The sequence below is a fragment of the Rana temporaria genome, chromosome 1 (genome assembly GCF_905171775.1).
Source record: "Rana temporaria chromosome 1, aRanTem1.1, whole genome shotgun sequence".
NCBI lineage: Eukaryota > Metazoa > Chordata > Amphibia > Anura > Ranidae > Rana > Rana temporaria.
Window position 1 is genome coordinate 4,566,774 of NC_053489.1, and position 144,179 is coordinate 4,710,952.

The 144,179-nt window shown below is 46.2% G+C and overlaps 1 protein-coding gene across 1 annotated transcript; it reads right to left on the reverse strand.

Moving 5' to 3' along the window:
• Window positions 1-50,941: 50,941 nt before the first annotated feature.
• LOC120925118 (taste receptor type 1 member 3-like) lies at window positions 50,942-96,097 on the reverse strand. Its single transcript, XM_040335992.1, has 7 exons — window positions 95,889-96,097; window positions 94,250-94,351; window positions 80,800-81,088; window positions 76,421-76,607; window positions 66,992-67,474; window positions 57,126-57,227; window positions 50,942-51,837 (listed from the first exon to the last, which is right to left on the reverse strand). Exons 1-7 carry the CDS (start codon window positions 96,095-96,097, stop codon window positions 50,942-50,944), a joined length of 2,268 nt encoding a protein of 755 aa, XP_040191926.1.
• Window positions 96,098-144,179: the final 48,082 nt, after the last annotated feature.

The window sequence follows — 144,179 nt, forward strand, 5'->3', positions numbered from 1 at the left end:
CCTGACAATGAAAAACGCGGGGACAGGACCGCAATGTAAAACAATACGACCTGACCGCACGTCTCGATTGCCTAGATACGACCCACACAAGTACAAACTGAACGGCAGAGATCAATCTGAAAGCACAAAGACTGAAAAGCACGAATCGTCACTCACCAAACTTTTACTAACACGCGTAAACACGGAATCAGCAAAAGGAGCCCCAAGGGTGGCGCCAACAAAATCAAACCTCCCCTTTATAGTCGCGTCATACGTCGTGAGCGTCATCGCGCCGGAGAACGACAAGATTTTGGTATGTTACGTGTGTACGCAAAGCAAGCCTGCCGAGCTTCTCGACAAGTTCAACAAGGAACTCGTCGAGGAACTCGACGGGCTTGGCACGTCGAGTTTCTCTGTCGTGTGTACGAGGCCTCAGAAGCAGCATTGTGGACACGCGCGTGCTGCCGACAGCACGCACCTGCCGCGAGCTCCATGACTCCGACCGCGGGTCCCACGGACTCGATGTCCACGGACATACCCGCGATCGTGTCACGGTGAAGAAGAAGGGGAAAATCTTATGTAAACAAGCATTTCTCCAGTCTTCCTAGTGACAGGACAGTGATCACAGGTTCCTGTAATCGGAAGCGGTGATCACTGTCGTGTCACACACAGCCCATACCCCCTACAGTTAGAAGCACTCTCTAGGGCACACTTAAACCCTTCAGCGCCACCTAGTGGTTAACCCCTTCACTGCCAGTGTCATTTTCACAGTAATCAGTGCGTTTTTATAGCACTGATCGCCAGAAAAATTACAATGGCCCCAAAAATGTGTCAAAAGTGTCCGACGTGTCCGCCATAAAGTCGCAGTCACAATAAAAATTGTGGTTCTCCGCTATTACTAGTAAAAAAATAATAAAAATGCCATAATTCTATCCCCTATTTTGTAGACACTGTTAGCTAGATTCAGGTAGAGTTAGGTTGGCGTATCAGTAGATACGCCGACCTAACTCAGAATCTGCGCCGACCTATGTTTAAGTGTATTCTCAAACAGAGATACGCTTAAACATATCTAAGATACGACAGCTTGCGCCGTCCTATCTTAGGTTGCAATATTTAGGCTTAAAGTATGGCCGCCGTTCCCGCTTCGAAATTCGAAAAATTTAACGTCGTTTGCGTAAGTCGTCCGTGAATAGGGATTTACGTCGTTTACGTCCAAGTCAAAATCAATAGGCCCGTGCGGCGGACGTAGCCGCAATGAACACTGGGAAATGTAGGCGCACGACGCATGCGCAGTTAAAAAAACGTCAATCACGTCGGGTAAAGCCTCATTATCATAAAACAGACAAATTTGAATTAGCCGCCCTTACGCCCGCCCGATTTAGGCTACACCGCCGTAACTTAGCAGGCAAGTACATTGTGAATCATGTACTTGCCTCGCTAACTTGCGGCGGCATTGCTTAAATGCCATAAGCTACGCCGCCTTAAAGTTGCGGCCATCTCTGTGAATCTAGCGCCGTCCTATCTTAGGGTGCAATATTTAGGCTAGCCGCTAGGTGGCGCTTCCATTGAAGTTGGCATAGAATATGTAAAACACTAGATACGCCGATTCACGAACGTACGCCCGCCCGACGCAGTACAGATACGCCGTTTACGTAACACTTTATCAGACCTAAAGTTATTCCATCAACGAGTTGGAATAGTAATATTAAAGTATGGCCGCCGTTCCCGCTTCGAAATTCGAAAATTTTACGTCGTTTGCATTAGTCGTCCGTGAATAGGGATTTACGTCGCTTACGTCCACGTCCAAATCAATAGGCCCGTGCGGCGGACTTAGCCGCAATGCACACTGGGAAATGTAGGCGCCCAGCGCATGCGCAGTTAAAAAAAAACGTCAATCACGTCGGGTCAAGCCTCATTATCATAAAACACACCCCCTCAGACAAATTTGAATTAGGCGCCCTTACGCCCGCCCGATTTAGGCTACGCCGCCGTAACTTAGCAGGCAAGTACTTTGAGAATCAAGTACTTGCCTCGCTAACTTACGGCGGCGTAGCCTAAACACGCTAAGCTACGCCGCCGCAAAGTTGCGGCCATCTCTCTGAATACAGCTATGTAACTTTTGAGCAAACGGATCAACAAACACTTATTATTTTACAAAAAAAATGTAGAAGAATATGTATCGGCCTAAACTGAGGAACAAAATGTTTTTTTTATATTTTGTTGTGGATATTTATTATAGCAAAGTAAAAAATATAGATTTTTTTTTTCAAAATTGTCGCTTTATTTTTGTTTATAGCGCAAAAAATAAAACCCGCAGAGGTGATCAAATACCACCAAAAGAAAGCTCTATTTGTGGGGCAAAAAGGTCGTAAATTTTGTTTTGGAGCCACGTCGCGCGACCGCGCAATTGTCAGTTAAAGGAACGCAGTGCCAAATCGCCAAAATGGCTCTGGTCTTTGGCCAGCGAAATGGTCCGGGCCTAAGTGGTTAAGATGCACATCTAAGAGTCTTTTAAAAATATACATACTTCACATTGACACCACCAATTGTGGAAGAGAGTTCCACATCCTTATTGCTCTGACAGTGAAAATACCCCCTGGGGAGTTTAAGGTTAAACCACTTCTCCACCAATCTCATTGTGTGGTCCCGTGTTCTCTTACACTGCATGAAGAGTTTTTTTTCTATGCTGGGATCACCATTGAGGTATTTATAAATTGCTATCATATCTCCTCTCCAGCGAGAATAAATGTAGTGCTTGTAGGTGTTTCTTATATTTGAGGGCATCCAGTCACCTTATTAGTTGTGTTGCCTTTCTTTGAACTCTCTCCAGTTCCAGCACATCCCTTCTGAGGACTGGTGACCAGAACTGGACAGAATACTCCAGATGTGGTCTAACCAAAGATTTATAAAGTGGTAGGATTATAGTTTTATCTCTGGAGTATATCCCTTTTTATGCATGTTAATATCCTGCCGACTTTGGTAGCTGCAGCTTGACATTGCAGGCTATTGCTCCTTGATTCCCCCAGAGGTTCTCCCCCTAGTGAGTAGTTTAAAAAGGTTAAAACATTTCTATATTCTGATGTGAAGTTATTGCCCTGCTTATTTTTGTGTTGTCCGCAAAAACTGAGATTGAGCTATTTTTATCCCATCCTCTATATCATTTATGAATAAATTGAATATAATTGGTCCCAAGACAGAACCTTGGGGTACTCCACTTACCACTCTGAATACACATTATTTATTACCACCCTTTGGACACGCCCCTGTAACCATTGTTTTACCCAAGAACAAACCTTATGTTCCATGCATACAGACCTCAGCTTGTAGATTAAGCACTTATGGGGGACTGTATCAAATGCTTCACAGTCCTTCCTCTGTCTAGATGGCAGCTCACTTCCTTATAGCATGGTAGCAGATTGGTCTGACAGGAATGACCTTTCGTAAACCCATGCTGATTACTACTAATGATATTTTTTCTCCAGTTCATTTTTAGATACAGTCCCTTATCATCTCCTCCAATAATTTACCTACTATTGATGTTAGGCTGACTGGCCTGTAGTTTAAAGGGATTTGTCTCTGCCCTTTTTTTGAATATTGGTACCATATTGGCTTTTCTCCAATCAGTTGGGACAATTCCTGTCAGTAAAGATTAGGAGCAATGGTCTGGCTATAACCTGACTGAGTTCTCTAAGGACTCTCTGGTGCAAGCCATCTGGCTGGTCCTGGGGATTTATTTGTATTAAGTATATTAAGTCTTCCCTTCACTCCGGCCTCTGTTAGCCACAAGGGTGTGTCCTGCATTGTGTTACTAACAGCAATGTCACAATATACCTCTTCTTTTCCTGCATAAAAGCTGAGGAGAAGAAGGAATTTTGTACAGTTGCCTTCTCTGTGTCATCCGTAACCATCCTCCCATCATCGTCTTTTATGTGGTCAATGTGCTCTGATCTCACTTTTTTACTGTTAATATATATTTATATATAAAAAAAATGGATTTTTTTTACTCTGCTCCACTATGTTTCTCTTGTGGTCTTTTTTTTTTAACCACCCTAATTGCGTTCTTACAAGTTTTATTGCATTCCTTGTAGTGTGGGCACCTCTCCCACAACTGATAAAAGTGATCTCATGGCGAATCTGCCATGGAGATTATTTTTATCTTAAATAGAAGTGCACAGCATCCCCAAAAATACCAGGGTTATGGCAGCTAGCTGTTGGCATAACCCCAGTATTTAGCATCAAAATACCAACGTACGGGTACATTGTTTTTGTTTGAAATGGTTAATATGCTCCTGAAGCATTGCCATTTTTCTTCAGTGTTCAATGTTTCTAGGATTTGATCCTAATTGATGTCATGTAGTAATGACCGCAGTTCAGAAAAATTGCCTCGTGGGCGGTAAAGCGTTTCAGAGCATGCATGGCTCCTTTGTCAGACCTGCATCCATGCTTGCCTGGTGGGCGTATGAGAGGGGAGGGGCTGGTGTCTGCTGATAGGCTGGGGGAAAGAGAGGAGGAGTGTAGACCTGTGGATTGGATGGATCTGGAGCCAGGGATATGTAGCCGAGACTCGATCGGGATGTAGTCTGTCAAGGGCATATACATAGAGATTAGGGTTGAGCGAACCCGAACTGTAAAGTTTGGGTTCGGTACAGACTTTGGGTTTTTCCCGAACCCAGACCCGAACCCGAATAGTTGGAAAAAGTCCGGGTTCGGATTCGGAGTTCGAGTATGTTTTGGCGCGCTGCACGGCAGCCAATCGCCATTCGTGTTACTACTGTGACTGGGAACTGATCACAGCCATGCCTACTTATGGCATGGCTGTGATTGGCCAGTGCAGCATGTGACCCATCATGTGACGTGCCTCTATATTAGATAGAGGCACATAGCACAGATCGTCACTCTGCTTCACTCTAGATAGGGAAATGCTGCTGGAATCTGCTGCATAGGGAAAGTCTTAGGCCCCATACACACCATAGAATCTATCCGCAGATAAATCCCATCAAATGGGTTTCTGCGGATAGATCCTATGGTGTGTACACTCCGTCGGATATTTATCCGCAGATAAATCTCCCCTGGGATGGATTTCCAGCAGATGGATATTTGCTGACATGCTCAACAAATCCATCTGCTGGAATCCATTCCAACGGATGGATCCGCTCGTCTGTACAGACTTACCAGATCCATCCGCCCAAAGGGATTCCCCGCACGCGTCGTAATGATTTGACGCATGCGTGGAATTCCTTATATGACAGCGTCGCACCCGTCGCCGCGTCATAATAGCGGCGACGGCGCGACACGTCATCGGCAGAGGATTTCAGCGCGGATTTCAATGCGATGGTGTGTACACGCCATCGCATAGAAATCTTCTGAAATCCTCGAGAGGATTTATCCGCGGATACGGTCCGCTGGACCGTATCTGCGGATAAATCCTCTCGTGTGTATGGGGCCTTAGGTGTATCTGGCTCGTTGTCACTGGATTTCACTTATGTGAGGGAAAGGCTGCTGAATCTGCTGAGGGAAAGTGTTAGGTCTATGCTGTTATACTGCTCCAGAAATATCAAGAAGCACACTTTATTTCTTTGATATCTGCATCATCTTATGGCATCTGGCTCGTTGTCACTGCTTCACTTATGTGAGGGAAAGGCTGCTGAATCTGCTTAGGGACAGTTTTAGGTGTATGTTGCTCCAGAAATATCAACAAGCACTCTATTCCTGTGACATCTGCTGTGCTTCATATAGTTTAGGAATTGTGTTCAACTATAGTGGCTGTTTGCAATCTATAGGTGACTCTGAATATTTCAACAGCACTACACCTGCCACACCACCTTTGCACCTGTGATATACTGTGTTTCTGTCAAGTACATAGTCAGGGACAGGTTCCTGAAATATTTTTTCTATAGGGGCAGTCAGTACTCTATAGGTGACTGAGTATTTCAACAGCACTACACCTGCCACACCACCTGTGCACCTGTGATATACTGTGTTTCTGTCAAGTACATAGTCAGGGACAGGTTCCTGAAATATTTTTTCTATAGGGGCAGTCAGTACTCTATAGGTGACTGAGTATTTCAACAGCACTACACCTGCCACACCACCTGTGCACCTGTGATATACGGTGTTTCTGTCAAGTACATAGTCAGGGAGAGTTTCCAGAATGATTTTTCCTATAGGGGCAGTCAGCAATCTATAGGTGACTCTGTATATTTCAACAGCACTGCACCTGTCCCCTGTGATATACTGTCTGTGCAGTACATTGTTTAGGGCTGGGTTCCTGCTTCTTGCTATAGGTGGAGAAATATATAGGTGAATCTCTGCCTATTTCACCAGCTTACACTTTTTTGAATTAAACATTTTTCAAAATTAGGGCAAGACCCTAAATTTGAGAAATATATAGGTGAATCTCTTCCCATTTCACCAGCACTCCACCTTTCCCCTGTGATATACTGTCTGTGCAGTACATTGTTTAGTGCTGGCTTCCTGCTTATTGCTATAGGTGGAGAAATATATAGGTGAATCTCTGCCTATTTCACCAGCTTACACTTTTTTGTATTTAAAATTTCTCAAAATTAGGGCAAGACCCTAAATTTGAGAAATATGAGGAAAACGTCAAATAAGGGACGTGGCCGCGGTCTGGGTGCTGCTGGTGGAGCTCCTGTTACAGGGAGAGGACGTGGTCGATCTGTGCCAGCTACAAGCACAAGTGAAACATCTTTCTCAGGTGCGAGTAGCCGACAGAGCCTGCAGCGGTATTTGGTCGGGCCTAATCCAGCTCTACGAATGTTGAGGCCAGGAGCAGAACAGGCGATAGTAGATTGGGTTGCTGACAGTGCCTCCAGTTCCTTCACATCGTTTTCCAACCAGTCTTGTGCTGAAAGTTCAGAGTTGGCGCCTGCAGCCGATGTCCACCATCAGTCTTTCACCTCACCCCCTTGCAAATCAGCCAAGCAGTCTGAGCCCCAAAGCATGCAGCAGTCTCTTCTTCTTTTTGATGAGTCTGTTAGCATGTGTTCCCAGGGCCATCCACCTAGCCCAGCCCCAGAAGGGGAAGAGATTGAGTGCACTGATGCCCAACCACTTATATCTCAGGATGAGTTCATGGGAGGACCATCACAGCACATCTCGGATGATGATGAAACACAGTTGCCAACTGCTGGTGCTTGTGCAGACCGACAAGGAGGGCAGTGGTGAAGACTGGGTGGAAGATGATGTGGAGGACGATGAGGTCCTCGACCCGACATGGAATCAACCTCATGCAGGTGACCCATGTAGTTCGGAGGAAGAGGCGGTGGTCGCACAGAGCCACCAGCACAGCAGAAGAGGGAGCAGGGTGCCAAAGCAGAGCGTCCGTCCCCTAGACAGTACGCCTGCTACTGCCCAACGCAGCAAGGGACCGAGCACACCAAAGCCAGGTCCAAGGAGTTCCCTAGCGTGGCAGTTCTTCACACAATGTGCTGATGACAAGACACGCGTGGTTTGCACGTTGTGCAATCAGAGCCTGAAGCGAGGCATAAACGTTCTCAACCTGAGCACAACCTGCATGACCAGGCATCTAAGTGCAAAGCACGAGCTGCAGTGGAGTAGACACTGCAAAAACCAAGAAAGGTCTCTGGCTCCTCCTGCTTCCTCTTCTGCATCAGTCTCGGGCCTCTCTGCCTCTTCATCCACCTCCGTAGTGACAGTGCCACCTGCCACCCCTCAATTAGAGGACCGGCAAGCAACACTACCACCTGGGTCACCAAACATCTCCACAATGTCCCATGGAAGCATTCAGCTCTCCATCTCCCAAATACTGGAGCGTAAGAGGAAGTACCCCTCTACCCACCCGCGATCCCTGGCCCTGAATGCCAGCATTTCAAAATTACTGGCCTTTGAAATGCTGTCATTCCGTCTGGTGGAGACGCAGAGTTTTAAAAGCCTGATGGCATTGGCTGTCCGACAGTACGTCGTGCCCAGCCGCCACTACTTTTCCAGGCGAGCCATCCCTTTCCTGCACAACCAAGTGGGGGACAAAATCAGGTGTGCACTGCGCAACGCCATCTGTGCTAAGGTCTACCTAACTACGGATACGTGGACCAGTAAGCACGGTCAGGGACGTTATATCTCCCTAACAGCGCACTGGGTAAATGCAGTGGTGTCTGGGCCTGAGGCGGATAGCAGTTTGGCGCATGTCCTTCCACCACCGAGGATTGCAGGGCGCTTCAGTTTGCCTCCTGTTCCTAACTCTTTCTACTCCGCTTCCTCATCCTCTACCGCCTCCTCATCCAGTCAGCGTAACAAACTCACCACCAACTTTAGCACAGCCATGGGTAAACGCCAGCAGGCAGTTTTAAAACTTTCCTGTTTGGGGGAAAAACCACACACCGCGCAGGAGTTGTGGAGGGACATGGAACAACAGACTGATGAGTGGTTGGCGTCAGTGAGCCTCAAGCCGGGCCTGGTGTTGTGCGATAATGGGCGAAATCTCGTAGCAGCTCTGGGCCTAGCCGGTTTGACGCACATTCCTTGCCTGGCGCATGTGCTGAATTTGGTGGTGCAGAGTTTCCTGAGAACTTACCCCAATATGCCACAGCTGCTGCAGAAAGTGTGGGCCGTCTGTGCGCACTTTCGGCGTTCTCACCCTGCTGCTGCTCGCCTGGCAGCGCTGCAGCGTAACTTCGGCCTTCCCGCTCACCGCCTCATATGTGATGTGCCCACAAGGTGGAACTCCACCTTGCACATGCTGGCCAGACTGTGCGAGCAGCAGCAGGCGATAGTGGAGTTCCAGCTGCAGCACGCACGTGTGAGTCGCTCTGCGGAACAGAACCACTTTACCACCAATAACTGGGCCTCCATGCGAGACCTGTGTGCCTTGTTGCGCTGTTTTGAGTACTCCACCAACATGGCCAGTGCCAATGACGCCGCTCTCAGCGTGACTATCCCACTTCTATGCCTCCTTGAAAAAACGCTACGGGCGATGATGGAAGAGGATGTGGCACAGGAGGAAGAGGAGGAGGAGGAGGAATCGGGATCATTTGCAAGGCTTTCAGGGCAGTCATTCACATGTGGCTCCAAGGGTGGGTTCGTGCACCAACAAAGGCCAGGCACACAATTGTCTAGCAAGGGCATAGTTCTGGAGGATGACGCGGTGGAGGATGAGGAGGAGGAAGACATGGAGGAGGAGGAGGAACCATGTTCACAGCAGGATGGCATCCAGACCAGCTCATTACTGGTGTGTGGCTGGGGGGATACAGAGGACACAGATGATACACCTCCCACAGAGGACAGCTTTTCGTTGCCTCTGGGCAGCCTGGCGCACATGATCAATTACATGCTGCAGTGTCTCCGCAACGACCGGCGTGTTTCGCACATTATGACAGGTGCTGATTACTGGGTGGCCACGCTGCTGGATCCCCGTTACACGGACAATGTACCGTCCTTAATCCCCTCACTGGAGCGTGAACGCAAGATGCGCGAGTACAAGCGCACGCTGTTAGACGCGCTGCTGGTGCAATTCCCACCTGGCAGCGGGGCCACAGTGGAAGCAGAAGGCGAAGGCAGAGGAGGAGGAAGAGGTCGCCAACGCAGCAGGGGCACCGCCAGCACCTCAGAAGGCAGGGTTAGCATGGCCGAAATGTGGAAAAGCTTTGTCAGCACGCCACAACAAACAGCACCACCAGCTGATATGGAACGTTTTCGCAGGAGGCAGCATTTCAGCAACATGGTGGAGCAGTATGTGAGCACACCCCTACACGTACTGAATGACGGCTATGCCCCCTTAAACTTCTGGGTCTCCAAATTGGGCACATGGCCTGAGCTTGCCCTTTACGCCTTGGAGGTGCTGGCCTGCCCTGCGGCCAGTGTATTGTCTGAACGTGTATTTAGCATGGCAGGGGGCGTTATCACAGACAAGCGCAGCCGCCTGTCCAGATCCAATGTGGACAAGCTCACGTTCATTAAAATGAACCAGGCATGGATCCCAGAGGAGTTGTCCGCACCTTGTGCAGAATAGACACAGGGCCGGCCTTACCCAGCCATTGTTTTTTTCTGAGCTTTCTAGGGTTGCCATCTCATCCCTTTCAAAGCAAAAACATATTAATTACACAGGTTCTCTGGCTGATTAAGGTGCTGTTAATTAAACTCACTTGGTGCCTTATCGAGTCTATCGACATTAAATTAGCCCCAGAACCTGTGTAACTCTGTGTTCAGGTTTAAAGGGATGAGGTAGCAACCCTAGATCTGTCTCACTATTTTGAGGTTTACCCTAATTTAAAAAATAAATCAATTAAAAACCAAAACCTGCTGTGTTGGCTACCTCCTCCTCCTCCTCCACCGCCGCTTCCACCTTCAGTCACATTCTTAGGCTTGCGCACTGCAACTGCTTTCTTTAAGTCCCACCAGAGGTTCTCAATCGGATTTAAGTCTGGTGACTGCGATGGCCAGTCCAAAATGTTCCAGCCTTTAATCTGCAACCATGCTCTAGTGGAGTTGGAGGTATGCTTGGGATCATTGTCCTGTTGAAAGGTCCAACGTCTCCCAAGCCTCAGGTTTGTGTCGGACTGCATCACATTGTCATCCAATATCTCCTTGGTACTGAAGAGAATTCATGGTACCTTGCACACGCTGAAGCTTCCCTGTACCTGCAGAAGCAAAACAGCCCCAAAGCATGATTGACCCCCCTCCATGCTTCACAGTAGGCAAGGTGTACTTTTCATCATAGGCCTTGTTCTTCCTCCTCCAAACATAGCGTTGATCCATGGGCCAAAACAGTTCTAATTTTGTTTCATAAGTCCACACAACACAATCCCAAAACGTGTGTGGTTTGCCCACATGACTTTCGGCATACTGCAGTCGACTCTTATTCTTTGGAGACAGCAAGGGGGTGCGCCTGGGAGTTCTGGCATGGAGACCTTCATTACGCAGTGTGCGCCGTATTGTCTGAGCAGAAACTTCAGTACCCACATCTGACAAATATTTTCTCAGTTCCTCAGCAGTCACACAGGGACTTTTCTCCCCTCTACGCTTCAGGTAGCGCACAGCAGTCAAAGTCAGCATCTTCTTTCTGCCACGACCAGGTAGCGTTTCAACAGTGCCCATTGCCTTGAATTTTGCATTTACTACTGTATTACAAAACCAATTGATATCAAACCCTTTACAGCATTGGGGGGTTGAATAATTTTGAACAAAACTGTATGGACCTCGTCCTCCAAGGTCAAAATCATTATATTTTTTATTTTTATTTTTTTTATGTTATTTTAAGTTATTTCCCTATCCACATTTATCCAGAGTACTTGCCATGCTCTTCCCAAAATTGTTCTGCCATTTGCAGCCCTCCAGCCCTTTCCCTTAGTTTTTTAGAGACATTTTTGTAGTCAAAAGTCCGGGTCCCCATTGACTTCAATGGGGTTCGGGTTCGGGTCAAAGTCCGGGTTCGGGTTCGGTCCCGAACCCAAACTTTTTTTTCAAAGTCCGGGTTCGGTTCCGAACCCGAACATCCATTTGTCCGCTCAACTCTAATAGAGATCACATTGTGGAAATGAGAGAGATTGGTGATACAAGTCTGGGTGCAGCTCCGGGGCATTGGAAGGTGGTGAAGAATATTTATGCCAGTGTTCATGGAATATAGTATTAATATTAAACTGCAGCAAGCTGAACATGGGAGTATTGTGTTTAAATTGATGGATGTTGGTTCCATACAGGGACATAGTCATGTGACTGGACATGTGACATATTAAGCACATTAGATTTAGTGTGTGTCTGGTCTTAAAGGGGTTGTAAAGGTTCATGTTTTCTTCACCTTAATGGCCCCTGAACGCCGAGTGTATGACACAGGAGCACGCCCGCAAGGTAACTCCCCTCGGGAGAGATCTTTCCAGAGGGGGTCAGCTATTGCGGAGAGGAGCTGCGAGAGCCGCTGTGGTACCCCAGAACAGGAGGATCAGGGGCAAAACAAACTTCACAGTGGAGGTAAGTATGACATGTTTGTTATAAAAAAAACGTTAAAACTTTAACTTTAACTTTAAAAAAACAACCACTTCAATGGTCCCGGAAGGGACAGACAGGGTTAGAGCATGATTGGTATAATGTAACAGCATAATGAGATCAAGGCGTGTGCATATCTATATATATTGTGACAGTAGGCAGGTAAAATCACCTGGTTGCATCCAGGGTGGAATATATATATATATCCCAGATTCAGGCTTTATGCCAATTTATACCACTAGGGGGAGTGCTGTGAGACCTCCAGGGAAAGAGTTAATGAGCCCAGATGAAGTAAGTGGGCTCATTAAGACCTCTACAAAAACTCCCAGCATGCTAAGGGAGAGGCTCCAACCTGGAACCAGTTCTGTGTTGTTGTTAGGACTCTATGTTACACTGGATTTGATTTTTATGGAATTGGATCTCAGCTGAGGAGGCCTCTCAGATATCAACCACCGGTTCACTCTCACAGTATAATAGAGAGTTTGGGGTTTATAGCATCACATCCTCCAATGAGAACAAACCATAGAAGTAATAACTTAAATACTCTTAGGCTACTCTGAGTAACCTTATATATGAACAGTCCTGGTAATACAAAGGAAACGTAAACTTAGGATAGGGTCAGCAACTAGGATTAACGTAGCAGTCTCTGTTGAATATCTCCTCTCTTACAGAATATCATGCAGAAACACTGAAGTAAGATATCACAGTATGTGAGTGGCAATAGAAAGGTATGATCATACAGTCCTGGACAGCATTAGTATTCACTGTAAGCATGAGATATTTAGCTTGAGAATACTTGCGGTTAGCAGGTTAATCTTGGGTGGTTCTCCTGAGTGCAGGATGGGACTACAAGGGTGTTCATCCAGTAAATGATCTGTATCAGCAGGCAGTTCAGGGAGAGTCTCAGTAGGGAGAGATCCAGGAGGTTGGATGAGCAGGGATCCTCAGTCTGGGAGTGTGCAGAGAGGAGGTTCCAGGGCTCAGAGATCAGGGAGCGAGTCCAGAGAAGAGGGGTGCTACAGAGGAACTCTGTAGCTAGGTTCCGGGTTCCAGGTGGCGGCAGGGTCCAACGAGAATATCCGAACACCCTGCCGCCATTCCCGGGAGTTTAAATAGCCCGGGCTGTGGGCTGAGCTGGGCGCCACATGCTGGAACGCACTTCCGCGTTCCAACGTGGAGCGCAGACGTCCGCGCATCGGAAGTGACGCGGACGTGTGTCTGAATGGAGCGCAGCTGTCAAAAGTGACAAGCCTGCGCTCCGTGTAAAAGGAGTAACGCTGACGGCATTACATACTCTCCTCCTCAAGGGGGCACCTCCGGGGCGCCCAGTAAGAGATGGCTTATTAGGATATTTATGATGAAACTGCTTAATGAGTCGAGGAGCATGAATATTTGAAGAACATTCCCAGGAATCATCTGTGGGAGAATAGCCTTTCCAACGAATCAAATATTGAATAGAGGATCCTCTCTTCCTAGAATCAAGAATCTTCTCTACCTGATATTCAGTTTCACCAAAAACTTGAATTGGAGGAGGAGGTTGTGGATCTCTATCTGGAAAGGGATTAGGTTTGTAAGGCTTAATTAGTGAAACATGGAAGGAAGGATGAATCTTCCAATCTGAAGGTAGAAGTAATCTAACAGCATTTTTGTTTATGACATGAGAAATTGGGAAAGGTCCTGTGTATTGACGACCAAGCTTCTTTGAAGGAATATTAAGTCGCAGGTTCCGAGTGGATAACCATACCAAATCTCCAATCTTGTATGAAGGTGATATTGTTCTATGAGAGTCATAGTATTTCTTCTGTCTAATTTGAGCAGCTTCAAGGTTAGAACGAAGAGTATTTAAAGTGTTTTTTATGGTTGAGAAGAAATTCTCAACAGCCGGAACATTATTTGGAAGAAAAGTAGATGGTAAACTATTAGGATGAAACCCATAATTTGCGTAAAAGGGTGAAAACTGAGAAGATGAATTGGAAGCATTGTTATATGCAAACTCTGCATGTGGAAGTAAGTCAAACCAGTCATCTTGAAGATGAGTGCAATAACAGCGCAAATACTGTTCAAGTGTTTGATTGACACGTTCCGTTTGCCCGTTTGTTTGGGGGTGATAAGCAGTAGACCTGCGATGATCTATTTGTAATGTTTGACAAAGGGCTCTCCAAAACTTGGAAATAAACTGTGACCCACGATCCGAAATGATCTGGGATGGAAGACCATGTAATTTAAGAATATTAGATACAAAAGCCCTTGCTGTTTCTTGAGAAGTAGGTAATCTTTTCAAAGGTACAAAATGGGCCATCTTGGTTAATATATCAACAGTGACCATGATGGTGTTAGCTCCATTTGATCTAGGAAGATCTACTATGAAATCCATGGAAATAACATCCCAAGGTCTATTAGGTATTGGGATGGAGGTTAATAAACCATAGGGAGGCTTCCTTGAATGTTTGTTGGTGGCACAAGTGTGGCAAGAACTCACATAGTCATGAACAGTTTTTGTCAGATGAGGCCACCAATAATTTCTCTTCACTAAATGAAGGGTTTTACTAATACCAGGATGACCTGCAAGTGGGGCGTCATGGAGTTGTTTTAATAGTATGAGTTGTAAACTTGGTGGAACATAGATCTTGTTGTTGAAAGTTAATAGTCCATTAGACTCCTGTTGTAGACCTTTAGGGAGTTGAGATTTGTCTTTGGAAAGAGTTTGAATGAGCAACTTATTAAATGTCAAAGTTGTTCCAATGAATCGGTTGGAGGGAATAATGGAAAGTGGAGGAATGTCCATGGATTGATCTTCATTCATACGAGATAAAGAATCTGCTTTGATATTCTGAGTACCCGGGAGGTATGAAATGACGAAATCAAATCGATCAAAAAATAAACTCCATCTGACTTGACGGGCGGAAAGAGTTTTACAAGTTTTAAGATGCTGTAAATTACGATGGTCGGTGAGAATAGTGATAGGGTGTGTAGAACCCTCCAGAAGGTGTCTCCAGTTTGCGAGAGCATCCTTTATTGCTAACAGTTCCTTCTCACCAATCGGATAGTTCTTTTCAGCTGGTGATAAAGTTCTGGAATAAAAGGCAACAGGATGTAGTGGTTGTGATAATGTGGGTCGTTGGGAAAGTACAGCACCCAAAGCAAAATGTGAAGCATCAACTTCCAAAGTGAAATGAAACATTGGATTGGGCAGTTGAAGAATGGGAGCTGAAGAGTAACTGAGCTTAAGTGTTTCAAAGGATCTCTGTGCTTCCTTGGACCAAATGAAAGGTATCTTAGAACTAGTTAAACTAGTAAGTGGTCTCACAATTGATGAGAAATTTTTAATGAATTTTCTATAGTAATTAGAAAATCCAAGGAATCTCTGAAGGGCCTTTCTAGACTGGGGAGAAGGCCAGGTCAAAATGCAATCCACTTTAGTATGGTCCATCTGAACTCCGTCGGGAGTGATTTGATAACCAAGAAAGGAGATAGTCGTCTGACTGAAGACGCACTTCTCAAGTTTTGCATATAGAGAGTGAATTCTGAGTCTATCCAGAATCCAACGCACATGCTTGTGATGTTCTTCCAGAGTATCAGAGTAAATTAATATGTCATCCAAGTAAATAACAACACAAATGTCGAGCAGATCATGAAAAATATCGTTAATAAACCACTGAAAAGTTGCTGGGGCATTACATAACCCGAAAGGCATTACACAATACTCGAAAAGCCCGTATCGAGTTTTAAAAGCAGTCTTCCACTCATCTCCCGAGCGGATCCTTATCAGATTATAGGCACCTCTGAGGTCCAGCTTTGTATAGATCTTAGCTGTTTGTAAACGTTCAATAAGTTCTGGAATGAGTGGTAATGGATATCTATTCTTTATAGTGATGTTATTGAGAGATCGATAATCTATTATCGGTCGAAGTGATCCATCCTTATTTTTTACAAAAAATAGAGCTGCACTAGCTGAAGAAGTGGAGGGTCTTATAAATCCTTTTTTAAGGTTCTCATCCAAGTAATCTTTTAGGTGTGTAAGCTCTGGTTGTGAAAGGGGGTAAATCCGAGCGGTAGGGATAGGACTGTCAGGAATTAAGTCAATAGGACAATCATAAATCCTATGTGGAGGAAGTTTATCTGCGTTAGTCTTACTGAATACATCAGCGAAATCTTGTAAGTAATTTGGTAGATTAGCAGGATGAACTTCTGAAAAGGAGATGATACATGGAGGATGACAGAATTCTGTACAGTAAGTAGACTGTAAGGAAAGGGATCTTGTGGACCAAAGAATAGTAGGCTGATGAAGATGCAACCATGGTAGACCTAAAACTATAGGAAAAACTGGAGATGAAATAATATCAAAATTGAGAATCTCAGTGTGGCCAGTGGCACCAGTAACTGTTAAGGGAACTGTCTGAGATGTAACTGGACCGGAAGAAGAGTTAGAACCATCAATAAAAGTGAGTGATACTGGAATCTGCTTTAACACACTGGGAATTTTATTAACTTTTACAACATTTGAATCAATGAAATTGCCACATGCTCCGCTGTCGACCATTGCTTCAATGGAAATCTTTCCTTGATCCCACTGTAGGGTGAGAGGAACAAAAATATAATGATTAGATATGGTTCCAGATGAATTTAATTTACTAATGTGGGAGAAATTACCTTCTGAATTCTTCTTGAGAAGAGGACAGGTGGAAACGATATGGTCAGGAGCAGAACAATATAGGCAAAGATTGTTAGCTCTGCGGCGCTGTTTCTCTGCAGAAGTTAAAGGTCCTTTGATAACACCAAGTTCCATTGGAGAATCTTTGGGAGGTGATCTAGACCTCCTGAAGGGAGTGACAGAGTAAGTAATGGCACGTTCGGTCTTTCTTTCGCGAAGGCGACGATCAATAGTCACTGAGAGGTGCATAAGATCTTCCAAAGTAGTGGGTAGGTCAACGCGGGCAAGCTCATCCTTCATGGCCTCAGATAAACCCAAACGGAACTGGTTTCTGAGAGAAATATCAGACCATTGAGTTTCTCTGCACCAACATTTGAATTCCGAAATAAAATCTTCAACAGGCCGCTTCCCCTGTTTAAGACTCCTGATTGAATTCTCAGCTGTTAACTGTTTGTTGGGATCTTCATATAACAAAGACATTTCATCAAGAAATGTGTCAAAATATCCTAGGAGATCTCCGTGTTCTTCTACATAGGTGTCAGCCCATACCCTGGGCTCACCTTTAAGATAAGTAATTAATGTGAGGATCTTTATCCTATGAGAATGATAAGTATGTGGCCGCAGTTCAAACATCAATCGGCATGAACTAATAAACTGTCTGTAATTTTTTCTATCTCCAAAAAAAGGTTCCGGGGAACAGGCCTTGGGTTCAGGTCTTTCCCTGGCTTGTGCAAAATTTTGATCTCTTAAAGCATCATTCTGCATACGTAACTCATTCATGTTAGTGGTAAGATTATCAACCCTTTGAGAGAGTACAACTAAATGATTTGCAAGGTCAGCTGGATCCATTTTAAAGATATATATATATATATATATCCTTTCTTCCTTTATTTGTGGTTCGGATATTATGTTAGGACTCTATGTTACACTGGATTTGATTTTTATGGAATTGGATCTCAGCTGAGGAGGCCTCTCAGATATCAACCACCGGTTCACTCTCACAGTATAATAGAGAGTTTGGGGTTTATAGCATCACATCCTCCAATGAGAACAAACCATAGAAGTAATAACTTAAATACTCTTAGGCTACTCTGAGTAACCTTATATATGAACAGTCCTGATAATACAAAGGAAACGTAAACTTAGGATAAGGTCAGCAACTAGGATTAACGTAGCAGTCTCTGTTGAATATCTCCTCTCTTACAGAATATCATGCAGAAACACTGAAGTAAGATATCACAGTATGTGAGTGGCAATAGAAAGGTATGATCATACAGTCCTGGACAGCATTAGTATTCACTGTAAGCATGAGATATTTAGCTTGAGAATACTTGCGGTTAGCAGGTTAATCTTGGGTGGTTCTCCTGAGTGCAGGATGGGACTACAAGGGTGTTCATCCAGTAAATGATCTGTATCAGCAGGCAGTTCAGGGAGAGTCTCAGTAGGGAGAGATCCAGGAGGTTGGATGAGCAGGGATCCTCAGTCTGGGAGTGTGCAGAGAGGAGGTTCCAGGGCTCAGAGATCAGGGAGCGAGTCCAGAGAAGAGGGGTGCTACAGTGGAACTCTGTAGCTAGGTTCCGGGTTCCAGGTGGCGGCAGGGTCCAACGAGAATATCCGAACACCCTGCCGCCATTCCCGGGAGTTTAAATAGCCCGGGCTGTGGGCTGAGCTGGGCGCCACACGCTGGAACGCACTTCCGCGTTCCAACGTGGAGCGCAGACGTCCGCGCACCGGAAGTGACGCGGACGTGTGTCTGAATGGAGCGCAGCTGTCAAAAGTGACAAGCCTGCGCTCCGTGTAAAAGGAGTAACGCTGACGGCGTTACAGTTGTGTAGACTGGGTAGTGTGCTTTCTGTGGATCGCAATGGATTTGTTAGGTCCGATAATGAAGTCTTCTAGGGGGCATCAGTACATTTTGATTATACTGGACTATGCCACCCGCTATCCAGAAGCGATTCCTCTGCAAAATATAATTTGTAAGGAACTGCTTACGGACCAAGGTACACCCCTTATGTCCCGGGTTATGAGAGAGCTGTGCAAGTTGTTCAAAGTGACACAATTGTGTACATCTGTGTATCACCCCCAAACAGATGGGTTGGTTGAAAGATTCAATAAAACCCTAAAACAAATGTTAAAGAAGGTGGTGGATAGAGATAGAAATGATTGGGACTGTCTAATACCCTATTTGATGTCTGCCATTAGGGAGGTATCTCAATCCTCTATGGGTTTCTCACCCTTCGAGTTACTCTATGGGAGACACTCAAGAGGGCTGTTGGATATTGCCAAGGAAACTTAGGAAAGTGAGAGATCTCCCCACAGGATTGTGATTGAGCATGTCGCCCTGATGCAACATAGAATTGCACAGGTAATGCCAATCGTAAAGGAACATTTGGCCCAAGCGCAGTTAGCACAACAAAGAATGTATAACCATGGGGCCAAGACCCATACCTTCTTAGGTATTGGTACTAATCCCTACGGTTGAAAGCAAATTCCTCGCCAAATGGCAAGGCCCCTACGAGATAATGGAAAAATTGAGCAAAGTGAATTACAAGGTCAGACAACCAGGAAGGCAAAAGCCCAAACAGATGTGTCACCAGCTCAGTCTGATTGCATGATTCCTGAGGTTGGAATAGCAGTTACCTTGTCAAAGCCCCAACAACAGGAGGTTAAGGAGATTGTGCTTCGCAACAAAGAGGTTTTCTCTGAGCTGCCAGGACAAACGTTTGGGGTAGAGCATGATATTATCACCCCGCCCGGAGAAAGGGTGAAGCTAAAACCCTATTGCATCCCAGAGGCCCAACAGGAGGCAATACATGAGGAAGTACAGAGAATGCTTAAGTTGGGGGTGATAGAGGAATCCCAAAGTGATTGATCCAGTCCCATAGTCTTAGTGCCTAAACCGGATGGGAGCTGGCGATTTTGTAACGATTTTCGACAGCTGAACAAAGTTACAAAATTTGACACCTACCCCATGCCACATATAGATGAGTTGATTGACCGGCAGGGAACAGCCCGATACATGACAACTCTCGATCTCACCAAAGGGTATTGGCAAATTCCCCTTGCCGAATCGGCCAAGGAGGAGACCACGTTTGTAACCACAGATGGGGCGTTCCAATATAAAAGAATGCCGTTTGGGTTAAAAAATGCACCGGCAACATTCCAGCGGAAAATGGACCAGATTCTGAGGCCCCATCAGAAGTATGCTGCAGCTTTCCTGGATGATGTAATTATCCAAAGCACAGATTGGGTCTCACATCTGCCAAAAGTGCAATAAGTCTCAGACTCTATCCGGGAAGCTGGGTTTACGGCCAACCCAAAGAAGTGCTCCAATGGACAGGAGGGGGCCAAATATCTTGGGTACACCATTGGGAGGGGAGTGATAAAACCCCAAGTCAATAAAGTCGAGGCCATACAGAGTTGGCCATGTCCCAACAGCAAGAAGCAGATGCAAGTCTTTCTGGGAATCGCTGGCTATTATCGGCGAATCATTCCCTACTTTGCTTCACAGGCTGTTCCCCCAACCAACCTGACAAAAGGGAAAGAGTCTGTCATGGTTAAATGGACCCCAGAGGCTGAAACAGCATTCCAGTCCCTAACCACTTAAGACCAGGACCAAAATTCAGCTAAAGGACCAGGCCCCTTTTTGCAATTCGGCACTGCGTTGTTTTAACTGACAATTGCGCGGTCTTGCGATGTGGCTCCCAAACAAAATTAGCGTCCTTTTTTTCCCACAAATAGAGCTTTCTTTTGATGGTATTTGATCACCTCTGCGGTTTTTATTTTTTGCGCTATAAACAAAAATAGAGCGACAATTTCGAAAAAAAATCTATATTTTTTACTTTTTGCTATAACAAATATCCCCCAAAAACATATTTTTTTTTTATGGACCTGAGGGCAAAAGGGTTAAATGGCTCTTCTCCAGAGTGAATACCTGTAATCTATCAGTCCTCATAGCTGAGATCATCTGTCCTCCATTTTAATTGTTTTGCCCTTTACGGAACTCTTTCAACATCTTTCCTGAGGATTGGTGACCAAAACTGAACTGTATATTCAAGATGAGGCTGAGCCAGAGTATTGTAAAGGGGAAGAATTATTGATTTATCTCTGGAGCGTTCACATTCACAAATCAAATTGTTTATAAATAGTCCCATTACAATGTATCTGATTATAAATTCTCAGCAAACAGGTCATCTGATCCCGATGACATTCTCTGATTGAGATTGGGGATGAGCAAGTTCGCTCCAGAACATGCGAACAGGCAAAAAATGTTTGTTCTAACACATGAACATCATTAAATTCTATGGAACATGAAAAATCAAAAGTGCTCATTTTAAAAAAAAGTTTTAAAAACAGCTGTTTTTTTTGGGGAGCAGTGAAAAGTGAAATCTTCCTTTAAATTTCATACCTGTATTGCTGGGACCGACAATTTATTTATAGCCGCAAGTAGTTTTAAATGACTTTTTTCCATTAGAAATGTCATTTTGTGCAGGGACAGTTCTAAACATATGAAACATGCGCTACTTTACAGGCATACTATACACACCCCCAGTTACAAAATTTAAAGGAATATTTCACTTTTATTGTTTCACTTTAAGCATTATTAAAATCACTGCTCTCGAAAAAACTGCAGTTTTTAGAACTTTTGTTGCATTGATACATGTCCCTGGGGCAGGACCCGGAGCCCCAAACACTTTTTATGACAATAACTTGCATATTAACCGTTGAAATTGACACTTTTGATTTCTCCCACAGACTTTTAAATGGTGTTCTGCGGCTTTTTGAATTTGCAGCGAACACCCCAAATTGTTTGCTGTTCGCCGAACGGGCGAACAGCCAACGTTCGAGTTGAACTCATGTTTGACTCAAACATAAAGCTCCTCCCTAATTGAGATATAACTAGATAAAAAATCTATAGTCAAAAAAATATTAAACATTCTATAAAAAAGTTACCTATAATAATTTCTGTCATTATTTAAGCTGTCCCGCTATGTAAAAGAAGTCCAGTACAAGGATCCGAATGGTGAGGTCATGATTTTTAATGATAAAGGAGAACTACCCAGACCACTGGAAATTGTAAATTGGATTACAAGAATTAAAGGTAGAAATATCACTGATTGGATGCATGTGGGTCACTTTGATGGGTCCCTTTCAGAGGGTCAGCAACTTACACTAGAAACAGAGCAAATATCATGGAAAGGAGACAAGGTGAGTTACACTGGGGAAGCTGATCCAGAACTTATACTGTACAAGAAATATTCTAGTTTTGTCCCTAAACCCATCTCCGGACAAAACCTAACCCCCTCCCCCCCATCCTGTTCACAGACCACCAACATCTTCCCTGACTCATTCCATGGTGATTAGATGAAGGTGTCAGGTCTAGATGTGTGGATATAAATCCCGGGATATGTTCCCATCACTCATTATACCTGAAGAAGTGGATGAACTACAAAACCTCTTCTAGACCTTGGAGTGGAATGACCACCAGTATTATCCATGGCCAGATTCTACCCAGACCTTCTGAATTCATTAGGCTGTAAACAGAACAAAAAAACTGTTCAGAGTAGTAATTCCCCCGATCAGAAATTTGCAGTTACTGTATATACATAAAAAAAAACTAAAAAACATGGAGCTACCTGGATTTCTGTACGAGTGACTCCTAAAATGCGGTCAAATGCGGTTGATTTTCTCTTTGGATTTTTAAAGCAGTATTTATACTTGGGACAAATTATTAGAGGTTACGTGAAATCACTGAGAAAACAATGTTAAAGGGCAATTGGATAACAAACTTCATGTGGTGGAAACAATAGTGTCAACATCAAAATTCTCAATGTGAATTCAAATCTAAAAGTCCAAAATGAATACAAATTGTTTTCCTGTCCAAGCATTGCGACTGTGGCCTCGTACACACGACAGAGTTTCTCGGCAGAATTCACCGAGAAACTCGGTCAAAACCCGGATTCTGCCGAGAAACTCTGTCGTCTGTACAGTTTTGGCTCGATGGAGCCGCCGAGGAACTCGACGAGAAAATAGAGAACATGTTCTCTATTTTCTCGTTGTCCGCGTTGTTCTATGGGAGAAGGCGGCCCGCCGAGCTCCTCGGCGGCTTCATCCCAAAACTCGACGAGGAACTCGACGTGCCAAGCACGTCGAGTTCCTCTGTCGTGTGTACGGGGCCTGTGAGGCTTTGATTGCATGCAACCCTCAGTGATCACAGGCCGTCTGGCACATTTATTTCCACAGGGTAATCGGGATATTGCCTTTTAACTAGGGATGAGGCGAACACCACCCCGATCGGTTTGCACCAGAACCTGTGAACAGACCAAATGTTCATGTGAACTTTAGAACTCCATTAAAGTTTATGGGACTCGAACGTTTAAAATCTAAAGTGCTAATTTTAAAGGCTAACATGCAAGTTATTGTCCTAAAAAGTGTTTGGGTCCCGGATCCTGCCCCAGGGGACATGTATCAATGCAAAAAAAGTTTTAAAAATTGCCATTTTTTCGGAAGCAGTGAACTTAATAATGCGTAAAGTGAAACAAAAAAAGTGAAATATTCCTTTAAATTTCGTACCTGGGGGTGTATAGTATGCCTGTAAAGCAGCACATGTTTCCCGTGCATAGAACTGTCTCTGCACAAAGTGTAATTTCTGAAGGAAAAAAAGTAATTTAAAATCATTCACGGCTATAATGAATTGTTGTCATTCATAAAAAAAAAATGTGTGGGGGTCCCCCCAAATTCAATTACCGGGCCCTTCAGGTCTGGTATGGATATTAAGGGGAACCCTGCGTCAAATTTAAAAAACAATTACGTGGGGATCCCCCCAAATATCCATTCTAGACCTTTCTGGTCTGGTATGGATTTTAGGTGGAACTCCACCCCAAATGAAAAAAAAATGGCGTGGAGTTCCCCCCCAAAATCCACACCAGACCCTTTATCCGAGCACGCAACCTGACAGGCCGCAGAAAAAGAGGGGGACTGTACCAGTCCACATGCCCTCAACATTGGGAGGATGCTTTGGGGGTCTGCGACCCCCTCAAAGCAGCATGGCCCCATGTTGATGGGGACAAGGGCCTCATCCTCACAACCCTTTACTAGTGGTTGCTCACCCTGCTCCCGAAAAAACTGCAGTTTTTAAAACTTTTTTTGCAATGATACAATTCCTCTGGGGCAGGACCCGGGTCCCCAAACACTTTTTATGACTATAACTTGCATATAAGCCTTTAAAATTAGCAACTTTAGATTTCTCCCATAGGCTTTAACAGGGTGTTCCACGGCTTTTCGAATTTGTCACAAACACCCCAAATTGTTCACTGTTCGCCGAACAGGCGAACAGGCAATGTTTGAGTTGAACATGAGTTTGACTCGAAATCGAAGCTCATCCCTACTTTTAACATTGTTTTCACAGTGATTTCACGTAACCACTAATAATTTTTCACTTCATATATATTTAGTTTCTTGTAGATATCACTGATTGCACTACTATTAGTTGTTACAGAAGCTGCGTTTAACATTTATAATTTAACTATTTTTAGTAATCAAGGTGCGGGAACTATGGGCCAGATCCACAAAGCACTTACGCCGGCGTATCTCGAGATGGGCGCGTAAGTGTAGATATGCGCCGGCGTAACTATGCGCCTTATCCACAAAACTAGATACGCCTGAAAATCGGCTTCTTCCGACCGACGTAACTTTTCTGCTCCGGCGCATCGTGGGCGCATATATACGCTGGACGCATCTGGCGCTCCCATTGATTTGCTATTCAAATATGCAAATGAGGGAGATACGGCGATCCACGAACGTACGTGCGCCCGACGCGGGCTATGCGCGCCGTGCGTAAGTTGTATGTCCGGCCTAAAGTTACCCCTCATAAAGCAGGGGTAAGTCAGCAGCAGACATGCACAGGTCAGCCGGAGAGCAGCTGCAGCAGCACCATTACGGACGAGCTGAGCATCCACACTTGCAGGACAACAATCTGTATGCCAACATGCCAGGGACATCCATGGTCATAGCTATACTACTGGCTTCACAGGCGCGTAGGAGGAGGGCACAGGAGAGGATATACCGACCGCGCCTAAACGTCTTTGGCATGGGAGATTCAGAGGTGTATCGCATCTTCAGATTCAGCCCTGATGCCATCCTGGAAATAGCCACAACCCTGCATGATCAGGGAGACACATCGCTCACATGTAGTGGAGCCACTGGTCAAGGTACTGGCAACACTCCATTTCCTTGCCAGTGGCTCGTTCCAGCGTACAAGTGGAGTCGTGTCTGGGATGGCACAATCCACCATGAGCAGATGTGTGCACCAGGTTGTCCCCAAAATCCTCAGATGCATGTCCCACCACATCATCAGTGTCAAGGAAGCATGAATCAGACGTACAAAACAGATAAATGAATAAGAAGATTTTATTGGAAACCAAACAGCAAGGTCAAAGTCCACACTGATGGTCGGAACAGCCAGAAGAGTAGTCCAACGGTGCCAGGGTCGATAGCGAGGGATGAGAGTCAGCCAAGCCGGAGTCTGTAGCCAGAGACGGGGTAAAACGAAGCCGGGGATCAGAAACCAGAAGGAACGTCCGAAGCCGGGTCAGTGACCAGGAGCAGCAGCACGATCACAGAAGGGGTGTCAGACAAAAGGCCCAAGCGAGGAAATGCTGAAGCTGCCATCATATATATATGCTGAGCAGCCAGCTCCTCCCAGTGGGAAGGAGGAGCCGCAGGGTGTGGCAGGTTACAAGAACCCCATGAAGCAAGATGGCTGCTAGCACATGTCAGTGATGAGAAGCCTACAAAGAGGTAAGACCATGACAGTACCTCCCCCTCAAGGGCCCCTCCTCCGCGGCGCAAAATACGGCTTCTGGGAAAAGCGCGCGTGGAAGGCTCGGAGGAGGACGGGAGCATGGACATCTGCGGAAGGAACCCAGGAACGCTCCTCTGGACCATACCCACGCCAGTGGACCAAGAACTGCAACCAGCCACGGACCAAGCGTGAGTCCAGGATATCGCTCACCTCGTATTCTTCATGATCGCCCACCTGGACAGGACGAGGCCGAGGAACCGAAACGATTGCATATTAGTGGCTTCAACAGGGAAACGTGAAACACATTGGAAACCTGCATACCAGATGGAAGCGCAAGAGCATAGGCAACCGGGTTCACCCTGCGGAGCACACGGAAAGGACCAACAAAGCGAGGAGCCAGCTTAGGAGTGGGCACTCGGAGGTTGAGATTGCGAGTGGACAACCATACACGATCTCCGACCTGGTAGGGAGGAGCAGGCAACCGTCTGCGATCAGCCTGGAGCTTCTGGCGCTGCGCAGAGACCCTGAGGGACCTCTGGATCTGTACCCATGAAGCACGTAGGGCAGAAAGGTGGTTCTCCACAGCCGGAACATCTTGGGGAGAGAATGACTCCAGTAATACCGCAGGTTGGAACCCATAATTGGCTATGAAGGGAGACAAAAAAATGGCGTGGAGTTCCCCCCCAAAATCCACACCAGACCCTTTATCCGAGCACGCAACCTGACAGGCCGCAGAAAAAGAGGGGGACTGTACCAGTCCACATGCCCTCAACATTGGGAGGATGCTTTGGGGGTCTGCGACCCCCTCAAAGCAGCATGGCCCCATGTTGATGGGGACAAGGGCCTCATCCTCACAACCCTTTACTAGTGGTTGCTCACCCTGCTCCCGAAAAAACTGCAGTTTTTAAAACTTTTTTTGCAATGATACAATTCCTCTGGGGCAGGACCCGGGTCCCCAAACACTTTTTATGACTATAACTTGCATATAAGCCTTTAAAATTAGCAACTTTAGATTTCTCCCATAGGCTTTAACAGGGTGTTCCACGGCTTTTCGAATTTGTCACAAACACCCCAAATTGTTCACTGTTCGCCGAACAGGCGAACAGGCAATGTTTGAGTTGAACATGAGTTTGACTCGAAATCGAAGCTCATCCCTACTTTTAACATTGTTTTCACAGTGATTTCACGTAACCACTAATAATTTTTCACTTCATATATATTTAGTTTCTTGTAGATATCACTGATTGCACTACTATTAGTTGTTACAGAAGCTGCGTTTAACATTTATAATTTAACTATTTTTAGTAATCAAGGTGCGGGAACTATGGGCCAGATCCACAAAGCACTTACGCCGGCGTATCTCGAGATGGGCGCGTAAGTGTAGATATGCGCCGGCGTAACTATGCGCCTTATCCACAAAACTAGATACGCCTGAAAATCGGCTTCTTCCGACCGACGTAACTTTTCTGCTCCGGCGCATCGTGGGCGCATATATACGCTGGACGCATCTGGCGCTCCCATTGATTTGCTATTCAAATATGCAAATGAGGGAGATACGGCGATCCACGAACGTACGTGCGCCCGACGCGGGCTATGCGCGCCGTGCGTAAGTTGTATGTCCGGCCTAAAGTTACCCCTCATAAAGCAGGGGTAAGTCAGCAGCAGACATGCACAGGTCAGCCGGAGAGCAGCTGCAGCAGCACCATTACGGACGAGCTGAGCATCCACACTTGCAGGACAACAATCTGTATGCCAACATGCCAGGGACATCCATGGTCATAGCTATACTACTGGCTTCACAGGCGCGTAGGAGGAGGGCACAGGAGAGGATATACCGACCGCGCCTAAACGTCTTTGGCATGGGAGATTCAGAGGTGTATCGCATCTTCAGATTCAGCCCTGATGCCATCCTGGAAATAGCCACAACCCTGCATGATCAGGGAGACACATCGCTCACATGTAGTGGAGCCACTGGTCAAGGTACTGGCAACACTCCATTTCCTTGCCAGTGGCTCGTTCCAGCGTACAAGTGGAGTCGTGTCTGGGATGGCACAATCCACCATGAGCAGATGTGTGCACCAGGTTGTCCCCAAAATCCTCAGATGCATGTCCCACCACATCATCAGTGTCAAGGAAGCATGAATCAGACGTACAAAACAGATAAATGAATAAGAAGATTTTATTGGAAACCAAACAGCAAGGTCAAAGTCCACACTGATGGTCGGAACAGCCAGAAGAGTAGTCCAACGGTGCCAGGGTCGATAGCGAGGGATGAGAGTCAGCCAAGCCGGAGTCTGTAGCCAGAGACGGGGTAAAACGAAGCCGGGGATCAGAAACCAGAAGGAACGTCCGAAGCCGGGTCAGTGACCAGGAGCAGCAGCACGATCACAGAAGGGGTGTCAGACAAAAGGCCCAAGCGAGGAAATGCTGAAGCTGCCATCATATATATATGCTGAGCAGCCAGCTCCTCCCAGTGGGAAGGAGGAGCCGCAGGGTGTGGCAGGTTACAAGAACCCCATGAAGCAAGATGGCTGCTAGCACATGTCAGTGATGAGAAGCCTACAAAGAGGTAAGACCATGACAGTACCTCCCCCTCAAGGGCCCCTCCTCCGCGGCGCAAAATACGGCTTCTGGGAAAAGCGCGCGTGGAAGGCTCGGAGGAGGACGGGAGCATGGACATCTGCGGAAGGAACCCAGGAACGCTCCTCTGGACCATACCCACGCCAGTGGACCAAGAACTGCAACCAGCCACGGACCAAGCGTGAGTCCAGGATATCGCTCACCTCGTATTCTTCATGATCGCCCACCTGGACAGGACGAGGCCGAGGAACCGAAACGATTGCATATTAGTGGCTTCAACAGGGAAACGTGAAACACATTGGAAACCTGCATACCAGATGGAAGCGCAAGAGCATAGGCAACCGGGTTCACCCTGCGGAGCACACGGAAAGGACCAACAAAGCGAGGAGCCAGCTTAGGAGTGGGCACTCGGAGGTTGAGATTGCGAGTGGACAACCATACACGATCTCCGACCTGGTAGGGAGGAGCAGGCAACCGTCTGCGATCAGCCTGGAGCTTCTGGCGCTGCGCAGAGACCCTGAGGGACCTCTGGATCTGTACCCATGAAGCACGTAGGGCAGAAAGGTGGTTCTCCACAGCCGGAACATCTTGGGGAGAGAATGACTCCAGTAATACCGCAGGTTGGAACCCATAATTGGCTATGAAGGGAGACATCCCAGAGGAAGAGTTAACCGCCGTGTTCCTGGCAAACTCAGCCCATGGCAGAAGGTCAACCCAATTGTCCTGATGATCGGAGACATGACAACAAAGAAATTGCTCCAGGGCTTGATTGGATTGCTCTGCGGCCCCATTGGACTGAGGGTGGTAAGCCGAAGAGAAGGAGAGTCGAATACCCAACTGAGAGCAAAAAGCATGCCAGAACCTGCACACAAAACTGACTCCCTCGATCCGAAACTATCTCTTTAGGCAAACCGTGCAACCGGAAGACCTCCCTGGCGAAAACCGTGGCCAACTCCTGTGCAGTGGGTAACTTCTTGAATGGAACACAATGGCACATTTTGGAGAACCGATCCACAATCATGAGAATGACCGTATGGCCTCGGGACACAGGAAGGTCCACAATAAAGTCCATTCCCAGGTGTGACCATGGGCGCTCCCCATTGGGAATGGTTGCAGAAGTCCCAACGGAAGATGCCGAGGGGATTTATTCTGGGCACAAACAGAGCATGCCGCTACATATACGGCAATGTCGGACCATAGAGAAGGCCACCAGAACAAGTGTGAGACAGCCCAGGACAGCTGATTCTTTCCAGGATGCCCCGCTATCTTGGAGTTATGGTATGTTCGCAACAGCCGGGTGCGCAACTCCTGAGGCACGAAGCACCTACCATTGGGTCTCCCAGAGGGAGCACCAGATTGAGCCGCCAGAATCTACTCTCCAAGGGGAGAGGTCAAGCTAGTGCGGATGGCGGCCAGGATCTGATTTGGGGGTATGACCGAAGTCGGTATCGAATCCTCTTTGGACAGCTCGGAGTATTGACGTGATAAGGCATCCGCCCTGACGTTCTTGGAACCGGGTAAGTAGGAGACCACGTAATTAAAGCGTGACAGGAACAGAGCCCATCTGGCCTGATGGGGTGTCAATCTCTTGGCCTCCGAAGGGTACGTCAGATTCTTGTGGTCCGTCAGGATGAGAACTGGAACCACAGAACCCTCGAGCAAGTGCCTCCATTCTTTGAGAGCCTGCACGATAGCTATAGCTGTCACCAATCTGGTAGTTGCATTGAGCGGGAGACAGTTTCCTGGAGTAGAACCCACAGGGAAACAGAGGACCCTCTAGTGTCCGACGCTGAGACAGAAGGGCACCTACTCCCGTCTCAGATGCATCCACCTCAAGGACGAAGGGCAACCCAGGATTGGGATGAGACAGTATTGGAGCCAAAGCAAAGGCTGATTTTAGAGCCTCAAAAGCCAGGATGGCCTCGGCCGGCCAATCATGGGAATTACTGCCCTTTCTCGTCAGATCCGTGAGAGGCTTGGCCAGCATAGAGAAGTCCCTGATGAACTTCCGATAATAATTGGCGAAGCCCAAAAAGTGCTGCAAGGAACGAAGACCAGTGGGCTGTGGCCACTGTAGGACTGCCGAAACCTTCTCAGGGTCCATGGAGAACCCCTCCGCGGAACCAGAAGGAACGTCCGAAGCCGGGTCAGTGACCAGGAGCAGCAGCACGATCACAGAAGGGTTGTCAGACAAAAGGCCCAAGCGAGGAAATGCTGCAGCTGCCGTCATATATATATATATATGCTGAGCAGCCAGCTCCTCCCAGTGGGAAGGAGGAGCCGCAGGGTGTGGCAGGTTACAAGAACCCCATGAAGCAAGATGGCTGCTAGCACATGTCAGTGATGAGAAGCCTGCAAAGAGGTAAGACCATGACAATCAGACCCACCCAGGAGCATCTGCGGCAGAAGGCAATGGCACATTTCTACAGTATTGCAGGAGGTCATTGATTGCACACATGTGGCACTACGCCCCCCCCCCCGTGACACAGAACACATATACCGCAATCGTAAGCATTGGAATTCCATCAACGTACAGGTGATAGCCGATGCCCAATGCCTCATTTGGCACGTCCGTGCCAAACACCCAGGGTCCAGCCACGACAGCTACATATACCGCCAAAGCACCATCCCAACAGAATTTGAACAGAACGTGTACGGGAACAGCTGGCTGGTTGGTGAGTGACATGGGAGTCGGGCATGACTGTCCGACCCCATGATGCAGACATCACGAGGGGCACATGCATGACTAACATCCTCCTGTCTTTTCCCTTCCAGGTGACTCTGCATATGCACTTGGGCCCCATCTCATGACTCCCTTCCGGAATACCGAAACCAGAGGAGAGCAAAAATACAATGAAGCACACGCACGTACCCGTGCAGTGGTGGAACACACCTTTGGCCTCCTGAAGTTCCGTTTCCGATGCTTGGATAAGTCCGAGGGGACCCTGTTGTATTCCCCAAACTTTGTGTGCCAGATCATCGGTGCATGTTGCATGCTGCACAACTTCGCAGTGAGAAAGGGCCTGGAGACTGACATACATGATGACCTGACCCCTGAACCAGACATTCCCCCCCTAACCGAGGCTACCCCGTCTGCTGAGGGAAGAGCAGTCAGGAGATGCCTCACAGCATCTTTGCACGTTAAACACACACATTCATCATGGCACAAGGAGAATGCACGCATGCACACCACTGTGGTCCCTAGCTCACACACACCACATCCTCATCACATTGGATTAGCCCAAGTCCACCATGCAGGACTTGGGAGCAGCAACGCCACGTCAAGTCTCCAATTGTGTCGATGTCCATTTATACCACATTCACACGGTCCTGGGGATCACTTCTCCCTGACGACTGAGGGTGACACCCCTTTTCCGGCAGGAATGTCACCCCCACATTCAAACACCAGTCACACTGTAGCCTGCACTACTGACCGTGTGCTGGGTCTACCAAAAAAAAAAATACTCATAACCTGAGTTTTCACAAAACAAAAATAACTCATAACCTGAGTATTAAAAAAAAAAAATTATAATCAACGGCGCTGTCGTGGCCCACACCTGGTGCCACAGCCCAGGCCCCGGCTCCTCATGGGAGACTCATGGGGTGGGAAATCAGGAGGAGGAGGAGCATCCCCTGGTCTCTCCATGGCTGGCTGCCTGCCCTCCAACACCAGGGCGATGCGGGTGAGGACCGCATTGGTGTCGGCCTGCAGCAGCCTGGACTGCCTCCCCTCTGCCTGGATGGCTGCAATGTTTTCCCTGACAGCCTCTGCCAGGGCGTGGACCTCATCCACGAGGCCTGCTGTGGTGGCCTGCAGATCCCCAGGCAGGTGACCACGGCAGCAGAATTGGAGCCAACATCCTGGACAGCTTCAATCATGGTGGCATAGGAGGCCATGCTGTCTTCCATACGCTCCATCTGCACGGCAACCTCACCCAGATGAGGCCTGTTCCCTCCTGAGGTGTTCCGGGAGGACATCAGACACCCCCCTAGTCTTCCTGGTCGCCTTCCTGTGGCCAGAAGAGGCTTGGGGCCGTGTAGAAGGGGAGACCCTTGAGGGGTTAGCCCTGTTGGGGGAGGAGCCTGAGGGGCTTCCCCTGATGGAGGGCTGACTGGTCCCAGCCAAAGGGGGAGACTCCTCCAAATAGAGGCAGACCTCGTTGCCACTGGTCACCTCCTCCTCAACCACCTCCTGAGGAGAGGTGTGGCCACTCCCCTCCACTGATGAGTCATGGCTTGCCAGGGGGTCAGACTCTGACTGATGTCCGGGGGATGGTGTGAACTGGCCACTGGCATTAGATTGCCCAGCACCCTCCTACACATCTGTGGATGACACAAAACATTCATATGTTGGAGGACCCACACACTTGTCACATGTTCCCTTCCACCCCCACACTTGCTACACACCATATAGGAGATAAAACACACTTACCTGTCCTCAAGGCATCCTCAATGGAGTCAAAGCCCTCCACTCCCTCCACTTGATGCCTGTGGAGACACTGGGCAATCACCTGTTCCTCAGGAGTGAGCGTCAAAGTAGTTGCTGGTCCCCCTCCAGTGCCCCTGGCATGAGCCATCATCTTCGCCATCTTACCTTTGACCAGGCGACGCAGGTCGTTAATTTTTCGTTAATGTCATTGGTGGTCCTGACCTCGTATCCCAACACATTGACATCAGCCGCAATCTGCGCCAGGATCTCCGTCCTCCTGGCCTTTGTGGTGTTGGCACTCTCTGCACCATGGGACATGGCCCTGATGATCACCTCCTTCGCCTGTGGGGACAAGTTCAGCTTCCTCCTCTTCTCTGAACCTGGAGCAGACATGGCTGAAAAAAACCAGCACCAAACCAACCAGCAAAAAGTACCTTGCTTCAGGGAGGGAAACAAGCGGATGTACTTTTGTGCTCGATGGGCGCATGTCTGGGCGTATTTATGCCCTGGGCGTATCTCAGGGATTACGCCAGGCCAAGTTCTGAGTATGCGCAGAGAGGAGCGGGACATAGTCAGTGTCATGGCGCATGCGCCGTTCGTTCAGCCCTTCATTTGCATGGGGTCATGGTTCATTTAAATGGAACACGCCCACTTCCTTCCTACTTTGAATTACGGCGGCTTACGCCAATGAATTTACGTCGCGCCGGCGCAAAGTTGGCCGGAAATGCTCTGAGGATACGGTACTTGCCTCTCTGAGTTGAGCCGGCGTAGCGGAAATGAGATGCGCTAAGCCGGCCTATATATGCGCCGATGTACGTGGATCTGGTCCTATATGTTTAGCACATATACACATTTTTGAGTGTTTATGTTTGTACTGATAGTTTTGTTGCTGTAACCTTTCTAATGAAAGGATTCTGCTAGTACTCCTAGATGTATATTTCTGTCTTCTGGATCAGAATATATTCTGTGGTATCCAGACTAATGAAGGGCCACCTTCTGGAATGTTCCATGTGTTTCCACCAAGGTATACTGTACATGCTGCATCATTGTAAACATCAGAAGCTCGGCTTACCTACACTATTATATCTGTACTTTTACTCTTGAATAGATCATATAGCTCTATATTATCTCAGGTCCCAAGAGGTCAATGCTCCGAGGAATGTCTTCCGGGGTTCAGAAAATCTGTAAGAGAAGGATATCACCCATGTTGTTATAATTGTGCTCCGTGTTCAGAAGGAGAAATATCAAACCAATCTGGTAAGTTTTATGTTTCTATAAGTATAAATTCTGATATTCAATTAGAAAAGGAAAACATTTAAAGTCCTTTAAAGTAATTCTGTACACACTTTACACTTTGCAGGCCGAACATCTCCCTAAATTGTATGAAATTAATGATTACTGATGAGGCCTTTCTGCACTTTTCTTCTACCTCTGACCTTAGTAAAAACAACACACACAGTACACAAAAACACTGGCTAGGCACACAGATAACCCTTTTATCTCCCCTGATTTATAACCCCTTCCCAGCCAGTGTCATTATTACAGTGACAGTGCATATTTTTAGTACAGATTACTGTATTAGGCCCCATACTCACGACCAAACATGTCTGCTGAAACTGGCCCGCAGGCCAGTTTCAGCAGACATGTTTGGTCGTGTGTGGGTGCGAGCGGGCCGAATTCCAGCAAACATTTGCCCGCCGGGCCTTTTCCCAGCAGACAAATATTCCTGGACTTGTTTTAAAACAGCCCGCTGGAATTCAGCCCGCTCGGACATGTACGGTCGTCAGTACAGACCTACCGTACATGTCCAGGCGCCCGCCGTCCCTCGCATGCGTCGAATGACTTCGACGCATGCGTGGAAGCATTTTAAAGGCGGGCCGCCCACGTCGCCGCGTCATTGTCGCGGCGACACCGCGTCATCGACGCGGCGACACCGCGGACACGCCCCGCGTATTGTTTACGCGCGGACTTCTGTACGATGGTGTGTACAACCATCGTACAGAAGCCCTCTGGCAGACATGTATGGTGAAAACGGTCCGACGGACCGCTTTCACCATACATGTTTGTCCGTGTGTACCCGGCCTTAGTGTCACTGGTTCTCGCAAAGTGTCGAAAGTGTCAGATAGTGTCAGATTGTCCACCACAATCACAGTCCCGCCATTACTAGTATAAAAAAATGTCATAAATATATACCACAGTTTACATAAACCAATCAATATACACTTATTGGGATATATATATATATATTTTTTTTTTTTACCAAAGATATGAAGCAGAATACAATTTATGAAGGAATGCATTTTTTTTTTTTTATTGAATGTGTTTTATAGCAGAAACTTCATTATTATTTTATATTTTCAAGATTGTTGGTCTTTTCTTGTTTATAGCACACAAAACGCAGAGGTAATCAAAAAATGGTCTGGTCATGAAGGGGGGTAAATCTTTTGGAGGTCAAGAGGTTAAGGAAAAATACAGATTTTTTTTTAATACTGTGAAATAGCTACCGTGCCTAATGTTATTTTCACTTCTTTTTACTCTACAGACAGTGAACTCTGCAAGAAGTGTCCTGAAAATGAATGGCCTAACAAAGCTAAAACTATTTGTAGTGACAAGGTCAATGAGTATTTATCATACGAGGAGGACATTCTAGTTTTATTTTTTTCTATAACTTCAGTCATATTTGCTACAACATCTCTCCTTATACTTGGACTATTTGTTTGGTTTCGGAGCACTCCCATAGTCAGAGCCAATAACCGGAACCTCAGCTTCATTCTGCTCCTCTCCCTCATACTGAGCTTCCTTTCTGTATTCCTGTTCCTTGGCCGTCCTGTGGATATTACCTGTATGCTGCAACAAGTCACTTTTGGAGTTCCCTTCACCATCTCAGCATCTTCTATCCTCGCCAAAACCATCATGGTCTTCATTGCTTTTAAAGCCACCAGACCTGGAAGCTCTTGTAGAAAATGGGTGGGAGTCAAACTTCCCAATACAGTCATGTTATTCTGCTCATCCATTCAGGTTATGAATTGCATTCTCTGGTTGTCCATCTCTCCACCATTTCAGGAGTATGACATGGACTCCTATCCTGGGAAGATCATCATTCAGTGTAATGAAGGGTCAGTTATCGGCTTCTACTCTATGTTGGGTTATATGGGGTTTCTGGCAGCTGTGAGTTTTCTTCTGGCTTTCATGGTGAGGACATTACCGGACAGTTTTAATGAGGCCAAGTACATCACCTTCAGCATGCTGGTGTTCTGCAGTGTCTGGATTGCCATGATCCCGGCCTATCTGAGCACCAGAGGGAAATACATGGTGGCTGTGGAGATATTCGCCATACTGACCTCCAGTGCTGGAATATTATTGTGTATGTTTTCTCCAAAACTCTACATTTTACTTTTCAAACCTGAACTGAACACAAGAGGGACAATGCTGGGGAAGAGAATGATGGAAATGTAACACATTGATTCAATGTATAATGCTGTAGATCAGATTAAACAAATTCAGTCATATTGTTTCCATCATCATCATTATGAATGACATCATCATCAGAATTATGATTTTTGGGGACATTGACTGCCTTCTGTCTGCCTATTGTACATAAGTGGATGGAAGGTGGGTGTCACAGGATTGGATGATATTTTAGAGCTTCATTTTTTTCTTGCTCTTACACGCCCCCCAGCATGCACAAGCAAAGTACTGTCACTGCATTTCCATTGGACGGTGCTGATCACAAATAAAATACAGTGACCAATCAAAGCCTCACACAATGTAATCAACACCTGAAGATATCAGCTTGCCCCCACTTTGCCCTCACACACTGATTGGAGAGTGATAGAAAAGAAAGATTCCAGATCACCAGCCAGTACAAGTGGAATCCAGTACCAGCAGTACCAGAAACAGCTTCAGTCTTCCTTCTATTATCATTCATCCCTCTACAGCACAGATATCAAACACAAGGTCCACGGGCTGAATACAGCTCGCCAGGCCCTGACATGTGATCCTCCAACCCAGTTTTGTAGCCGGAATGTGGAACTCCATTCTAGTTCTCACCCTCCGCTCCACACTGTCACTTGTAAACACAGAAGCCTTCTATGTTTACAAGGGACATCTTTGCTCTCAGTGGTTCCTGGAAATAACAGATCCCTGTACACACTCACAGTGGGGCCCAGCGGGGACAGATCTCCAGAATCTGAGAGAGAACCCTGCGCTCTGTACATAGTGAGTGAGTGAGTGAGTGAGAAACTTATATAGCGCAACAAATGCGAACTTAATCGCCTCAAGGCGCTGGCGTCCAGAGTTGTATAGGTCTTTCAGAAGAGGTGGGTCTTCAGTTTTTTCATAAAAATCCAATGGTTTTCTTCCAAGCGGATGGTCGTGGGTAGAGCATTCCAGAGCCGTGGTCCTTGGACCGAGAATCTACGGTCTCCCTTAGATTTGTAGCGAGATTTGGGGATTTGGAGAAGGTTTTGGTTCGTTGATCGGAGCACGCGCTTGGTGACGTAGGGTTTTATTTTCTCGCTTAAGTATTGAGGAGCTTTACCCTGTGTACATTTGTGGGTGAGGCAGAGAGTCTTGAATGTCACCCGGTCCTGTACGGGCAGCCAGTGGAGGGATCTCAAGGCTGGGGAGATTGGTTCCCACGGCTTTTTACCAGTTACCAGTCTGGCTGCCGTGTTCTGGACGACTTGTAGACGTGAAATCTGGTATTTCGGTAGTCCTAAATAGAGTGAATTTGCGTAGTCGAGTCGTGTGTTGATGATTGTTCCAACCACCACTGCTGTGTCCTCTTCCGGGATGAAGGGGATGAGTCTACGTAGCATGCGGAGCAGATGATGAGAACCGCTGACGACTGATCCTCTTTGTGCATCCATCGTCATGTCTGCATCAAAGATGACTCCGAGACTTTTGACTTTATTGCTTGGCGCGATGGTTTGTCCGAGGATGGTGGGTGGTGTCCATGTGGTCCTGGAGATGGATTTCCTATTTGCGTGAAGGGTGAGTAGCTCTGTTTTGGATCCGTTGAGTTTGAGGGAGCTTTCCGTCATCCAATTGTCGATCAGTGTAAGGCATTTTCCTAGTTCATGAAATTGGTATTTTTTGTTGGTGATTCGAAGGTACAGCTGCGTGTCGTCCGCATAGGAGTGGTAGCACAGGTCCTGTTTGCTGATGATTTTGAGGAGCGGGCGGATGTAGATGTTGAAGAGTACGGGTGAGTGGGGTGATCCTTGAGGGACTCCGCATGTGATGGTCCGTGTTTCTGATGTGAAATCTCCAAGTTTCACGGTCTGAGTGCGATTTTCTAGGAAAGATGCGAACCACAGTAGGGCCGCATCAGAGACTCCTGCTACTTCCTTGAGTCGCGTGAGCAATATGTTGTGGTCTACCGTGGCGAAGGCTGCAATAAGGTCCAGCAGCACTAGGAGACAGGATTCTCCATCATCTGCTGCTTCGAGAGCGCCGTCCCATATCTTGAGGAGAGCCGTTTCTGTGCCGTGGCCTGGGCGAAAACCTGATTGTATGGCATCTAGGAGTTTGTGGTCGTCAAGATGGGGCTGAAGCTGTTGTACTACTGCTTTCTCCATGATCTTGTAGATGGTGTTCAGGCTTGTTACCGGTCTGCGATGGTTTGGGTCTTTAGGGTCGAGGTTGGGTTTCTTTAGGAGGGGTTTTATTATGCCTTGCTTGAGGGTGCTCGGAACCATCCCTTCCCTGAACGATTGGTTTATGATGTGCGTTATGATGGGTGCCAAGATGTCCGTGCATTCTTTCAAGAGTTTTGTAGGGATGATGTCATTTGGTGATGTGTTGTCTCGGAGGCTTCCGATGATGTTTTTTGTGGTGTCGATGGTAATTGGGACCAGTTCGAAAATCGTTGATCGTGGGCTATTTATGTTGATTGCTTCTTCTTGCTGTATCTGAGTGGGGTTAATGTTTTTTTTCTGTTTCACTGTTAGCCGAATCTTTTCTATTTTGTCGATGAAAAAGTCAGATAATTCATTACAGAATTCTTGTGTCTCACTTGCAGGGGGCTCCAAGCAGGAGGGGTTCATAGTCTTAGCGACTAGTTTAAAAAGTTCCGTGGACGGTTTAGGGCTTTTGAGATGGTGTTTGCGAAGTGTTCTTTTTTGGCTTTAAAGATCGCTTTGTGGTAATACTTGGTGAGGGTTTTGTACTTTGTGTGGTTTTCTATTGATGGGTTCCTCCTCCAGGCTCCTTCAGCTCTTCTGGGATCCTATTTCAGTAGAGTGAGAGTGTCGTTAAACCAGCCCGAGTTGTGTACTCCTGAATTCTACACTCTGTACATAGTGCACTCCTGAATTCTACACTCTGTACATAGTGCACTCCTGAATTCTACACTCTGTACATAGTGCACTCCTGGACCTCTAAAGGCAACCATAATGCTGATGCAGCCCACAATGAAATTGAGTTTGACATTCCTGCTCTACAGTATATGTAGGCGATTGTTTTCTTTCAACCTTTTCTGTTCCAGCATGACTGTCCCCCTGGAAACCAATCAATCCAGCTCCAAAAAGACATGGATTGATAAGGTTGGTGTGGAGGAACTCAAATGTCATGAACATAGTCCTGACCTCAGCCAGATTGTGAGTCAGGTCTTCTCATCCAACATCAGTACCTGGTTGAATGGGCAAAAATCTCCACAGATACATTCCAAAAGCATGTGAACAGTCTTCCCAGAGAAGTGGAGACAGTTATAGCCACAGAGGTGGGGGGGGGGCACTCCATATTAATGACCACCATTTTGAAATGGAATGCCCAATCAGCCCATATAGGTGCGAAGGTCAGGTGACTACACATATTTGGCCATTAACCACTTCAGCTCCGGAAGCCCCCCCCCCCCCCCCTTCCTCCTGACCATCCCATTTTTTGAGATACTGCACTGTGTTACTTTAACTGACAATTGCGCGGGTGTGCGATGCTGTATCCAAATACAATTGTTTTCCTTTTTTTCCCCCACAAATAGAACTTTCTTTTGGTGGTATTTGATCACCTCTCTCGTTGTTATTTTTTGCACTACAGACAAAAAAATAATAATTTAGAAAAAAATGAATACTGCTATAAAACACATCCAATAAAATAAAAATAAAAAAAAATCTTCATAAATTTAGGCCAATATGTTTTCCGTTACACATTTTTGGTAAAAAATCCCAATAAGCGCATATTGATTGGTTTGCGCAAGTTATATCGTCTACAAACTATGGGATAGATTTATGCAATTATTTATTTATTTATTTATTTTCACTAGTAATGGCAGAGATCAACGATTTTTAGCGGGACTGCAACATTGCGGTTGAAAAACCTGACACTAATTGACACTTTTTGGGGACCAGTGACAATTAATGTTGTTATAATTTATTTCAGATTAGTTGACATTTGTTACGATTGTGTACGATTTGAATACTTCCGAATCTCCAATTAATGAAAATTTTGTCTGAATTTTGATTCATAACTAAATGAATAGCACATAAAGGTTCTCTTGGAGATCACAAAGCAATCCCCTGAAGAAATCTCAGACTGTGAGGACCGAGATTCTCTCATCTGATGAAATCAAAATGGAAATGTTTGGCCTCAATTCTAAATGTTATGTCTGGAGGAAACCCAGCCGTGCTCATTAGACATGTGTGATTCGCTTTGGTGTAAATACAAATTTGGACAAATGAGTGAGTGAGTGAGAAACTTGTATAGCGCAACACATGCAAACTGAATCACCTCCTACGTATAATTGGCCTTCAGAATAGATGGGTTTTAAGTGTTTTTCTGAAGGCCTGGTGATCCACTTCCGTGCGGATACTGGTTGGTAGGTCATTCCACAGTCTGGGTCCTTGGACTGCAAATCTTTGTTCTCCTTTGGACTTGTATCTGGCCTTAGGTATCTGGAGTCGTTTTTGATCGGCGGAGCGAAGAACGCGATGGGGGTTGTGGCTTTTAAATGTTTTGCATAGATATTGGGGGGCACTTCCTTGAACACACTTATGTGTCAGACAAAATGCCTTTGAAGGTAATTCTGTATTTTACAGGTAACCAGTGGAGGAATCTTAGGGAGGGGGAGATTGATTCCCATGTTTTTTCCCAGTCACAAGTCATGCCACCGTATTTTGAACGACTTGTAGACGAGCGATTTGGTAGTTTGGGAGTCCGAGGTAAAGAACGTTCGCATAGTCGAGTCTGGAGTTGATTATCGTTCCCACCACAACTGCCGTGTCTTCTTTGGGGATAAAGGGGACGAGTCTACGTAGAAGGCACAGCAGATGGTGAGATCCACTGACTACCGAACTTATTTGTGCATCCATTGTCATATTTGAGTCAAAAGTGACTCCGAGACTTTTTACTTTGGTGCTTGAGACGATGGGTTGTCCCAGAATGGGTGGGGGTGTCCACATTGTTGTAGGAGATCGTTTCCGGTTGGCGTGAAACAGAAGAAGTTCTGTTTTGGAGCCATTGAGTTTAAGATAACTCTCTGTCATCCAATGTTCTATTAAAGTAAAGCATTTCTCTAGTCCAAGATAATGGCCCCTTTTGTTACTGATGCGGAAATAAATTTGGGTGTCATCTGCGTAGGAGTGGTAGAGTAACTTTTGGTTATTGATGATTTCAAAAAGAGGACAAAGGTAGATATTGAATAGTACGGGCGACAAGGGGGATCCTTGAGGGACTTTTACCGTACATTTTTCAGAAGTGAAGGGACCTAGTTTCACTATCTGTGATCGGTTTTCCAAGAAGAAGGAGAACCAGGGTAAATCCGAGTCTGCGACTCTAGCTACTTCAGCTAGCCGAGTCAGCAATAATTTGTGGTCAACAGTATCAAAAGCTGTGCTTAGATCCAGCAGTACCGGAAGACAAGATTCTCCTTCGTCTGCTGCCTCCAGAGCGTCAAACAGATCGAGTAATTTGTGGGTGATGTTGTAGCTGTTGTACAACTGCTTTCTCCATTATCTTGGAGAAGATGTTTAGGCCTGTTATGGGTCGACGATGGTTTGGGTCTTTGGGGTCGAGGGTGTTTTTTTTTAGAATTGGTTTGATTATGCCTTGTTTTAGCCGGGTCGGCACTGTGCCTTCCTCGAAAGATTGGTTTATGAGGTGCGTGATAGTCGGTGCAACAATATCGGCACATTCTTTCAAGAGTTTAGTGGGGATGATATCATTAGGCGCTGTGCTGTCTCGCAGAGTACTGATGATATTGTTGGTGGTGTCGATGGAGATGGGCTTTAGAGTGAATTTAGTTGTTTGTGGGATATTTGTGTGGATATTAGGGGAGTCGGTGGCGGTTCTATTTTGCTGAATAATTTCACAGATTTTTTTTAATTTTGTTAATAATCCGATAATTCGTTGGAAAACTCTTATGAATCAGAATTCGGAGCCTCTAGGCAGGCTGGGTTCATGGACTGAGCGACTAAATTAAATGAATGAATGACTTGTATAGCGCTACACATGCGAACTGAATCGCCTCTGGGCGCTTTTTTCAGCCAGTGTCTGCTTGGCTGGTGCGGTCATTTTACCCGTATGATCTCGACACGCTTCGGACACACAGATATACTGGGCCAATTTTTGGACAGGATCCAATTTACCTACCAGCATGTCTTTGGAGTGTGGGAGGAAACCCACGCAGGCACAGGGAGAACATGCAAACTCCAAGCAGATGATGTTGTGGTCGGGATTCGAACCAGCGACCCTTTTGCTGCTTGGCGAATGTGCTACCCACTACACCACTGTGCTGACTAAATTAAAGAGTTTGCGGGGGCGGTTTAGGGCTTTAGTAATGATATTAGAGAAATTAGCTTTTTTGGCTTTGAAGATTTCTTTGTAATATTTCTTAGTTATTCCCTTGTAAATATAGTGGTTTTCCTCTGTAGAGCTTCTTCTCCAGGCTGTTTCCGCTCTTCTGCACTCCTGCTTCAACAGCGTCAGCTGGTTGTTAAACCAGCTGGAGTTGTTTTTCTGGATGCGTTTCGGCGCTTCGGCGCTACTATGTCTGCTGTCTGTAGTAGGGCCTTATTGATGGAGTTGAGCGTTTTTGCCGCTGTTTGATGTTGTTTTAGTGTTTTTATTTTGTTGTGCAATGTAGTTTTGAAGAGTTCCGAATGGAGCTTCTTCTTGGATCTTGTCCAGTGTGTTGTCAACGGGTTTATTGTTTTTTTTTTTAAGGGGGCGTTTGTAGTGACTTTGAATTTTTTTGCATTGTGATCTGTCCAGGGTAGGGGCTGATTTTCCAATATGTTGATTTCTAAATCTTGTCTGAAGATCAGATCGAGCGTGTGGCCTGAAATGTGTGGGTCCACATACCAGTTGCTGCAGACCTAATCCTTCCAAGTGGTCAATGGAGGCGTCGGTGACGGGGTCCTGTGGGGAGTTGTTCCAGACGTTGAAATCCCCAAGTAACAGGAAATGTTTGATGTTTAAAGTATAGGTGGAAATGAATTCTGTCAATAACGGGAGGAGGCGCGTTTTTGGACCTGGTGGTCTATAGCAGAGTAGTATGTGAACGGTGTCCTGGGGATTTGTTTGGAATTGCAGATTGAGGGTTTCCATGAATGGAAGTGAGGTCTGAAGGTCTGGTTTAGTGACTGCGAGGTGGGCCTTGTAGATCACTGCCAGGCCTCCTCCTCTTTGCCCCACTCTGTTTTCGGTGAGAATGTGATAATTCTCTGGCACCAATTCTCCAAGAATGTTAGCCAGCTTTATGTGATGAAGAGGCAGTCAATGTTGTGTTGAAGAAGGAAATCGTGGATTTCCTGTCGGTGCTTTTATGCCGATCTAGTGTTGATCAAGGCGCATGATATATGTTTTAGCTGACATGTAGACGTGCAATCTTTGACTGTCGATCGTCGATCCGTTCTTAACAGTTGCTCTTTCCTTAGCACTTGTTTGATGATGACTGGTAATGTTGGGGCGGATGGCCTTAGAACCCAAATGTTTTTTGCAGAGTATTGCAACTTAACCACTTCCATACAGGGCACGTATACACCTTCCCACCCAAGCCAATTTTCAGCTTTCAGCACTGTCGCACTTTGAATGGCAATTGCGCGGTCGTGCTACACTGTACCCAAACAAAATTGGCGTCCTTTTTTCCCCACAAATAGATCTTTCTTTTGGTGGTATTTGATCACCTCTGCGATTTTTTTTTTTAGCGCAACAACTAAAAAAAGACTGGAAATTTTGAAAAAAAATTACGTTTTTATTTTTTTCTGTAATTTTTTTTGTAAATAAGTAAGTTTTCTCTTTCAATTACGGGCACTGATATGGCGGCACTGATGGGCACAGATGAGATGGCACTGATGGACATCGATGAGGTAGTACTGACGGGCACAGATGAGGTGGCACTGATTGGCGGCGCTGGTATGCGGCACTGATGGGGTGGCACAGATGGACACTGTGGGATGGCACAGATGGGCACTGTGGGGTGGCACTGATGGACACTGTGGGGCGGCACTGATGGACACTGTGGGGCGGCACTGATGGACACTGTGGGGCGGCACTGATGGACACTGTGGGGTGGAACTGTTTTCCTTTTGTTGCCAGTCAGTGCCCATTTGTGCGCACTGATTGGCATCTTTATTTTTTTTCCAGACTTATTTTTTTTTTTTTTGCCCCGTTTTTTTTTCTTCCGGCCCTTCCCTGGTGGTCCAGGGTGGGCTCCCCTGGTGGTCCATGTGGCGATCCGAGGGGGTGCTGCGCTGATAAACAATCAGCACGACCCCCCCCCTGTCAGGAGAGCCGCCGATCGGCTCTCCTCTACTCGCGTCTGTCAGACGCGAGTGAGGAAGAGCCATCAACGGCTCTTCCTGTTTACATCGTGATCAGCCGTGGTTGGACACGGCTGATCACGTGGTAAAGAGTCTCCGTGAGAGACTCTTTACCGAGATCGGTGTTGCGGGGTGTCAGACTGACACCCCGCAACAACGATCGCCGCGATGCGTGCCCCCGGGGGCGCGCAGCGGCTCAGAATCCTGAGGACGTCATATGACGTCCAGTCAGGATTCTACAACCACTTTGGAGGTAACAGAAACAGATGGAAAGCCTGGGGGGCTAGGGGAAGAATAGCTGTTGAAGCCAGGGACCATAGCTGTAGGCTGAAGGCTGGAAACACGGGATACACGGGAGCTGATACTTTAGAGCATAGGTGTCAAACACAAGGCCCGCGGGCCGAATCCGGCCCTCCAGGCCATTTCATGTGGCCCTTAGACCTCCAGCCTACTCTGGTCCTCCTCCAGACCCTCACTTTCTGCTTTTAAGCAATGCATCCAGCTTTTTTGCAGTAGCAGCATAAGGAAAGGGGGGTGCACTGTGATGTAAGGGAGAGTGGGGGACTCAACTTCTGATGGTGGGGTGGCTCTTGACATCTAATGTAAGGGGAGGGGATGCGCTGGACATCTAATCTTACAGATACAACCGGCCCTTTTGAGGGCAATCATAATGCTGATGCGGCCCACAATGAAATTGAGTTTGACACCCCTGCTTTAGAGAAAGGCTGGAGAGACGCTGGGCGGACCCTGCCTGTCTGGGGCTAGGAGCCACATGTCCTACAACAAGGAGCGCGTGCCGATTACTAGCACCAGTTCAGAATCTGTCTCCTCCAATTCTCCAATTCTTGGTTATTCAGAGATTCGGTTGTATCTGAATCTCTAAATAAAATTGTAACAAATAGTAACAAATTTCATTGAAATTCATTACATTTTATTTTGTTTTTCGTTTTGTAATTAATTCCAAATTTTCTTTAAATTTTAATTTCCCTTAATAGCCACCCAGGACTATTAGACCCATCTAGGATCTATCTATATGCGCTTCCAAAACACTAAGGGGCTGATTTACTAAAAACAATGCGCTGCGCCGGTTCATGGCTTAATTGGCACGCCGGATGAATCCTTAGCGCATGAACCGGCGCAGCAGCCAGCGCAATGTAATTAATATGTAAAGCCGCCGCCAAACTCCCTATAGAAGTCTATGGGAGAAATCAAAAGTGTTCATTTTAAAGGTTAATATGCAAGTTTTTGTCCTAAAAAGTGTTTGGGGACCCGGGTCCTGCCCCAGGGGACATGTATCAATGCTTTTTTTATTTTTTAAAACAGACGTTTTTTCGGGAGCAGTGAATTTAATAATGCTTAAAGCGGGAGTTCACCCAAAAATCAACTTTCTGCAGTTAGATCCAGCATACTGCTGACATCTGCAGTATGCTGGTCTTTTTTTTTGGTACTTATCGTTTTAGCAGTATTTCTTCTATGGCTCCGAGCGGGGATTACTTCCTGGTATAGGCGTTCCCGAAGACAAGCAAGTTGATTGACAGCCTTTGATAGCACGCCACGGCTTCCGAAAATAAACACGAGTGACACTCAGCAATTTACGGCGCCTGCGCAGTCAGCTCTACACGGCAGGCGCAGGCGCCGTAAACAGCCAAGCGTCACCTTGGCTATTTTCGGAAGCCGTGATGCGCTATCGAAGGCCGTCAATCAACTTGCTTGCCTTCGGGAACGCCCATTCCCCGAAGGATTCCTCGCTCGGAGCCATAGAAGAAATACTGCTAAAACGATAAGTACCAAAAAAAAAAAGACCAGCATACTGCAGATGTCAGCAGTATGCTGGATCTAACTGCAGAAAGTTGATTTTTGGGTGAACTCCCGCTTTAAAGTGCAACAATAAACGTGAAATATTACTTTTAGTTTCGTACCTGGGGGGGGGTGTAAAGTAAGCATGTGAAATAGCGCATGTTTTCCGTACTTAGAACTGTCTCTGCACAAAATGACAATCTGAAGGAAAAAAGTCATTTAAAAAATCACTCGCGGCTATAATAAATTGTCGGCTCCCAGCAATTCAGAGAGAATTCATTCATATTAAAAAAAAAAGCGTGTGTGTCCCCCCAAATTCAATTACCAGGCCCTTCAGGTCTGGTATGGATATTAAGGGAAACCCCGCCGCCAAATAAAAAAAACGACATGGGGTTCATCCCAAATATCCATACCAGGCCGAGACGTGGACGCATCCCCCTGCGCATGCTCACAACCACGTCGGAACAACTGCCTAAACTACGCTGGATCACTGCGTACGGTGTGGACGTAACCTACGCCCAGCCAGACACACGTCCAATGTAAAATACACCGGCTTGTGTTCCCTGGTGCAGACCTTTGCATGTCTGCTGCTGGGTTACACCTCCTTTATGGGGAATAACTTTAAGCCGGACATACAACTTACGTGCACTGCGTCGGGCGCACGTATGTTCGTGAATCGCCGTATTTCACTCATTTGCATATTTGAAGGGCTAATCAATCGGAGCGCCACCATGCGTCCAGCCTAAATGTGCGCCCACCCTACGCCGGCGTAGGCAAGTTACATCGGTGGGATGAAGCCTGTTTTTAGGCGCATCTTAGTTTGTGGGTCCGGCGCACAGATACAACGGCGCACATTTGCACTTACGTCGGCGTATCTTGTTATACGTCGGCGTAAGTGCTTTGTGAATCCGGGCCATAGTTTCCACTATAGCGCAGGAATAACTACTTTACCCATCATTCAGATATATCACCACAAATCCGAGGGCGTCAAATGATGGCCTGGGGGCGCCAATATAAACCTATATGAGATGTAAGTGGTTAAGATCTTTGGATTGCAGTGCTGGGGAACATTTTCTTATGTGTCCTGCCTGTGTGCTCAGATCTTTACACCCGATTAACCACTTGGAGCCCCGGCCATTGTAAAATGACGGCCACAAGGTGGCTCTACAATGCCGAGAGGATGTCTATTGACGTCCTCAGCTCCTCCGGCCACCGGGGGGCGTGAGAGCGCTGGCAGCGGCGCCCACGAGTGCCCGACGCATCACTGAGGTGCCGATGCGCGTGCCTGGCAGCCACGATGTCCGCCAGGTACCCTCGATCGGTCGTTACACAGACAAGGATGTGGATCTGTGTTTGTAAACATACAGATCCACGTCCTTTCAGGGAGAGGAAACCGATGCTGTGTCCCTTGTATATAGGGACACAGATCGGTCACCTCCCCCAGTCAGTCCTATCCCCCCACAGTAAGAATCACTCCTAGGGAACACATTTAACCCCTTCCTCGTCCCCTAGTTTTAACCCCTTCCCTGCCAGTATCAGTGCATATTTATAGCACTGATCGCTATGTGAATGGTCCCAAAAATGTGTCAAAAGTGTCCGATGTGTCCGTCGTAATGTTGCAGTCCCAATGAAAAAAACGCAGAATGCCGCCATTACAAGTAAAAAAAAAAGCAGAATTCTGTCCCCTATTTTGTAGGCACTATAACTTTTGCGCAAACCAATCACTATACGCTTATTGCGATTTTTTTTTTTTGTAGAGGAATACGTATCGGCCTAAAATGAGGAATACATTTTTTTATTTTTTTTTAAATTGGATATTTATTATAGCAAGAAGTAAAAAATATTGTGTTTTTTTTTTTAAAAATGTATGTTCTTTTTTTGTTTATAGCGCAAAAAAAACCCGCAGAGGTGATCAAATACCACCAAAAGAAAGCTCCATTTGTGGGAAAAAAAGGACATACATTTTGTTTGGGAGCCACGTCGCAAAAAGTGCTCTGGTCTTTGGCCAGCCAAATGGTCCGGGGCTGAAGTGGTTAAGCTAACAAAATTCTAATATTTAATGCCTTCTTCAGAATAAAACCTATGATTGATCAATGAGTACCTGGAACCTGTTTTTAACTTTGGAAGTTTCCATATCAGGATGCGGTGAGGTGTGGGGGAGGAGTGTTGCCTCTGCAGCATTGTATGGGGAAGCCGAATCCTCCCTTGTGGCAGCAATTTACGAAGAAATGTATACAAGGAGAACGATTTTTTATTAGGTCCTATAAAGAAAATATCCTTTAAAATTAAGCCAGCTTATCACTTCAAGATGCACAATAAGGAGGCACTTGAAGAAAGATGGGCTGCATGGTCGAGTCGCCAGAAGAAAGTCATTACTATGCAAATGCCACAAAGTATCCGCTTACAATACGCCAAACAGCACAGAGACAAGACCCAAACCTTATGCCACAAAGTCATTTGGAGGGATGAGACCAAAATTTGACTTTTTGGCCACAACCATAAACGTTGCATTTGGAGAGGAGACAACAAGGCCTATGATGAAAGGTCCACCATCCCTACTGTGAAACACGGAGGTGGATCACTGATGTTTAGGGGATGTGTGAGCTACAAAGGCACAGGAAATTTGGTCAGAATTGATGGCAAGATGAATGCAGAATGTTATCAAAAAATACTGGAGGAACATTTCATTCATCAGCCAGGAAGCTGCTCATGGGAGGTACTTGGACATTCCAACATGACAATGATCCAAAACACAAGGCCAAGTCCACCTGTCATTGGCTACAGCAGAATAAAGTGAAGGTTCTGGAGTGGCCATCTCAGTCTCCTGACCTCAATATCATTGAGCCCCTCTGGGGAGATCTCAAACGTGCTGTTCATGGAAGACAGCCCAAGAATTTCCAAGAACTGGAGGCTTTTTGACAAGAATGGGCAGCCTTACCACCTGAGAAGATAAAGATCCACAAATACCACAAAAGACTTCAAGCTTTCATTGAATTTAAAGGTAGGGTGCCCATGTGTCCCGGACTGCCCGGAACTGTCCCGTAATTGACATGTCTGTCCTGGGTCCCGGGCACCTTCATTCCGGGACAATACAATGTCCTGGAATGAAATAGAGGACACGGCCATCTCCTACTAACTAATAACTACATATCTGGAACCGGTTGCTAGGGCCAGCACTGCCTGACATCTTGCAACCAGTGACAATTTAAAATGATTTACTCTCAGACGGTGAGACCAGGAGCGAGACCTGTGCCTAGTGCAGCACTGCTATCCCCACTCACCCCGGCACCTCCTCCTTCTCTGGCACTGTCATAGACGTGGTCGGCCACTAGGTGGTGCTAATGGCGCAGTGAAGCGCAATAGCGGCAATGGCGCACTAGCGTGCACGGGTGCGCGCGTACGCGGCACATCGGCGCGCACGCGCAATCGCGGCAACGGCGCGCGGGCACGTGCTGACGCCATTTTGGCGCCAGTTCAGGCTACCTAATGGGGCTCATCCCATAGCCTCTTGCTGCTCGGTCTTCAGCATTCCTGTTTACCTACCTGACACCTGCTACCTGATTGACTTCCGTTCCTGTGAACCCGGCTTGTCTCTGACCCTTTTGATCTCCGCCTGCCGTGACCTCCAGCTTGTCTGACTCTGCTTCTGCCTCCTCCTTCTAACTGTTTGCTGCCCGCCTGTTACCGATCCGGCTTGAACTATGACTCTGCTGCTGCCTCTCCTCTGTACCTGATCCGCCCGCCTGTGTCTGACCCGGCCCGCCTGACCCTGCCTGTACCAGCACTACAGTACACCTCCCTCCTGCTGATTGTTTCCGGCTACCTGCACCAAGCTCCAGTTGTCTGCTGTCCTGCTGTTCCAGCATCACCGGCATCTCCTTGGAGCCTACAGGAAACTACCGCAGTCCCTGCACAGAATCTCTATCTATACTCTGAACTCCAGCGCTCCCTGTCTACTCTACCAGGGGTTCCGGAGTCAGAGGAGCAAGAGTAGCCGCTCCCTGCACGTCAGGCTCTGCTCAGTGAGAGAGAGAGAGAAAGAGAGACTTGTAAAGCGCAACACATGCGAACTGAATCGTCTCTGGGCGCTGTATCCATTTCATGGGTAAGGAACCCCTTGACCTCAGAAGAGATGGGTTTTAATCTTTCTCCTGAAGAAGTGCCAAGTGGTCCGACTCCAGTCGGATGGTGGTTGGTAGTGCATTCCACAGGCCAGGTCCCTGGACTGCAAATCTTCGATCTCCTTTGGACTTGTATCTGGCCTTGGGTATCTGGAGGAGGTTTTGATTGGTGGATCGCAGAATGCGATTGGGGTTATGGGCTTTTATTTTTTCGCATAGATATTGGGGGGCTCAGTACCAGGTACGTGACAGGCACCCAGCGGCAAGCAGCAGGGACTGGTGTGATCTTCACTCTCCAGATAGTGACGCCACTCCTTTCCTTCTACGCATGTGGCTCATGCAAAGGGAGTGACAGCAGCACCGCATCTGGTGGCAGGCTATGGGTTGAAAGCGGCTCTGCATCTGGTGGCAAGTGGAACATTCACCTGACAAATAACCCGCTGCCAAATTCCCCATCAACCCCGAGACTACATTTCCCCCGCCCCCCTCATTTTTTTGGGGGGAAGGTGAGAGAGGGGGTGTGTCCCTGAATAGCAGTTTGGAAATGTGGTTGCCCTAGTTAAAGGAGGCAATACACGGTATTAAGAGTTGGGGTATGTAAACTTTTGATCAAGGTCATTTGGGTCGTTTCTGCTGTTATTATGATTTAAAAAGAGTAAACACAGTTGATTGATAATAAGTGGCTTCAGATATATATATATATATATATATATATATATATATATATATATATATATATATATATATATATATATATATATATATATATATATATATATATTCTCAATACACTAGCAAAAATACTGAAATTAACAATAATAGAGATAATGCTATGACTACTGGTAACCCAGTGTTGCTCCACACATATTAGTGGTGGATAAATGGTTTTGTATTCAGGTCGGGTCTGAACAGAATTATGTAACATTTTGGGAAAAATATACAGCCAAGAAGTCCAGAACTTGAGGCCATTATAGCAAAAACCTCCACAGCCACCATGTATTTCCCTCTGGTGCTCAGATAGGCCGGGATCATGGCAATCCAGACACTGCAGAACACCAGCATGCTGAAGGTGATGTACTGGGCCTCATTAAAACTGTCTGGTAATGTCCGGGCTAAAAAAGCAATAATGAAGCTCACAGCTGCCAGAAGCCCCATATATCCCAGGACAGAGTAGAAGCCGATCACTGAACCCTCATTACACTGAATGATGATCTTCCCCTGATAAGAGTAAGTGTCCCGATCCTGGAAGGGGGGAGAAATAGACAACCAAGTGACACAGATTAGGACTTGGACCAGTGAGAAGACACAAATGATAAAATTGGACAGTTTGGCTCCCATCCATTTCCTCCAGGGACTCCCAGGTTTGGTGGCTTTAAAAGCAATACACACCATGATACTTTTGGCAAGTAGAGAAGAGACGGCAACTGAGAAGATGACACCAAAAGAGGTGACACGGAGCATGCAGGTCACATCTACTGGATGGCCGAGGAACAAGAAGACACAGAGGAAGCTCAGCATGATGGAGACCAGCAGAAGATAGCTCAGGTCACGGTTATTGGCTTTAACAATGGGGGTGTCCTGGTAATGTATAAATATCACCAATATTAAACCAGTCAGAAGACAAGAGAGGATGGAGACAGCTGAAAATACTCCAACAATGGGATCATCAGTGTAGGAGAGAAATTCCACCACTCTTGGAACACACCAATCCTTCTTCTCATTTGGCCAATCATCATCAGGACATTTCATGCAGTTTTCACTGTCTGTAGAAGGAAAAATACAAACACAATGAGCATCGGGGGTCAGAACTACTGAGATAATGAGTTGTCTTGGGTTGTCTCACAGCTAACAATGGGATTTATATTGCCCTGTACACCCGACCCGTTTTTCCCCTCGGAAAAAAACTTCTAAATTTTTTCCAACAGAGTTCTGACGAAATTCCACTCAAGCTGTCTTGCATACACACGATCACACCAAATTCCGACCGTCAAGAACGTGGTGACGTACAACACTATGACGAGCCAAGAAAAATTAAGTTCAATGCTTCCAAACATGCGTCGACTTGATTCCGAGCATGCGTGGTTTTTAGTCCATCGAAATTGCATCCAGACAACATCTCCCCCTCTACGGAAATGTGGAGGGATGGGGAAGCCATTCATCACCACACCATCCACAGTACTTGTACCATGCCTGCAGTCTCTCTGACCCTCTCTCTGTCATGCCTATAGTCTCTCTGACCCTCTTTCTGTCATGCCTGCAGTCTCTCTGACCCTCTCTCTGTCATGCATGCAGTCTCTCTGACCCTCTCTCTGTCATGCCTGCAGTCTCTCTGACCCTCTCCCTGTCATGCCTGCAGTCTCTCTGACCCTCTCCCTGTCATGCCTGCAGTCTCTCTGACCATCTCCCTGTCATGCCTGCAGTCTCTCTAACCCTCTCCCTGTCATGCCTGCAGTCTCTCTGACTCTCTCCCTGTCATGCCTGCAGTCTCTCTGACCCTCTCCATGTCATGCCTGCAGTTTTTCTGACCCTCTTCCTGTCATGCCTGCAGTCTCTCTGGCCCTCTCCCTGTCATGCCTGCAGTCTCTCTGACCCTCTCCCTGTCATGCCTGCAGTCTGTCTGACCCTCTCCTTGCCATGCCTGCAGTCTCTCTGACCCTCTCCTTGCCATGTCTGCAGTCTCTCTGACCCTCTCCTTGCCATATCTGCAGTCTCTCTGACCCTCTCCTTGCCATGTCTGCAGTCTCTCTGACCCTCTCCTTTCCATGTCTGCAGTCTCTCTGACCCTCTCCTTATCATGTCTGCAGTCTCTCTGGTCCTCTCCTGTAGTATGTCTGCAGTTTTTCTGACCCTCTCCGGTTGTGTTTCTACAGTGGGCACAGAAATGTTTGGCCAGGGTCCAATTAACATTATACGACCCTGTATAACATGTATGATCTGAATAAAATATGATCATTTACAAGGGGCGTGGTTGGGCGGGGCAACTGGAGGCGAGTAATTCTTAAGGCCTGGCTAGTAGCTCAGGACTTGACATTTTGAGCCCTGGTTAGTTAGTTAGTTAGTTATTCTTTCTAATTTTGTAATTTTCTTTCTTATTTTCCAATTTTCTAATCATCTAATTTTCAAATTAACAAATTTACAAATCTACGAATTTTCGAGATTACAAATTTCCAAATTTTAGAATTTACGAATTTAAGAATTGTGAATTACCCAAAAAACAAAAACAAATTAAACTGAAATACCGAAGTTACGAATTATCCAAAATAACGAATGCCGTATCTAAACGAATGGAACATAACAAATTAATAATTATAAATAACAATAATAAAAACGTTTTATTATTATTATTATTATTATGTATTATTAATGTGTTCCGCTACATTTGTATAGATATGGCATTCGTTATTTCGGATAATTTGTAACTTCCGATAAATTCGTATTTGTTATGTTCACTAACAGACAAATATGAAATGAAAATTACAATACCTATAATTGAATAGTTGGTTATTAGTTAGTTAGAAATTCTTTCGAATTTTTTGATTTTCTTTCGTATTTTCCGATTTTCGAATCATCTCATTTTCAAATTAACGAATTTATGAATTTACAAATCTACGAATTTTCGAGATTACAAATTTTAGAATTTACGAATTTTACGAATTGTGATCATAACGACTTACCCCCCCCCAAAAAATGAATGAAAAACAAACACATTTTTCAGCAGTGCACATGTCTAATCATAACTACGATTCCCATGATGCTTTGTGTTGGTGCACAGTCATGGAATGCAGTAAAGGACTCCCGGCTGGAGTCCAGTGACACAGTGTGACAAGGCAGGTTGAGTTGAGAGCAACGCCTGGAGTTAAAGCGGAGGTTCACCCTAAAAACATGTATATAACATTACATTATGCATACTTCCAACATTTGCAGCATGCTGTTTGTTTTTTGTTTTTTGCTGTACATACCATATTATTGCTATTTTCCACCCGGCTTCCGGGTGCTCACTCCTGCGGGAGTCGGCGTTCCTATGCAGAGGCGCAGTGTCATATGGGACTTCGTCCAGATGATTGACGTCTTGAGAAAAACTTCCCCCCGGCGGATAAGGCGTGTCACGAGTTTCCAAAAATAGCCGAACTGCGAGTCGGCTCTATACGGCGCTATACGGCGCTTGCGCACCGACTAGGAGCCGTGTAGAGCTGACTGCGCAGGCGCCGTATAGAGCCGACTCGCAGTTAGGCTATTTTCGTAAACTCGTGACGTGCCTTATCCGCTGGCGGGGACGTTTTTCTCAAGACGTCAATCATCTGGGCGAAGTCCCACATGACACTGCGCCTCTGCATAGGAACGCCTACTCCCGCGTGAGTGTGTACCTGGAAGCCGGGTGGAAAATAGCAATAATACGGTATGTACAGCAAAAAAAAAAAAACAACATACTGTAAATGTTGGAAGTATGCAGAATGTAATGTTATATACATGTTTTTAGGGTGAACCTCCACTTTAAGGCAGTGGGCTGAGGTGTGGGCAGCAGAAAGGGAGACTTCTATAGCAATTAATGGAGCTGAGAGTCATAAGGTGAGCTGCCTGAGCACTGCAGAGGAAATTCATGGTGATTATTTAGCGACTGCCTTACAATTTTTTTGTGTGTGTGTGCTGCATGGTTATGTGAGTGCCACCTCTGGCTGCTTCACAGTAGCAATAGGAGGAAGGAGATGGACAGCCGCACTCCGAAATAACTTTTCAAAAAAGTTGTATTTTATTTTCAAGCAGGAACATGCATAATCACCACAACCATAAACCAGGACAGCCGACTAGTTTCGCACTCTTGCTAGTGCTTAATCATTAAGCACTAGCCATTAAGCCACTAGTTCTATGCTGGGGGAATTGGACTGGAAGGAAGTTATGTCTGGGGGGAGGACTAAGGATATGGGCTGGCAGGGGGGTCTGTACTGGGGGGAGGGTCTTTACTGCGCAAGGGGGTCTATCCTTAGTGGAGAGGGATGTCAGCACTGAGGCAAGAATGTCTGTACTGAGGGAGTCTATGCTTAGTGGAGAGGAGGGTCTATACTGAGGGACGGGGTCATACTTAGTGGAGAGGGAGGTCTGTACTGAGGGACGGGGTTATACTTAGTGGAGAGGGAGGTCTGTACTGAGGGACGGGGTCGTACCTAGTGGAGAGAGAGGTCTGTACTGAGGAACAGGGTCATACTTAGTGGAGAGGGAGGTCTGTACTGAGGGACAGAGTCGCACTTAGTGGAGAGGGAGGTCTGTACTAAGGGTCGGGGTCGTACTTAGTGGAGAGGGAGGTCTGTAATGAGGGTCGGGGTCATACTTAGTGGAGAGGGAAGTCTGTACTGAGGGACGGAGTCGTACTTAGTGGAGTGGGTGGTCTGTACTGAGGGACCGAGTCATACTTAGTGGAGAGGGAGGTCTGTACTGAGGGACCGAGTCGTACTTAGTGGAGAGGGAGGTCTGTACTGAGGGACGGGGTCGTACTTAGTGGAGAGGGAGGTCTGTATTGAGGGACGGGGTCGTACTTAGTGGAGAGGGAGGTCTGCACTGAGGGACGGAGTCATACTTAGTGGAGAGGGAGGTCTGTACTGAGGGACGGGGTCGTACTTAGTGGAGAGGGAGGTCTGTACTGAGGGTCGGGCTCGGGGTCATACTTAGTGGAGAGGGAGGTCTGTACTGAGGGTCTGGGTCGTACTTAGTGGACAGGGAGGTCTGTACTGAGGGAAGGGGTCGTTCTTAGTGGAGAGGGAGGTCTGTACTGAGGGACGGGGTTGTACTTAGTGGAGAGGTAGGTCTGTACTAAGGGACGGGGTCATACTCAGTGGAGAGGGAGGTTTTTACTGAGGGACAGGGTCGTACTTAATGGAGAGGGAGGTCTGTGCTGAGGGAAGGGGTCGTTCTTAGTGGAGAGGGAGGTCTGTACTGAGGGACAGGGTCATACTTAGTGGAGAGGGAGGTCTGTACTGAGGGACGGGGTCATACATAGTGGAGAGGGAGGTTTGTACTGAGCTACTGGGTCCACCAGCAATTGTAGTCGGGTAGCTTTAGGTGCAAACTGTGCAGAGGACACAGTACACCAAGTGAAAATACTTGCAGATCCCTGCCTGTGGTATTCGTATAAGAATACCAGCAATTGTAGTCAGGTAGCTTTAGGTGCACACTGTGCAAAGACACAGTACACTAACTGACAATACTTTCAGATCCCTGCCTGTGGTATTAGTATGAGAACACTGGCAATTGTAGTCAGGTAGCTTTAGGTGCCCACTGTGCAGAGGACACCGTACAACAAGTGAAAATACTTTCAGATCCCTGCCTGTGGTATTAGTATGAGAACACCAGCAATTGTATTTGGGTAAGCTTTAGGTGCACACTGTGCAAAGGACACTAAAACTGAATAATGGAGGTCCCTGCCGTTATTTGTATGAGAACACAAGCAATTGTATTCAGGTAAGCTGTGCAAGGGACATAGTACACTAAGTGAAAATACTGCAGCTAGCACAATCACCTGACTGCCTGTCAGTATATTAGGAATAGCATACAGGAACGGATCTAGCTAAACTGAATACAGTGTATAAATATATATACAACCCCATGGGATGCATATATATCGTCTACGCACTGTAACAACAGCTAACTGACTCGCTTGCCTGCCCTTCCTAACTCAATTGAAATGACACTCTCTCTCTCTCTCTCTGTCTGTCGTTCACCAACACCGCAACACACTACACAAGGCCGACTTCCAGGCGGCCTTATATAGTGTGGGGCATGTACTAAATCCCCTGAGACATAATTGGCCAAAGCCACCCTGCCTTTGGCCAATTACGGCTCTCTGTACAGACAGCGCTCATAGTGCATGCTTGGTCAATCATTAGCCAGCAATGCACTGCGATGCCGCAGTGAATTATGGGATGTGACGCGCCACTCAAATTTGGTGCGAACGGCCCATAACGTTCGCAATTCGACCAACGGTCAAACATACGATGTTCGAGTCAAACATGAGCTTGACTCGAACACGAAGCTCATCCCTACTAACAAATACAAACTCTACCGGAAATGTTAGAGATCTCTCCTTCTGGACATGAGACGCACTCATAGCAGCATTTGTGAATGAAAGATCCAAACTTTCTTCTACTTCCAGGTAAACAAGGATCTGAACATCGAGATACCGGAGGCTGAAATCACATAATATTATTATTATTATTATTTAATTATTATTATTATTATTATTATTATTATTATTATTATTATATTATTTCATATTTTATGAGGTTCTACAAACTAATGTCGCGTACACATGCTCGGAAATTTACGAAAACAAATGTTCGATGGGAGCCTTTTGTCGGAAATTTCTGTCGGAATTTCCGACAACAATAATTTGAGAGCTGGTTCTCAAATTTTCCGACAAAAAAAATCCGTTCTCATAAATTCCGATCATGTGTAGACAATTCCGACGCACAAAATTCCACACATGCTCTGAATCAAGTACGAGACGGAAGCGCTCGGTCTGGTAAAACTAGTGTTCGTAATGTTCGTTGCGCTGTAACGGGTTGAAAAGCAGGAATCGTCTCTCACCAAACTTCTACTAACACGACATTAGCAGAAGGAGCCCAAATGGTGGCGCAATTGGTATGGAACTTCCCTTTTATTGGGCCGTTGTACGTGACCGCGTTCTTGACTTTCGCAGTTTCTGACAACATTTGTGCAACCGTGTGTATGCAAGACATGTTTGAGCCAATATCCGTCAGAAAATGATCCACGGTTTTGTTGTCGGAATGTCCGATCGTGTGTACGAGGCATTAGTGTTACAAATAGGAATGAGATTTGGATTTGCCTCTACAATGGGTAAAATTCTGCAGGTCTGAGATCCATTCAGGCGGACAATATTTGGGATCTGTGTGTCTCCCAGAAGACAGCAGAAGGGGAACAGAGTAGGCGCCGGACATGGCGAAGGTCGCCGCGGTGACCTTTGCCCGGAAGTGGGAGCAAATACCTGTATTAGACAGGTATCTGCTCCCTCCTCCCACCTGAAAGGTGCCAAATGTGACAACGGAGGGGGAGGGGATTCCGAAAAGCGGAAGTTCCATTTTTGGGTGGAACTCCGCTTTAACCAATTCCCGTAGCTTTATTGCTACAGTGCTCTCCTGCTGCACTGGATCACATATACAGTGTATATATATATATACAGCCCTCAAAAATTCCACTCGCCTGCTAGCATTTGGCGAGTGGATATTTAGGTAGGGCGAGTGAAGAAGGCAGAAGCAGCCAGGATGCTGCTGAGGGCGGAGAAGAGGTGCTCGGTGGATTCTGAGGGGATAACCCCCAACCATCCTGGCTTGCTAGCAATGTCTGCTCTCACCCCTCCTCAATGCAGACAGGGATCGCACGCTTTTCCGGACAGCTCCGCCCTCCGCTCCTGCTCCCCGCTTTCTGCCCTGGTCTCAGCGGCTCCCCTGGTAAGAAATCCTGCAGCCCCTGTGTCATGTTTTTATTTGCAGCTTTTTTTGTGCGAGCGCCAGGCACCCAGGGCATATGCCCCACATTTGCTGGTGGGTGTCCCGACGTGCCGCCTCAACCGCCCGCATTGCTGTTTCAGTCCGAGGCGCCTTCTTTCTCTGCCTGTCGGGACTGTAGCATGGAGCCGAGTGAAGTGCTGTGAAACTTCTCCTCGGGTCTGTGCTACAGTAACGACAGTCGTAGCTCTGTCAGTGGCACTGTGCTGGAGAAAACAAAAAACAAACAGCATGGTGCTCGCTGCATTCTATATTTGCAAGATGTGACAGAGCTGCTGGGGGGGGGGGGGTATTCGTGAGACCTGGTTGTGTATTATTGAGAGACCTAGGGGGGTATTATTGAGAGAACAGGTGGGTATTATTGAGAGAGCTGGGTGTATTAGTGAGAGCACTGGGGGGGGCATTAGTGAGAGAGGTGGGGGGTATTAGTGAGAGACCTGGGGGGTATTAGTGAGAGAGCTGGGGGGATATTAGTGAGAGAGCTGGGGGGTATTAGTGAGAGAGCTGGGGGGTACTAGTGAGAGAGCTGGGGGGTATTAGTGAGAGAGCTGGGGGGTATTAGTGAGAGAGCTGGGGGGTATTAGTGAGAGAGCTGGGGGGTATTAGTGAGAGAGATGGGGGGTACTAGTGAGAGAGCTGGGGCAGCATTAGTGAGAGAGCTGGGACAGCATTAGTGAGAGAGCTGGGACAGCATTAGTGAGAGAGCTGGGACAGCATTAGTGAGAGAGCTGGGACAGCATTAGTGAGAGAGCTGGGGCAGCATTAGTGAGAGAGCTGGGGCAGCATTAGTGAGAGAGCTGGGACAGCATTAGTGAGAGAGCTGGGGCAGCATTAGTGAGAGAGCTGGGACAGCATTAGTGAGAGAGCTGGGACAGCATTAGTGAGAGAGCTGGGGGTATTTGGGGGCATTTGCAATCATTGCATACCCGTATATGATCTGGATAAAATATGATAATTTATAAGGGTGTTTAGGGGCGGGGCAACTAGTGGCGAGTAACTCTTAAGGCCTGGCGAGTAGCTGAGGACTTGAAATTTTGAGCCCTGTATATATATATATATATATATATATATATATATATATATATATATATATATTAGGGCTGTGGAAATTAAAGATTAATTCCTTAATTAATCGTAAGAAAATTTTGATCAATCAAAATTCTTTTGATCGGTACTAGTGATGCAATGGATCGTAAATATCACCACATGTGGATCGGCACACCACATGGACTGCAGAACTCCGCTGCTGCCTCGGCCATAGGAATGGCCGTGGCTTCAGCCTTGGTCCACCCGGCGGCGGCCTAGGTGAGCCTAGAGAGGCGCGCAGACGTCATCACCCGTCCTCAACTGCTCCTTTTTTCGGCCGGCTTCTCTGGTAAGACTAATGCCCCGTACACACCATCACTTTATGTGATGAAAAAAAACGACACTTTCTGTGAAGTAAAAAATTACGTTTTTGAAACTTCAATTTTCAAAGACGAAGTTGCCTACACACCATCGTTTTTCTCACAATGTTCTTGCAAAGTGAGGTTACGTTCCACCACGTTTTACCATTGAAGTAGCTTCTGGGCATGCGTGGATGAAAAAACGTCTTACAAAACGACGTTTTTTGCTACACACGGTCAATTTCTGTGAAGTAAAAAGTGCACTTTTGAAAAACGACACATAAAATTGAAGCATGCTTCAATTTTTTTTGGTCGTTTTTTACAAGACATAAAACGACGTTTTCCCCCACACACAGTCAATTAAAGTGACGTTTTTAAAAACGTCATTTTTTTTCATCACATAAAGTGATGGTGTGTACGGGGCATAAGACTAAGCAAGCACTAATCTTCCTATACAGTGGGGGGAGATGTCTGTGAATATTACAGTGGGGGAGATGTCTGTGGATATTACAGTGGGGGAGATGTCTGTGGATATTACAGTGGGGGGAGATGTCTGTGGATATTACAGTGGGGGAGATGTCTGTGGATATTACAGTGGGGGAGATGTCTGTGGATATTACAGTGGGGGGAGATGTCTGTGGATATTACAGTGGGGGAGATGTCTGTGGATATTACAGTGGGGAGAGGTCTGTGGATATTACAGTGGGGGAGATGTCTGTGGATATTACAGTGGGGGGAGATGTCTGTGGATATTACAGTGGGGGAGATGTCTGTGGATATTACAGTGGGGGAGATGTCTGTGGATATTACAGTGGGGGAGATGTCTGTGGATATTACAGTGGGGGAGATGTCTGTGGATATTACAGTGGGGGAGAGGTCTGTGGATATTACAGTGGGGGAGATGTCTGTGGATATTACAGTGGGGGAGAGGTCTGTGGATATTACAGTGGGGGAGATGTCTGTGGATATTACAGTGGGGAGATGTCTGTGGATATTACAGTGGGGAGATGTCTGTGGATATTACAGTGGGGAGATGTCTGTGGATATTACAGTGGGGGAGAGGTCTGTGGATATTACAGTGGGGAGATGTCTGTGGATATTACAGTGGGGGAGATGTCTGTGGATATTACAGTGGGGGAGAGGTCTGTGGATATTACAGTGGGGAGAGGTCTGTGGATATTACAGTGGGGGAGATGTCTGTGGATATTACAGTGGGGGAGATGTCTGTGGATATTACAGTGGGGAGATGTCTGTGGATATTACAGTGGGGGAGATGTCTGTGGATATTACAGTGGGGAGATGTCTGTGGATATTACAGTGGGGGAGAAGTCTGTGGATATTACAGTGGGGGAGAGGTCTGTGGATATTACAGTGGGGAGAGGTCTGTGGATATTACAGTGGGGGAGATGTCTGTGGATATTACAGTGGGGGAGATGTCTGTGGATATTACAGTGGGGAGATGTCTGTGGATATTACAGTGGGGGAGATGTATGTGGATATTACAGTGGGGAGAGGTCTGTGGATATTACAGTGGGGGAGATGTCTGTGGATATTACAGTGGGGAGATGTCTGTGGATATTACAGTGGGGGAGATGTCTGTGGATATTACAGTGGGGAGATGTCTGTAGATATTACAATAGGGGAGATGTCTGTGGATATTACAGTGGGGAGATGTCTGTGGATATTACAGTGGGGGAGATGTCTGTGGATATTACAGTGGGGAGATGTCTGTGGATATTACAGTGGGGGGAGATGTCTGTGGATATTACAGTGGGGGAGATGTCTGTGATATTACAGTGGGGGTGATTGTGGATATTACAGTGGGGAGATGTCTGTGGATATTACAGTGGGGAGATGTCTGTGGATATTACAGTGGGGAGATGTCTGTGGATATTACAGTGGGGGAGATGTCTGTGGATATTACAGTGGGGGAGATGTCTGTGGATATTACAGTGGGGGAGATGTCTGTGGATATTACAGTGGGGAGATGTCTGTGGATATTACAGTGGGGAGATGTCTGTGGATATTACAGTGGGGAGATGTCTGTGGATATTACAGTGGGGAGATGTATGTGGATATTACAGTGGGGGAGATGTCTGTGGATATTACAGTGGGGAGAGGTCTGTGGATATTACAGTGGGGAGAGGTCTGTGGATATTACAGTGGGGGAGATGTCTGTGGATATTACAGTGGGGGAGATGTCTGTGGATATTACAGTGGGGGAGAGGTCTGTGGATATTACAGTGGGGGAGATGTCTGTGGATATTACAGTGGGGGAGATGTCTGTGGATATTACAGTGGGGGAGATGTCTGTGGATATTACAGTGGGGAGATGTCTGTGGATATTACAGTGGGGGAGATGTCTGTGGATATTACAGTGGGGAGATGTCTGTGGATATTACAGTGGGGGAGATGTCTGTGGATATTACAGTGGGGAGATGTCTGTGGATATTACAGTGGGGGAGATGTCTGTGGATATTACAGTGGGGAGATGTCTGTGGATATTACAGTGGGGGAGAAGTCTGTGGATATTACAGTGGGGAGATGTCTGTGGATATTACAGTGGGGAGATGTATGTGGATATTACAGTGGGGAGATGTCTGTGGATATTACAGTGGGGGAGATGTCTGTGGATATTACAGTGGGGGAGATGTCTGTGGATATTACAGTGGGGGAGAGGTCTGTGGATATTACAGTGGGGAGAGGTCTGTGGATATTACAGTGGGGGAGATGTCTGTGGATATTACAGTGGGGGAGATGTCTGTGGATATTACAGTGGGGAGATGTCTGTGGATATTATAGTGGGGGAGATGTCTGTGGATATTACAGTGGGGAGATGTCTGTGGATATTACAGTGGGGAGATGTCTGTGGATATTACAGTGGGGAGATGTCTGTGGATATTACAGTGGGGGAGATGTCTGTGGATATTACAGTGGGGGAGATGTCTGTGGATATTACAGTGGGGGAGATGTCTGTGGATATTACAGTGGGGAGATGTATGTGGATATTACAGTGGGGAGATGTCTGTGGATATTACAGTGGGGGAGATGTCTGTGGATATTACAGTGGGGGAGATGTCTGTGGATATTACAGTGGGGAGATGTCTGTGGATATTACAGTGGGGAGAGGTCTGTGGATATTACAGTGGGGGAGAGGTCTGTGGATATTACAGTGGGGGAGATGTCTGTGGATATTACAGTGGGGAGATGTCTGTGGATATTACAGTGGGGGAGATGTCTGTGGATATTACAGTGGGGAGATGTCTGTGGATATTACAGTGGGGAGATGTCTGTGGATATTACAGTGGGGAGATGTCTGTGGATATTACAGTGGGGGAGAGGTCTGTGGATATTACAGTGGGGAGAGGTCTGTGGATATTACAGTGGGGAGATGTCTGTGGATATTACAGTGGGGGAGAGGTCTGTGGATATTACAGTGGGGAGAGGTCTGTGGATATTACAGTGGGGGAGATGTCTGTGGATATTACAGTGGGGGAGATGTCTGTGGATATTACAGTGGGGAGATGTCTGTGGATATTACAGTGGGGGAGATATCTGTGGATATTACAGTGGGGAGATGTCTGTGGATATTACAGTGGGGAGAAGTCTGTGGATATTACAGTGGGGAGAGGTCTGTGGATATTACAGTGGGGAGAGGTCTGTGGATATTACAGTGGGGGAGATGTCTGTGGATATTACAGTGGGGGAGATGTCTGTGGATATTACAGTGGGGAGATGTCTGTGGATATTACAGTGGGGGAGAGGTCTGTGGATATTACAGTGGGGAGAGGTCTGTGGATATTACAGTGGGGGAGATGTCTGTGGATATTACAGTGGGGAGATGTCTGTGGATATTACAGTGGGGGAAATGTCTGTGGATATTACAGTGGGGGAGATGTCTGTGGATATTACAGTGGGGGAGATGTCTGTGGATATTACAGTGGGGAGAGGTCTGTGGATATTACAGTGGGGGAGATGTCTGTGGATATTACAGTGGGGAGATGTCTGTGGATATTACAGTGGGGGAGAAGTCTGTGGATATTACAGTGGGAAGATGTCTGTGGATATTACAGTGGGGAGATGTATGTGGATATTACAGTGGGGAGATGTCTGTGGATATTACAGTGGGGGAGATGTCTGTGGATATTACAGTGGGGGAGATGTCTGTGGATATTACAGTGGGGGAGAGGTCTGTGGATATTACAGTGGGGAGAGGTCTGTGGATATTACAGTGGGGGAGATGTCTGTGGATATGGCAGTGGGGGAGATGTCTGTGGATATTACAGTGGGGAGATGTCTGTGGATATTATAGTGGGGGAGATGTCTGTGGATATTACAGTGGGGAGATGTCTGTGGATATTATAGTGGGGGGAGATGTCTGTGGATATTACAGTGGGGGAGATGTCTGTGGATATTACAGTGGGGAGATGTCTGTGGATATTACAGCAGGGAGATGTCTGTGGATATTACAGTGGGGAGATGTATGTGGATATTACAGTGAGGAGATGTCTGTGGATATTACAGTGGGGGAGAGGTCTGTGGATATTACAGTGGGGAGAGGTCTTTGGATATTACAGTGGGGGAGATGTCTGTGGATATTACAGTGGGGAGATGTCTGTGGATATTACAGTGGGGGGAGATGTCTGTGGATATTACAGTGGGGAGATGTCTGTGGATATTACAGTGGGGGAGATGTCTGTGGATATTACAGTGGGGGGAGATGTCTGTGGATATTACAGTGGGGGAGATGTCTGTGAATATTACAGTGGGGGTGATTGTGGATATTACAGTGGGGAGATGTCTGTGGATATTACAGTGGGGGAGATGTCTGTGGATATTACAGTGGGGAGATGTCTGTGGATATTACAGTGGGGAGATGTCTGTGGATATTACAGTGGGGGAGATGTCTGTGGATATTACAGTGGGGGGAGATGTCTGTGGATATTACAGTGGGGGAGATGTCTGTGGATATTACAGTGGGGAGATGTCTGTGGATATTACAGTGGGGAGATGTCTGTGGATATTACAGTGGGGGTGATTGTGGATATTACAGTGGGGGTGATTGTGGATATTACAGTGGGGTAGATGTCTGTGGATATTACAGTGGGGGAGATCTCGTCTGTGGATATTACAGTGGGGAGATGTCTGTGGATTACAGTGGGGGAGATGTCTGTGGATATTACAGTGGGGGAGATGTCTGTGGATATTACAGTGGGGGAGATGTCTGTGGTGGATATTACAGTGGGGGAGATGTCTATGGATTACAGTGGGGGAGATGTCTGTGGATATTACAGTGGGGGAGATGTCTGTGGATATTACAGTGGGGAGATGTCTGTGGATATTACAGTGGGGAGATGTCTGTGGATATTACAGTGGGGGTGATTGTGGATATTACAGTGGGGGTGATTGTGGATATTACAGTGGGGTAGATGTCTGTGGATATTACAGTGGGGGAGATCTCGTCTGTGGATATTACAGTGGGGAGATGTCTGTGGATTACAGTGGGGGAGATGTCTGTGGATATTACAGTGGGGGAGATGTCTGTGGATATTACAGTGGGGGAGATGTCTATGGATATTACAGAAAAGAATATCTCCTATACCTGTATGGTTTAGGAGATATTCCCCTTGCGATTAGCCGCTGACTTCAGCGGCACATGCGCTCCGGGGATTCTTGGCTGAAAGTTCGACAGAAACGCCGGTCCTTGCCGGAAAGAAGTGACAACATTGCGGCTCCGGCCACTCACAGTGCCGGAGCCACGATAACCGGAAGAAACGCAGAGGCAAAATGTCAGCTCCCTCGGTGTGGGCCGGGTGAGATACCGACGCCTCGTTATAAGGTAAGTATTTCATAATGAGCTAGTTTGTTATGCATAGGTCAGGGGGTTTACTGCCGCTTTTAATATTGACCTGATCTGTTCTTGGCCTAATCCATACATTGCCCAATCTTTTCTTAGCCCGATCTGTACTTGGCCTGATATGTTCCTGGCCTGATCTATATTGGTCTGATCCGTTCTTGGACTGATCTGTCCTTGGCCTAATCTGTACTTGGGTCGATCTGTACTTGGGTCAATCTGTACTTGGCCTAATCTGTACTTGGGTCGATCTGTCCTTGGCCTGGTCTGTCCTTGGCCTGGTCTGTCCTTGGCCTAGTCTGTCCTTAGCCTGGTCTGTTCTTGGCCTGGTCTGTTCTTGGCCTGGTCTGTCCTTGGCCTAATCTGTAGTTTTGTAGATCTGTCCTTGGCCTGGTCTGTTCTTGGCCTGGTCTGTTCTTGGCCTGGTCTGTTCTTGGCCTAATCTGTAGTTTTGTAGATCTGTCCTTGGCCTGGTCTGTTCTTGGCCTGGTCTGTCCTTGGCCTGGTCTCTCCTTGGTCTGTGCCCCATGAGGAAGCGAGTTTTCGCGAAACCGGTCGGGCGTAACGTGTGTCGCATCGGATCACCCCCCGTTGAGTGCACTATTCCTACCTATTGGACGGGTGTTTTTTGGATTGCTTCCGGCCGTAGCGCCAATTTGACACGCCTAATTTACACTGCATCCATGTAAGTGTGTTTTTGTCTTCTTTTTAATAAATTTTATCTATGGTATCACACTATTGCGGTCCTTCTATATTTTCCATGGTATTCGTCATCCAAGTATCCCATACATTGGTTTGAGATGGGGTCAGACGTCATACTCAGCCCATCCACATCCCAACTACCACAGGGTTAATCCAAACGCCTTCTGGGGTCTTCTTTTAATTAAGAGACCGCCGGTTTTCTGGTAAGCAGACACACTATTTCTATGGTGGAGGATCTCTTTCCTTTTGGATTGTCACTATTGAATACGACCGACACCTGTGGACTGTGTTCAAATTATTATTTTTCACTGCACTGGTGAACAGGATCTACGTTGTTTTCTTCATTCTCCATAGACTATGTTCATTGTCATATTTTTTCTATTTTTGCATGTATTTTAATATTCATGGATTATTTATCTCATGATCCTCAGGATTATTTATATACCTTTTTAATTTAGCGCACCTTGTTTTTTTCCTTTTCCTGTCCTTGGTCTGGTCTGTTCTTGGCTTAATCTATACTTGGGTCGATCTGTTCTTGGCCTGGTCTGTCCTTGGCCTGGTCTGTCCTTGGCCTGGTCTGTCCTTGGTCTGGTCTGTCCTTGGTCTGGTCTGTCCTTGGCCTGGTCTGTCCTTGGCCTGGTCTGTCCTTGGTCTGGTCTGTCCTTGGCCTGGTCTGTCCTTGGCCTGGTCTGTCCTTGGCCTGGTCTGTTCTTGGCCTGGTCTGTCCTTGGTCTGGTCTGTTCTTGGCTTAATCTATACTTGGGTCGATCTGTTCTTGGCCTGGTCTGTCCTTGGCCTGTTCTGTCCTTGGTCTGGTCTGTCCTTGGCCTGGTCTGTCCTTGGCCTGGTCTGTCCTTGGCCTGGTCTGTCCTTGGACTGGTCTGTCCTTGGCCTGGTCTGTTCTTGGCCTGATCTGTTCTTGGCCTGATCTGTACTTTTGGGGAGGCTGTCCACAAGATTTTGAAGTGTTTGAGAAGCCATGGCTTGCAGTCTCCACTCTAATTTATCCCAAATGTGTTCAGGTTGAGGTCAGGACTCTGTGCAAGTCAGTCAAGTTCCTCCACCCCAAACTCGCTCATCCATGTCTTTATGGACCTTGCTTTGTGTACTGTGATCCCCCTCCTTCTGAGGGACGTTCCTGAATGTCCACCAGTGTTGGTGATCGCCAGTATTTTTACCGGCAGCCAATAAAAAACAGGCAATTTTCTCCTGCCAGTAAAAGTAAAAGGTTGCCAGTAAAAAATAGGGCTGTGATGCTCGGCTTGGTCCGGAGCCGGCTGGCACCATCCAAGTGCCTGCTACAGTGTGATCGGAAAACTCTGGTGGAGGCGTTGCCTGAGCATGTCGCGTGATGTCATGGTGCAATGGAGCCAAGCAGAGCGGCCAGAGCCTCGTGTGCCGGTCTGCGGTATGCGAGCAAGGCAGGCTGGGACCAGGACCGTCAGTGCTGTTTGGACTGGAGTGGACTGAAGGGACCCCTGGGCTTGAGGAGAGACTGTCTCTGTGACTCAGGAGAGGACATGTCACGTCGGTGAGGTGTCATCATCATCTGTGCTGCTACACACTGCTGTCAGTGTCACTGTGAGAGTAAATTTTCTGTATGTGTGCCGCCCATTCTAATTTCTTGCCCTCCTGAGGCCGGTCCCTGAGCTACTTACTATATAAAAAAAATAAAAATTATGTTTTTTGCCTTATTATCTACCTTAAATCATATTGCTAATTGCATATTGTACCGTATATACTCAAGTATAAGCCGAGGCACCTAATTTTACCACAAAAAACTGGGAAAAAAATATTGACTTGAGTATAAGCCTAGGGTGTCCATCTGCATGCCTCACTGTGCCTCACTTTGCCTCACTGTGCCCATGCCTCACTGTGCCCATGCCTCACTGTGTCCATGACTAGACTGACATTTAACATGGGAGTCTATGGACACTTGTAGAGGAGAAATGGGGCTACATGTGTGCCAAGTTCCGGGGGACCTACGCCCGGTAGGGTGACCACGTGTCCCGGAATGCCCGGGACAGTCCCAGATTTTGCAGGTCTGTCCCAGGCACCTTCATTCCAGGACAATACAGTGTCCCGGAATGAAACTGACACAGCCCCCCCCCCCCCCCAAGCCAAACTAATGCCCCCAAAAAAGGCCGTCACATCACCGCTTTACTAACTGACAGTACTTGTCCTGGCTGGGAATGCCTGGAGGAGCACAATCCCCGCCCCCTGCTTGTGATTGGAGAAATCATAAATCCCGCCTCTTGTGTCCAATCACTGTGCTGTAATTCATTTCAAACTTATAGAGGAAGAATGGGGCTACATGTGTGCCATGATTGGGGTCAAGGGAACCTACGGCCGGCCAGTACCAGGTCCCCAAAGTCACTGGAGAAATTACCATTTAACATTGGAGTCTATGGAAGGGGAGCCCGGCTTTCAAAATCGGTGCTCCCCGGCCGTAGGTCCCCCGAACAACAAAAGTTGCACACTTGTAGAGGAAGAGTGGGGCTACATGTGTGCAAAGTTTGGGGCTTAGGGAACCTACGGCCAGCCAGTACCGGGTCCCCAAAATCCGGGTGATCAGGCGCAAAAAGGTGACTCGAGTATAAGCTGAGGGGGGCATTTTCAGCACAAAAAATGTGCTGAAAAACTCGGCTTATACTCGAGTATATACGATACTTGTTTGCAGCATAAATACTGAAATTTGCACTTAAAACTGTAATTTTGTAACTTTTGGAAATGCCAGTAAAAACCTGGCTGTGCCAGTAAGTTTTGGGTGTTGTGTCAGTAAATTTCTATCTGGTAGGTTGGCAACACTGACGCCCACTCAGAAGGAGGAAGCGCCCACCCGGCCGTATGTATGTGCAGTGGACGGGTGGGAGGTGGTTAAGTAGTTAACCACTTGAGACCCGCGCTATTGACAAAAGACGTCAACAGTGCGGCTCTCAGGTGCCAACTGGACGTCTTTGGACATCTTTTCAAAAGCATTACCCGCGCGCGCCTCTGGGGGTAAACACTGTCCCGGTGCATCGCTGGAGAGCCGATGCGTGTACCTGGCGGCCGCGATGTCCGCCGGGTACACGCGATCGGCGGTGACACAACAGGTAACAGCAGGGACGTGGAGCTCTGTGTGTAATGATGGGGTGTAAACACAGAGCTCCACGTGCTGTCAGAGGAAGCTGCCGGAAGCTGAAATTTCGCCTGGGAATGAAGGGGGGTTATGTGCCCAGTAAGCAAGTGGTTAAAAGAAAGCTAAAAAATAAATAAAAAATCCCCACGAATCCTAATTATGTAAATCAGTAAATGACATAAACAGATAACAATCAGGTCACTTCTTACTTTTCCTTTTTTCCAGAAGAGGGGAAGACTCATATTGGAGAACTTTCCAGGCACAAAGTCTGGCCATGGAATTGAACAAATTGGAGTATATAAAAAAATTCCATTTTCCTTATAAATCCAGCTGCATAACCAAAGATCGCTATGAGATTCTTGGTTCCAATGAAAGTTGGTAACTTCTCCGGATGGGTCCATAAAAGTCAAATTCCTCAAATAATTGTGCAGCTTTTCATAGAAGACAGAAATCCGCATATTACCATATACAGTTATCGGAGTCCTGAAATGATAGTAAGCTTAACCACTTCAGCCCCCGGACCATTATGCAGGTAAAGGACCAGGCCCCTTTTTGCGATTCGGCACTGCGTCGCTTTAACTGACAATTGCGCGGTCGTGCGTCGTGGCTCCCAAACAAAATTGGCGTCCTTTTTTCCCCACAAATAGAGCTTTCTTTTGATCACCTCTGCGGTTTTTATTTTTTGCGCTATAAACAATAATAGAGCGACAGTTTTGAAAAAAATTCAATATTTTTTACTTTTTGCTGTAATAAATATCCCCCCATAAAAGATCTAAAAAAACGTTTTTTTTTCCCCTCAGTTTAGACCGATACGTATTCTTCTACATATTTTTGGTAAAACAAAAAATCACAATAAGCGTTTATCGATTGGTTTGAGCAAAAGTTATACCGTTTACAAAATAGGGGATAGTTTTATGGCATTTTTATTAATAATTCTTTTTTTACTGGTAATGGCGGCGATCAGCGTTTTTTTTTTTTCGTGACTGCGACATTATGGCGGACACATCAGACACTTTTGGCACATTTTTGGGACCATCGTCATTTTCACAGCGAAAAGTGCTATAAAAATGCACTGATTACTGTGAAAATGACAATGGTAGTGAAGGGGTTAACCACTAGGGGCGCTAAGTGGTTAAGTGTGCCTTAAGGGAGTGATTCTTACTGTAGGGGGCGTGGCTGTAGGTGTGACATCACTGATCGTCGTTCCCTATATCAGGGAACAGGCGATCAGTGTCACTGCCACACAGAAGAACGGGGAAGGTTTGCTTACACTCACCTCTCCCCGTTCTTCAGCTCCTGTGACCGATCGTGGGACACCAGCGGCGATCGGGTCCGTGGGTTCCACAGGCGCGGTCACGAAGCTTTGGATCGGGTCGCGAGCGCGCCACGGGCCGCGCGCTCGCGACCCCACGGCTGGGCTCTTAAAGGCAACGTACAGGTACGTGGCTGTACCCAGCCGTGCCCAGCCGTGCCGTATATCGGTGTGAAGGGGTCCTTAAGTGGTTAAGGACCGGCTCGCGTGGATATACGTCGGCAAAATGGCACCGACAGGCAAACCACAGTATATTTACGTCAGTTTGAATTTGCTGCCGCCGGCTGCGCGTGCGCATGCCTGCCGCGACTTGATGTTCGCCAGTGTCCCGCGATCGGGTCACAGAGCCGAAGAACGGGGAGATGCAACACAACATCTCCCCGTTCTTCCTAGTGACCTGTCACTGATCGCCTGTTCCCTCTCGTCGGGAGCAGTAATCAGTGATGTGTCACTCGTAGCCACGCCCCCTAACAGTTAGAATCACAATTAAACCCTTCATTACCCCCTAGTGGTTAACCCCTTCACTGCCAGTCACATTTACACAGTAATCAGTGCATTTTTATAGCACCGGTCGCTGTAGAAATTTGAATGTTCCCAAAATGGTGCCAAAAGTGTCCGCCATAATGTCGCCGTCACCATAAAAATCGCTGAGTGCCGCCATTACTAGTAAAAAAAAAAAAATAATAATAAAAATGCCATAAAACTATCCCCTATTTTGTAGACGCTATAACTTTTTGCGCAAACCAATCAATAAACGCTTATTGCGATTTTTTTTTTTTACAAGAAATATGTAGAAGGATACATATCAATGTAAACTCAGGGGGGATATTTATTATAGCAAAAAGTAAAAAGCAATATTGTTTTTTTTTTTTTTTCAAAATTGTCGCTATATTTTTTATACCTCTGTCACAGGAGGTGAGTATAAAACTCTCCTCTCTCCTGAACTTAATGAGCACTTAACCCTTGCAGTGAGGTCATAGCAGCAGAGTGTCCGCGGTTGCCTCCATTTGTCCATTGCTACCTACCTTACATATTATCCTTTAACAATATATATATATAGATATATATATAGATATATATATATATCGTATTTATCAGCGTATACCGCATACTTTTTTGCCCTGAAATTCAGGGCAAAATTGTGGGTGCGCGATATACGCCGATACCCGCTTCCCGCACCGAGTTTGAACTACTGCGCTGGCATATACCGAGTGCAATACACTTGTGTATAGTCGGGCAGGCTCGGGTTCGCTCGCAGTCACGTCCTGGACATACAGGACACACAGGACGTGACCGCGAGAGGAGCCGAGCCTGCCCGACTATACACGAGTGTACTGCGCTCGGTATATGCCGGCGCAGTAGTTCAAACTCAGAGCGGGAAGCGGGGATCGGGTGCGGAGGACACCGCAGAAGGACGCCGGACCCGACGAGGAGGACACCACCGAAGCCTCAGACGGACGCGGGAACCGACGAGGCCGCCGATGGACGCCGCGCAAGACACCAAAACTGTAAGTACTAAAATCTTTTTTTTACAGGAATGCGGGTCCACTTTAGGGGTGCGCGCTATACGCCGGAGCGTGCAATACCCCGATAAATGCGGTATATATATATATATATCATCTGGACTATTTGTGTCTTTTAACATGGCATATACAAAGCAATTAGGAAAAAAAAAACATAAAAAAGGCAAAAAAATCCCAACCCTCCCTTATTAACCACTTAACCCCCGGACCAATATGCAGGTTTATAACCTTTCCCCTTTTTGCGATTCGGCACTGCGTCACTTTAACTGACAATTGCGCGGTCGTGCGACGTGGCTCCCAAACAAAGTTGCCGTCCTTTTTTTCCCACAATATATTTTTTGGGGATATTTATTATAGCAAAAAGTAAAAAATATAGATTTTTTTTCAAAATTGATGCTCTATTTTTGTTTATAGCGCAAAAAATAAAAACCGCAGAGGTGATCAAATACCACCAAAAGAAAGCTCTATTTTTGGGAAAAAAAGGACGTCAATTTTGTTTGGGAGCCACGTCGCACGACCGCGTAATTGTCAGTTAAAGCAACGCAGTGCCGAATCGCAAAAAGGGGCAAGGTCCTTTACCTGCATAATGGTCCAGGGCTTAAGTAGTTAAGCATTAAATAAGAGGCTAGACTATGCCTAAGAGGCCCCTGAAATGCTAGCCATATGAGGAACGGATATCCCTATCCCTCCGTGGCACCCCTATAGGGATCAAGCTGTGCCCTGAAGAGAGGACCTCCAATCCCCCCACATGAACTTAAATTCTAGTCTTTCTAGACTCTATTAAGTAACAGAATAATATCCAATATAATTCATCTGTAATTCTCTGAAATTGAACTGAAATATCACATGGTCCTAAGTATTCAGACCCTTTGATGTGACACTCATATATATATACATCTCAGGTGCCGTCCATTTCTTCTGATCATCCTTCTACACCTTCATTTGAGTCCAGTTGTGTTTGATTATACTGAATTGACTTGATTAGGAAAGCCACACCCCTGTCTATAGAAGACCTTACACCTCACAGTGCATGTCAGAGCAAATGAGGATCATGAGGTCAAAAGAACTGCCTGAAGATCTCAGAGACAGAATTGTGGCAAGGCACAGATCTGGCCAAGGTTACAAGATCTGGCCAAATGCGGTACTGCACACCCTATTAGCTTGAAGCAGGCGGGGACTCTTTCCATGCTGCCCTAGGCCTGGGCCTTGTTGGCCTAGGCCAGGATACAGCGTTGGTGCTGTGTGTATATTAATGAGGAAAAAAAAACGAACTTAAATGATTTTAGCAAATGGCTGCAATATAACCAGTGGCGGTTCGTCCATAGAGGGCGCTGGAGCGCCGCCCCCTCTGGCTCTCACCGCCACTGAGTCAAATAACATAGATTCATGCATTGCACGAATCTATGTTATTTACGCCGCTGCCGCTGTTATTCAGATGGTCGGCGCTCAATGTCCGGCCATCTGAATAACGCCAGCTGGTTGGCTGTAGGGAAATGTCTATCAAAGCCAACGGCTCTGATAGGCTTTCCCAATACAGCCCTCGGGTCCCAGAAGCTTATTCTCGGATCGCACAGACTGTACGCCCCTTGAATAAGATGACAGGCGTCTCAGCCAATCACGTTGGCCGGTTCTGGCTACCTGTAACCTGATTGGCTGAGACGCCTGTCAGTCATCGAGGGCGGGAGCAGACATAGTGGGACGTGGATGCCTGACTCCAGTAAAGGTAAGTGCCGGGCGGGGGGGAAGAACGCAATTTACAGGGCACAGTGGGGACAATTGGCACAGCGGCGACCATTAAAGAGCACAGTGGCTGCGTTTAATGGCATGGCACAGTGGTGACAATGGATGGCACAGTGGCTGCGTTTAATGGCATGGCACAGTGGTGACAATGGATGGCACAGTGGTGACAATGGATGGCACAGTGGCTGCGTTTAATGGCATGGCACAGTGGTGCGAATTGATGGCACAGTGGTGCGAATTGATGGCACAGTGACTGCATTTGATGGCATGGCACAGTGACTGCGTTTAATGGCATGGCACAGTGGTGCGAATTGATGGCACAGTGGCTGCATTTGATGGCATGGAACAGTGGCTGCATTTGATGGGCACAGTGAGACTGCAATTTTTTTTTCCTTTGCGCCCCCCCAAAAATTTTGAGCACCAGCCGCCACTGAATATAACAACGAGTGAAAAATTTAAGGGAGTCTGAATACTTTCCGTACCCACTGTAGATACGTCTCAACTAAGTGATTTTCCAATATAATTAGCCCATGGCAGGGCCGATCCCAGGCAGGGTGCACAGGGTGCATTGCACCAAGGCGCCTGCAGAGGTGGGGGCGCCGAACATCTGACAGACTCTCTAACAGAAGCCCTCTCTGTGTCCATCACAGAGGCCCCCTCCAGGTCCCAATAAAGTACTCTGTATTTTGTTTATTGTTTAGTGTTAAAGCGGGGGTTCACCCTAAAAACTATTTTCTAACATTACATCCAGCATACTAACGACATTTACAGTATGCAGGTCTTTTCGCCGTACATACCGTTATATTGAGATTTTCTCCCCGGCTTCCGGGTTCTGATTCCCGCGGGACTGGGCATTCCTATCCCTGGGTTAGATGATTGACGTCTGGTGAAACAGTTCCCATGTCGCACAAGGCGCGTCACCAGTTTTCCGTAAATAGCCGAGCTGCGAGTCGGCGCTATACGACGCCTGTGCCCGCCGTGTAGAGCTGACTGCGCAGGCGCCGTATAGCGCCGACTCGCAGCTCGGCTTTTTACGAAATCTGGTGACGCGCCTTGTGCGACTTGGGAACTGTTTCACCAGACGTCAATCATCTAACCCAGGGATAGGAACGCCCAGTCCCGCGGGAATCAGAATCCGGAAGCCGGGGAGAAAATCACAATATAACGGTATGTACTGCGAAAAAAAAAAAAGACCTGCATACTGTAAATGTCGTTAGTATGCTGGATGTAATGTTAGATTTTTTTTGTTAGGGTGAACCCCCCGCTTTAAGAGATCACGTAAGGATCCAAGATTATTGAAGACTTTGTGGGAGCATCTCTGTGGTTGAGTCATTGCCATAGAAACATTTGTAAAGGGGAGGAGTTAGTAAAATGACGACGCCCATGTGGGGGCGCCAGAAATATTTCTGCACCCAGGCGCCTGTGACCCTAGGATCGGCCCTGGCCCATGGTTCCCATATTTTTCCAAATTTTGCAGTGGTGTTATTTCGAATACTGGCCAGTTTCTCTTGAGTCATTATCCACGAGACTTTCCGAATTCTGCTCCATATTTTGAACCACGTTTTAGTAAATAACCCCCCCTAATCATCCAACTTACTCTGTGTTGGAATCCATGTTGTTCGGATGTATTTTTCTCCGTGTACATTTGGTGTAGAGCGTGGGCCAGAACATATACAGCCCTGTATGCATAGGACAATGCAGATGTAGGATATAAAAAAATCCAAGACAGATCTATTCCACCTGTACAAGGGCATAGAGAGGACGAAGTGCTCGTGTTGAACACGTTATTTTTGTGTGTGTTTGGAGAAAAGCATTTATACAGAAGAATCCAAATATCCTCCAGGACTGGGTCCGTCAAGCAGTCAGAGAAGTTGAACCCGTGGCCGTAAATGTTGAAGTCCGGGAAGTTTCTTTGTGGCCATAGAAATACAAAGCTGCAGTTGATTGGGTCAGTCCGATGATCATAGATATTAGACATTCCATTCCACGACGGTGGGAAAATAAATGTGACATTTTCTATAACAAAGTCTATACTAAGAAAAAACTCGAAAAAGTCCAAGGGTAAAATTTCACATATTATCAGAACTTTTGCCGTTGATTCACTAACAATCTTCACTTGCTGAATATTTTTTTCGGCATCTGAAGTGATTGAAATGATATACTCTGTACAGATCCCGTGTTGGCTCATCATCTTACTCAGAACTCGGGATTCCGCCTCACCGCTGCCGTCTCCTGAAGTTATTATTCCAACCCAGTTCCACCCAAAGTGCTGCACAAATGTTATAATCGTTCTATAACGAGCCCGATCATCTGGTGTCATACGGAATAAAGTTGGATACATTTTTCTATCACTCAGGAGAGGGTCAGTGACTCGATAAATGATCTGGATGATATATTGGGAAATATTATTATTATTATTATTTTTAATCTTTAGATTTTTATTGAAGAATAAAGCATAATATAAGATACAGTAAAACCTTGGATCGCGAGCATAATTTTTTCCGAAAACATGCTTGAAATCCAAAGCACTTGTATATCAAAGCGAATTTCCCTATAAGAAAATATGGAAACTCAGATGATTCGTTCCACAACCATTTATTCATAGGTCCTTCAGTTTATAGTCCATATAAAAAGATTATAGCAATGTGATAGGTTGTGTAACTGCAGCACTACCCCCGAATAGGGTGACCACGTGTCCCGGATTGCCCGGGACCAGGGAAGCGCCTTGAGGCGATTTAGTTTGCATTTGTTGCGCTATACAAGTTACTCACTCACTCACTCAGGGCTGATCCTAGGCAGGTGCATGGGGTGCAGTGCACCCAGGCACCACAAAGGTGGAAGCACTGAAGCGCCAGCGTGCTCCCCTCCCTCCTGCTCCTCCTTTCCTTGTCTGTGTCCAAAAGCTGCTCTCTCCGCCGGTCACCGCCAGTGACACTGTTTCCTGCCCAAGCCCGTCCCCCCTCCCTCCTCCTGTCAGAGGAGGAGAGCGAAGCAGCGACTGTCTCTGTGTGGAGAGAGACCAGCTGTGCAGTGATGTCGATGATGTGTTCTCCTTGTCCGTGTTAGGGGAGCATCTCTGTGTTTGAGTCGTTGTGATAGAAACTTTGTAAAGGGGAGGAGTTAGCAAGATGGCCACGCCCATGTGGGAGCACCATAAATATTTCTGCACCCAGGCGTCTGTGACCCTAGGATCGGCCCTGCCCGGGACAGTCCCGCATTTTGCAGGTCTGTCCCGGGCACCTTCATTCCAGGACAATACAGTGTCCCGGAATGAAACTGACACAGCCACCCCCCCCCCCCCCCCGGGGCCAATCTGATGCCCCCAAAAAAGGCCGCCACATCACCGCTTTACTCACTGACAGAACTTGATCTGGCCAGGAATGCCTGTAGGAGCACAATCCCCGCCCCCTGCTTGTGATTGGAGAAATCATAAATCCCGCCTCTTGTGTCCAATCACTGTGATGTGATTCGTTACAGCACAAGTTGATTTTTGGGAAGGGGGTGTGTCCCTGAATGGCAGTTTGAAAATGTGGTCACCCTACCCCCGAAGGAGCTGCTGGTTTAGATTTTGGGTTTTGCACGTTAACTCTAATGCCGCGTACACACGATCGGTCCATCTGATGAGAACGGTCTGATGGACCATTTTCATCGGTTAAAGCGGTTGTATACGCTGTTATTTTTTTGTATTAATTTTTTTTACACCTGTAAAGGAAAAGCCATAATGAGCTAGTATGCACCGCATATTAGCTCATTATGAAATACTTACCTTAAAACGAGGTGAAGAGAACTTACCTGGTCCACGCCGAGCGAGATGTCATCTTGCTCCGGCGTGTGTCTTCCGGGTATCGCCGCTCCAGCGCTGTGATTGGCTGGAGCGGCGATGACGTCACTCCCGCGAATGTGCGCGGGACACTTCAAACTGGCAAAGTCCAGCGGCTGCCGGCCCTTTAGCCGAGGATCCCCACTGCGCATGCGCCACTGATTGCAGCGGCGCATTGCGGGGGGAATATCTCCTAAACCGTACAGGTTTAGGAGATATTCTTTATACCTACAGGTAAGCCTTATTATAGGCTTACCTGTAGGTAAAAGTAAAAAAGTGAGGTATACAACCACTTTAACCGATGAAGCTGACTGATGGTCAGTCGTGCCTACACACCATCGGTTAAAAAAACGATCGTGTCAGAACGCGGTGACGTAAAACACAACGACGTGCTGAAAAAAAATGAAGTTCAATGCTTCCAAGCATGCGTCGACTTGATTCTGAGCATGTGTTGATTTTTAATCGATGGTCGTGCCTACTAACGATCGTTTTTTTCCTATTGGTTAGGTATCCATCGGTTAAATTTAAAACAAGATTGCTTTTTTTTAACCTATGGATAAATAACCGATGGGGCCCACACACGATCGGTTTGGTCCGATGAAAACGGTCCATCAGACCGTTCTCATCGTTTTGACCGAACTTGTGTATGTGGCACAAGTTCGTTGTCAGGGGAAGAAAGTCTATAGAAATTGCAATGTCCACACAAGATGTAAAACCTTCAACTGTAGGTTTTATTTTTGCTGCATAAAACTTGTGAAGGAAGTAGAGAGTATAGAGAGAAGGGGAAGGTTTAGGTATGCGGTACAGAGTGCACAAAAGGTATTCAAAGTTCCAGTATTCACCACTCACTCCTGAGTGGATATTGCCCACCCCCGGATAGACCCTCTCACATGGCCTAGCAGCTGGAATGATGCACGGACCAGTATAGGAACAGTCTCTGCCACAGACCGTCTGAGAACACAGACTTGGATAGTCAGGAATCCTCTGCCACAGGATTTAAAGTCCCGAACTTCCTGCCTTACAGCTAAAGAGCCTTTAAGCCAATCCAGCGGACTGTAAGACAATTTACGTAGCGGATCCCTTTTCCTTAACGAGGTTACCAGGCCTATCCCGAGACATCAGCTTGTCTTGCTTGGTCTCCTCCAGGGCAGATCCTCCCCCGGTTTCCTTCGCTAAGAAGCCTCCTCCACTTGGATGGACAGCTTAGGATCCTTTGTAGAGCCATAGGCCCCAGCCAGCATAGCTGGGCCTACTCGACAGGAACACAGCCTCAGACCAACGTGGTTCCAAGACTGAAATCACGCACACCCACCTCGCACCAGGAGGGCTACGAGGCGAAAGACCCCAAAAAACTGCATCTGCCCTTAAGTACCCCTTCCCAGCATGCACAGCTGGGCACAACTCCCACTGGGCTGCTGCCAAGAAGGGTCACTTAACACACTATGGTTCCAACATAGGCCTGAAGTGGTAACGCCACCTATAGGCAACAAAAGGACACTTCTACCGAACACAACCATAGCCAGAACAGAGGCTAATTTAAATAGAATTAACAGAGTCTGAGCCCAACTATAGGCTCAGACACCCTTCAATTTACAATAGCGCCCGACTCATTTGGAGACCAGCGCTACATAACCATAAAATGTCCATCCACAAATAGAAGCCTCCACAAGGGGATTATGCCCCGTATACACGGTCGGAAATTCCGGCAAAAAATGTTCGATGTGAGCTTTTGGTCGGATATTCTGACCGTGTGTAAGCCCCATCGGACATTTGCTGTCAAATTTCCAACAAAACACATGTTTAAGAGCTGGTTCTCAATTTTTCCAACAACAAAAGTTCTTGTCGGAAATTCCGATCTTCTGTATGCAATTCCGACGCACAAATATCCTACGCATGCTCAGAATCAATTTGATGCATGCTCAGAATCATTGAACTTAATTTTTCTCAGCTCATCGTAGTGTTGTACGTGACCGCTTCTTGACGTTCGGGATTTCCGACAACATTTGTGTGACCGCGTGTGTCCAACTCAGGTTTGAGAGAAAAATCCGTCTGAAAAAAATCCACGGTTTTGTTGTCGGAATTTCCGATCATGTGTACGCGGGATTAGAAGCAAAATCCAGCAGGAGCTACAGAGTATAAAAGAGAAGAGAGGTTACTCTAATGGCGCGCACAGACGATCGAACATTCCGACAGCAAAACCGTGGATTTTTTTTCTGACGGATGTTGGCTCAAACTTGTCTTGCATACACACGGTCACACAAATGTTGTCGAAAATTCTGATCGCCAAGAACGCGGTGACGTAAAACACGTACAAAGGCACTATTAAAGGGAAGTTCAATACCAGTCGTGTTAGTAGAAGATTCACGCTTTTCAGCCTCGTGCTTTTGAGTCCGTTACATCATGACGAATGTGCTATCTACATTATGATACATTATGTGTTAAAAAACACATTTGAGTTAGCGCAATTTGTTTGTTACACACACGTATGAGCTGAATTTAGGTTTTTAATTGCAGCACCCATTGTCAATTTCACATATATATATATTCACTTTTTACACACACACACATATATATATATATATTCCTCTTTTTAGAAGTTTAGCTCAGATATCCCCACATATATATCATGTTATTCTGATCTGCAATCATCCTAGAGAAGCAAAACTACAAAACCTCAATGTAGACTGTACTGAGCCATCTATTAAACACCTTGTCTTACATACATGATATATAATATATTGCAGTAATCACTTACCTGTGTATACTGATACACACTAAGTAGCTGGGCCAGCGCTTGGCTTGATTGAAAAGTACTGTCCCCAATAAAACCGGCCACTTCTACGTGTCCCTTACAGTAATAGTTGGGAGCTTCCTTTTCTCCAGACAATATCTGTAGGACATTTGCCAAAGTTTTCTTTGGATCATTACAAGTACTAAACATACGATAGCCCAGAGTAACGTTGGGCAGAAGGTCGGGGTTCTTGTTAATCTCATTGACAGCAGTGATCATCGCCGGGATGCTTTTATATTCGTGAATGTTAGGTCTGCGGGACATTGAGAGGTTTTCAAACTACACAGAGTAGTTGCTTCTGAGATTACAGTTTTTGCCACAGCTTACAAAACTAACACTTTTTATAGAAAACAATAATGATTTACATGTAAATAAAAATTGTCCAGTGCCCCAGGGGTGCAGTGGTAGAAGAGGGGTGCAAGAGGGGGAGAGGTGAGCAGGGCTGGACTGGGACAAAAATGTGGCCCTGGACTTCATCCAGACCGGCCCACTTTAATTCAATAAAATGCTGCCCCCACCCCCTGAAAAATCACGCCCACCAAAAGGCCCCTACATCCATTATTGCATATCATGAGAGGGTGAGAGAGAGGGGAATGAGAGAGAGAGGGAGGAGGGAAAGGGGGTGAGAGGGGGTGGGTGAGAGAGGGGGGTGAGTGTAAGAAAAAGAGAGTGAGTGTAAAAGAGAGGGGGTGAGTGTAGGACCCCTTTTTACACTGAGGCATTTTTTAGGCGCTTATGGGCGCCTGTAAAGCGACTGAAAAACACTTCCGCTGCAGTGCCAGTGTGAAAGCCTGAGTGCTTTCACACTGGGGCACTGCCAGGGCGTTTAAAAAAAGTCCTCCAAGCAGCATCTCTGTTTTAAAAAACGGCCCACTGTGCCATCGACCCACCGGGAAACTCCCTGTAGTCCCTATGGCCAGTCCATCACTGGAGGTGAGCAATGCTAGAAGAGTGGTGCAGAGGGGGGAAGGGGTGAGCAGTATTGGAAGAGGGATGCAGAGGGAGAAGAGGTTAGTAGTACTGGAAGGGGGCTGCAGGAGGTTCAGAGGTGAGCAGAATTTGAAGAGGGTTGCGGAGGGGGGAAGGGGTGAGCAGTATTGGAAGAGAGGTGCAAAGGGGGGAAGGGAGAGCAGTATTGGAAGAGGGATGCACAGGGAGAAGAGGTTAGTAGTACTGGAAGAGGGCTGCAGGAGGTTCAGAGGTGAGCAGAATTTGAAGAGGGGTGCGGAGGGGGGAAGGGGGCACGGGTGAGCAGTGCTGGAAGAGGCTAAAAGCAAAGCAAAATGTTGTAAATCTAAATGAAGCTGGAGTTCACTAATGTAAACTTGTTGTAAAACAGTCTTGAACAAATACATATCTTTGGGGGTAGATTTACTAAAGGCTAATAGACTGTGCATTTTGCAAAGTGCAGTTGCTCCAGAGCTTAGTAAATGAGGTAAGGCTTCACTTTGCAAAGAGTACCCAATCATGTGCAAGGAAAATAAAAATAAAAAAAACAGCATTTTTTCTTGCATGTGATTGGGTGATGAGCTTCTGCTCATTTACTAAGCTCTGGAGTAACTACACTTGCAGAATGCAACTGGACTTTGCAAAGTGCACAGTCTTTTTGCCTTTGGTGAATCAACCCCTATGGGCCAGATTCAGGAACGCTTTACGCCGGCGTATCTATTGATACGCCGCGTAAGTTAAAAGATGCGCCGTGAGTCTGTTTTTTGACCTGAGGTGGAACTGGCAGACCCAAAACCTATAAACAATCCATAATTCCTGATATGATGGAAATACATTCATAACACGTGGCTGAACTAATAGATTGGAACAAAATGGGGATGGGGATAAATGGGGAGTGATGTAAAGGTTTTATTACAGGGATTTATCGGGATTACAACTTATAATTAAGGCAAATATTGTCACAAAAACGTGTAAAATAAGAGAATATGAAGTATGAAGCCACTAATGGAATATCTCAATTTAAATCAATAACTTTATTGCATCACAAATTATGTATCACATCCACACTCACCATGTTAATAAAATGACAATGTTGTTACTGGATCGCCGGCTGCTACCCTGGGGCACACGTGAATCTCTGTTTATCACAGAGCATCTTGGCTTTTTGGTCTCTATTGCCCTAAGTGCGTACTATGGTTGGATTTCCATTGCACTGCTGCCTATACCCGCCCCAGTTGTATCTCTATCACTGGATATTTTTAGAATGGGGCCTATGATTGCTTGCTGATTGCTCGGCAACGCCCCTACTCACCTGTTGTTAGTTGTTACCGTGCTGCACCAATGTACCATTCTACTATATAATCTTTGACATCATGAGATTACCACCATAGGTGTAATTAACTAGGACTATCGACGATCATCATTTGTTTTGACACAATCGATAGTAAACAAAATCGATTTTCTGATTTTCTGGCATCTATCCGAGGAATGCCCGAGCTAGGTTGGATGGACACGTTAGATTGTGAAAACAACATTTGTATACTGCAAAAAATCCTTCTTGTCTTGTCCTGAGGTAGCCCAACGGCGAAACTCGTAGGCGACTTCAAAGGATTTGTTCAATCAATTATTAATTTATATGTTTTTTTTTATTGAATCTCTATCTGTGCTGTAATTTTTTTTTATATTTTTGTAATAAATAACATATTTTAGACATACTTCCGTCTTGCCTCAAAGTCCGACTACCACTCACTCCAGTGATTGTGTTTTTTCTTGTTTCTACTATATACGGATGTGGCTCATGTGAGTGCTCTTCCCTAGTGTATCCTGTCTCCCCTTTCCCTCCTTCTACCCTCTGCATTCCCCCCCCTTTTTCCCCCCCTTCTTTTCCCCCCCATTTGTGTCCCATGTGCCTCCTCCCTCCCCACCCTTCCCTACCCATATTTTTTGGTTGTTACTGGATCCCCCCAAAAAAACACAGCACCCCTTAAAGCCCAGTTATTTGTAGAATTTAGCAGCATATGTTGTAATAATATAAATCTATAAAGTATTGAGAGATACAAAAACTGACATCTGTCATTGCTAATTTAGATAATGCTCTCCTAACGAAGCCCTGATGATGAAAGACGAAACACGTTGATGTTTGCTACCTGATGAGCCATTGTGGTATGGCTAAACAAGACAACTAAGTAAGATTATTTCTCCCCATTGAACTTCGATTGTGCTAAATACTTAAATTGGAACCGTAGCACCCTCTAGTGTGCTAGATGTGTATATATAGTTGTTAGAGTAGGAAAATTGTTTGGCTTGGCTGGCAGACTGGGTTTATTTTGGGTCAGGGTTGAGTGACTCGGGGAGGCTGGATGAATCATCAGGCAGCATCTCTGGTGGCTCCCCCAGCTTGCTGGAACCTTGGAGAAGTTTCAAGAAGAAGCTGGGTGGGGTCTAGGAGGAGCTGTCTGGAGTATTTATGAGGGCCCCAGCCAATCCCAAGAAGGACTGGAAGGGGGGAGACACCTCATAAATACTCGGGGGTCAGGCCAGCAGGGGGCAGTTGTGTTGGGTGAAATATGGAGATGAAGTGCTGAGTAGGGTGACCACATTTCCAAACTACCATTCAGGGACACCTTCCCTTCCCAAAAATCCACTTGTGCTGTAACGAATCACAGCACAGTGATTGGACACAAGAGGCAGGATTTATAATTTCTCCAATGACAAGGAGGGGCGGGGATTGTGCTCCTCCAGGCATTCCCGGCCAGGACAAGTACTGTCAGTGAGTACAGCGGTGATGTGGCGGCCTTTTTTGGGGGCATCAGATTGGCCCGGGGGGTGGGGGTGAGTTTCATTCCCGGGACACTGTATTGTCCTGGAATGAATGTGCCCAGGACAGACCTGCAAAATGCGGGACTGTCGCGGGCAATCTGGGAAAAACGTGGTCACCCTAGTGCTGAGAAGGCTGTCGGTGGCTTTTTAGGGAGCACCCCAGTCTGAGGGGTGACCTCGGGCCTGGGAGCTCAGGTGCCTCTACAACACATGGAGGAATCCCTGCCTGGATGCATGGGAGCAGGAGTGAGGACAACAGGAGCCAGCTGGGTGGGCTAGTGAGTGTGCAGTCTGGGAGGACTGTGGGAAGTATCCAGGAGTGCTACAGAGGCAGCTGCAAACAGATGGGCTGGCAGTGCCTGAAGAGGTGGTGCTGATATCAATAGCCACAGGAATGTAGCAGGACACTGGACTTTTCTATACACAACCAAAGAGGCCCACGGCCCCCGTCTGTAAAAAAATATATAAATTTTGTCAGATTCATCAGTGTTTCAGCTGTATCTGTGTTTCTTCAGTTAGAAGAATGAGTGTATATCGCGATATATAGGAAAGCTGTCCCTGAAGTGTTCTTCTGAAGTCAAATGGGCATCCCATAATACCCTTACACGCCATCCAAGTTTGTTAACTCTCAATAAACATGTGCCTGGCTATGGAGGATGGGGGATCCCATTCTACTTGTGGCTCCTATGTGGGGTGTGCTACAGAACTTTATACTATATATAAAAATTGCCAAACAGGCAGGATTTTTATTGCAGAAGAGACATGCTTTGTCCCTTCTACATTAAAAGGGTTGTGTTTTTTTTTCACCTTAATGCATCCTATGCATTAAGGTGAAAAAACACCTTGCATTTTTCGGCCCCCCATCCCCCTCGGTTTTACTTATCTGAGCCCGGAATTTCTGTGGGCGCGATCCTGTGTCACGCTCCCCACAGCTTCTCGGCTCTTCATTGGATAGATTGATAGCAGCGCGGCCGTTGACTCCCGCTGCTGTCGATCAAATCCAATGACGTGGCCGCCGGGGGGCGGGGCCGAGTCATACATTCCGCAGCTATAGACGCAAAGTGTATGACACGGGAGCACGCCCGCAAGGTAACCTTCTTGGGAGAGAGCTTCCCAGAGGGGGTTATCTATTGCGGGGAGGAGCCGCGAGAGCCGCCGTGAAACCCCAGAAGAGGACGATCGGGGCCACTCTGTGCAAAACAAATTGCACAGTGGAGGTAAGTATGACATGTTTGTTATTTTAAAAAAAAATGAACATTTAGTATCACTTTAAAGTTACTTACCTGCCTGTCCCTTCCCCCCCGTACAGTGAGCAGCTCACCCGCAGCTCACTGTACAAATTTGGCAATGCCATAGCTGATTGAACTTCTGCTTATGCATGGGAGTGATGTCATCCCCACTAGGCCAATAAAAGCGATCAAGACCCAGAAGCCAGCCACTCAAAGATGTCAGCGACCACCATGGTGCATCGCTGGAGGCAAGGTGAGTATAGTTCCACTTTAAGTGCATATAACACAGATGGGTTCCATTTAATTTATTGTTTTTGAAAAATGGATGACTATTGGCATGGCGCAAAAAAATCCATAAATATTGCAACTGCTATTAACCACTTAAGGATCGCCTAACGCCGATATATGTCGGCTGGGCATAATCATGTAAGGGTACGTCCCCTTTAGGTGCCCACCCGTGGGTCGCGCGCGCCCGCAACCCGGTCCAAAGCTCCATGACAACGGCCGCGGGACCCGCGGACCTGATCGCCGCTGGTGTCCCACGATCGGTCACAGGAACTGAAGAACGGGGAGAGGTAAGTGTAAACACACCTTCCCCGTTCTTCATTGTGGCAGTGGCGTTGATCGTCTGTTCCCTGATATAGGGAAAGACGATCACTGACGTCACAAGTCCAGCCCCGCCCCCCTACAGTTAGAAACACATATGAGGTCACGCTTAACCCCTACTACGCCCCCTAGTGGTTAACTCATAAACTGCGATTGTCATTTTCAGAGTAACCAGTGCATTTTTATAGCACTTTTCGCTGTGAAAATGACAATGGTCCCAAAAATGTGTCAAAATTGTCCGATGTGTCCGCCATAATGTCGCAGTCACTAAAAAAATCGCTGATCGCCACCATTAGTAGTAAACAAATAAAATTAATAAAAATGCCATAAACTATCCCCTATTTTGTAAACGCTATAAATTGTGTGCAAACCAATCGTTAAACACTTATTGCAATTTTTTTACCAAAAATAGGTAGAATAATACGTATCGGCCTAAACTGAGGAAAGAAATATGTTTTTATATCTTTTTTCGGGATATTTATTATAGCAAAAAGTAAAAAATATTGCAAACCGCAGAGGTGATCAAATACCACCAAAAGAAAGCTCTATTTGTGGGGAAAAAAGGACGCCAATTTTGTTTGGGAGCCACGTCGCACGGCCGTGCAATTGTCAGTTAAAGCGACGCAGTGCCGAATCGCAAAAAGGGGCAAGGTCCTTAACCTGCATATTGGTCCGGGTCTTAAGTGGTTAACAAACATGCTACACTGCTCATGCACTATTATGTCCAAAGTATTGGGACAACTGCCTTTACACGCACCTGAATTTTAATGGCATCCCAGTCTTAGTCCGTAGGGTTCAATATTGAGTTGGCCCCACCCTTTGGAGCTATAACAGCTTCAACTCTTCTGGGAAGGCCGTTCACAAGATTTAGGAGTGTGTCTCTGGGAATGTTTGACCATTCTTCCAGAAGCACATTTGTGAGGTCAAGCACTGACATTGGATTCAAAGGCCTAACTTGTGGTCTCCACATGAATTCATCCTAAGGGTGTTCTATCAGGTTGAGGTCAGGACCTTGTGCAGGCCAGTCAAGTTCCTCTATCCCAAACAAGCTCATCCATATTGCCAAAAGTATTGGGTCACCCCTCCAAATCATTTGGTGGAGGGGGGATTATGGTGTGTGGTTGTTTTTCAGGGGTTGGGTTTGCTAGCTTAGTTCCAGTGAAGGTAATACTTAAGGCGTCACCATACCAAGACATTTTGGACAATTCCATGCTCCCAACTTTGTCTGAACAGTTTGGGGATGGCCCTCTTCCTGTTCCAATATGACTGCACACCAGTGCACAAAGCAAGGTCTATAAAGACATGGCTGAGTGAGTTTGAAGTGGAGGAACTTGACTGGCCTCCACAGGCTCCACAGGCTCCTGTCCTGAAATGTGCTTCTGGAAGAATGGTCAAACATTTGTGGACAGCCTTGCCAGAAGAGTTGAAGCTGTTATAGCTGCAAAGGGTGGGGCCAACTCAATATTGAACCCTATGGACTAAGACTGGGATGCCATTAAAGTGCATGTGCGTGTAAAGGCAGGTGTCCCAATACTTTTGGTAATATAGTGTGTTTGTGTATATATATATATATATATATTGTGAATATCATATGGTACATAAAATAAACAAGGGCATAATAATTTGGCGCTGTGATGTTGTGTTTTTTTTTTTTCACATAAAACAAATGTGTTTAAACAGACAATGGATCAGGGTCTATCTGTTTAATTGTGTTTATCTGCATTGACAAACTCATTAGACTTCCTGAACACAAACTACTCTAGAGATAATGCAATGAACAACAACATTTCTTGCATAGCATTCTGCATGCATGTATGCAAGCGGTATGCAGAGGTCTCATGGGCCAGTTCTGTCATTTGCTGGCAAGGATGCCACAACACACACTCCACCACTCTCCTGGCCCTAGTGAGGCGGTACTGTAATTGAACACTCTTCTGTCTGTGTTCAATGAGCGGCTGGAAAAGGGCCTTAGAAGGTGTTCAATGAGCGGCTGGAAAAGGGCCTTAGAAGGTGTTAGGTGTTCAATGAGCGGCTGGAAAAGGGCCTTAGAAGGTGTTCAATGAGCGGCTGGAAAAGGGCCTTAGAAGGTGTTCAATGAGCGGCTGGAAAAGGGCCTTAGAAGGTGTTCAATGAGTGGCTGGAAAACGGCTTTAGAAGGTGTTCACTGAGAGCAAATGCTTCATCCCCCACAAAAACATATGGCATAGCAGGACCCCTGGTTCCTGGGAGCAGACTGTTTTCTGGTAGTGCCAGTCTCTTTTCTTGCAGAAGCTGTCCAAATGATGAATGTGCAAATATGCTAGAGTCTGAACTGTTGCCGTAGGAGCCTATGTCGACATATGGTCATTTTTATCTGTCATGGCAAACAATACAAATTAAAACATATATTTTTTTTAATGATAAAAACTTCTGCCACTTGCTACTGGCTTAAGTATGCAGATATGTTTCCTATCTATCATGCCCACACAATTGAGAGAATTACAGCGCTACCAGAACACATCCACTATCTTTGACCATTCTTCTGCTGTTGCTTTCCGGAAGACCACATGTTTCAGCACTTCCCAAATGACTGAACAGGTGTCCCAAATATTATAACTCACTGTAGTTTTGCCCACCATAAATTCAAAATGCGGACTTGACAGAGAATGTCCAGTTGCAAGGCATCTGAAAAAAAAATGTATATGTTTTGCATTGCAAACAAGATTGCTCTGTGGTCTTATACATCCTACATGTATGCAAAAGACTTAGAGATTTTTCAAACAATTCTGGAGATGAGAAGGTAAGTTATTGTGACAGATTCGGAGCCTCTTACGTATAAAATCATCCTATGTCCACTAGGGGCATAGGATGACTGAGAAATTATATCTTGGACTACCTGAGATGGGATTATTATGTAATTATTATCCACAATATATTCCAGGATATCTGTAAAGAACTAGGTACTGTTTGTTGATTCTGAACTCAACGGGTATATTGTAAGAGTGACTCATCCATACTGTTAGATGCTAATGCCGTCACCTCCAGCCATCTCTCTGTTCTCTGTGCTAATTGACCCTGCTATTGTGTGAAGATGTCCTGTGTTTACACTTATGATAATGTGTATTGTGTATCAGGTGAGCGGAGACGGGACGTCTACTCTGAAAGTTCATATCTCGGAGTCACCTCATCTGGGTAAATGATTAGTTAATTAGCTCATGTTAATTTATGTTCTGGTTACCTATATAAGGTTGCATTCTTGTTTCTATTAAAGACTCGATGTTCAGCAGACAAACAAGTCTCGTTGTGTGTTGAGAGCAGCTGAAATATCCGATATCTATATCCAGACTAATAGGAAGCGGTATATGACGGAAGCACTCAAGCAGAGTGTGGGACGTTCCGTTACAGTTATTATCAAAGGACATCTGTAATCTGTGTATGTTTTTACTTATTGGAATTATTACATTTATTTTTCTTCATTTTGTATTTGCAGCACTGACAGCTGCTGAGTAGTGTTGAGCGGAATACGCCATATTCGATTTCGCGATATATCACGAATATATAGCCGAATATTCGTGAAATATTCGCTAAAATCGAATATTCGTGATATTTTATCAAAAAAAAATTTGCGAAATTTCGCTAATGCGAAACTGATTGCGAAATTTTGCTAATGCGAATGCGAAATTGATTGCGAAATTTTGAAACATTCAATTTCACCTGCCCTTTGGAAAAAGTGTGGTTTTACGTAATGGACCCTGCAACTAACAAGGTATTAATAGAATAAATACATTATTATATAGATTTGAGGGTTTACTTTGACCAATTTGTATATTGATTAGTTTAATATTGAATAACCATAGATTTGGAAAATACAAGTAAACCGTTTATGTTGACATCTCTTAAATGTCTTTATGTTAAACAGTTATTCTCATTAAAGAGGTGAAATGCAAATGATGACACGGGACAAAAGATGGAAAATTCTTTGAAGATGTGATACACTGGAAAAACGCACAGAAACACTCCACTCTCTCCTATGACAACTGTGGTAGGAGAACTCTGATTGGCTCTGATGCAAAAGAAGGGCGGAGAAAGTATTCGCGAATATTCGGAAATCGAATATTCGCGATTGCGAATATTCGGCAACATAAAAGGATCGCCTCAGCTTAGCTACTCGGCCCAGGGTCTCTAATCATACCAGCAATGCTTTTAGATGTCGATGGAGATCACTAGGATGTGATCTGTTTTAAAAATAAAATTGAAAAAATACGAATATTCGGAATAGCGAATATTGGCCGCGAAATTCGAGTTATTCGCGAATATTCGAATATGCCATATTCGTAACGAATATTCGCAATGCGAATATTCGTGAGCAACACTACTGCTGAGAACCAGCATAGGATAATGATGAAGAAGACCCTCGGAAAGGATCTTCAACATCAGGAGAGGAGACCCCCAACTCCTGTTTCTCCAACTTCTATGATTCAAAATGTCGAATTTTCGAAATTTTAATTTTCGAATTTTTCAATTTTCGAAATTTCGAATTTTCGATTTTTCGAATTTTTCAATTTCGAATTTTCGAATTTTTCAATTTCGAATTTTCGAATTTTTCAATTTCGAATTTTTCGAATTTTCGAATTTTTCGAATTTTCGAATTTTTCATTTTCGAATGAAAAAAAATCCGAAATCCCGAATTTTCGAATTAAAAATTGAAAATTTCGAAATTCGAAAGTAAAAATTTTGAAAATTCGAAATTTCGAAATTTCGAAAATTTCGTACTTCCGAATTTTTTTATTTCCGAATTTTTTTTAATTTCCGAAAAAAAAAAAACTTTTTTTCGGAAATTTAGTTTTTTCCGTTTTATTCGTTTTTTGCTTTTTCCGAAAAAACTAATAAAACGGAAAAACAAATTTTTTCGATTTTCCCGAATTTCCGAAAAAATTAAAAAAACGAATAAATAAAAACAATTTTTTTTTTATTTTCCCGAATTTCCGAAAAAAAAAAATACGAAAATAACAAACGAAAAAAACGCATTTTTTGGCAGTGCACATGTCTAGTTATCAGCTGTCAACTGGCTTTCCTGCTGATAGATGAATGAAAGCAAAACATTGATGACAATACAAAAATGTAAAGAAAAAAAATGTGTGGGGGTCCCCCCAATACATACCAGGCCTTTTGGCTGTTGTTTGGATTTTAAGGGGAACCCCACACCAATTTTTTTTTTTTTTATGACATGCCCCCCCCCCCCCAGAATCCATACCAGACCCTTATCTGAAACATGCAGCCTGACAGGCCAGGGAAGGGGGGAGACGAGCGAGCACCCCCCTCCTGAATCATACCAGGTCACATGCACTCATCATGGCGGGTGTATATCCTAATATTTGGTAAATTGGCTCTGTGCTTACTCTTCGGAAGATACAGCTTTGTGAGTGCAATTTTTTCTTGCACCATATGAAGCTATTGAGGTTTGGAGAATTTCAACCTCAATAGAAGAAATTATTTTCTCTGCTGCCTGTATGCACTACAATTAAGTGCCAAGCTCTTTCCTTATCTAAGCTATGTCCTGGAATACTGCAGCTTCTATTGTGAAGATATGGTGGGGGTCAGGAGTACAGCCACTGCCTCTGCTATTCAGGCAAAAAGTCAGGTCAGACAGAGCAGAAGAAGGAGATGTGGTCAGGAGACGTGTTTCGGGTCTGGGAGGGAGGGGCGTGGTTGCCTCTGAGTGATCCTCACTGGCCACAGCTCCCACCATGTTGCTGGCTACTGGCTCTTTAGCCCAATCAGGCTGGCTGTGCTGAGAGTCTGAGTGGGGCTGGGATTGGTCTAAGCAAACCATTGTTTTGTCCAATGGGAATAGACGGCAGATAGGCTGTGTGACAACTCCTGGGGTGGCCTTGTAAGTGGGTTTTGTGTGGCCTCAGTGGGAGCTCCAGTGACTAACCTCTGCACCATGTAGTGCTGGAAACCATTGTCCCCAACTTGATGGTAACCATGGCCTCTTCCCCACAACCCTGGGTGGTGGCTATGGTGGTCTGCAGGCAGGGAGCTTATTGGAATCTGGAAGCCATCTTTATTAAAAATAAGAAAATAATGTCCCCCGATGTAGATTCACTGTCAATCTAGACGCCCGGTGGACCGCCGGACCCCAAAAAAAGAAAATCTCTGCTCACGACAAAGGCTTAAATAGGTAAGGTGTGGATCTACCTGACAACATCACCTGGTGGCACCGCCCCCATGTGACATCACTGACTGGTGACATCCCCCTCTTTCTTAGCCTGCCATTCTGCATGCTCGAATAAGGGTCTGATATGGATTTTAGGGGGGGAATTATGGCATAGGGGTTCCCCTAAAAATCAATACAAGACCTAAGGGGCCTTGTATGGATGGGGGGAAGACCCCCACTTTGTTTTTGTTTTTTTTTCTTCACATTTTTATATTGCCAGCAATGGGGGGTTTTGCTGAAACCTTGCAGCTAGGAAAATCAATTTAAATGTCATTTTATTTATAAGTGTGATGCCCCTTACACACAACCGTTTTTCGGGTTCTAAAAAATTAAGTTTTTAAGGGTCTAGAAAAAACGACTATCATTAAAATGGCCTTGCCTACACACGATCGTGAAAAAAATTGCTCTAGCAAAGCGCGGTGACGTACAACGGCACTATAAAGGGGAAGTTCCATTCGGATGACACCACCCTTTGGGCTGCTTTAGCTGATTTTGTGTGAGTAAAAGACGATTCACGATTTTTTTGTCTGTTAAGCGTGATGAATGTGCTTACTCCATTATGAACGGTAGTTTTACCAGAACGAGTGCTCCCGTCTCATAACTTGCTTCTGAGCATGCACAGTTTTTTCACGTCGTTAAAGCCCACACACGACCATTTTTTACAACCTTAAAAACGACAACATTAAAAACGTCGTGAAAAAATAGAGCATGTTCGAAATTTTTAATGCCCATTTTTTAGATCGTGAAAAATGCTCTGAAGACCACACACAATCGTTTTTAATGACATAAAACAAAAATGTAATTTTTTAGAACCCGAAAAACGGTTGTGTGTACGCGGCATAAGTTTTTCTGCAGCAGGTTCTAAGCACAGCAAAGATGTGCCACTTTACAGGCATACTAAGGGGACCCCCCCCCCCAAGCACTAAATTAAAAATATTTATTTTTTATTTTTGCTTCACTTTAAGCATCATTTAAAAACAATCTTTGAAAAAAAAATGTTTGTATTGATATGTGTGCTCCAGGGCCCCCAAACCCTTTTTATTTCCAATAACTTGCATATAAGCCATCAAAATGGGGACTTTTAGGGAGTGTTTGGCCCAACTCTAGTGACAAGCTACTTGAGCTCTTAAATGAGATGATGGGTGTGTTCAAACAACAACAAAAGTCACCTCCTAAACAGTTTTGCCATATATGGATGAGGTCCCAGAGGCACTAAAATTCGATATGCAAATTTCATTAATGCAAACAATTAAATCATTCCTCCCCAGGTCCCACACAACCAGAACTAACCCCCAAGAGCCCCCCCCCCCCATGGGCACTTATGCCCCTATTTAACACCCACCAACATTTTACCAGCCTCCCATGCAGTCTGCTTACAGTCCTGCAAATACTTACCCCTACAGACCACCTAAACAGCTGGACCCACTCCCAGGGTGTCCAGCTCATCCCTGCTCCTGAATGCTCCCTGAAGGATTTTAACTATCATAACCTCTGAGCATAAAAAAATAAGTCTACTGATACAAATGTTTGGACATTTAAAATGTACCTTTGTCCTATTCATTTTAATACAGTTTTGGGTAGATTTAGCTAAAAAATAAACAAACACACTTACCTCAAGATGATAAGTAGCCTCCCAGCAGGTGGAATGCGGCCCCTGAAGGATGTGTTCTGTTGCTGATGTTGGCTGCTAAGTAAACCCAGCAATGTGTCGAAACTGTGGGAGAAAAAGAAATGGTTACCTATTAACCACTTGACGTCCGCGCTATAGCCAGATGACGGCTACAGCGCGGACCTGCTTTGCCGGGAGGCCGTCACGCGCGCGCTGTGATCACAGAGTCACTGAGACTCTGGTGATCACAGATCCGCTAAGGGGCCACCCTGGTCCCTTACCACATGATCAGCTGTCAGCCAATGACAGCTGAACAGGTGATGTAAACAAAACCTCGATAATCGTTTTCACCTCACGCTAACAGCATGAGAGGAAAAAAAGCCGATCACCGGCTTTTGTGCGAGGGACATCAGTGCTGAAGAGGAAGAGGCACATCTGCCTCATCTGTGCCCACCATTACCGCCTGCCAATGCCACATGCCAGTGCCCACAGTGCCCACCAGTGCAAAAAAGTGCCTCCTATCAATGCCCACGGGTGCCACCTATCAATGCCCACCAGTGGTGCCAATCAGTGCCTCATCCTCTGGATCAACTGTGGGTATGGAGTTGGGTGTATAGGATTGTACTGTGTTTTTTATTTAGTTTTTTTTATTTTTTGTGGTTGAACTGGATGGACTTGTGTCTTTTTTCAACCTGACTAACTATGTAACTATCAGTGCCACCTAGCAGTGCTGTCTATTGGTGTCACCTACCAGTGCCAATCACTGCCCATCATTGCCACTCATCAGTGCCCATCACTGCCACCTATTAGTGCCTATCACTGCCAGCTATCGGTGCCACTTCTAAGTGCCCACCAGTGCCACCTATTAATGCCCTTCAGTGCCACCCATCAGTGTCACCTCTCAGTGCCCACCAGTGCCACATATCAGTGCCCACCAGTGCTACCCATCAGTGCCGCCTATCAGTGTCCATCAGTACAGCCCGCCGGTGCCCATCAGTGCAGCCCATCGGTGCCCATCAGTGCCCATCAGTGCAGCCTCATCAGCATATATCAATGAAGGACAAAAATTGCCCGTTTGCAAAATTTTATAACAAAATATAAAAACCGCAGAGGTGATCAAATACCACCAAAAGAAAGTTTTATTTGTGGGGAACAAAATGATAAAAATGTAATTTGGGTCCAGTGTTGTATGACCGCGCAATTATCATTCAAAGAGTGAGAGCGCTGAAAGCTGAAAATTGGTCTGGGCAGGAGGGGGGTTTAAGTGCCCAGACCAATGGTTAAATTTAAGTGCAAGTGGTTAAAATCTGGGTTAGGGCCTAGGGTTAAGGTTAGGGTTAGAGGGTTAGGGTTTAGGGTTAGGGTTTCCCATTGACGAATATGGCTAGGACTCAGGAATTGGAACAGGGACCTCCCCCAGAGGTCAAAGGTCACAGAGCGAAGACCGGAGGATTGCCAGCACCCACGCTTCTGAGAGGACACTGATTGCTGAGTGCATTCACCTAGAGTGGCAGTTTCCCTTTTCTCTAAAGGTCACAGGGCGTGGCTGACCCAACCCCACTAAAGTGTACCGCCTACCCCAACTAAGCCAGTTAGGAATGCAGTGGTTTCAGTGTCCTTTTTTCCCTATTCATGTACTCACCTTAGCGCAGACATCCTTGTGTACTTCAAAAACTTTCCGTCATTTGCTCGCAGCTCATTGTAAAGCACCCAGAACTGCCCTCTCTGTTGTGTATCTGCAGTGACTGGATGCACCCAATATCGTCTTTTCCTCCTCTTCCTCAGCTTCTTCTTCAAGCAAGACGACAGCTGCTGCTGCTGCTGCAGCAAGAAAAATGAAATTGCAGCCATCGCGGTCCATGTACTCCACACACAAAGGACATCAAAACTCAGGTTTTTATTCCAATTGGCCCCAAAAAAAAATGCAGGAGAAAAAAAAAGAAAAGAAAACGCATCAAAAAAGTGTCAAACACATGTGTGCAAAACGCTAAATGCACTGCAGAAACGGATCAAAAGCAAAGTGCATAGGTGTGAATCAGGCCTTCTTACATGGGAACTATTGGAGTGACCTTTTGGGTTGCCGTCCTCCCTTGGAGACTTCCAGTATATATTGTGATTATGTATTTTTGTTGTGCTGTTATCTATTACTCAAATGTAAGTTCATCTAATGAAAATACTATGGGCCAGATTCACGTAGATTCCGGTGTAGCGTAGCGTAAGCTATTTACACTACGCCGCTGCAACTTAGTGGAGCAAGTGCCGTATTCTCAAAGCACTTGCTCCGTAATTTGCGGTGGCGTGGTGTAAATGGCCTGGCGTATCCCCGCATAATTCAAAGGGGACGGCTTGTATTTAAATTAAGCGCGCCCCCGTGCCGAACGAACTGCGCATGTGCCGGCCTTAAACGTAGCCCAGTGCGCATGCTCCGTAGTACGCTGCAAATAAATTGGTTTTGACGTGAACGTAATTAACGCACAGCCCTATTTGCGACGAGTTACGTAAACAACGGAAAAACCCGACGCTGTCCCGACAGCCATACTTAACATGGCATACGGCGGACCGACATAAGGTTACCCCTCATATAGAAGGAGTAACCTTACGCTTACGGAAACTACGTAAACTACAGCGAAGCGGCGCAAAAACTTTCAGGAATCGGCATATCGACTCATTTGAATATGCGACGCTGAAATCGACGTAAAAGCCACCTAGCGGCCAGCGTAGTATTGCATTTAGGATCCGACGGTGTAAGTGACTTACACCAGTCGGATCCTAGCCTAATTCTGGCGTATCTTGTTTTGAGAATACAAAACAATGATACGCCGGCGGGATTTTCGAATTACGCGGGTGTATCTGTAGATACACCGGCGTAATTCTTTTGAGAATCTGGCCCTATGTTATGATACAATGTTTTTATGTTTATTATCAGATGTATAAATTCATGTATATATTTCAGAGATCCTTTCAGACTTTTGATGCAAACCCCCTGAGGAAGACTAAAATTGTTGAAACGCGTTGAGTTTCTGAGGGTCATTATCATCTGTTCACACTGTATACCTTATATTCTGTGTTCTCAAGCTGGTACAGTATACTATATATTGGTTCAGCCCTTCTACTGTTACATGTGACATTATAGTAATCTTAAAATGTTCTAATTGCTTGAACTTGACTGACCTCCACGAAGACTGGAATGCCATTAAAGGTCATGTGTGTGTGTAAAGGAAGGTGTCCCAATACTTTTGGTAATATAGTGCATTTTCCTTTTGTTATACTGCTTTCATTTCCTTTGGTAATGCAAAGTGCTGCTTTCCTCTGTCCTTCCCTTTGTGGGTTCATCTACTACCTTCTATGCGGGATTGAAAAGAAGGATGCGCTATGAACACGGCTTATCATCCACCATCTGAATATTATATAGAGAAAACTCATTTGGAGGGTTATTTCTTATCCTTCCATCTCAGGAACTATAATCTCTGCCCCCCCCCACCCCATGTTGATGGGGACAAGGGTCTCTTACCCACAATCCTGGACTGTGGTTTTGGGGTCTGCGGCGGGGGGGGGGGCTTATCAGAATCTGGAAGCCCCCTTTCACAAGGGGCCCCCAGATTCCGGCCCCCTATGGGAATGAGCATAGAGGGCCAGATTCACAGCGGAGATACAACGGAGTATCTCTCAGAGTATCTATGCGACGGATTCATAGAATCAGTTACGCATAGATATCCCTAGGATCCAACAGGTGTAATTGTTTTACACTGTCGGATCTTAGGATGCAGTACCGCGGCCGCCGCTGGGGGGAGTTTGCATCGTAAACCAGCGTCGGGTATGCAAATTAGGAGTTACGGCGATCCACGACGGTTTTTCGCGTTCGCTACGTCGCTGCTAGTCTAGTTTCCCGTCGCAAATGTAGTCGTCGTTTTGGGTGCCCTTAACTTTACACAGCACACGTATGTGCTGTATAAAGTATGGCCGTCGTTCCCGCTTCGAAATTTAAAAATTCACGTCGTTTGCGTAAGACGTCCGGGAATACGGAAGTACGCTACGCACGTCGCCGTTCGAAAAATGACGTCACTTTGCGCAAAGCACGGCGGGAATTTCAAAACGGAGCATGCGCAGTAGGTCCGGCGCGGGAGCACGCCTAATTTAAATGGCACGCGCCCATTTAAATTACGCGGGCTTACGCCGGAGGCCGCCAGTGTAGGTTTTCATTGCAAGTGCTTTGTGAATCAGGCACTTGCTATGAAAACTTGTGGCGGTGTAACGTATCTACGATACGTTACGCCGTCGCTAGTCTACGTGAATCTGGCCCAGAGTACATAGTACTCCTACCCATTCACCAAAAAAAAGTGTCAAAAAGTAATAAAAACACAGACAGTTTTTGACAATTTCCCTGATGTAAATCTATCTTCAATCACAATGCCACTACACCGCCGGAACACGGAAAAAAAAGATTGGCACTTATTGACGGCTGACCGCCGAATGCCTCCTCTACTGTCTGACAGTTCTTAAGCACTGAAGGACCCGCGCATGACTATATACGTCCTCTTTTTGAAGAGGGACATCTCAGTAACGGCAGCAGCTGCTGCCACAACCGAGATATCCATCTCTTCAGGCGCCTGTCCTTTAAACGATAATGGTGGTCTGCATGGCGGATTCGCCGCAAGATCACTGTTATCGGCGGTGGGTGAGGGGCCCCCCTCTCGCCGCTCTCTCGCTCCCTCCGTCGCTTTTCAGAGCTGTCGGCAGCGGCGGAGGCGATCGGGTCCTGCCTGGCTGGGATACGAGTGAGGGCAAGATGGCTCCCACCTGTCCCCATAGCAGGGCGTAAGCGACGTCAAGCTTCTTAAAGGCACATTTTCCTGTTGTCATTTTTTTCAAATGACAATTTTTTTTTATTGCATTTTAGTCTAAATATGAGGTCTTCAAAATTCCATGAGCGGGCGCTTTAAAATTGCGCCCGCTCGTGGAATGGCGTCAAGCTTTTACCCTTAAAAATCTCCATAGGCGACGTTTAAAAAATTCTATAGGTTGCATCTTTAGAGGTCTTTTTTTTTACTACAACTCTCATCAAGTACCCTAGACTGCGGAGATACAGAGGTAACATGCCACCCAAAACAAACCAGCAGCTCCTTCGGGGGTAGCGCTACATATTGATATTATATCAGCGAAACAAAGAATGCCAATAATGAGAAAAATATATAAAACATCAGTAGAAACATTTGTACATTTTTCATAAAAAGGTTACAGCGAAAAATAAGGACACGCCGTTATATTCTCTCTTTGTTGAGTTATACAGAGAGAGCAAAGATGATACAAAGAGACTTACAGTTCACAAATAGTAGAGGGTTCAGGTGGAAGAAACAAATCGATACTTGTATCGTTCACATTTTCCACATAGTGGTTATAAAAGTGGGCAGAGACTAATCCTCCGATAACAACGTCTCCCTCCCGGTAATATTCATACTCAAACATTGGCTTTGTCATGTGAAGTCTACATGAAGATGCTGAGCTCCAGGACAATATGACTCCATAGTATGTGATGGGAAGGAGGAGGATCAGCAGGTAACAGACACAGAAGAGAGGAGAACATTTCATGGCACACAGCAGATCCTCTCAGTCACCGGCAGATCTGCTGAGGAAGAGACACAATCACCAGAACTTTATACACATCGCCTGACACCGATTTACACTACAGAACAAAGAAGAATAGGAACTTCCCTGATAAATATGAAATCCATATCAGGCAATGTAACTAATAACAAGTGTAAAGTTGGTTTATTCTTATACACTGCTCAAAAAAATTAAAGGAACACTTTTGAATCAGAACTCCTGGGATATTGATCTGGTCAGTTAACCACTTACCCCCCGGACCATATTGCTGCCCAAAGACCAGAGTACTTTTTGCGATTCGGGACTCTGTCGCTTTAACAGACAATTGCGCGGTCGTGCGACGTGGCTCCCAAACAAAATTGGCGTCCTTTTTTTCCCACAAATAGAGCTTTCTTTTGGTGGTATTTGATCACCTCTGCGGTTTTTAGTTTTTGCGCTATAAACAAAAATAGAGCGACAATTTTGAAAAAAATGAATATTTTTTATATTTTGCTATAATAAATATCCCCCAAAAATATATAAAAAAAACATTTTTTTTCCTCAGTTTAGGCCGATACGTTTTCTTCTACATATTTTTCGTAAAAAAAAAATCGCAATAAGCGTTTATTGATTGGTTTGCGCAAAAGTTATAGCGTTTACAAAATAGGGGGTAGTTTTATGTCATTTTTATTATATTTTTTTTACTAGTAATGGCGGCGATCAGCGATTTTTTTTTTCGGTACTGCGACATTACGGCGGACACTTCGGACACTTTTGACACATTTTTGGGACCATTGGCATTTTTATAGCGATCAGTGCTATAAAAATGCATTGGATTACTATAAAAATGCCACTGGCAGTGAAGGGGTTAACACTAGGGGGCGGGGAAGGGGTTAAGTATGCCTGGGTGTGTTCTTACTGTGGGGGGGGGGTGGCCTCACTAGGGGAAACACTGATCCTCGGTTCATACATTGTATGAACCGAAGATCAGCATTTCCCCTGCTGACAGGACCGAGAGCTGTGTGTTTACACACACAGCTCCCGGTCCCCGCTCTGTAACGAGCGATCGCGTGTGCCCGGCGGCGATCGCGCCCGCCAGGCACACGCACAGGAGTCGGGGGCGAGCGGGGGGCGCGCGCCCCTAGTGGCGGCTGGGAGAGAGGACGTCATATTACGTGCTCTCGCCCAGCAGAGCCACCTTGTGGACGTATTTCGACGGTGCGCCGTCGGCAAGTGGTTAAGTAGCAGAGGGGGAGGGGTGTATACAGAGGGGGAGGGGTGTATACAGAGGGGGAGGGGTGTATACAGAGAGAGAGGGGTGTAAACAAAGGGGGAGTGGTGTATACAGAGTGGGAGGGGTGTATACAGAGGTTTTTTTTTACAGGGGAGGGCTGGCAGCCTTAAGCCTTGGGGGAAGTCCAGTCAAGTGGCTTATTGAACCAACCAATTGAAGCAACTAGTGAAGGACTACAAGTCCTACAAGTCCCAGCATCTAAGGATGTGACCCCCCGACTGATGTGCATGGCGCCAGTCCTGGCTGTGACAGTGGAGATTTTGCTGTGGTGGCCTTTTCTGGGGAGAATTAGATCGGCCCGGGGGGGAAATTGCCACCCTTCCCTCTGGCCCAGTCCGCCCCTGGTTGTTAATCAGTTTCAGCTGCTTTGCTGTTAATTGAAATAAACAACAGGTGCACTAGATGGGCAACAATGAGACGACCTCCAAAACAGGAATGTTTTTTCAGGTGGAGGTTAGACATGTGCATTTGTTTTCGTCCGAATGCATTTTTGTCCGAATTTTGGGTATTTTCGTTATCGTTTTAACAAACAAAAACGAATGCACAGAATACGAAATCCGAAAGATCCGACATAAACAAATGCTTTAATTTCGTTTTCGTTGCTACAACAGTTCGATATAAATAGGAGATTCAACATGACGGTGACAATAGCAATTTGTGTCTATCGAATCTGCGGTCTAATGTGCCTAACCTTAACTCTATTAGTCCGAGATTATTCTGCATAAAGAGAAAAGATTCGACATTTATAGAGGGAAAAGATTTGACATTATAGAGAGAAAAGATTCGACATTATAGAGGGAAAAGATTTGACATTATAGAGAGAAAAGATTCAACATTATAGAGAGAAAAGTTTTGACATTATAGAGGGAAAAGATTCGACATTATAGAGAGAAAAGATTCAACATAGAGAGAAAAGATTCAACATTATAGAGAGAAAAGATTCGACATTATAGAGAAAAGATTCGACATTATAGAGAGAAAAGATTCGACATTATAGAGAGAAAAGATTCGACATTATAGAGAGAAAAGATTTGACATTATAGAGAGAAAAGATTTGACATTATAGAGAGAAAAGATTTGACATTATAGAGAGAAAAGATTTGACAAAGAGAGAAAAGATTCGACATTATAGAGAAAAAAGATTCGACATTATAGAGAGGAAAGATTCAACATTATAGAGAGAAAAGATTTGACATTATAGAGAGAAAAGATTCGACATTATAGAGAGAAAAGATTCGACATTATAGAGAGAAAAGATTCAACATTATAGAGAGAAAAGATTCGACATTATAGAGAGAAAAGATTTGACATTATAGAGAGAAAAGATTCGGCTGAAATGCACTACAATGCATTACAAATCACAGCACAGAGTACAGGAATAAAACAGCTGACGCGTTTCGCACTATCAATCAATGACAAAACATAGCGTGTTGTCAGCCCATAAAGCTAAAACGAAATAAACCAAAAACAAGCTGGAAACTTTAGTGAAAAGGTTGAAACCTCCAGGTCAATATGAAAAGAATCAGGAACAACATTTTTCCCAGACCCAATCAAGGGGTAAAAAGGCCCGTAGAAAGTAAAGAGGAATCAGAGGGGGGAGGAGAGCACAGTCTAAGGCTGCATTCACACCTAGGCGTAGGCAATAGCGTCGTTTTCCGGCGTTTTTTTTAGGCGTTTTTTTCGCGCGTATTCATGCTAATATGCGCGTTTGCATACAGCGTTGTCCGACGTTTTTGTACTTAGACGTTTTTTTTTTAGCCAATAGGAAAAACTATCATCTTTTCATCACTTGTTGCTATGTTGGTAGATTTTTTAAATCTTCTGCATGGGCGACAAGTTCTATTGACAAAACGCCCGTAGCAAACGCTTGTTGTCGCGCAATACGCGCGTATCTGGCGTTTTACATTGATTTCAATGGAAAACCAAAAACGCTCAAATACGCGCATATCGCGCGTATTGCGCGACAGAAAAGGGTCCAGAACTTCTTTTGACTACAGGCGATGCGCGTCAAGCGCATCAGCGTGCAGATGTGAACCATCCCCATTGACTTTCATTGCTTTTCGTCCCTCTGGCGTTTGTTCGCGTGGCGCTACATGCGACAAAACGCGAAGGTGTGAATGGGGTCTAAGGCCTCGTACACACAACCGTTTTCCTTGTCAGAATCCATCAAGAAACTTGGTGGCAGAGCTTTTTTGCCGAGGAAAGCGGTTGTGTGTACGTTTTTCGTCGAGAAAACTGTCGTGGATCTCGAAGAGGAAAAAAGAAAACAATTTCTCCTTTTCCTCTTCTGGGAGTCTCAATTTCCTCGTCGTGTTTCTTGTCAGGCTGGTTTACGATGAGAAACACGTTTGTGTGTATGCTTAGAAACCCGCGCGTGCTCAGAATAAAGTATGAGATGGGAGCGCACCTTCTGTAAAAGTAGCGTTCGTAATGGAGATAGCACATTCGTCACTCTGTAACAGACTGAAAATCGCGAATCGTCTCTGACTAAACTTTTACTTAAAGTGGAAGTAAACCCCCTTATTGTTTTCAGCCAAGGAAGCTGCCATCTTTGCCTCTGTTTAATCTACAACTGCCATAGTGCTGCACATGTGGTCAGTTATGAGACCAGCCATTGGATGGTTTGACAGTGTGGTTGAGAGCATAACCAATGGGAGTGCTTCATTTCCGGCACGTGCTGGAAATTAAACTATTTTATGGATGGGTTTACTTCCGCTTTAAAACGCAGTAACATGAGATTAGCAAAAGCAGCCCCAAGGGTTGTGCCAGTGGAATTTGCGCTGACCACTATTTATCTTTATTAACCGCTTGCCGCCCGCCGCACGCAGATATACCTCTACAGCATGGCACGGTGACGTGGCAAAATTGGTTGTATGCAGAGCACACCGCCATTCTGCCTTGTACTATAAACACACACTTCATCTTATTGAAATAATCCATCTTTAACCACTTCCATACCAGGCACTTACGCACCTTCCTGCCCAAGCCAATTTTCAGCTTTCAGCACTGTCGCACTTTAAATGACAATTGCGCAGTCATGCTACACTGTACTCAAATGAAATTTTTATCATTTTCTTCCCACAAATAGAGCTTTCTTTTGGTGGTATTTGATCACCTCTGCAATTTTTATTTTTTGCGCAATTTCATGGGTTTGCTTGCTCTAACATTCACTTTAGTGTGTTTTTTTTACAGAAATGTTACGTTTCCTAGACCTTTGCGGTAATATCATGTGACATTAAAAAAACGACCACTATTTTATTGTCTAGGGATATCTTCTTTCAGGAAATATATAATTTTTGGGGGTTTTGTGTAATCTTCAGGCCTAAAATGATTTTTTAAACATGTGTGCAAAAATGGCTCTGGCTAAGAAAAGGTAAATTAACATGGATGACAAAAGTGGGAGTGGGGAGGAGGCAGGGAAGAGGGAGAGTGGGGAAAAGTTGCTCCACCATGGCAGGGTTTCTGGAGGGCCACAATGTCCCCCCCCCCCCCCCCCCCACCCTTGTGATCATGAAAAATCTTAGACTGTTTTCCTCGATCCATCACTTTTCCACGCTCTATGGGCCACTTGACTGGACTTGCCCCACAGACCTAAGGCTGCCAGCCGTCCCCTGGCGGACGCATCCCCACAGGCGAATTTCTGTGCATCACACAGGGGCCCTTTCGCCGGCCGACATCCCCCCTCCACAAACACCCTTCTCCAAATCAGGAAGTTTATCTCAACCAGTCTCAGTCTGCCCCAGTCAGCTCTTTAGAGCGGGCCGCGGGAGAACCAACAATGGGTGACTCTATGACAATATATATTAAATACATCTTCATAAAATTTCCCCAACACACGGGCAGGCAAAAGGACGTATATATACGTCCCCTTTAAGAAGCCAGCATTGTGCACACGCACGCCGCAAGCTCTGTGACTCCGACCGCGGGTCCCACGGACTCGATGTCCGCGGGCATACCTGCGATCATGTGACGTTGAGACAGAACAGGGGAAATGCTTATATAAACAAGCATTTCCCCAGTCTTTCTAGTGACAGGACACTGATCACAGCTTCTTGTAATCAGAAGCGGTGATCACTGTCCTGTCACACACAGCCCATCCCCTCTACAGTTAAAAGCATTCCCTATGGCACACTTACTAGCTCATTATGCATTACTTACCGTTGATCTAAGCCCCCGATGCCATCCTCCCCTCCCCCTCCAGCCGCAGCCATGATACCCGGAGGTTACTTCCGGGTATCGCCGCTTCGGCCCTGTGATTGGCCGGAGCGGCGATAACGTCACTCTGCGCATGAGAGCAAAAAAAAACACGGCATTATAGTTTAGCAAAAACAGCATTTACAGTGCACCTGCGGCGATGTCTACAGCGCGCATGCGCCGTAGACAGCGGTGTACTATTTTTAGGAACTATCTCCTAAACCGTGTAGGTTCAGGAGATATTGCAAACATCCACAGGTGAGCCTTAATCTAGGCTTACCTGTAGGTGCAACTCACCCAGGAGGGTTTACAACCACTTTAATGGTTATTTGATGATTTTGTGGATATGTTTTTAGTTTATTCATATATTTTTTTGGCTCACTGACACCTCAGTTGACTTTACCTTTTTGGATGAATTCACTTATGATACACAATTGGTTACAATTTTTCACACAAACACTTTTATTAATATTATTATTATACAGGATTTATATAGTGCCAACAGTTAGCGTAGCGCTTTACAACATCAGGGAAGACAGTACAGTTACATCACAATTCAATACAGGAGGGATCAGAGGGCCCGGCTCGTTAGAGCTTACAATCTGGAAGAGAGGGTGAAGTGGAACAAAGGGTAGTAGCTGTGGGGGATAATCAGATAGACAATATGAAAATACAGTTGTTAGGTCTGGGTAGGATAGACTTCTCTGAATAGGAGGGTTTTCAGGGATGATCTAATAGGCTGTGTCTCCCATAGAATATACAGGTAGGTGAGTAGGGGGGACATACAGAAGACCAGAGTATGAGGAGTATAGTAGGAGAAGGTGGTGTCTCCCATGGAATATACAGGTAGGCGAGTAGGGGAGAATGTATGAGTAGGGGAGGGGGGACACAGAAGTCTATCTTGGACTCCCAAAGTACCAAATCACTCGGCTGCAAGTCGTTCAAAATACGGCCGCTCGACTAGTGACTGGGAAAAAACCTTGGGAATCAATCTCACCTTCGCTGAGATCCCTTCATTGGTTGCCAGTAAAAGACAGAATCACTTTCAAGGCACTTTGTCTTACGCATAAGTGTATTCTAGGAAACGCCCCCCAATATCTATGCAAAAAACTAAAAGCCCATAACCCCAATCGCATTCTGCGATCCACCAGCCAAAATCTACTCCAGATATCCAAAGCCAGATACAAATCCAAAGGAGAACGAAGATTTGCAGTCCAAGGACCTAGACTATGGAGCGCTTTACCAACCAGCATTCGGCTGGAGGAGAATCACTTGGCCTTCAGGATAAAGATCAAGACCCATCTCTTCTGAGGACTAAAAAAGAAATGGACACCAAGCGCCAAGAGGCGATTCAGTTCGCATGTGCAGCGCTATATAAGTTTCTCACTCACTCACTCACTCACTCAGAAGACCAGAATTTGAGGAGCATAGCAGGAGATGGCTGTGTCTCCTATAGAATATACAGATAGGTGAGTTGGGGGACATATAGGAGACCAGAATTTGATGATCAGAGGTTACAAGGGGGGAAGTAAGTTGATAGAAGTTCAGAGAGATAATGGGGTGCCAAGCCATGGAGAGCATTATAGGTGAGCAAGAAGATCTTAACCACTTTAATACCCACCTCCATACCGGGCCTATTCTGGCACTTCTCTCCTACATGTACAAATCATCATTCTTTTGCTAGAAAATTACTCAGAACCCCCAAACATTATATATATATTTTTTTTAGCAGACACCCTAGGGAATAAAATGGCGGTCATTACAACTTTTTATCTTGCACGGTATTTGCGCAATCATTTTTCAAACGCCTTTTTTTTGGAAAAAAATTGGTTTCATGAATTAAAAAATAACAAAACAGTAAAGTTAGCCCAATTTTTTGTAAAATATGAAAGATGATGTTACGTCGAGTAAATAGATACCTAACATGTCATGCATTAAAATTCTGAACACTCATGGAATGGCGCCAAACTTTGTTACTTAAAAATCTCCATAGGCGATGCTTTAACATTTTTACAGGTTACCAGTTTAGAGTTACAGAGGAGGTCTAGTGTTAGAATTATTGCACATGCTCTAACGCACACGGCGATACCTCGCATGTGTGGTTTGAACAATGTTTACATGCGTGGGCGGGACTTACGTGTGCGTTCGCTTCTGAGCGCGAGCTACCGGGGACAGGGGCGTTTTACATTTTTATTTATTTATTTATTTATTATTTTACTTATTTATTTATTTTTTACACTTTATTTTACATTTTTTTTCGATCGCTTTTATTCCTTTTACAAGGAATGTAAACATCCCTTGTAATAGGAATAGTGTGTGACAGGTCCTCTTTAAGGAGAGATGTGGGGTCAATAAGGCCTCACATCTCTCCTTCAGGCTGGAAAGAATGAGATTGTGAAAAAAAATTACAGATCTCATTCTTACTAGCCGTAATTGCGGTTTGTTTACTTCCGGGTACCCGGGCGTGACGTCATCACATCGTGCCTGGCCTCCGACGGTCATAGAGATGACTGGTGACCATCTGGTCACCAGTCATCTCTGTGCCTCCCATCCGGCGCACAGCGATCATCTCTCCGGGCCCCCGATGGCAAGGGAGAGCCCAGAGATGCACCGGATGGTGGTGGGAGGGGGGGGGGTGTCCCTCCCGCCGCCTATAAGAACGATCAAGCGGCAGAACCGCCGCTATGATCATTCTTATGGTGCGCAGGATTGCCGCCGGAACAAAATTATATCTGAATGATGCCTCTAGGTGCAGGCATCATTCAGATATCACTGCACAAAGTACAGGACGTCATATGACGTCCACCCGGGATGGGAGATCCCCTTTGTGGACGTCATATGACGGTGTGCGGTATTGAACTGGTTAAAGTTTATGCAAAACCTGATGGGAAGCCAGTGCAAGGACTCCAGGATAGGGATGTATGATCATTTGTACCAGACCTAGTCAGGATTCTTAGTTAATATTCCAATCGCACACCTTCCTGGAAAAAATGGCCAATAAGTGCAAAAATGGGTGCTGAAGCGATCACCAGCTGGGAACTGGAACAACAAATCATACGAACATATTCGCCAGCACACCGCGGAACGTACAAACGTCCAAAAGTTTAATGCAGTGAAAACATCTCAAGGATTGCAAATTTCGAGGCCACGCAGGACCTCTTCTTCAGGCAAGTGACTTGGAGGACGGTATGAAGGTGGGTATTAACTACTTGCCGACCGCCCACCGTCGTTATACGTCCTCACTTTAAAGATAAATATCTCGGTAACGGCAGCAGCTGCTGCCACAATCGAGATATTCATCTCTTCTGTGGGCGGCCGTGTAAACGATAATGGCGGTCTCCGCGGCGGATTCGCCGCGAGATCGCCGTTATCGGTGGCGGGAGAGGAACCCCCCCCTCCCGCCGCTCTCCCGCGCCCTCCGCCGCTTACCGTAGCCGTCGGTAGTGGCGGAGGGGATCGCGACCGTTCGCTAGCTGAGCAGGGACAAGACTGAAGGAAAAATCTCCTTCGCCCGTCCCCATAGCTCGGCTGGGCGGAAGTGACGTCAAAACGTCAGTCCCGCCCAGCCTCTTAAAGAAACATTTTTTTTTTTTGTCATTTGAAAAAATGACATTTCCAAATTTTTTCTTTTTTTTTGCATTTAAGCCTAAATATGAGATCTGAGGTCTTTTTGACCCCAGATCTCATATTTAAGAGGACCTGTCATGCTTTTTTCTATTACAAGGGATGTTTACATTCCTTGTAATAGGAATAAAAGTGATAATTTTTTTTTTTTTTCAGTGTTAAAAATTGTAAAATAAATAAAAATAAATGCGAAAACCCCCAAAAAAAAATTTAAAGCGCCCGTCCCGACGAGCTCGCGCGTAGAAGCGAACGTATACGCGAGTAGCGCCCGCATATGAAAACGGTATTCAAACCACACAAGTGAGGTATCGCCGCGATCGTTAGAGCGAGAGCAATAATTCTAGCCCTAGACCTACTCTGTAACTCAAAAAATGCAACCTGTAGAATTTTTTAAACGTCGCCTATCAAGATTTTTAAGGGTAAAAGTTTGACGCCATGCCACGAGCGGGCGCAATTTATAAGCGTGACATGTTGGGTATCATTTTACTCGGCGTAACATTATCTTTCACAATATATAAAAAAATTGGGCCAAATTTATTGTTGTCTTATTTTTTAATTTAAAAAAGTTAATTTTTTCCAAAAAAAAGTGCGCTTGTAAGACCGCTGCGCAAATACGGTGTGACAAAAAGTATTGCAATGACTGCCATTTTATTTGGTAGGGTGTTAGAAAAAAATATATATAATGTTTGGGGGTTTTAAGTAATTTTCTAGCAAAAAAAAATGGTTTTGTCTCGTAAACACAGACTCTGAAAAACAGGCCCGGGGCTAAAGTGGTTAAAGCCCGGTATTGAAGTGGTTAAGATCCTCTTGCTCACCTATAATGCTCTCCATGGCTTGGCACCACATTATCTCTCTGAAATTCTATCAACTTACTTCCCCCCTTGTAACCTCTATGTGCCCCTAACTCACCTACCTGTATATTCTATGGACGTTTTGTACGATTCGCGGTGTTCTGGCGAATATGTTCGTATGACTAGTCAGGATTCCGGCTGCAGAATTTTGTACATATTGAAGTTGAATAATAGTGGATTTAGGTGCACCAGAGAGTAGAGCATTGCAGTAGTCAAGTCAGGAGAACACAAATGTATGGATCAGACTTTCAGCTTCAGAGATCGCATAGGACGCAGCCCAGCAATGTTTCTCAAGTGGGAAAAAAGATGTTCTGACAACATTTTGTACATGTGGATCAAAGGTAATTTAGCATCAAATATCACCCCTAGATTTTTCAATTTAGACTGAAGCTCAAGCACAGTGCCAACAATAAATAGGCCATCAAGTCTTGTTTTATATAATTGATTGGGGGTTCCAATAAGCATGATTTCAGTCTTGTCACTGTTTAATTGAAGATAGATAACATTAGATGTAACAAAAATCTATTTCTACATTTTATTATTGATTGACCTATTACTGCCTCCTAAAGTACAACTTTATAAAAAAGATTCAGGCCCGGATTCAGAAAGGACTTACGACGATGTATCTCCAGATACGCCGTCGTAAGTCCAAATGTGCGCCGTCGTATCTATACGCTTATTCAGGAAAGCAGATACGCCTGAATGTTGGCAAGATACGACCGACGTAAGTCTCCTACGCTGTCGTATCTTGGGTGCATATTTACGCTGGCCGCTAGGTGCGCTTCCGTTGATTTACGCGTCGAATATGTAAATGAGCTAGATACGCCGATTCACGAACATACTTGCGCCCGTCGCAGTAAGCTACGCCGTTTACGTAAGGCGTACCTCCGGCGTAAGTTTACCCCTCATAAAGCAGGGGTAAACATGGAACTAGGTTTGGGACTTTGAATGAGGCATGTGAATGACACATACCTCCATCCCTGAAAATTGAAAAAGAGAAAGGGTTGGGACTTTAAATGAGATGCGTGTTGATGCAAACAGTATGTATAAGTAAATAAGTAAAGTTGTATAACGTAATAACCAGGCTCAAACTTACCAACCAAACTGCAGTCCAAATTCAACTGTCTAACTTTGTATGTTAAAAGCAGAGGATTGGTTGCACACATTTGCAAATATATGGATAAGCCACAAGCCGCTTACAAGGCTCTCTGCATTCCTGTGGTCCTAACTAAACTTTATTAGTTTCCACAGTGGAGGCATACAAGTGCTAATGAGTAGATGGAGAGCAGGTGACTAGGGGTGTGTGTCACCAGCCGACTCCATCTAGAGTTGGTATAGCAATAAAGAGCACTGGAAAAAACGCATAAGGGTAAATGTATAAGCATCAAAATCGCATCTCCATCCCTGTTGATAAACATGGAACTAGGTTTGGGACTTTGAATGAGGCATGTGAATGACTCTGCTTTTAACATACAAAGTTAGACAGTTGAATTCGGCCTGCAGTTTGGTTGGTAAGTTCGAGCCTGGTTATTACGTTATACAACTTTACTTATTTACTTATACATACTGTTTGCATCAACACGCATCTCATTTAAAGTCCCAACCCTTTCTCTTTTTCAATAAAGCAGGGGTAAGTCATGTTAAGGTATGGACGTCGGAAACGTCGGAACTGTAGTCGTATTTTACATTGTTTACGCAAGTCGTACATGAATGGGGCTGGGCGTAGGTTCCGTTCACGTTGCATGAATGGACCCGGCGTATCTTGGGGAGTAAATTAGACATGATTCTGAGCATGCGCACGCATGCGCCGTTTGTTAGGCCATGCATTTACATGGGGTCACGGTTAATTATAGTACAACACGCCCACTGCCTTGCTACTTTGAATTAGGCGGGCTTACGCCGGTCTATTAACGTTACGCCGGCGTACATATGGGAGCAAGTGCTTTGTGAATACTCAGCTTGCCTCTCAATGCTACGTCGGCGTAGCGCATATGAGATGCGCTACGCCTATCTAAAGATGTGCCGATCTCTCAGAATCCGGGCCTCAGTCTTTGGGAAAATAACCCTTCCATAGACAGGCAAAATAACTGTCCAATACTCAATGTTAACATTGATATATTAATAAATAAGTCACTTGTAAGATGTCTTTGTCCAGTGAGGTGAAAAGTATTTTACAAGCCATATTTGCCCTTCAGTTCACTGATTAAGCAATCGATTTATAAAATGCTCTTTAGCAATTGAACTTTGTTATCAATGATCTCACAATTAATAAAGTTGCACTATGCAAGGAAATTTACCCCAGAGCACAGTGAATGTGTTAAGGATTCACTTTGTGAAGAATATCGATTAACACGCAAGGAAAAAAAACAGCTTTTTACTTGCACATAATTGGATGATGGAATTCAGTAAAGCATCACCTCGCTTACTAAGCTCTGATGTAAATTCCCTTTGCAAAGCAAGCAACCTATTTGTCTTTATTAAATAAACCCTTGTAGTGACCAATCGCCATGTTGTAATTTTAAATTAAGGCTTCACTTCCTGATTCCCTCACCAAGGATGGCAGCGGGGGCAGCAGAGATTTTGAGCGATTGCTCGTCTTCTGCTGCCGACATTGCGGGCGCGCTGGACAGGTAAGTGTCCATTTATTAAAAGTCAGCGGCTGCAGTATTTGTAGCTGCTGGCTTTTAACATTTTTTTTAGTGGGAACCTCCACTTTAAGCCCTCAGTTTGCATTCAAAGTACAATACTGGGGATCTAATATCTCCCCTTGCCCATCCAAGTTCATTCCTCAATTCACTAAAAACTATACTACTATACGAGTGCTGAAAATGTCATGTTGCCTGGCTGTGCATGAAAGGGAAGACCCAAACATCCAATGGCTTCTACGTGAGTAAGCGCTAAACTGATAAACAGCAAAACACATTAATTTCAATTAGATCAAATAATTACTTTAAATAAAAGTTAAAAATGAAAGTAAAAAATAAAATCATGTCCGTTGGTCGGTGTTTGTTGGTTTACAATTTGACCTGTCCAATGTCAGAACTTTTTATGCCTATTGAAGTTTTAGGTAGGTCAAGTATACTTAGTCCACCTATGCTTCAAAATCATGCTCTACTAGTCCATATCCTTGCATTATAAAATTATTAAAAGAGTATACTATGATTTCACTTTGCTTAATATATGTTTTTTTGAATTTCTCTTAGGTTTAATGATAATAGTGTAACATTTAGGAAAAAATATACATCCTAATATTCCAGCACTGGAGGCCAGTATAGCGAATACCTCCACAGCCACCATGTATTTCCCTCTGGTGCTCAGATAGGCCGGGATCATGGCAATCCAGACACTGCAGAACACCAGCATGCTGAAGGTGATGTACTTGGCCTCATTAAAACTGTCCGGTAATGTCCTCACCATGAAAGCCAGAAGAAAACTCACAGCTGCCAGAAACCCCATATAACCCAACATAGAGTAGAAGCCGATAACTGACCCTTCATTACACTGAATGATGATCTTCCCAGGATAGGAGTCCATGTCATACTCTTGGTAGGGAGGAGAGACTGACAGCCAAACAACACAGATCACAACTTGGACAGAGGAGCAGATTATGACAACAGAATTAGCAATCTTATCTCTGACCCATTTCCTCCAGTAGCTGCCGGGTTTAGAGGCTTTGAAGGCAACACAGACTGTGATAGTTTTGGCCAGAACAGAGGAGACAGCGATGGAGAAGAAGATCCCAAATGACACTTGTCTCAGAATGCAGGTTATATCCACAGGACGTCCGAGGAAGAAGAAGACACAGAGGAAGCTCAGCAAGATGGAGGTCAGGAGAATAAAGCTCAAGGCCCGGTTGTTGGCTTTTACAATTGGTGTGTCCCGAAATATAATAAATAATGTCAGTATATGGATAGTTACAGCTGAACATAATATTGAGATAGCATAAAAAGCTTGAGAGATTATGTCCATCTCATAAGAGAGATAATCATATGTTTTAGGGATGCATTTCACTTTGCTCTCATCCGGCCACTGGTCATTAGGACAATTGTGACAAATGTCACTGTCTATGGGACAAAACTGTGTGTTAGAAACCAATTCATAAACAATGACTAAAAACGTCAATAGCATGACACATATCAGACACCAGTCTTTAAATAATGATGCATTAGTATTTATTACCTATTGCATTGGAGATTTCCCCATCAGAACACGGCACACAGCGATAGCAGCAGGCATGGATTCCTCCACTTGGACCTTTCCTGTATCCCAGAGGACACGGATCATTGCATCGAGCTTGGGGAACCTGAAAGAAAATGGAAAATTGTATTTAAATTCTTACCGAAATTTTCCTTTCCTGACACCAATCCATGTCAGCATACATATGATATAGCTTCACCCATATCACTATCCACAGGACCTGTTTAAATCCATAAAAGTCTGACTGAGAGCAACTTCCCCATTTTTCGTATAAAGAGCAAGATCAACAGAAAAAGGGAGGGTTCGTATTCTGCCATGGATTGGTGTCATGAAAGGAAAATTACGGTAATTTTCAGTTTTTCCAGACGCCAACATATGATAAATAATGAGCTTAAGAGGGATACTGCTACAGACCTAATCTTCATTAACAACGGACATAGAGGCCTGTATGACTCTTATCGCAAACTCCAAGGTAGTAAGGGCTCCTGGATCCACCCTGTAATATCTTAAGAATGTATGGTGAGATGACCATGGTTTCTAATGATACTCTGGCGTGCACCGTCCAAGAAAAGGAGATAGACCTGGTTGAGTGAGCACTAATTGGCCCAAGAGGGTCCTTTCTGACCTTTCTATATGCTCTTTAAATAGTCTTCACAATCCAGAACAAAATAGTTCTGGCTGAAGCTTCTTTTCCTTTAAACCTTCCAAAAGGGAGGATAAAGAGGTTTTAGAGAATCTGAAGGAAAGAGAAGCGTGGAGACACAAACTCAGAACTTTGGGGATGTCCAACTCTTGTAAGGAAGGCAGGATCTGAGTCAGGTGGAAAGGCTGGAAGAACCCACTCACTGGAGAGATGGAAAGTGAAGGCTGCTTTAGGGATTAAGTGATCCAAAGGTCTCAGCACAACTCTATCTGGAAAAAAGTGACATAGGGTTCTTCTGATTCTAAGGCTTGGAGCTCTGACACCCTGCTGCCTGAACTTATGGCAACCAGAATTGCTGTTTTAAAAGTGATATCCCACAACAAACTGTTTTCTTCTAGAGTGAAAGTAAGGCCTGCCAAGAAGTTGAGGACTAACAATAAATCGCACTGAGGAAACTTGTTTCTCTTTGGGGGCCACAGTCTAAGGACAGCCCTCATAAACCATTTCACCAAAAGATCTAAGGCCCATGTTTTTTGAGGGAAGGCTAAAATGGCCGAAATTTGAGCCTTCAGGGAACTCAAACTGAGCCCCAGATCCAAACCTGTTTGTAAGAAGGACACAATTAAAGGGGTCAAATTGGTGCTTTGCTGCAAAGACTGTGAATTTATCCAATATATTGGCATAGATTGAATTGGTTGAGGATTTTCTGGAATGTTCAGATCACCTCTGGGGAGCACCCCAGATCTTGGAGCCCTTGCTTTTTAACCTCCAGGCCGTTAAGGCCAGCTGAGACAGTTGCGGATAAAGAATCCCCCTTGGGATACAAGATGTGGAGTTGTGGGCAGTGTTATTGGTGGACTGATGCTGAGGTCCATCGTCAGGGTAAACAATGGCCTACAAGGCCAGTAAGGCAGAACTGTAATGATTGTTAGATTCTCCTCAACAATGTCAGGATTGAAAGGATCGGTGGAAAGGCATAGGCCAGATGACAGACCCAATGATAGGTCAGGGCATTCACTCCCTCTGCCATTGGATGGGGATGACATGGCAGGAACCATCTCACCTTGTACTGTAGTTGGCAAACAGATCCAGTCAATGGTGACCCCACTCTTGGGTAATCTGTGCAAAGACTTCCGGGTGAAGAGACCACTTGGGATCCTGAAACTGCCTGGAAGGGCAACTGCCTTGGTGTTCTGACAACTAGGAAGATATATAGCCCGAAGGTCTAGAAGGTTCTGCCATGCCAGCTCCATCATTGGCTCTTGTAGCAGTGATTGGCTGCGTGTCCCTCCTTGCGGTTGAATATATAAAACACCACTGCTGTATTGTCCATATGTTGTGTGACTGGATGGCCCTGAATGTGCAGCAGTAGGGAGACTAATGCCATGAATGCTGCTCAAAGCTCCAGGACATTGGAGTCTAGATCCTGAATGGGGAACTCCCATCTGCCTTGAATCTTGAGGTGTTCACAGGTGCTTCCCTATCCTGTCGAGCTGGCATCGGTAGTAACAATGACCCTAAGGGGTGGTGTTGCAAATGCGTTTCCTGATGTGTCCACCACCAGAGACTCTGGTGCATCAGAGTGTAGACTCTGATCAGCTGAAAGAGACAAACCCTCTTCCACTGCGCTAGGAAGCCCACTTAGAAAGGCCTAAACTACCAATGAGCCCAAGGGATCATCTGGATGCAGGAGATTATAGTCCCCAATAAACCCTTTAATTGAAAGGCTGTCATTGTCAGGAACCATGAAAAAGACTGAGACAGAAGTGCAGTAAAATTACACTATTTAATAAAATGGTATAAACAGAGCAAACATAGTCAAAACATAGCCATAATTTGGTAACCAGGATGAGTAGTCAGAACAAGCCAGAAAAATAGGAGTCCAGAGATCAGCGAAGTTGGGTGCAGCAAACAGGATCAGGAACCAGAAGGGAAGTCAGCCAAGCAAAATTCTTTCAGAGGAAAACAAAGCAGAGAGAGTCCGGATATGTTGACTGCAAAGGCACAGAAGATCTGATCCAAGGAGTTTATATAACCAGCAGCTCTAGCTGACGAGCAGGAAATGCAGACCAAGTGAGTCACTGTGGAAGGAAGAGTCTTTGGCAATTGACTGTCAGCTGAGCACAGAGCTCTGAGAAGGAAGGGCTGAACTCAGCCCTGACAGTCATCACTGGAAAGACCATAGCTTGCTGGAATTTTTCTCTGATACTGGGGAGTTTCTGTGGTGGCAAGGAGACTGTGGCTGCTTGGGTATTGAACTATGCTCTTAGATGCATGATATTTTGAGTTGGCTCAAGCTGGTTCTTCTGGTGGTTCACAATACAACCAAAGGTACGAAAGGTGGATAACAGAATTGTCCTCTGCTCCAGTAGCCGGATCTGACTTTGGGTTAGAAGGATAAAGTCATCTAAATAGTGATAGACCTTGTTCCTGCAGCAGTGCCAACACCCGCTACTAGGTAGGTGCAAATTCATGTTAATGCACCTGTTTAGAATATCTTGAAATGAAGAAGAATCTTCCATCGGAAGTGTGAAATTTGACGCTAGTCTAATAACTGCCATGTCTACTGACAGTGGGTTGTCTAGAGCCGTAGTATCTTTCTCTCCAGTCTCTGGATTTTCTTGGAGGAGGCTCTGGGGCTTCCTATTCTAAAGCTGCCTTAACAGCTTTAATAAAGGCTGCACCATGCATGAACTCAAAGCCGGGAAGACTCAGGTACATTACTTTCCTGAACATCAGATAAGGCTGGGGAGTCAGCCCGATCATCCCACTGAGCCGGTGCCACTCCTGAATTGCCCCTGGTATCTCTTTAAGTAGCAAAAGCTGCAGTGTTTGGCTTGGCCCTGGTGAGAGAGATGTACTCAGGACCTCTGGTCCATGGTTGCCTAAGCTGTCCAGAAAATTTCAACAGGGAGCCCCAGACTACCTGCTTAAACAGGGTTGACACCTATTGACACATACTCTCTGTCTATGGCAAGCTGCTTTAAACAGACTTCACATGCTAGTTTGTCTGGCATGGGGTCCGTCCAACACGACCAACACCTATTGTCTATGGGACCCTGTGCTCTCTCCGGAGATGCTGAGCATTTGCGCTTGTGTGAACTCTTGCCTCCTCTGTGATGGGACCTGTCAGGACTGGAGGAATCACTGTTTACCCTGGGAATGCTATGATGGAGTGGGGATCTTCTAGATTTTCTTGAATAGGAGCGTGAGCAAGCCCAGCTGTAACATAAAAAGAAGCCTTGCTCGTCAGGGCGAAAGCACTCTTTTACTGGTCTTCTTCAAACGTACCCAAAGGCGATTACCTGATGACGCAGTGGTCTTCAGAATGTGATAGTAGGCCAATTCTAGCAATAAAGGAGAGCACAAGGAGCTGCGTGACAGAAAAGGAAAAAGAAAAGGGAAAAGGCACTTAAACGAGATCATAAAAAACCTAAGAAAAACGCTCCAAAAACGCCCCTCTCCATTGAAATGAATTTAAATCGCTGTAAAAACGCCTTACCCTTTCACACTGAGGCACTTCAAAAACACCCTAAAACTTTAGGGTCTTAGCGGCGCTTTACCAGCGTTTTTTCGGGCGCTGGCAGTGTGAAAGGGCTCTGAAAGCACTCGGGCTTTCACATTGGGATTGCAGATGAGGCTTCTTTCAACACGCCTGAAAAACGCTCAAATAACGCCCAAAAAATGCCCCAGTGTGGAAGGGACCTAAGGGAAATCAGCCAACGCTGTAGACAATAGCAAGTCTTCCAGAAGGATGCAAGACTCAGAGGCCCCAGGAGCAAAAAGGACCCTGTACAAGAACAGCCATCCTTTTTAAAAAGGGCACCTTAGATACTCCTCCCCCTTCAGACACCACCCCCTCCACCCTGTGAGAAAAAAATCATCCACAGGGCAGCTTTTGTACTGCCCAGGATGGCCACCGCGGTCACCCCTTAGGTTCGCAGCAGCCGATTTAAAAAGGGAAAAGAGAGTGTGCGAACCCGAGGGGGAAGGAGGAGGGGAACATGGAGGAACAGATACTGGAGCAAAAAGATAAAGGGAAAACCAATAATGCAAGCCCACTATGGGATTTGGGTGTGGAGGGTAGAAGGGGAAACAAGGGAGAGAAGAGGCAGAACCGATAAGACCCAAAAGAAAGTGAACCAGGGGAAAAAAACAAAAAGCCCTGCAGCTCCGAACCTGGGTTTGTATGAGAAGCCAGCAGGCCACAAGAGGGATGCTGGCTCAAACACCTCGGCCCCACGCTATTGGTACCTTTAGCAAGCTAAGATGCGGGACTGCGCCTAGGAGAGGCCGAACCCAGACGGATTCCAGCTCAGTTGGCAGGTAAGAACTATTATGAATGCAACAGTCTGTGGGCAGTTATCTTGAGGACAAAAAAGGAGAATGGGGAGGTTGCTCTCAGACTTTGATAGATTTAACCACTTAAGAACCATGCCTATTTTTTGTACTTGATGTTTACAAGTTAAAATCTGTTTTGTTTTGCTAAAAAATTACTTAGAACCCCCAAACATTATATATATTTTTTTTTTCAGACACCCAAGAGCACAGGAGTCAAACACAAGGCCAGTGGACCCAGTCTGGCCCTCCAGGCCATTTCATGTGGCCCTCGCACCCTCTTATCTCTGCCTCCACCTGGTCTCAGCAGTCAGCAGCAGAAAATACAGCACTCCACCAGATTCTGCACTTCTCTGTTCAGCCCTCCTGGCAGCAGAACAAGGCAAGGGGGTGCACTGATGTAAGGGATAGTGGGGGGGGGGGGGATTCTCAACTTCTGATGGTCAGGGGCTCTTGACATCTGATGTAAGGGGGGTGGGGTGCTGATACAACCGGCCATTTGGGGGCAACCATAATACTGATGTGGCCCGCAAAGAAATGGAGTTTGACATCTCTGCCCTAGAGAATAAAATGGTGGTCGATGTAATACTTTATGTCACACTGTTTTGGGGGAAAGAATACACTTTTTTGAATAAAATAATAAGAAAACAGTAAAGTTAGCCCGTTTTTTTGTATATTGTGAAAGATAATGTCACGTTGAGTAAATTGATACCCAACATGTCACTCTTCCAAACTGTGCCCGTTTGTGGAATGGCGAAAAATTTTGACACTTAAAAATCTCCATAGGCGACCATTAAAAATGTCTAATGGTTATAACAGTTTTGAGTTACAGAGGAAGGCTTTTACTAAAATTATTTCTCTCGCTCTAATGATCGCGGCGATACCTCACATGTGTGGTTTGAACACCATTTACATATGCGTGCACGACTCACGTATACAATCGCTTCTGCGCGCAAGCTCAGAGGGACGGGGTGTTTTTTTTATATATATTTTATTTTACCGTTTATTTTAAACTGTCCCTTAAAAAAAACATGAATGTAAACATCCTTTGTAATAAAAAAAAAGCATGACAGGTCCTCTTTAATGTGAGATCAGGGGTCAAAAAGACCTCACATCTCACATTTACACTTGCATCCAATAAAAAAATTAAGATTTTTTTTTTTTCAATAAAAAAAATTTATCCCTTTATGACCATTGGGCGGAAGTGACGTTGTCAAGTGTGGGCCAACATTCCCTCACTCGACTTCCTGCGTCACAGGGGAGAGGATTGGGTCATCTCTGCCGCTACCGACGGATCCTGTAAGCAGCAGAGACGACTGGGATGTGGCAGGAGGGGAGGTCACCTCTCCCGCCACTGAGGAAAAATGATCTTGCAGCGAATCAACCACAGAGACCACTTTTATCAGACAGCAGACCGCCCGCCGTTGAAGAGGATACTGGGGTTATGGCAGCTAGACAATTCACTCCCTATCATCTCTCGTCTCGACTACTGCAACGCCCTCCTCATTGTATTACCTTTACATAGACTATCCGCCCCTCAGTCCATCATGAATGCCGCTGCAAGACTCAGCCACCTTACCAACCTTTCAAGCCTCGTACACACGACCGAGAAACCCGACGGGCAAAACACATCGTTTTGCTCATCGAGTTCCTTGTTAGGCTGTCGAGAATCTCGGCGAGCCAAATTTCTCCATTCCCGACAAGGAAATAAAGAACTTGCTCTCTTTTTGGCTCGTCGAGTTCCTTGACGAAAGTGTACACACGACCGGTTTCCTCGGCAAAAAAATATCTCCCAGCAAGTTTCTTGCTGTTTTTTGTCGAGAAACTCGGTCGTGTGTACGAGGCTTCAGTGTTCCCCACCCCTCTCTGCCAATCCCTCCCCTGGATTCCACTCACCCAACAAATAAAATTCAAAGTACTAACAATAATTTACAAAGCCATCCACAACTCTGCCCCCAGCTACATCACTAATCTAGTCCCAAAATACCAACCAAGCCGCTCTCTTCGGTCCTCCCAAGACCTCCTGCTCTCTAGCTCCCTTGTCACCTCCTCCCATGCTCCCCTCCAGGATTTCCCCAGAGCTTCTCCCATCCTTTGGTACTCCCTACCCCAATCTGTCTGACTGTCCCCTAATCAATCCATCTTTAGACAATCCCTGAAAACCCTTCTCTTTAAGGCCCCTTTCACACGGACGGATAGAATGGTGCTTTTAGCTGCAGATTTTACTATGACATCATTCATACACTACGATAACCGCAGTGCACTGTGTCAGCAGCGTTTGTATGAATCTTAAGGGGGAACTCTGTCATGGACCTTGAGCCAAATTTCAAATAAAAAAAACGGCATGGGTTCCCCCTACAGGAGCATACCAGGCCCTTGGGTCTGCTATGGATTTTAAGGGGAACCCCCATATGCTGAAAAAACGGCGTGGGGTTACCCCAAAATCCATACCAGACAGGTATCCGAGCAGCAGTCAGAAAAGGGGGTGGGGACGAGCAAACGCCCCCCCTTCTTAACCGTGCCAGGCCACATGCCCTCAACATGGGGGGTAGGTGCCCCCCACCCCAAAGCACCTGTCCCCATGTTGATGAGGACAGGGCCTCTTCCCAACAACCCTGGCCATTGGTTGTCGGGGTCTGTGGGAGGGGAGCTTATCGGAATCCGGGAGCCTCCTTTAATAAGGGGGCCCCCAGATGCCGACCCCTCACCCTAGGTGAATGAGTATGGGGTAGTCACTTCTTAGTCAGCTCCGGGGGCCCCCCTCTCTTTTTTAGCTCTTTTACGAGGGGGCCCTGCTTCTTCGATGTCTTCTGGGTCCCAGTCTTCACCGAAATCTGATTCTCTTTCGCCGGGGGGCGATTTCTTTAGCTCTTTTACAGCTGCCCCCTCCCGGGCTTCTTCGACGTCTTCAGCCGGGGGGGGGGGGTCCCGGTTTTCACCGCCGTATAGTTCTCTTCCACCGGGGCCCCGCTCTCTTCTTTAGCTTTTTTACGAGGGGGGGTGCCCGGGCTTCTGTCGCCTTCTGTTGCCTTCTGCCTTCTTCTTCTCTTCTCTTCTTCGATGTTAACACGTCGCTTCCTCCCGCTATAATGCTGTGTGCATGGCTCACACCAATTTATATAGGCCTCTTATGACATCACAGTCCCATAATGCTCCGGTACCACCCAGAGCATGCTGGGACTGTGACATCATAAGAGGCCTATATAAATCGGTGCGTGCCACGCATACGGCATTACAGCGAGAGGAAGCGACGTGTCAGTCAACATCGAAGAAGACAAGAGAAGAAGAAGGCGATAGAAGCCCGGGCACCCCCCTCGTAAAAGAGCTAAAGAAGAGAGCGGGGCTCCCGGCAGAAGAGAACCAGATGGCGGTGAAGACCAGGACCCCCGGCAGAAGACATCGAAGAAGCCGGGCTCCCCCTGGTAAAAGAGCTAAAGAAGAGAGGGGGGCCCCGGAGCTGACTAATAAATTATTTAAAAACCCTGTGTAGTGTGATTTTTTTTACACCAGGTGAATGGGTAGGGGTACGATGTAGCTCGCTCTACCCCACCCCCTTTCCTGACCGGCCGGGCTGTTGCTCGGATACAGGTCTGGTATGGATATTGGGGGGAACCCCGTGCCGTTTTTTCGGCGTACGGAGGTTCCCCTTAAAATCCATAGCAGACCCAAGGGCCTGGTATGCTCCTGTAGGGGGAACCCATGCCGTTTTTTTATTTGAAATATGGCGTGGAGTTCCCCCTCAAGATTCATACCAGACACAGTGCTTGGTATTGGCAGGGATCCAAGTCGGATCCCCGTTCAATATCGTGCCGCAGCTAAACGCAACCACAGCTAAAAGCACTGTACAAATGCAGCTGATCGCTGTGCCTGGAGTCTTGAATTCCAGCAAAACATAAACATGCTTTTAGCTGCGGCAAAACAGCCGTCCGTGTGAAAGGCGCCTAAAGAAGCCTATTCTGCTTATAACTAATACACTGTTTTACTTCCACCATCAGCTCATCCCCCACAGCTATTACCTTTTGTATCACTTGACCTTCCCTTCTAGATTGTAAGCTCTAATGAGCTGGGCCCTCTGATTCCTCCTGTACCAAATTGTAATGTACCGTATATACTCGAGTATAAGCCGAGAGTTTAGCACATTTTTTGTGCTGAAAATGCCCCCCTCGGCTTATACTCGAGTCACCTTTTTACACCTGATCTCCCAGACGGCCGGTTGTAGGTCCCCTGGACTCGGAACTTTGCAGACATGTAGCTCCACTCTTCCTCTACAAGTGTACAAAGTTTGTTGTCTGGGCAACCTACGGCTAGGGAGCACCAATTTTTCAACCCGGGCACCCCTTCCATAGACTCCCATGTTAAACGTCAGTCTAGTCATGGACACAGTGAGGCATGGGCACAGTGAGGCATGAACACAGTGAGGCATGGGCACAGTGAGGCATGGACACAGTGAGGCATGGGAACAGTGAGGCATGGGCACAGTGAGGCATGGGCACAGTGAGGCATGGGCACAGTGAAGCATGGACACCGTGAGGCATGGGAACAGTGAGGCATGGGAACAGTGAGGCATGGGCACAGTGAGGCATGGACACAGTGAGGCATGGACACAGTGAGGCATGGACACAGTGAGGCATGGGCATGGACACAGTGAGGCATGGGAACAGTGAGGCATGGACACAGTGAGGCATGGACACAGTAAGGCATGGGCACAGTAAGGCATGGGCACAGTGAAGCATGGACACAGTGAGGCATGGACACAGTGAGGCATGGATACAGTGAGGCATGGGCATGGACACAGTGAGGCATGGGAACAGTGAGGCATGGACACAGTGAGGCATGGACACAGTGAGGCATGGGCACAGTGAAGCATGGACACAGTGAGGCATGGACACAGTGAAGCATGGACACAGTGAGGCATGGGAACAGTGAGGCATGGGCACAGTGAGGCATGGATACAGTGAGGCATGGGCACAGTGAGGCATGGGCACAGTGAGGCATGGGCACAGTGAGGCATGGGCATAGTGAGGCATGGGAATAGTGAGGCATGGACACAGTGAGGCATGGGCACAGTGAGGTATGGACATGGACACAGTAAAGCACAGGGAGGCATGCAGATGGACACCCTAGGCTTATACTTGAGTCAATACATTTTCCCATTTTTTTGTGGTAAAATTAGGTGCCTCGGCTTATATTCGGGTCAGCTTATATTCAAGTATATACGGTATTTTTCATTTTTTTTCTATCAGTAGTTATTTAATGTTATCTGTATTGTGGATCGGAAATGCATCAAAGAGAAAGAAATAACAGAAAGCTCTTACTTTGCCATGCTTCCAACGGAGCTCGACTTTAAAATCCTCTGGCTTGCTGACTCTTATGAGACTGATGCTGGATGAAAAAGATTGTGTAATGACATTGAACTGTTCCATTGGAGTATCGTCATAGATCGTATTTACCGAAAGGATCTCAGAGGGCACTTCTCCTCTTTCATCAAAGAAGATCTCCTCTCCGGTGGGGCTGGTGTAGCGAATTGTCCGGATGTATCTGTGCAGCTTTCAAGGGTAAAAAAAAAGGGAAAGAAAATGTAACATTGTCTATGGAGATTAAGGGTAAAAATTTGTCGAAATTCCAACAATTTTGAAGCGTGACATGTTGGGTATCAATTTACTCGGCGTAACATTATCTTTCACAATATAAAGAAAAAAATTGGACTAACTTTACTGCTGTCTTGTTTTTTAATAAAAAAAAAGTGTATTTTTTCCCAAAAAAAGTGCGCTTGTAAGACCGCTGCGCAAATACAGTGTGACATAAAGTATTGCAATGACCGCCATTTTATTCTCTAGGGTGTCTGAAAAAATATATATAATGTTTGGGGGTTCTAAGTAGCTTTCTAGCAAAAATAAATTATTTTATCTTGTAAACACTTAGGCAGATTCAGGTATAGTTACGCCGGCGTATCAGTAGATACGTCGTCGTAACTCCGAATCTGCGCCGTCGTATATTTAAGCGTATTCTTAAATTGAGATACGCTTAAATGGTGCTAAGATACGACTCCCGGCGCCGTCGTATCTTAGCTGTCTATTTACGCTGGCCGCTAGGGGCGTGTACGCTGATTACCTCACTGTGCCCATTGCAGAATCTGATCTGTGTACCCGAGTACCAGTGACATATTCAGACGGCGGTCGTGCAGTTTTAAAAACTCGCGCTCCTCCTTGTGCTGTTCCGTGATAGGCGGAACACTCGGTTTCCCAGCAAACACTGTGTTCAGTGTTCCGCCTATCACGATCGCCCTCTCATCTATAACGAATGGGAGGGCGATCGTGATAGGCGGATCACTGAACACAGTGGCCCAGATTCAAGAAGCACTTGCGCCCGTGCAACCATAGGTTGCGCGGCGCAAGGGCTTACTTGCTCCGGTGTAACGAGTGCTCCTGATTCAGGAACCTCGTTACACCGACTGCAGCCTAGGATGTGACAGACATAAGCCTCCTTATGCCTTCACATCCCAGGCTGCATTCTTGCGTTGGCCGCTAGGGGGCGCGGCCTTTGTGATCGGCGTGTAGTATGCAAATTGCATACTACCACCGATTCACAAAAGTTGCGCGGGCCCTGGGCACGCAAGGTACAGAGTTTCCGTACGGCCACTTTAGCATAAGGCTGCTCCTGCTAATAGCAGGCGCAACCAATGCTAAAGTATAGCTGCGCTTCCCGCTCGTGACGTTCAAATTTTACGTAGTTTACGTAAGTGAACCGTGAATGGCGCTGGACGCCATTCACGTTCACTTAGAAGCAAATGACGTCCTTGCGACGTCATTTGCCGCAATGCACGTCGGGAAAGTTTCCCGACGGAGCATGCGCTGTTCGCTCGGCGCGGGAGCAAGCCTAATTTAAATGATTCCCGCCCCCGGCGGGATCATTTACATTAGGCAGCCTTACGCACGGCTGATTAATATATCGCCCGCGCAATTTACGGAGCAATTGCTCCGTGAATCGCAGGCAAAGCGCAATATTTGCGTGGGCGCAGAGAAAAATTTTTGATCTTTGCCCACGCAAATATTGCGCGATTCTACCTGAATCTGGGCCAGCACAAGGAGGAACAGCACAAGGAGGAGCGCGAGTTTTTAAAACTGCACGACCGCCGTCTGAATATGTCACTGGTACTCGGGTACACAGATCGGATTCTGCAATGGGCACAGTGAGGTAAGGCTGAAAAGGTAACGGGACCTGCCGGGGGAACCAAATGGATCCTGATATTACAAACAGTGGAGAAAATGTAGGTGAGAGGATGGTCGAGTGGAAGAGCTGCAATGGGCACAGTGAGGTCAGGCTGCAAATGGGCACAGGGAGGTCAGGCTGCAAATGGGCACAGTGAGGCTGCAAATGGGCATTGTTGACCCTCTTTTCCGCTTACAGTAGCTGCTGCATTCTGCATCCCCGATGTGCTGTGCCTCAATGTGGTGTGCCCTGATGTGCTGTGATGGGCCCTGATGTGCTGAGCTCTGTACCATGCCCTGATGTGCACTGTACCCTGATGTGTTGTTCTGTGGGTCGGCCTGGATAAAGGCCAGGGCCACATTTTTGTCCCAGTAAAGCCCTGCCCAATACCGGCCGGTCGTAGGTCCCCTGGACCCGGAACTTGCCACACATGTAGCCCCATTTCTCCTCTACAAGTGTGCAAAGTTTGTTGCCTGGAGGACCTACAGCTGGGGAGCACCGATTTTTTAAACCCGGCACCCCTTCCATAGACTCCCATGTTAAACGGTAATTTCTATGGTGAATTTAGGGGCCCGGTACCGACCGTTCGTAGGTCCCCTGGATCCGGACCTTGACACACATGTAGCCCCATTTCTCCTCTACAAGTGCGCAGAGTTTGTTGCCTGGAGGAACTAACAGCTGGGGAGCACTTATTTTTCAAACCCGGCACCCCTTCTTTAGACTCCCATGTTAAACGGTAATTTCTCTGGTGAATTTGAGGACCCGGTACCAACCGGTCGTAGGTCCCCTGGACCCGGAACTTGGCACACATGTAGTCCCATTTCTCCTCTACAAGTGTGCAAAGGTTGTTGTCTGGGGGACTTATGGCTGGGGAGCACCGATTTTTCAAAGCTGGGCATCCCTTCCATAGACTCCCATGTTAAACGGTCATTTCTCCAGTGACTTTGGGAACCCGGTACCAGCCGGTCGTAGATCCCCTGGACTCCCATGTTAAACATCAGGCTAGGCATGGGCACAGTGAAGCCTGGACACAGTGAGGCATGGACACAGTGAGGCATGGACACAGTGAGGCATGGACACAGTGAAGCATGGACACAGTGAGGCATGGACACAGTGAGGCATGGACACAGTGAGGCATGGACACAGTGAAGCATGGACACAGTGAGGCATGGACACAGTGAGGCATGGACACAGTGAGGCATGGACATGGACACAGTAAGGCATGGGCACAGTGAGGCATGGACATGGGCACAGTGAGGCATGGACACAGTGAGGCATGGACACAGTGAGGCATGGACATGGGCACAGTGAGGCATGGACACAGTGAGGCATGGACACAGTGAAGCATGGACACAGTGAGGCATGGACACAGTGAGGCATGGACATGGGCACAGTGAGGCATGGACACAGTGAGGCATGGACACAGTGAAGCATGGACACAGTGAGGCATGGACACAGTGAGGCATGGACATGGACACAGTGAGGCATGAACACAGTGAGGCATGGACACAGTGAAGCATGGACATGGACACAGTAAGGCATGGACACAGTGAGGCACAGTGAGGCATGCCGATGGACACCCTCGGCTTATACTTGAGTCAATACGTTTTTCCATTTTTTTGTGGTAAAATTAGGTGCCTCGGCTTATACTCGAGTATATACTGTACATTTTTCTATACACGAATGGGAGGAAATAGTCTTACTTTTTGCCGTAATCCATACTTTGAATTTCCTCTCAGTTTCATATTGTTCAAAGCATGAGCCAGGGCATATACTGCCGTGTAGGTGAAAAAAAAGTTTGAGTTATACTCGTCACTAAAGTGGTTCTCCATCATTTCTGTCCCAGTACAGGTGATGTTAGGAACAACGCCTAGTAACCAAAACATCTTATTTTTTCTTGGGTTCGAAGAAAGACAATGAAACTTAATGAGCCAAATATCCTCCAGCAGTGGATCGGTCGGGTATTTGGACGGATGGACGTTATCCAAATAAACCTCTAATCTCGGAATGTAGCGACGGAGATGGAGAGGTACTAAACTGCAGTTAAATGTTTTCCTTAAACTCATCTCTGAATAGGAAAAGACATTCCATGACTTATTGAGGATGAATGTGATATTTGGTCTGAGAGCACTCAATTCCTCAAAAAAGATGAAATACATGAAAATAAAATGACCACATACGACGACGACATCTGTAGTTGACATCTCGAAGCCCGTCAATCTCCGTCTGTTAACGTCCACATTGTTAGTCAGGTAAATAACAAACTCTATACAGATCCCACGTCTGGTCATGTCTTTTCTCAGCTCCCGCAGCTCAGACTCTCCGGTGCCGTCACTGGATGTGATGATTCCAACCCAATTCCATCTAAAAATGTTCAGGATCTTTATAACCATCTCATACCAAACCCAACTACTCTGAACGGTGCGGTAAAAGTTTGGGAACTTCTCTCTGTCGCTCAAGAGAGGGTCGGTAACTCTATGGCTGATCTAAAGAAACACAATATAAGGGACCTGTGAGTGGTTCGGTGGTTATGTGATGGACTGGAAATTATACTGTTTGGAAAATAAACACCATACAATTTATTTTTATTATTATTATTATCAAGTTTTAGTTCTGTAAAAGATGTTCTGGAAGCAACCTGTAGGTGGTGCATAACACTTTAACCACTTAAGGACCGCCGCACGACGATATACGTTGGCAGAATGGCACAACTGGGTACAAATGGACGTATATATACGTCCCCTTTTAGACCCCAGCCGTGGGTCGCGCACTGCCAGCGCGCGCACGCGACCTGGTCCGAAGCTCCGTGACCGCGCCCGCAGGGACCCGTGGCCCCGATCGCCGCCGGTGTCCCACGATCGAGTCACAGGAGCTGAAGAATGGGGAGAGGCGAGTGTAAACAAACCTTTCCTCGTTCTTCACTGTGGCAATGTCAGTGAACGACGTAGGGAACAACGATCACTGACGTCACACGTCCAGCCCTGCCCCCTACAGTTAGAAACACACATGAGGTCACACTTAACCCCTTCACTGCCATTGTCATTTTCACAGTAACCAGTGCTTTTTTATAGCACTTTTGGCTGTGAAAATGACAATGGTCCCAAAAACGTGTCAAAAATGTCCGATGTGTCCGCCATATTGTCGCAGTCACGAAAAAAAACGCTGATCGCCGCCATTACCGGTCACTGTGCCGGGAGTGCGTAGGGTGCACACTCTCAACACAGCTCCATCGGCGCTAAGGCAAGAAAATATGTGGCCCCTCGGAGCCAAGACCCTGGTTGCCAGGAGGCTGCATATTTGAGCAAAGACTTCCCGAACCCCCTCCTGCTTGGATACATCCTGCATGACCATACTGTTCTAAATAAATCATGCTCGAGACATTTTTCGACAGAGACAATCTACCTGTGGGTATCGGTAAATGTTCAAGAGTTGAGCCACAGCAAGTGTTGGTGGGAAAGTGGAATCACCTACAAAACCAGCGACTTCAGCGCCTTCCATACAAGAGTAATTTGGAGCTCTCTGCTTATATCCAGTGAGTATCTTCATAATGGAATCTATCGCCTTCATATTATATCCACAAGTGTCAAACAAGTGATAGCCCAGAGTAATGTTGGGAAGGAGATGGGGATCCTTGTTAATTTCATCAATTGCAAAGAGAAATGCCATCAAGATTTGATATTCTACTGTATCCAAACTGTAGAAAGTATACCAATAAATCTCACATATGACGGACTGTGCACACATTTACAATCATTGTTCTACAAACTGTAAAATGCTTAGAGATAATAAAAAAAAACAAAGATAAACACACCATTTACTAAGTACTTAACATTATCTGAATTACCTGAGAAAAAATTCAAACCTATCACGTGGGTGCAGGGTGTCATCCAGGTGGTGGGCGGGGCCCACGATCACGTGCTGCTACGTGATGGCGGGCGCATTGCGGGTCTTCCCCCTGGCCACCAGATGCATGACGTTAGGGGTGAAGGCTACGGCGGATGTCGGGGGATTTAGGTGGGGGTTTTGGCATGGCAAACGTTTCCTTTATCTTGTTCCTTCAGTACACAGGCAAGAGGTTCAACTACACTGGTAGGCACCACGATACTTGATATACTTATATACATTATCTTACCTGCACACTAGTCTATCTCCACACCTACACCGTGTGTCATATATATTCATACTCTCAGGCCTCGTACACACGACCGAGAAACTCGTCGTAACAGAAACATCATTTTCCTCAACGAGTTCCTTGTCAGGCCTCGTACACACGACCGAGTTTCTCGGCAAAAACCAGCAAGAAACTTGCTGGGTTTTTTTTTTTGCAGAGGAAACCGGTCGTGTGTACACTTTTCGACGAGGAAACTGTTGGGGATCTCGTCGAGCCAAAAAGAGAGCATGTCTTCTTTTTCCTCGACGGCAATGGAAAAATTTGGCTCGCCGAGATCCTCGACAGCCTAACAAGGAACTCGACGAGCAAAACTATGTGTTTCGCCCGTCGAGTTTCTCGGTCGCGTGTACGAGGCTTCAGGCTTGTCGAGAATCTTGTCAAGCTTTCTTTGCTTACACACTGTCAAGACAAAATCTTGTTGTTCTCAAACGCGGTGACGTACAACACGTACGACGGCACTATAAAGGGGAAGTTTGATTCCATTGGTGCCACCCTTGGGGCTGCTTTTTCTAATCTCACGTTACTGCGTGTTAAGTAAAAGTTTGGTGAGAGACAATTTGCGCTTTTCAGTCTGTTACAGCGTGACAAATGTGCTATCTCCATTACGAACACTGGGCCAAATTCTCAAAAGAGATACGCGGACTTAACTAAAGTTTTCTAAATTTACACGGCGCGTATCTTTGCGCCCGATCTTCAAAACGAGTTAAGCCTAGATTTCCGGATTTTCAGTCCTACCTAAAATAGTTACACCTGCGCATCCCCGGGCACAAATTACGCTAGTCTCGCCGCTGTTTTTGATAGGCAAAGATGCAAATGAGGGAGTTAGGGCGATCCACAAAATTAAGTGTGTGCAGCGTATTTTCCGCCCTGTGCGCACCTGTTAGTTTCCCTGTGTAAATTTCCACATTATAAAAGCAGCCCTAATTTTACACATGCCGTGGAAGGGTTTGCTGAAGGTAGTGACTAGAGCTATAGTTGTGAAGGATCTGTCTGGAAAAATGCCTGGGACATCAATGATTCTGACGGCACTTGCCACCTTACAGGCACAAAGGAGGAGGAGGGCACAGAGGAGGAGGATGAGGGCACAGGAGAGAGTTTATCGGCCACGGCGTGATCTGTTTCAAATGCCAGATTATGAAGTGTATGGCAACTTCAGGTTTGATAGGGAAGCCATCCTGGAGCTCACCCAACTACTTATGGAGGATCTTATCACCCCAACCAGACGCTCCCATGCCCTGCCACCTCTACATAAAGTTATGGCAACCCTCCATTTTTTATCTACAGGCTCATTCCAGCGTGCATCTGGAGGTCTGGCGGGGATGGTGCAGTCGACAATGAGCCGATGTGTCCATCAGGTGGTCCCTGCCATACTGCGGCGCATGACCAACCAGTTTGTCAAGCCCACCCAGCAGGAGCAGCGTCTGCAAGCCATGACTGACTTTTACAGCATTGCTGGCTTCCCAAGGACCATCGGGGCGATAGATTGCACGCATGTGGCACTACAGCCCCCCCATGAAACTGAACACCTGTTCAGAAACAGAAAAGGGTGGCATTCCATCAACGTCCAGATGATTGTAGATGCCCATGGCCTCATCTGGAATGTTTGTGCCAAGTTTCCAGGGTCGTGCCACGACAGTTTTATTCTACGGCAGACCAAGATCTACCAAGACTTGGAGATGAACGTTTATGGAGACAGCTGGCTGATTGGTGAGTGACATTGGTGTCAGGTATGCCCCCCCATGATGCAGACATCACAAGGGGCACATGCATGACTAATATCCTCCTGTCTTTTCCCATACAGGTGACTCTGGATATGCGTTGGGACCCCATCTCATGACCCCTTTTAGGAACCCCCAAACACCCGGAGAACGCAAATTCAACGAGGTGCACATCCACACCCGGTCAATAGTAGAGCGGACATTTGGCCTTCTCAAGTCCAGATTCAGATGCCTTGACAAGACTGGCGGTACACTCTTGTATTCCCCAGACTTTGTCTGTCAAATTATTGGGGCATGTTGCATCCTCCATAATTTTGCTCTGAGAAGGGGCCTGCATGTTGAGATATGTCCTGACCTAACCCCCCACCCAGGCAATCCCCCCCCCCCCCCCAACCACCTCTACCCGGTCTGCTGAGGGCCAGGCAATAAGGAGACAACTGGCTGAAGGCATCTTTGCCCAGTAAATGGACCTTAATTATCTATATTTTTTTGGTTTGACAACAAAAACTCACAGAGATTATGTGACCTTTAAACATTTACTTTGCACATAAAATGCACATTACTTATATGACAATGACAATGTCTTTTTTTACACAAAACGCACATTAATTATCTCACAATGAGAATGCATGAATGCATGCCACTGTGGTCCCTAGCACAGACACATCACATGCACATCGAATTGGATTAGATCCAAGTACCCCCCCCCCCTTTGGTACTTGGGAGCAGTAATGCCCCGCCACGGCTCCAATTATGTCACTTTACATTCATACACCATTCAGGAACCTGGGATGACTTCTCCCTGGTCCTGGGGATCCCTACTCCACCAAAACTGAGGGTGACACCCTTATGTTATCAGGAATGCCAAGCCCCCCCCCCACATTCACACATCATTCACACACATAAACCAAATCATAAGTACAGTATAATAAAAAAAAAACAAAAAAAAACAAAAGTACCCCTGCAACTTAGTGATGTTGCCGAGTGCTCCTTCTGGGCTGACCACGGGCACGGCCACGGCCAACTGGGGGATCTTCACGGGGGGGGGGGTCTGTGCAGGGGAGGGAGTATCTTCACGGGGGGGGGTCTGTGCAGGGGAAGAAGGAGCCTCCCCTGGTGTCTGTCCTCCTGCTGACCTGCCCTCCAAGGCCACGGCTATCCTTGTCAGACAGGCAGTGATGTCAGCCGTATTAGCCTGGCCAGCCCGGGTATTGGCCTGCACAGCCCGGGTATTGGCCTGCACAGCCTGGGTCAGGGCAGTCACCTCCTGGGCCACGCCTGTTGTGGCGTTCCTCAGGTCCCACAAACAGGTGATGACCCCCACTGAGTTGGTGGCCACGTCACCCAGTGAATCCCTCATTAAACCCAGGCTGTGCTCCACCTTGGTCATTGTTTTTTTAATTTCACCCAGACTGCGGGTCTGCCGGGCATTGTCCCTCAGCAGACTGACCGGCAGACGTTCAAACCCCCCCCTGGTTTCCGGGGTCGGCCTCCTACTTGCCCCTGAGGCTTGTGGCCTTGGAGGAGGGGTTGGAGTGACCCATGGGGGCTGCTGCATGTTGGAGGAGGGTTGGGAGGGGCCACCCCTGATGGTGGCCTGACTGCTGGGAGCCTCTGGGGTACCCTCAGGGGATGACTCAAATGTCCTATCTTGGCCCATCAGGATTTGCTGGCCAATAACAATATTTTCATCTTCCTCCCCCTCATCCTCCTCCCACTCAACATCCAAATTAGGGGAGTTGTGGGCACTCTCCTCCCATGGCGAATCCTGCCCTTCTTGGGACTCAGCATCAGCCTGTCTTGGGGGTGGTGCAGCAGCCTGCCCTGATGGGCCAGCAACCTCCTGCCCTGATGGGGCTGCCACCTCCTGCCCTGATGGGGCTGCCACCTCCTGGGCTGATGGTGCTGCCACCTCCTGGGCTGATGACCCGGCAACCTCCTGGGCTGATGGGGCTGCCACCTCCTGGGCTGATGGGGCTGCCACCTCCTGGCCATCTGGGGAGGACACAAAACAATCACAGGTTGGTGGATCCACACACTTGGCACATCTTCCCTTCCCCCACCCACACATGCTAATCACCAGATAGAAAAAAAAACTTACCTGTCCTCACAGGAGCATCAGAGTCAAAGCCAGGCAGGCCCACCACCTGCTGTGGGTGGAAACACTGGGCCACTGCCCATTCCTCCTCACTCATCCTGACTGGGCAGGGTCCCCCTCCTCCAGTGCCCCTGGTATGGGCATGCAGCGTTGCCAGCTTGTTCCGGGACACGCTCTTCAAATCGTTTATTGTTTTTTGGATTCCAGCGATGGTCCTGGTCTCCCCCCCCCCCCCCCCGCCGCATTGATCCGATCGGTGATCTTTTTAAGGATCTCCTTCCTCCTGGTCGGGGTGGTGTTGTGGCTCTCAGGGCCATGGAGAAAGCGCCCATATTTTATGATGCCCTGAGCAAGAATATGCTTCTCTGCCACAGAAAAATTTAGCTTCCTGCGCTTGGTGGCCATCACAGACACCACCCAGCAACAGGAAACTCACCCAAAAAACAATCAACAATACACACACAACAAACAAAAAAAATCACAGCAAAAAAATAAATAAAACACAAACAGACAGCTACTATAAATTCAAAAACAAACAGGCAAAAAAGGGAAACAAAAAACAATCACACACCAAAAAACAAACACTTATCAAAAACAAACAGGCAAAAAATCAAAACAAATAACAAATTATCAAAAACAAACACCAACTATACTCTACAACTCCACAAACACTTTTCTCACAAACAAATCTTACCAACAAACACTGACAAACGTTCAAAGCAGAAGCAACTTGCTTTAGGAAGGGAACACAGGGAAATACTTTTGCAAGGGAAGTGTGTTTGACTGGGGCTATTTAGACACAGGGCGATCCTCAAACTAAGTACGCTTGGCCTTTTACCTATCTCACTGATTGCGATGAGCAAAGTTCTGCACATGCGCAGTGAGGTCCAGATTTGTGCGCGCATGCGCAGTACGGCTGGCCCTTCATTTGCATGGGGTCACATAGTTACATAGTTACATATAGTTACATAGTTAGTCAGGTTGAAAAAAGACACAAGTCCATCCAGTTCAACCTCAAAAAAAATAAACAAACAAAATAACATTATTACAATGAAGCACGCCCACTTCCTTCCCACTTGCCATAACCACGCCTTACGCCTCGGAATTTAGGTTACGGATGGCGCAATTTTGTGCGCAAATGCGCTGTGGATACGGCACTTACGACACCAACTTAGGGCGCCGTAACTTAAATGACATAAGTTAGGTAATACTAAATTTGCACTGCTTTTTGAGAATTTGGCCCACTACTTTTACCGAAGGTGCGCTCCCGTCTCATAGTTTATTCTAAGCATACACACAAACATGTTTCTCGTTGTAAACCAGCCCGACGAGAAACACGATGAGGAAATTGAGACTCCCGACGAGAAAAAAAGAGAACTTGTCGTCGAGAACCACAACAGTTTTCTCTATGAAAAACATACACACAACCGTTTTCCTCGGCAAAAAAGCTCTGCCACCTAGTTTCTTGATGGATTTTGTCTAGGAAAACGGTCGTGTGTATGAGGCCTCAATCCACACACACTTTTTACTTTTTTTCTTTCTTTTTGCCTTTTGCCTCGCCCTAGTTTTCTTGTTCTCACCCTTCACTCCTTTATTCTGCAATATTTTTTGTTTTTCCCACCCTTTTCTCCACTTCTTTCTTACATTTCACTCACTCTCTCAGGTCACTACCACTAATAAATTTGTACTCAGAGTCTCAGGTAATCGTGCTAGAGAAAGGTCTGAGGGGAAGCAGGGAAATTGACCTGAGGTGTGCCGGGGTCACGTGGTCGGTATGCCTAAAAGGGGGCATACCCAAGTAGAAGTAAAAGAAGAAATAGCAAGAAAAAAGGGGATGGGTGGGTGGGACACCAGAAAACCGACGCCCAGAAGGAGGAAGGAGGGCGGGTTTAAATACCTCCCGACTCCTCCTACAAATACAGGCTTCCCTGCGGTCAGCCTTACAACTTGTACTCAGAGTCTCAGGTAATCGTGCTAGAGAAAGGTCTGAGGGGAAGCAGGGAAATTGACCTGAGGTGTGCCGGGGTCACGTGGTCGGTATGCCTAAAAGGGGCCAAAAATAAACAGTAGGATGAGCTAGCAAAGAGATTGAAATGAAAGTAACCGTACGTAACCACAAGCCCCCAATGCAAGAATGCCTGTGACAGACATGTGGAACTGGAATATGTCCGGAAAAGAAAGCTGACTACCGCCAATCTAACTTCTCAACAATGAAAATACAGACCCCTCGATGAAAAGCAGCAGAACTGCACCTGTACTAAAGCACTGCCCAGAGTGAATATTGAAGTGCTACCCTAGCTAGGCAGCAAGGAATGGCTGCGTGTCATGCCCTGTGTTAGCAGGGAAGGGAGTGCTAGGGAAAGGAGGGTGGCCTATCTCTGAGTACATCCGCGAAAGTCCAGCGCCCAGACTGTGCTGGGCACCGACTTGAAAAACCTGTTGAGTTGAAAAGTGCCAAAAGAATCAAACCGCAAGTAGGTACAGAATGTTTGTGAGAAAAGAACCCAGGATACTGAGATCGAAACGCCTGGAAGATATCCCAGGCCGAGTCAAGAGCTAGCAGGCTGAATTGAAAAGAACTTAAGACCAAGATTCATCTAACGAAGAGAAGGCAGTATCGGGAGGTTCAAGAGGGCTTGCCACCATGTATGGAACCCAGTAACCGGAGCAGGACGGACGGCGGCAACATCTTCGATTTTCCTGCCCGAGACATGAAATTCTGCAAACAAGAACAACATCGTTAAAACAAAACATGACCAACGAGCCCCAACTTACCTTAGGAAAAGGAAAACCCCACCTTCCCTAACCCCTGCCTACGCGGGTGTCCGTGATTGACACTCAGTGACGTAGAGCAGGAACGAATACGTAGCACAAGACTGAAAACGTGTCAGTCTCAAGAACCTAGCAAGGCTGAGCAACCTGAGGCAAACTAGGCCAATTGAAAACGTAACACTCAAGCCTATGAACCTGAAGGCGTGTCAGGCAAGTGATGTAAGTGGTAAGATAACATGACGTACGAAAACGTAGAGATAGCCGTGAGAAGCGGATGAGGGGACTTGCCACTGCACAAGACAATTAGAAACGAAACATCTCAATCCGACAGTACCCTTGAACGTGACAGGTACCCAGCAGTGGAGAGTGGCCATGAACAAACGTGAGGAAATGAATGTGGCATGTGCCCAGACTATGAAAATGTAGGCAAGTGTAGGACTAGTGCAGCTGAACTGACAATACCATGAAATGCGAAGGCCGAGCAACCTGAGGCGTAGCAGGCAAATTAAAAACGTACACTCAGGCCTGATGAACCTGAAGACGTGTCAGGTCGTTGTGTGAGAAACGAAATGTTTGAGATGCATGAAACGTATGAGAAACGGATGAGGAGACTTGCCACCGTACAAGCCAATTAAAAACGATTATCTCAATCCGTAAACACCCATAGACGTGATGGGTGACCCCCCCCAGCGGTGGAACGCCATGAATCTAAAAAGAACATGCTAATACTACCAACTGAAAACTAACACAACTGGAACCTGCATGAGAAACGTAAGGTTGCATGAGAAACAAACACATTTGAGAACATGAATAGTATGATATACGAAAACATGAGAAGATAAATTGTATGAGAACATAAATTGCATGGAAACGTGAACACCTGAGAACATGATTGCATGAGGAACGACAATACACTTGAGAACATACAATACCATGAAAATCGTAATCGTGTGAGAAGCGCAACTCGTATGAAAAGCGTAACTTGTGTGAAAAGCGTAACGTAAGAAAAGCGTAACGTATGAAAACATGACCAATGTAATTGTAGCACAACTGAAACCTGCCAGAGAAACGTAAATGTTAGAGAACATGAATAGCATGAGAAACGTAACGTAAAACGAAACATGAAAATGTAAAAATTGCATGAGAACATGACTCGCACGAGAAGCGTAAACCCACGAGGACCTGACTCGCATGAAAAATGTCATCGCGTGAGGACACGAAACCGCATGAGGACACGAAACCGCATGAAAACGTAAAGCATGAGAAACGTGGTCGCATGAGAACGCAATCGCATAAGAACGCAATCGCATGAGCATGACAAACGTAATGCATGAGACAACATGATACTTGAGAAATGTGGTCGCATGAGAACGTAAACACATGAGAACGTGATCGCATGAGAAACTACCCTGGGAAACATAACAGCATGCGAACTACCATGTGAACTGTAATGGCATGAGAACGTAATCGCGTGAGAACTACCATGTGAAACGTAATCGCCTGAGAAACGTAAACACGAGGACACGACTCATGAGAAACGTGATCGCATGAGAACTACCATGCGAAATGTAGTCGCATGAGAACTACCATGCAAACCGTAATCGCATGAGAAACGTAAACACACAAGGACATGACTCGTAAGAGAAACGTGATTGCATGCAAAACGTGATCAGATGAGAACTACCATGTGAAACGTAATCGCATGAGAAATGTAATCGCATGAAAAATGTAAACACATGAGGACATGCCTCATGAGAAACATGATCGCATGAAAACTACCATGCGAAACGTAGTCGCATGAGAACTACCATGCGAACCGTAATTGCATGAGAAACGTAAACACAAGGACAAGACTCGTGAAAAAACCAAGATCGCATGAGAAACGTGATCGCATGTAAACGTAACTGCACAAGAACCACCATGTGAAAAGTAATCGTATGAGAACGCAATCGCATGAGAAACGTAACCACATGAGGACATGACTCATGATACACGTGATCGCATGAGAACTACCATGCAAAAGGTAGTCGCATGAGAACTACCATGTGAAACGTGATAGCATGAGAAACGTGAACACACAAGGACCCGACTTGCATGAGAAATGTGACCGCATGGGAAACGTGACCGCATGGGAAACGTAACGCATGGGAAACGTAACGCATGGGAAACGTGATCGCATGCGAAACGTGATCGCATGCGAAGATTGCATGGAAAACGTGATCGCATGCAAGATTGCATGGAAAACGTGATCGCATGAGAAGATCGCATGGTAAACATGATCGCATGAGAAACGTAATTGCATGAGAAACGTAAACGCATGAGAAAATCGCATGAGAACGAATCGCATGAGAACGTGATCGCATAAGAAGAACGCATGGGAAACGTAATCGCCTGAGAAACGTGAACGCATGGGAAATGTCCCCGCATGAAAAACACCATGAAAAACGTCATCGCATGAGAAACACCATGAAAAACGTCATCGCATGAGAAACACCATGAGAACGTCATCGCATGAGAAACGTCATCGCATGAGAAACGTCATCGCATGAGAAAAACACCATGAGAAACGTCATCGCATGAGAAACACCATGAGAAACGTCATCGCATGAGAACACCATGAGAACGTCACCGCATGAGAAACGCCACCGCATGAGAAAACGTCATCGCATGAGAAACACCATGAGAACGTCATCGCATGAGAAACGTCATCGCATGAGAAACGTCATCGCATGAGAAAAACACCATGAGGACGTCATCGCATGAGAAAAAACACCATGAGAAACGCCATCGCATGAGAAACGCCACCGCATGAGACACGCCACCGCATGAGAAACGCCGTCGCATGAGAAACGCCGTCGCATGAGAAACGCCGTCGCATGTCAGTTTGAAATTGGAAATCAGGGATAATAGTAGGATAAGAACAAGATACTTGGTACAGCAGACACATATTGGGAATATGAAATGTTGTGGTCACATGTTTCGAGATTTGGACACATGGTTAAAAAAAAAAATTCCTAGCAACTTCCACTTGTATTTGAGCATGGACTAGCGACGGGCGGCTCCCTTCAAGCTGGAGGGAGTAATACAGTGAGCGGGCGGAGGTTCCCTCCCCCTCCCCCCGGCGTGAACACCGGAGGAAGCGGCGGGCAGCTCCCTTCATGCTGGAGGGAGTGATACAGCGGGCAGGCGGAGGTTCCCCCCCTCCCCCCGGCGTGAACACCGGAGGAAGCGGCGGGCAGCTCCCTTCATGCTGGAGGGAGTGATACAGCGGGCGGGCGGAGGTTCCCCCCCCCTCCCCCCGGCGTGAACACCGGAGGAAGCGGCGGGCAGCTCCCTGCATGCTGGAGGGAAAGAAAACAGCGGGCGGAGGTCCCCCCCCCTCCCGACGTAACCACAGGAGGAAACGGCGGGCGGAGGGAGAAACACACATGCTGGACGGAGCAACGCGGGCGGGGGTCCCCTCCCCCGGCGTGAACCGAGAGAATCGGCAGGCGGCTCCATACTAAGGGAGCCATGCAGCGGGCAGAAGTTCCCCCTCCCCCCGGTGTAAACACCGGGAGAAGCGGACGGGTAGCTCGCTGCATGCCAAAGCAGCCAGTGTCGCCAGATGGAGCCCCGAACAATAGCGGGCGGATGAATCCCCTCTCCCGGGTGGGCAGGTCCCCAAGCCAGAGGAGCCCTGGTCAAACGAGCGGCCGGATGAAACCCCGAGCGGGTGGCCCCCCATGCCCGATGAAGCCCTGGAAAATGAGCGGGCGGGCGGGCGGATGGACACCCCCCCCCGTGCGGGCAGCTCCCTCCTGCCACGTGGATGGATGCAGACGATCCGGCTGGGAATCCTGAGGAGAGCACAGTAGACAGCAGCAGCAGCTGCCGCCATTGCTCTGGATGGAAACAGGAAGTGACGTGCCAACCCCACACACCAGAAAACCGACGCCCAGAAGGAGGAAGGAGGGCGGGTTTAAATACCTCCCGACTCCTCCTACAAATACAGGCTTCCCTGCGGTCAGCCTTACAACGAATGACTTCCTGGCCCATTAATACACATGTAGCAGTTGTGTCAGGGCTGGGCTCAGCCCTTCCTTCTCTGAGCTGTCCACTCAGCTGTCAGCTAATATCTCTCCACAGTGACTCACCTGTTGATGATCCTGCTCGTCAATCCTGCCTACTTAAGCCTTCCAGCTCAGTTGCTCTCCGCCTTGGTCAATATCACAGAGACTATCTCCTGCGTTCCTGTTGAAGACTTTCTTTCTTTGAAGACTTTCTTGGCTGACGTCCCTTTTGGCTCCTGATCCCGCTTACTGTTCTACACATTCTTCTCTGGCTCTCTGCCATTTGGCTTGGCTGACTATCCGATCAGGTTCCTGAACTCTGGCTATGTTTTGACTACGCTTACTCTGTTTATCTTTTTATTATTATTATTATTGTTATTGATTAACTGTACTTCTGTCTCGGTCTGATTCATGGTTTCTGACAGGTTGGTTGCTACGAGTTACAACATTCACACATTCCACCCTGCTGCCAGACATCCATTAGACACACTCCTTTAGTCAATGAACAGTCTTTTGCTTGCTTTTGTTATTTTATTAGGGGATTGAACTTGGTTGGGGAAAGCGACACGGGATGCCCATAGGAAAAATTAGTACTTTGAAGAATATAGTAACTGCGTCACACTTCTCAAAAAGGACAAGATGGCTGACCCTAAACTTGACAGACTTTTACCTCAGAACACTTCTTCCTCCAGCACACTACTTGATAGACTTTTACCTCAGAACATCTCTTCCTCCAGCACACTACTTGACAGACTTTTACCTCAGAACATCTCTTCCTCCAGCACACTACTTGACAGACTTTTACCTCAGAACATCTCTTCCTCCAGCACACTACTTGACAGACTTTTATCTCAGAACATCTCTTCCTCCAGCACACTACTTGGACTTTTACCTCAGAGCATCTCTTCCTCCAGCACACTACTTGACAGACTTTTACCTCAGAGCATCTCTTCCTGTCACACTCTTAGTAATCCTGTCAGAATATGACTAGGCCTCACTCTGAATAAGTCCCAGTTAGTTTACTTGATGACCTTTTGTAGGCCCGGAGCCTGCAGAACTCCTTTATGGCAGCAACTGTTTGCTTGAGAATATTAAATGGTGATGGACTACTGATCCCAGCTAGTCCGACTTGAAAATCCTGGCGCCCCCATGACTGCATCGATTTGACACTAACTCCCACAGTCTCTCCCTCTGGCTCTGCATTCACCTCCCCTAGAATGTCTCTTCCAGATCTCTCCACTGAGCTCTCACTCACCGACACCTGCCCTGGATCCTTCCTGAAGGACTTACTCCGGACATGCGGACCAACTGTCTCTTTCAGCTCCTGTTCCAGGACACCTCTCCATGACCGTGTAAGGAGAGACTCCCTCCCAGCTCCTGAGCTCCTCCGCCTGACAAAAACAACATACAAAAAAACACAAATAACAAACAAACCATTTACTCTACGTAGGTTGGTGCCATCCAGAGAGGCCCGGAGCAAAGAGCAGCAGGACATAGGCGGAGGGCCGGCCATGACAGGGTTAAAGAAAAGCCCTGCTCTGGCCGGGGGGAGGGCTCAGTAAGGAAGGAGAGCAGTGGGAGGGAGGTTATATATTTCCCCTCCCACGCTTCCTGGGTAACACACGAGGGGAGAATTTTCCCACCCACCCTCCCTTCGTTGGGTATTTTAAAGGGGGCTATTGGTATATTGGGATGTAAGGGTATGTGATATGGTGTTGGCGGTTTGGGTGCTTTCCTGGTTTTTGTTTTTCCACACAGGTACGAACTCATGATGTCGTGGCGGCGGCGGGTGTTTTGGACTTTGCAGGAGAAGAAATTACCCTGAAGTGGATGCCATTACCCAGAGTATGGGTTCTGAAGGGGCTGTTAGTCCAGTCTACCAAGGTGTAGCTGACAAGTGGTTAATGGGGGCACTGCGGTCAGTTGGTCGTCTTTGAGTCAGTTTCGGCTTGAGGCCTAAGACCAGAGTTAGGTACAGCAGTGCTCATAAAACGTTTTAGAATGGTTACAAGTGTGTTAATGTGCCTGCAAAGTCCAGCACCAGCAGGGTTAAAAATATTGTATCTCAGGTCTAATAAAGGTTATGTGTGAAAATGTTATTTAATGTTATTTAATATTTAAAAGGTTATTTAAAATAAATGGAGGCTGCTACGGCCAGTTTTTACTCCAAAGATTACAGTAGTGGTGTCAGTTATTTATTAAGGTAAAGGTTGAGTAAAATGTGGGTCTTAGCAGATAAGGGGTTAATGTATTTATACCATAGTCAAGATCCTCCTCACTTTCACCATTATACAGTTTGTCATCCCACTCTATCTGCAGCAGGCACTTTCACAGGTTTAATCCCCCTGCGCGTGCGTGTTTATGTGTCTAGATATACACACGTGCGTTTATTCAAGAAGTTCTCTAAGGCCGCGTACATGACTCAGGTAGCCTGGATACCCATAATATCCCATTAAGACCCCAACCCATACCCCCCTTTCCTTATACTAAATTAGAAAAACTGAGGCAACACCTGAGACTGGAGAAAATTGGCCATAGCAGACATAATTTTATTAACACTTTTTTAACATAAATACCTTTTATTAACTTTACATTATTTTAAAATATAGATAAACATATTTCACAACAGCCATATAAAAAATGGCAACCATACACAGACATGTGGTCAAAAAGAGGTAACACACACATAACTTTTTTACCAATATCCTGCGGGACGTAACCAAAAACCAACCGCCAGCCTTAAAGGCATACCAACACCCCCTATCCCGCAGTACACCAATTCCCGTGTTCCAGCGGACACCATTCCGGTGGAATACGGAGAGGGTCCATAACCGCTGGACCCCCCACACTTCCTTCATACTGTTCCTTTTTTGACCTCCTGGAGACCACCTGACACCGCCACTACTCCTACTGCTATGACGACCCGCATCCATGACCTGCAAAAGAAGAACACACACGCACAACACAAACGAGACAAAAAACAGGGAGGGTGGGTGGGAAAACTGCCTCCTTCCCTGTCTCCCTTGCACGCTGCTGCGTCCTAACTCCGCCCCTCCCTTAAATAGACTCACAGAGCCCGGGAAACTGATCCACAGCCCCCACCTACCCCCCTTTCCTTCCATAACTATTAACCCCTTGAGTCCCAAGCACCTAGTCATGCCCGCCCTCCACTTATTTCCCTGCGTTTCATGC

Excerpts from the sequence above, each read along its gene's own strand:
- LOC120925118 (XM_040335992.1), bottom strand. The coding sequence starts at position 96,097 with ATGGCTGCAATTTCATTTTTCTTGCTGCAGCAGCAGCAGCAGCTGTCG. Across the intron at positions 67,475-76,420 it reads GGCGGAATCCCGAGTTCTGA|CCTCCCCAAAAGTACAGATC; the intron begins GTAAGATGATGA and ends TCTTGTGGACAG. Across the intron at positions 51,838-57,125 it reads AGAGATCTCTAACATTTCCG|ACAGTGAAAACTGCATGAAA; the intron begins GTAGAGTTTGTA and ends TTCCTTCTACAG.